Source organism: Myotis myotis, unplaced genomic scaffold, assembly GCF_014108235.1.
Source record: "Myotis myotis isolate mMyoMyo1 unplaced genomic scaffold, mMyoMyo1.p scaffold_m19_p_11, whole genome shotgun sequence".
Taxonomy (NCBI): domain Eukaryota; kingdom Metazoa; phylum Chordata; class Mammalia; order Chiroptera; family Vespertilionidae; genus Myotis; species Myotis myotis.
The window spans coordinates 29,371,119-29,493,014 of NW_023416315.1; the positions used below are offsets into that span (position 1 = coordinate 29,371,119).

At 36.2% G+C, this 121,896-nt stretch overlaps 1 protein-coding gene across 2 annotated transcripts; it reads left to right on the top strand.

Moving 5' to 3' along the window:
- The first annotated feature begins 40,864 nt into the window (after positions 1–40,864).
- On the top strand, positions 40,865–105,926 carry MEOX2 (mesenchyme homeobox 2). Of its 2 annotated transcripts, XM_036328010.1 has the most exons (4): positions 40,865–41,770; positions 90,970–91,142; positions 101,012–101,093; positions 104,519–105,926. In XM_036328010.1, the coding sequence occupies exons 1-4, from the start codon at positions 41,257–41,259 to the stop codon at positions 104,695–104,697; spliced, it is 948 nt and encodes a 315-aa protein (XP_036183903.1). In that variant the 5' UTR covers positions 40,865–41,256; the 3' UTR covers positions 104,698–105,926. The 2 variants fall into 2 exon arrangements, with proteins under 2 accessions (XP_036183903.1, XP_036183904.1); XM_036328011.1 differs by lacking the exon at positions 101,012–101,093 and having other exon boundaries at positions 40,871–41,770.
- The last annotated feature ends 15,970 nt before the right edge of the window (positions 105,927–121,896 follow it).

Consider the following 121,896-nt stretch of genomic DNA (forward strand, 5'->3'; position numbering starts at 1 on the left):
CAGCTTCATCTCCACTCAGTCCCCTAAGGACATCCAGTACTTTGGCGACATCAGACCCGGTTCCTGCATGCACCTTCCTACTGCACACTAAAGCCACCACAGAGCAGGCCCTCCTGTGCAGTTCCTGGAATCCTAACATCTCTGAGAACTCTCCCTTAGCCTAACAATGCAGAATTCGTGAATGTCATTTGAGAACACTTCTGGTTGAGTAATTATTGCTGAAAACCCTTACCACACTGAATTACAAAAATTTTTACAGTATTACAGTATTTTTCTTGCTCCTTCATGAGGAGCTGCATGAGTGTCATATGCCCACAACCCAACACAATGCCTGGCTCTGTTCTCAGCAAGTACTTATTAGATAAACTCACCATCTGTCCCACGATGGCTCCTCCTGGTGCTTTCTCCATTGCTGCTGATTGCACTAACAGGTATCTAGTCACTCAAGCAGGATTTCTTTGTTCTCCCTCTCATCTGTCTTTAATATTCATATCAATCACTTGCCATCATGCCTGATAGAGCCCACCTCCTAAACATCTTTGAAACCATCCTCTCTTCTGTACCCCCTACACCACTGCTACATGCCCTCATTGCCTCCTTCCCAGTGTTTTGACACACCCACTGTCCTATTTCTTTACCTACAAACTCACTTTCTATGTAGTCCCTTTTCTAAATGCATAATTTGCTAGACAATAATTTAAAAAGTTTTAAATAACCTTATCCTACCAATATTGTCCTCAAAATCATTGGCATGTCATAAATGATCTTCATAATTTGCCTCCGATTTACTATTTAAGCATCACATTATGTTGTCCGAACCCAAAGTCATGTGTTTTTGTTTTTCACTTCTTCACAGTACTTTTGTGACTTCTAGAATGTAAGTCTCCGTGTTGGTCCCAGATTAACTTCCTGTTCATGTTAAATATCCAACTGAAATATTCACCTTTTAAAAATATTCTCCAAGCAGAGCTAATTTCTCCCACATTTTTTCTATATTCTATACTTATGACATGTACATTATGCATTCTCTAAAGAGAAGCACCATGACTTCTATTAATGTAGCCAAAACACACAACCTAGTGATAGGTTTCAGTCAATAAATATTTATTCACTTAGATTCTAATGCTAATGCCCCCAAATAGAATATTAATATAAAACAAATAAGTTACAATATAATCAAATAATTGCAATCATAATTCAGTAAGTTAGTGGTGGAGGCCACAATTTAAAGACATGGGAAAGCAATAATGACATATTATTAAGTAAAAATATTCAAATCATAAAACAATTTGTAAAAGACCGAATCTGTGACACAAATTATTTTGTCACAAATGTTAACATATATTATACTTAAGTAGCTATATAACCAATTATTTGCATTTTTCTTTGTACTTTCACATATTTTACAAAGTAATATTCATTATAGGAATGTATTTTAATAAAATAAAGTATTTAAGAGAAAGTGTTTAAGAACAATATTGCAAAGAAGTTTTATATAAAGATTATTACGTTATTAAATATTACCATTTTCAAACTACTAAATCTAAACTTATTGTTTATCCATAGCATTAGCAAAGTATAGTTAATGTTATAAAATTTTATAAGAATAAAGCTATTAAAATTACTTGTTTCAGGTAATTAAACTAATGCCTCTATATTTCTACTTCAAAGTTCAAATCTAGGGAAAAAAAAAACATGTAGTCATGTAGCTGAACAACAAAGTATTCACCTAACATTAGATTTGTTTACCAAAGATGAGAATAGAATTGCTAGACAACTAGGTATAGTGGATAAAAATAAAGGCATTAAATTTTTAATTCAAATAATTTTAAGGGACATTTGAAATAAAGCCTAAGGGAAAATGAAGGAAAGATTTAATGAAACAAAAGTTTTAAATTTTAGAAAATATTAAAACAACAGAATTAAACATAAAAAATATACTGTTTCTTTTGGGTAGGAACACAATAAAATGGATTAAACATTAATTAATCAAAAAAACAGAGAGAAGGGATTAAGAACAGTCACAAACATAGAGGAAATGTTTAAGTGCTAATGCACACAATTCAATGTAACAGAAAAACTGTTACCTAAACATTAATAAGTATTTTGACAATACTGATAAAAATTACAGCTGTATATACTCTTTGAGTTCATAATTTCCATTCTAGATAATCTATTCTTCACAAATACACAAGTAGTGAAGATTTCTGAATAAAGTTAATATGGAGTAATTTTGTAATAGGGAAAACCTGAAAATAGCCTAACCACTGCACAGAGATAATAGCAGTAGAAAGATGAGTGAGATTGATGTGTGAATGGCAGGAACAGAAAAATGAGAGAGCTCAGAGAGAATAATAAATATTGCCTTTTAATTTTATTACAGTTCTGTATTTGTATTAGAAATATATTATATTAGCATGTACTATTTGTTTTATTCTTAAAAGGAAAAAAGAGAATTTGTGATAATACTCATGTTTGCCCTGGAGTATAACTCAGGTATCTTCTGACAATTCTGTTGGCAATGTAAGTTGTTACAGTTTTTGTTAAGCATTTGATAGCATCAGTAAATTGAATAATGTGCATACACATTGAGCCAATAGTGATAGTTTCAAAAATTACTCAATAGCTATTTAAGCCCAACTATGCAAAATTCTTTATGAGAGAATTCTCATTGAAGAATTATTTCTAACAGCTAAGTTTGGAAACAATCTAAATATCTTATCAATAAGGAATTGGTTAAACAAATGGTGATCTATTTATAAAAGGAACACAGTGCAATACTTAAAACAATGGAGCACATCTCTATGTATTGGCAGACAAAGTGGTCCAATAATTATTAATAAAAAGTAAGAAATTGCAGGACAGGACCTAAAATTCTATCCAGTATTTGTGAATTAATAATATTATTATTTACCTAATAATACAAACTATTCGTGTATATACCATTGGTGCATACATGTGAAAATCTACACTAATAAAAGAGAAAATGGTAATTGGCGTACGGCGCTACCGTTTTCATTGGCTAATCAGGGCTATATGCAAATTAACTGCCAACTAAGATTGGCAGTTAATTTGCATATGTAGGCACAATGCAGGGAGGCAAAAGGGAAAGCAGGAAGAAGCCCCCTGCCACTGACAGTGATCGGAAACCCAGGGGGGAGCTAATAGCTGGGGGGCAGGGCAAAGGCGGCCATGGAGATAGCGATGGGAGCTAGGCACGGTCGAAGCTGGCAGTCCCAGGAGCTAGGGGTCCCTTGCCTGGGCCTAAGGCGAAGCCCACGATCGCGGGGCCACTGCAGCTGCAGGTCCCCGCTGCCCGGGCCGGACGCCCAGGCCAGAGGTGTTAGGCCTGGGCAGGGGCGGAGCCTGCAACAGCGGGGAGCTGGGGGTCCCCTGCCCAGGCCTGACACCTCTGCCGGAGGCCTCAGGCCTGGTCAAGGGGCCGATCCGGTGATTGGTGATTGGAGGGTGATGAGGGTCAACTCCTCTGGCCAAGGCATCAGGCCTGGGCGGGGGTCAGAGCCAGTGATCGGGGGGAGATGGGGGTCCCCTGTCCAAGCCTGACACCTCTGGCGGAGGCGTCAGGCCTGGGCAAGGGGCCGATCAGGCGATCGGAGGGTGATGGGGCTCTACGCCTCTGGCCGAGGCATCAGGCCTGGACAAGGGGCAGAGCCAGCAATCGGAGGGGTCTGGGAGTCCCCTGCCCAGGCCTGACGCCTGGGCCAGAGGCATCAGGCCTGGGCTGGGGGCAGAACCAGTGATGGGGGGAAATGAGGGTCCCCTGCCCAGGCCTGACACCTCTGTCAGAGGCGTCAGGGCTGGGCAAAGGGCCGATCCTGCGATTGGAGGGTGATGGGGGTCAACGCCTGAGGGCTCCCAGTATGTGAGAGGGGGCAGGCTGGGCTAAGGGACACCTCCCCCCCCCCCCAGTGCACGAATTTCGTGCACCGGGCCCCTAGTCAGAAATAATATGCATGAATCTATTAGCATATAACCTTCTGTTCTTGGTTTTGGAGGAAAGTGGAATATTATAAATAGAATTTTCTTACATTCCCAATCATTGTGTTGAAGGATTGTTGAAGAAAAAGCAGCATCATGGGCTTCTCAAAGGCAGGTCTATGCTTAGGTCAGATGGTATGGTGACTTCCAGCATAACTATACTCATCTCATTACACAAGAAAAATTTCTTTTAAATAACTGTAAATGTGGTATTGCTCAAGGAAATTAATAGCAAGGCATTGGACATGGCAGTGTTGATAAAGGCTTGGAATATAGCAGTGCTAATATACATACGATTTATATATTAACTAGAGGCCTGGTGCATGAAATCTGTGCATGGAGAAGGGGGTGGTCCCTCAGCCCAGCCTGCACCCTCTCACAATCCGGGACCCCTCCAGAGATGTCCTAACGACTCGCCTGCCTGCCTGCCTGATCGCCCCTAACCACTTGCCTGCCTGCCTAATCGCTCCTAACTGCTCACCTGCCTGCCTGATCTCCCCTCACCACCTCTGCCTCAGCCCCTGCTGCCACAACTTCATTTGGAAGGACATCCAGAATGATGTCCGGAAGGTTGTTCAGCTGTCCAGTCTAATTAGCATATTACGCTTTTATTATTATAGATGCACATATATAACCTTTGTTATATTTTAAGGGTGAAATTAAGGAGATTCTCTAAATTTCTGCTGGAATATTGATAAATGCTTTTCTAATTGTGTAGTGAGAAGAGAGGCACATTGAACTCCCCAAGGACATTTATTTAAAATAGAGGCCCGGTGCACAAAAAAATTGTGCACTTGGGGGGTGGGGGTCCCTCAGCCCTGCCGGTGCCCTCTCGCAGTCTGGGACCCCTCGGGGGATGAACACCTGCTGGCTTAGGCCTGCTCCGCGGGGAATTGGGCCTAAGCTGGAATCAGAAATCCCTCTGGCAGCCCGGCAACCCTCGGGGGATGTCCACTTGCCAGCAGGGAGCAGACCTAAGCTGCAGTCAGACATCCTTAGCGCTGCTGAGGAGGCAGGAGAGGCTCCCACCACCACCACTGTACTGGCAGCCATCAGCCTGGCTTGTGGCTGAGCAGAGCTCCCCCATGTGGGAGCGCACTGACCACCAGAGGACAGCTCCTGCATTGAGCGTCTGCCCCCTGGTGGTCAGTGTGTTTCGTAGTGACCAGTCATTCCCAGTCTTTCTGCTGTTAGGGTCAGTTTGCATATTACCCTTTTACTATATAGGATAGAGGCCTGGTGCATGGGTGGGGGCTGGCTGGTTTGCCCTGAAGGGTGTCCCGGATCAGGGAGGGGGTCCCGCTTGGGTGCCTGGCCAGCCTGGGTGAGGGGCTGATGGCTGTTTGCAGCTGGTCACACCCCCTTCAGGGTGGGAGTCCCCATTGGGGTGCCTGGCCAGCCTGGATGAGGGGCTGATGGCTGTTTTCAGGCTGGCCACACCCCCTTTAGGGTGGGGGTCCTCACTGGGGTGCCTGGCCAGTCTGGGTGAGGGGTTGAGGGCTGTTTTCAGGCTGCCCGGCAACTGAATCTCCCAGCCTCCCCTTTTTTTCTTTTTTTTTTATTCTGGGATTTGTTTACCTTCTATAATTGAAACTTTATAGCCATCACTGGAGCTGAGAGCCAGCTCTTGCTCACTCCAGCTCTGAGGCCATGACCTGCTGAAAGCAGGTATCTGGGGTTTGTTTAGCTTCTATAATTGAAACTTTGTTGCCGTCACTGGAGTTGAGAGCCAGCTCCTGCTCCGTGGCCACGGCCTGCTGAAAGCAGGTATCTGGGGTTTGTTTAGCTTCTATAATTAAAACTTTGTTGCTTTCATAGCTCAGAGCCGGGCCGTGGCTGGCGGGGAACCTTGGCTTCCTCCATCACTGGAGCAAGCAAGCCTCCTGCTTGCTTCAGCTGCATGGCTGTCAGCCGCCATCTTGGTTGGATTAATTTGCATTTCATGCTGATTAGCCTATGGGAGGTGTAGCAAAGGTACGGTCAATTACCATGTTTGTCTATTAATAGATAGGAAGTTCAAATGATTTTACCCCGTTGTCATGGCTCGGTGATTGAGCGTCAGCCTATGAATCAGGAGTTCATGGTTGGATTCGTGTTCGGTGTGCATGCCTGAGTTGCAGGCTCAGCATATTGGGGCAGGTGGAAGGCAGCTGATTAATGGTTCTCTCTCTTCATTGCTGTTTCTCTCTCTCTCTCTCTCTCTCTCTCTCTCTCTCTTCCTTCCTCCCTTTCTCCCTCCCTCCTTCTCTGAAATCAATAATATATATATATATATATATATATATATATATATATATATATATATATTTATTTAAAAAAAAGCTCAAATTTCTTGCTTCTGTCAGAAGAGGAGAAGGAGAAAGAGGAATAGGAAGAAGATGATGGAAGGAAATGAGAATGGAGCCAATTGACTTTTAGTTTTGGAAATAAAAGCTTATACCACATGCCCATGAGAGACTTTAATGTCTTTTAACTAAAGTAGGGCTCCATGGTAAAATTTTGAATAATATACTTTCCATTCCACAGGCTCCAAACCTAATTACTATATATAGACATCTTATGATAATTTTTAAATTACTTAGTAATGTTTCATTTCAGTTATTTTCAAGTACCACAAGAGAAAGATTAACCTACTAGGCCTTTAAATGTCAAGCTCAGATCTGTACCAGGATAAGAGGGGATTTTTCTTGATCTCGAGTACCATAAGATGGCCAGTTATATAGGAAATCATGACATGGGCAAACTATGTCCATTGTATTGTACTGGAGAAAATGTTGGTCCTGATGAAAAGAAATTGAATTTTCAAATAGTAATTCATTTAGGAAGTTGTATTATTGTGTGACACACAAATCTATATTTAGAGATTCATGGACTATGTGACTACATACTTTTGGCTAACTGGAAACCATCCACATCAATTATCATGAGGCCATAGAAAAAGTATACAATGATAGTTCAAAATAAAATGTTTCTTATTAGATACAACTGTGTATTACATGTTTAAAGAAGTTATTTTGGTTATTTAGAGTCAAAGGCTTTTTTCATTGCAGTTTGAACTGCAATTGGTAGGTGGCACTGACAGGGTGTGATTCCTTGTCTCAAATGAAAAACGTTCTTCCACTCTTCTGAATTTCAAAGCCAATTCCATATTTGCAGAATCTGCTGGGAGGATATTCTTAGGTATTAAACATATTGGGAATTGATTTTTCTAAGTAATTCTCACAAATGGCTTGCATTTGTGACATACTTTTGGTGAGTTGTTACTCCAGATAATTATGATATCTAAATTTAGTGTACCAGACCAATTTCCATTTCTCCAACACTTAGGTTTATTTTTCAGTTTTCCTTATTTTAAGTTGGTTTTGGTTTTTGTATTGTTCTGCCACGTGCAGGTCCCAGTGATGATCTACAGGTGTGGGAAATAGAAGTTCTTTAGGGTAAACTGCCTTTCTTGTCTATAGCTGTGACTGTATCCAGTTCCAGTGCAATTTTTGCATTCCAGAACTTCTAAACTTTTAAAATCATGCCGGACTAAATAATTAATAATAAATTATGTGGTGCAGCATTTTTTCTATCACCTTTCAGCCACAGAACTCATTAAGACTATCTTGTTCACATCTTCAAGAGGTTAATGAATAGTTTTAAAATATAACAGAATCCTGAAGTTTATAGGAAAAGCAAATAATTCAGAGGGAATAAAAGAAGAGGAACAAAACAAGGAAATATATCTTTCAGGTTTAATTTCCTTATTGTTAGGAGTCAGCCATTTATATGGTTCAGTCAACACAAGTTCAAAACATCTGACCACTGGAAAAATAGGGATTTTCCACATGTACATATTATGGGCTATTCCCTAACAACAATAGCAACAATAATAAAACACTTCTTAGAAGTTTGTTTCTACATCTGATATTTGAAATTAAAATGTGACTATCTGAAGGAATTATGCTATGTTGATTTATTTTCTACATTTAGTATATAGATTTTGAAATAATGTACATAAAAATAATTGTCAAAATGTGTTTGCTTAAAGGATTACAAAATTAATAGGGCTTATCTATCAGCTAAGGATATCCATTTACTGATAATTAGATGCTGAAAAATTTGAAGACCATCTAAAATGTGTCATTTTAGATTATTGCTTCATACTAAAAGCAGATAAGGAATATTCATCAAAATAATATTTGTATCTTCTCTATTCCCTATCAAGATCACATTGTATACAATACTGGCCGTGCTGTTTACTCAAGAAGCATTCTGAATTTGAGACACTAAAATCTATAACATTTTAACCATTTTTATATTTAAAAAGAAGAATTTAACATCTTGACTTTTTAAATTTTTAAATTCAATTCTGGGAGATCTGTAAGTATTTATTCCATGTCAAAAATGTGAAAATAGAGAAGATGGCAACTAAATATGTCATTGGAATATTTTCTTTGCCTCTGTATATTACTTTATTTTCAACTCTTACCCAAATACCTAAAATGCATTTTATCATGTAGAAGTGTGATTCAGTTAAATGCCGTCATTAGCATCTGCCGTGCTGAAAGAAATGCTATGCAGTGTGAAATGGTGGTTCATATTCACTGCTGAGAATCATATGAAAGTTAAAATTCCCTTAGGGAGGCAAGAATTTGGGAACCCAAATATATATCCTTATGACATCAGGACGTAAGTGTGGGAAAGAATGAGACAGTAGTCAGACAGTCTATGCTTCTGTGTTTACAGATCTTTTTATTTGGTTTTTAAATCAAGTCAATGGCTTTCAGTCACCCATTAGGTTTTTCACTTTTTTTATTTTTCGTATTATGACTGTGTTTATTTGGAAAAAATTTATATGCACATTTATGTATTAATTGAATATAAATGTATATTTACATATGTATTTAGAATATACTTGGAATTCTAGAATACCAGAGGTCTAAATTATTTCACGATTATTTGAAAATTTGTCATCATGGCGATGGCAGTCATAAATCAGGAATGCTGAGAATGTCCTAGCTACATCAGCCCCCAGACCACAAGCCTGAGTGAGTTTTTCTCTACCAATAATAAGTACTTTATTATTGCAAGATTGGCTGTGTTTAATGTACTTTGTCTTTTTAAAAGAAACACTATTTAAAACAGGGGTCCTCAAACTTTTTAAACAGGGGGCCAGTTCACTGTCCCTCAGACCGTTGGAGGGCCGGACTATAGTTTAAAAAAAAACTATGAACACTATGCACACTGCACATATCTTATTTTGAAGTAAAAAAAAAAAAAAAACGGGAACAAATACAATATTTGTATTTGCATGTGGCCCGCGGGCCGTAGTTTGAGGACCCCTGATTTAAAATAATAGGTAGTTCACTAATGGAAAGGCAAACTAGAAATATGTCTCTGAATAAATAAATCATACAGGAAAATGCAATTGTTTATAAACTGGCTCTCAAAGTAGCTATTATTTTCAAGAAAAGAACCTTGCAATATATGAACATAATTAAGATTGGATTATAACCAGACTATTACTTTGCAAGTCATATGTTAAATACCTCTAACTTTGATGATAATTTTGTAGGTAGGAGTTGTGAAAAAGAAAAGCCTTTTGTCTTGACAGGTGCATCTCAATGGTTAGAGCATCAGGCCTCCACCAAAGGATCACAAGTTGAATTCCCACTCAAGGGTGATTATCTGGTTTGCAGGTTCAAAATCTGCCCTTGGTAGGGGCATGAGCAGGAGGCAGTCAAATGGGTGTGGGAGGCAACCAATCAATGTGTCTCTCTCATAGCCATGTTTCTCCCTCTCCTCTCTCCTCTCTCCTCTCTCCTCTCTCCTCTCTCCCCGCTCTAGAGCTAGCTATCCGGCCTCCCATATCTCCTATCTCCCTCGTCTCGCTCTCTATCCTCTCTCTCCTCCTCGCTTCCCTCCTCTCCCTCTCTCCTTCTCTCTCTCTCTCTTTCCTCTTCTCTCTCTCCTCTCTGCCTCTCTTCTCCTCTCCTCCTCTCTCTCTCTCTCTCTCTCCTCTCTCCTCCTCTCTCCTCTCTCCTCTCTCCTCTCTCCTCTCTCCTCTCTCCTCTCCCTCTCTTTCTCAATTCCCCTTTCCCTTCCTCCCTCCCTTCCACTCTCTCTAAAAATTAATGGAAAAAATATCCTTGAGTGAGGATTAACAACAACAGCAAAAGCATTTTATTTTTACCTGATTAGTTAAAAAAAATCTTTATTTGTGGTTCAGTGTATCAAACACAATATCACAAATACTATAAATGTTACATTTTTAAGGTGTTATGAGGAATGCCAAAATGTCTTTGAACAAAACTCTTTCATACCAAAATATTGTATATTCAAATATTTCAAATTTAAAATCAAAACAATTGATTTGATTTGACAAGAAGTATAAATTTAGCTTAGTGCTTCTAATTGCCCATTTGTATTTCTTCAACTCTACTAAATACTTTGATTTAGTGTATTTGTTCCTTCTGAGAGTATCAATTTTTATGACTATGCATTGAAAAAATTAAATGTTAATATTTAATAACATTGAATTCCACATATTCTTTTTAATAATACAAATATTTAAATGCCATGTGGTAGTTATAGATGTAAAAGTTTAATGTATATAGTTAACAATAAACTGTCTCTTAACATTTCTCTGCACCTGAACAGGACTCAGAAATACATCTTTTCAATGTACTATCTTCTGCAAATATAGGACAGGCTTGCTTTCTTCAAATTAGGAAGGCATCTTAGGAATTTAAAATAAATCTTATTATATTTGCATGGGGATAAGTGTATTTTAGATCATATTTTCTATTTATTATTTTTATGGCAGAAATATATAGTACTCTCCCATTTTATATTCCATTTTTATATCATTTTGATATAGTAAGTGTATACACATACATACACTTCTCACATTTATCTCACAGATCTTTATTACTAAAAATATATATCCTAATTTTTAAAAAGAATGAAAGGTTTTTTGTCTCTGTAGATAGATAGATAAGATAGACAGATATACAGATTATAGACATTTTCTATCTTTAGAGAATACAGATATAAATATATAGTCTAATATCTAATATATTTGTCTCATATCTAATATATGTCTTGGATTTATTTATCTATCTATCTGGAGATACAAAAAGACAGAGACAGTTGGAAATCTATCATTTGTCTTAATACTTAGGATATAAGTTATCAATGTTTTGAAAGTAAGAAAACTTTACCACAGCACAACAATTGGAGAAGTCATGGTAGATCAATATTGGTGAATAAATTAATTGAAATTCATTCTTTGCTGTCTTCTGGATGAGAACATTAAGCCTTTAATCTAGAAAAGGAGTAACTTCAATATACACATTTTAATCCCACCCATATTCAGATAGTTGCCAATTTAAGAAACCTGTGATTCTTTTATCCTCCTTTACTTACAAATTAGAAACATCCATATAGTGCTTAATAAATCTTTGTTGAGGAAATGAATAAAACCAGTGCTGTCAGTGGTGACTATATATATGCACCTGAGCCACAATGTTCTATTTAGGCTATGTATTTGCATGAAGAATAACTGTACTAGATTGCAAAAAGAATTACTAAACATAAAGAAAATCTAGTTAAAAGCCTATGCTTAGATGCCACAATCACACTCCAGCTCTGAGACTGGAATAAGAAGACCCTACCTGGTTGCATTATTTGGCATTTCATGGGCTCTACGCTACTGTTGGTTGTACCACATCTGGGACAAGAGGTCTGGGAGGACGAGAGACGTGGAAATGCGGGTAAAAAGGAAGGCTCTATTAGGAGCATACTTCTCTGTCCAAGAATCTTCCTGTTTTTTTGTGCTCCTCTGAGGCCATGAATCTGGCTTCATAATAACCCTATGCTGGCTCTGCCTGTTCTCACCAGACTACTTTATTTTGTCTCCTTTAATGAGCAGAGTGAACTCAATAGCTCTTTTTTTTCTGCTCTCCTGTCCTTGATAGAGAACAAAGTAGCCCACTGAAGTTTTAAAAAATCTTCATACTTCTTAGCAAACTAAAAGAAAAGTCTAGGTAAACAGGGATCTATTTTTATCTCCTTCTAATCCTTGTTCTTTTTTTGTCTTCTGCATTAAGAATATAGACATAAAAGCACACAGGAATAATAACTCTAAGAGGTACAGAAACTGAAGGCGAGGTTCCTGTGGAGGGTCCTGTGTAGTCAGTAACTCTAACCAGCAGCAAATCTCATCACTTCCTTGTATCTCCTGGAGCATCACCTCTGCAGGAAGAATGATGGGATGAGATCCATAATCTCAGGGGACATGGGATGGACATGGTGGGAGATAAGGGTGTGTTCTCCTCACTTTCATCCTGTCCTTTGTCACTGTCATTCTTGACATAGTAAATCTGCTTTTGAAGAGATTTGACAAGCTCAGAATTTCGCTGAACTAAGAAAAATGACTAGGGCTACAGGGAACACAATGTACATATTGTGTTAAGCTTGTGTGTGTTTGTGTTTAAGTATATAGATATTCCAGGACACGTCAGATTTTAGGTGATGAGATAGAATGCAATCGAGTGTAATAGGAAACAAAGGTCTGGAAATACCCTGGATTATCATCATGGAAGTGGAAAAGATTTTCCAGATCTCTGAACTGGAAGGGAGACTGTTCCTTCTTAATGACATTTAGATTTAAGGGACACATTTAAATTGTATTCATGCAAATTGAGAATGTTTCCACTTTTAATTGTGCACTGATTTCCTTAAAACAATTTACCTTTTTTTTCAGGCACATTAGATACTCTTCCAATATATCCATAAAAAGTTTCAAATGGGTTTGAGCTTCCAAAAATAATACAAAAAGTCAGCATAAAGTGATGAATCTGCATATTGGCAGAACCATGATATAACAATAGTCAAACATTCTTACTTGAAAAGTTAATGATTTTTCCCATTTGACAAATTTGAGTTTTATTTCTAAAAATTTTATTTTCATCTTCACTTTTCCATACTTTCCACCCTAACCCTGCCACCAAATTCCAAAGTAACCTAGTAAAAGAGATTTGTCAGATTAATGCTTATATAGATGATCTCAGAAATACAGAATGCCTGCAAGCATTAAAAGTGTGAGATTTTTTTCCCCTGAAATAAGTCTCGTATGTGGTTTAAGGAACACAGATCCCATATTACCAATTTTCTAATCCAAGTCAGCTTATATCTAAGAAGTAACAGCAGTCTATTCTTGTTTTAGAATTATTATAATCCAGTTCATTGTCAATGTTACAAAAATAAATAAAATAATTTTAAATAAATTATCATGATACGATGTAAATGAAATGAATATTAAGATAACATTATGTGACTTCAAGTGGAAATTTTTTTCAGCTCAATAGTTTGACATTTTCTTACCATAGTTTATACCATACACAGTAGAGTGTGTGTGTGTGTGTGTGTGTGTGTAAAATAAAGGCTAGTTCACTGCCTCGAATTTCTCTCATAGTACAATGGCTCCCCTAAGAGGGTTATAATATTCCATTGACTGGTTTGTGGATTCATTTGCTGTGAGTTATTTCTGGCCAGTGGAAAGCATGCAGTTAACTTTTGGGTATTATTCAAGCAGATACTCTACGATTTTACCAGAGGTTGTTTCTATAGGAATAAATCTGTATACTATTTGTCTAGTCAAAAACAGAGCATGCTGACATGGAATCAGTGGGGGATTGGGAAATGGATCAGGGGTTGAGAGGAAAGAGAAAGGGGAAATCTGCTTATGTTAATAATATAAATAATCTACCTAAGATAGAAAAAAACAAAATATGTTCTTTTAAGCTCCCCAAAGGATAACCTATTGAAATAATGTGTGCATGGAGCTACATCCAGGAACACTTTAATCGATTTAACTTCTCTACGCACATACTTAAGTTTCTTGTCCATATGCATACTTTTTTGTGGATGATTTCTGTTCTTCTTATTTCTGGGTGTATTTAATGATTTTTAACACCATCTTGTTGTGCTTGATTTAGGAAGACATGTAAATATGCAGTTCTCAAAGTTCTGGAAAAATTATTTACCTTCTCATTACATACATGAAAAAGCAGTATTTGTATGCATACAGGCACACATATACCTACACATACCACAAATTTTGACTTTATATCCTAACAATTCACAGTGTAAAAGGTATTATTTGCCTTTTGATGAAAAGACATTTAATGTATCACAATATCAGACAATGTTTATTTAAAACCTTTCATTTTGGTGTGAAAATGGTACACCTGCATTTTTCACATTTAAAGGATGGATAGTTAACATTCTAAAGTAAGCCACTAGACTTAGGCTATTTTTAGTAGTAATGCTTAAAAAGGGTATATAAAAATTAATATATAAATTATTAAAATTAGAGGCTAAATGAACATACTAGATATTTGTTTGTCTTGCTTTTCCTTTTTCTCTCATTTCTGTAAAGCAATAACTTGGGTTTTATTATAAGGAACTATGTCATCCTATTTACAGATAGCATCTTTTTTGTTTAGATTTAGGTGTGAATTTGTCCAATAAATAATTACTAATACTACTAAAGTTATTTGTGAAATCACTATTTCTCCATTATGAATTCATTTAAAATATAATAGGGGAATGCCTATTTCTATGAAAGTTGTGTTGTATATTCACCAAATGCTTTTATACAGGTATTTTTCATAAACATTGTGGTTATAATTCTTGATTATTTGTCCTTTATAGCTATTTCTAAGCTTAACTGTGGATGTAATAAAATTTTCAAAGTTTTTATCACAAAAAACAGGTCACAAAACAAACATTAAAACCTAATACAACTGAACGTCCACATGCAAAAAATAAATGAATCTAGACATAGACCTTAAACTTTTCACAAAAATTAACTCAAGATGAATCAGAGACCTACATATAAAATGTAAAATTATCAAACTCCTAGAAGATATCATGAGAAAATATCTAGTTGACCTTGGGCACAGCGATGACTTTTTTTTAAATTGTTTTATTGCTTAAAGTATTACAAAGAGTATTACATATGTCTCCTTTTTTCCCCGCCCTTGACAATCCCCTGGCCTCCCCTATCCCCCAGTGTCTTATGTCCATTGGTTATGCTTATATGTCCTTCGGTTGATCTCTTACCCTCCCCTCCTGCCCCCCAACCCTCCCCAGCCTTCCTGCTGTAGTTTGACAGTCTGTTCGAGGCTGCTCTGCCTCTGTATCTATTTTTGTTCGTAAGTTTAAATGGTCTTTATTATCCATAAATGAGTGAGATCATGTGGTATTTTTCCTTCATTGACTGGCTTATTTCACTTAGCATAATGCTCTCCAGTTCCATCCATGCTGTTGCAAATGGTAAGAATTCCTTCTTTTTTTACAGCAGCATATTATTCCATCGTGTAGATGTACCACAGTTTTCTAATCCAATGACTTTTTTTTAATCCTCACCTGAGGAGATTTTTCCATTGATTTTTAGAGAGGGAAAGACAGAGAGAAATATCGATGTGTGAGAAACACATCTCAATGGGTTGCCTCCTGCACCAGCCCAGACCAGGGCCCGAGCTGGGGAGGAGCCTGCAACTGGGGTATATGCCCTTGACCGACATCAAATCCTGGACCCTTCAGTTCACAGGCCAGTGCTCTATCCACTTAGCCAAACCGCCTAGGGCAAGTGATGACTTTTTAGACACAGCACGAAAGGCACAGTCCAGGAAAGAGAGACTTAATAAGTTGCACTTCATTAAAATAAAAGAAGAATTCTACTCTGTGAATGACAATGTCAAGAGAACAAGAAGACAATCCAGACAGGGAGAAATATTTGTGAAAGACACATCTGATAAAGGACTATGGTCTAAATATACAATGAACCCTTAAAACTAAACAATAATAAAATAAACAAACCAATTAAAAAATGGGCCAAAGATCTGAACAGATACCTCACCACAAAAGCTATATAGATGGCAAATAAGCATATGAAAACATGCTCAAAATCACATGTTATTAGGGAATTGAAAAATTCCCTAAATGCTGTCAAGAATGTGAAGTAACAGGAAATCTTATGGCAAATGGCACAGACACTTGATAAGAAAGTTGGGCAGTTTCTTACTAAACATAGTCTTACCATATGATCCAGCAATCACACCCCTTGATATTTTTTGAAATAACTCGAAAACTTATGGCCACATAAAAATCTGCAAACACAGGTCTGTAGTTTTATTTGTAATTGCCGAAAGTTGGAAGCAACCAAGATGTTTTTACATAGGTGAATGAATAAACTATGATACATCTGGGTAGTGGAATATTACTCAGTTCTGAAAAAGAAATGACCTGTCAAGCCATGAAATGACATAGAGGAAACTTGAATGCAGATTATTAAGTGAAATAAACCAATCTGAAAATGTTCCAACTATATGATATTCTAGAAAAGGCTAAACCAGCCGTGGGCAAACTACGGCCCGCGGGCCGGATCCGGCCCATTTGAAATGAATAAAACTAAAAAAAAAAAAAAAAAAAAAAAAAAAAAGACCGTACCCTTTTATGTAATGATGTTTACTTTGAATTTATATTAGTTCACACAAACACTCCATCCATGCTTTTGTTCCAGCCGTCTGGTCCAGTTTAAGAACCCATTGTGGCCCTTGAGTCAAAAAGTTTGCCTGCCGGAAGCCGGTCCATCCTTGCTGCTTGACACAGTCTCTGCAGGATAGAAACATTTGCACAGCATATGTTTCAAGGGACCTGGCGTATATAGCATACTGTTCTTAATATGTTTGCTCCCCTTAGCGCTGTGTGTTTTAACCAAGGTCACCTCTCCTAGAAAGGTTGTTTCCCCAGGTAGGGGTTTTTCCCTGAAGTTAGGGAGGGGATGAAACTCCTCAACTAAGTGCCAGGCAGGTAGTTAATCACTTTAACTACAAACAATCATGCTTAAGCTACATAATCTTTACTCCCTGGAATGGAGATAAGAAACGCCCTAACCTTTGTAATAGAAATTGACAGGATTAAAATCAACTGGTATAAATACGGATGTAACAAGACAATAAACAGCAGAACCTCTCTGGAGATCCAGACCAGAACTTGGCTGGAGATCCTGGCTGGAGATCCTGGCTAGGCTGCTGATCAACTGAACACTGTCTCCGTGTCCTTCCTTCTTCGCTGACTCCGTCTACGCCTTTGGGAACCCCTGGACCTGCTGGGGTTGGACCCCGGCATTTGCCCACCCCTAAACTATGGAGACACTAAAAAGTGCTTGCTGGAGATTTGGGGGAGGAGGGGATGTACAGGCAGAGCACAGAGGATTTTAGGGCAGTGAAACTATTCTATACGATACTGTAATGGTGTATACATGTCAGGATACATTTGTCAAAACCCATAGAATGTATAACACTAAGAGTGAACCCTAAAGTAAATTATAGACTTTGAGTGATGATGATATGCCCATGTAGGTTCAATTTTAAGAAATGTTCCATGCTAATAGAAGATGTTGATAGTGGGCAAGTCTGTGTGTGTGTGTGTGTGTGTGTGTGTGTGTATAGTCAAGGGTTAGATGGGAACTTAGTACTTTGTGCTCAATTATACTGTGAACCTAAAAAATATATTAAAAAACAAAAACAAAATAAAAGTTTAGTACTATGTTTTCTTTAAAGAATCAAGTAAGTTAAATTATAAGAAATAAATTTAGATATATAAAAGGCTAATATGCTAAGTGTCCCTCTAACCATCCAACCAGTCGCAATGATGCACACTGACCACCAGAAGGCAGGCGCTCAACGCAGGAGCTGCTGTGACATGCACTGGCCATTTACAAAGAAAGGGCACTGTGGACCTGGCACCAACAAACCAACACTCGGCTTCCCCCAAGTGGGACACAGGCCCCACCACCACCCGGAGCGAAATCCCACCAAATCGCAGCCAACATTGCCAAAACCCCATAGCACAAAATGTGGCCCACAGCCCAGCCCACCTGGAAACAGTCACTGTGGGCACCGGGTTATGACGTCATGTAGCAATGCTGGCTTCCTGCCCTAACAGGGGTGGGCAAACTTTTTGACTCGAGGGCCACAGTGGGTTCTTAAACTGGACCCGAGGGCCGGAACAAAAGCATGGATGGAGTGTTTGTGTGAACTAATAACTAATATAACTTCAAAGTAAACATCATTACATAAAAGGGTACGGTCTTTTTTTTTTTTTTTTTTTTTTTTAGTTTTATTCATTTCAAATGGGCCGGATCCGGCCCGCAGGCCTTGGTTTGCCCACGGCTGCCCTAGCAACTAGCCTCCGTAGAGTTTCTTCAGCTCAGGAACACGACATGCTTTATAGCCAGGTGCAAACATTTTACACTTTAACCAAATGTCTGTGAAGCATTTTCCTGTGCCTCATCTCATTTGATTCTCACAGAGGTCCTGGAGTAGGTTGATAGGAGACTCAGTAGAATCCTATTTTCTTTTCATTAGCCAGAAAACGGAGATTTAGAAAGTTCAGAAACTTGACCCAACTGAAAAGAAGTAAGAAATAGTGGACCTTGAAAATGACTTCAGGTGTTCTCACTGCGCAGAATATAATCAAACACTTATGCAATTAAAAATTTTACCCTTTGTTCTCCCTGCATGATTACAATAATAATCTGCTTCATGTTGATATTTACTGCTGTGTTGCTGACAATTACCTGAAAGAGAAGTTGGGGTGCTTCACTAGGCACGATACATATAAAGCTCTCTCTAGCACCAATCACACACATGTGTTTCGATCTGTCATTGTTGATCATGAATTTGGTTGACACTTCTATTATAGAGAAAGGGTGAATAGCGATATTAAAATATTCTAATTAATTTCTTTTCAATGTGCATGAATCCGTGCACTGGGCCACTAGTGTAGCTATAGAATACCTTCCTTTCCATCTGAAAGTACTTTATACCTATCACCTCATAACTATTATGTCCCTGAAACTTGCACAATTTGTATTAATCATCATACAGTTATTGAAGTAGATTATAATGCTTCATTTTATTCTATAGATGAGAAAGGAATGAATTTCAAACAATTATGTGGTAGAACTAAGTCCTGATTTGGGACAATAATGCAAAAAGATATAAAAGAGGTCTTAGAAAACCACATATTATCTGAAATTTTCATTTTAGCTACGAATTTTAACCTGTTACTAAAATCCTTTTTTCATAGTTCATAGCCAATGTAGGGCAAATTCTGTTTTACTGATAATGCTTCTTTCCTTATCCCTACCCTTTTTATTTTGGAATCTACTAATCAACAATGAAAAAGCCCAAATGTTAATATGAATATGGGTATAAAAGTAAATAAATGAGTTTGGATTTCTCACAACTTGGCAATTGACATTTAGCTAAAATTAGCATCAATTTGAAAGTTTGCAAGCCTCAAAACTGACTAGTGCTAAGGTATATGAAACAAATCTGATTTCTAAATTTATTTAGCTTTTTCATAACAATTTTCCATCACAGGAAGTAATTTTAATATTTCACCACTTGATTTATTTTATTTTTTTCAGAGCAGGGAGAGGGTTATTTGACATATAAACCCTTTGTAGCAATAAATTTTATTTCTGGTAATCTGTAATTTTGCAAACTATGATCACTTATATTCACCCATATACTTCCCAAATAGAATTTAAAAATCAATGACTAATATAACTGGGAGTTGGACAGATGGCTTAGGCAATCTTTTTCAATATGAGAAACAATAGCAGCAAGTATTCAATATATTTCAATTAAATTAATGTGTGAATGTTCTAGTGGCATTATGAATGGACATTCCCAAAGGATTCCCAGAAATTAATTTGAAAATCTTTTTTTTAACATATGGAGTTTTTTAAACCCATAGGATGAAAAAATAATGACATTTTTTCTTCTTCCTAATGGAGGATTTTTATGGTAAATTTATATTAATAATACTCAACATGTAACATTCTAGGACCCATTCCATTTGTAATTCTTTAAGAATGCTACTGCTGAATGAAATGGGAACTGTTTTAACCACAATTTTCCCGCAGCACTGCATTATGAATGGCCTTTTTCTAAGTGGCATTTCCATCACATGGATTGAATTTTAAACTATTTTTTTCACTGACCAATCAGACATTATAAAATAGCTATGCTACTGACTTGGTATGTGTTCAATGTCAAGCCACTTTTTTCCATTGACAGCTTGAGAATATTTTAAAACCATTAAAAAAATTTAAACTGTGGTTCAGAGGAACTTTCTGAAGTCAGACTGCTTTTAATTTTCTCATTCTTTTTAGTGAATACTTGCCCCTTCTTAGATAGAGAACCAAAGTAAAATTTATTGGAATTTTAAAAAATATTTTTATTTTTGAGCTTAGATTAAAAAAGGAAATTCCTACATATTAAATATTTGAGTAAAGAAAAGACAAAAGGGGTCTACTTATAGACTTTTAATATTCATAAATATATGTTTGCAAGACCCTATTTTCTTTTAAATTATGTATTCAATTACTTATGATAATGTAGATTATTTAAAGAAAGACTGACTCATTCTATTCATTTGGAAGTTCTGGAAAAATAAGATGCAGTGGCCTGATGCTGCTATCCAGATGCTCATTTCTGAGCAACCAATTAAATAATGACTGCCCTAAACGCTGGCACTGTATTATTGCTTCTGCACACCAACACTATAAAGTCCAGCACACAGTAAGCAATTAATAGTTGTTGAATTAAGATAACCATCTTTTGAAACTCAGCCCTTTTTTCATCAACTAATGTTGAGCACTGACTTTGTATCGGACACTCTTTCAGGTGCTTAGGCTACAAAGGCGAAAACAGCCTAGTAGAGAAGAAAGACAGATGTATAGTAACAATCAGATGTGGCAAGTGGTAAGCTGCAACAAGATTCTCAACGCTGACTTCACATTAGAATCACCTGAGATTTAAAAAAGAGTCTCATGTTCAGTCTTTCAAACCAAACCAATGGAATCAGAGTGTTTGAGATTGGTTCCAGGCCATCAGTATTCTGAAATTGTCTACCAAGTAATCCCAATGTGCAGGAGGTGGAGAAATACTGTGCTTGAAGCAAACATATGAACGTTGCTCTTAATTCAACCTGGTAGTGTCAGGAAAATATATTCAGAAAAGTTGGTACTTAAGCTAACCTTTAAGGAATGCTTAAGATTAGTCAAATAAAGATATGGTGAAGGGCATTCTTAGCAAAGGGGAAAGATGGCTAATGGGGAGGAAGAGATGACACATTTCTGAAACCAGAGGTAGTTTATCATAATGTATGTACAGGTAAATCTGGGGCTGCAGCATGCATAGATATGTCACATGAAGGAACTACACGACTGGATCTTCAATATTCATTGTACTCCAGATTATTCTTCTCCAGATATTGATAAACCTATGATAGTAATTTCACCCCTTCTTTAATCATTGGCTCAGGAGTAAGTGGATCTAAACAGGATGAAATCAATGAGAAACTTCCTGTACTTCTGAAGAAAAGAGCAATCAATTTTCTCCACTGAGTCTGGTCTCTTGTAGTAACTTAACTCAATCAGTCCATCCAGGCAAATGATTTTAATTCTGAAGAAAAAAAGATATTGTGGCAATTTAGAAAGGGTGTTGTTAAAGAAGGAAATGACATTGCTCAACCTTAAAATGGGATCTTTCTATATGTCAGACATTGTGTGTATGCTTTATTTATCCTATCTAATAAAGACAGAATATGCAAATTGACCATCACTTCCTGACAAAGATGGTGGCACCCACAGCCAATAAGGAGGGAATATGCAAATTGATGTGACAAAGATGGTGGCGGCTGGGCCAGGATGCTTGCATCATTGCCATGATGACAACACAGGCATTCTGTACCGCCCCGGCTATGCCGGGCCTCTGGACAGCACACGAAGGCGGAAGGTGGCTCCGGGCCAGGGCAAAGGCGGTGCTGGCAGCCAGGGAAAGGAAGGCCTGTTCTTGCACGAATCTTCTTGCATCGGGCCTCTAGTATATATATAAATCTTATTAACAAATTTGGGTTTTATTATTCTGACAACAGTATGTAGGTTGGATTTGACAAGACCTAAACTAGAAGCAAAAGAATGTAGAAAACATTTTACAAAATATGCAAGAGATGATTTTAAAGAGAAAGGTAAAGAACCAAAGCACACTTAAGTGATAGAATGGGTAAGGTTTGACAACTGGTAGAGTTTTATAGCTAAGAAAAATGGAAGATTCTAGAATAGCCGTGGGCAAACTACGGCCCGCGGGCCGGATCCGGCCCGTTTGAAATGAATAAAACTAAAAAAAAAAAAAAAAAAAGACTGTACCCTTTTATGTAATGATGTTTACTTTGAATTCATATTAGTTCACACAAACACTCCATCCATGCTTTTGTTCCGGCCCTCCGGTCCAGTTTAAGAACCCATTGTGGCCCTCGAGTCAAAAAGTTTGCCCACCCCTGTTCTAGAATAATCTATATCTTAGGAAATTCACTATGTCCAAGTGAGAATGGATTGAGCTGCGTGTGAAACACTGGCTAATTAACTCTGGTTTTTATTAGGAACTTAACTTAGCGCAAATGATACAGGAATAAAGTTACTAAAGTTTTCTAAGTTATTCTGTGCATAAATAAGAGTCATAAATTATAAAACATATATCAGGAGATATTATGCAACAAAGAAAATGTATTTTATCAAAATCTCATTGGAATTTCAGGAAAACTGAAACCTGAAATTTTTTTATGGAGCAGATATGGTTAATAAAGTGAAATGACTGCCCAAGCTGGTTTGGCTCAGTGGATAAAGTGCCAGCCTGCAGACTTAAGGGTCCCAGGTTCGATTCAGGACAAGGGCACATGCCTGGGTTGCGGGCTTGATCCCCAGTGGGGGTGTGCAGGAGGCAGCCGATCAATGATTCTCTCTCACCATTGATATTTCTATCTCTCTCTCCCTCTTCCTCTCTGAAATCAGTAACAATGTACTTAAAAAAATAAAATGAAATGACTTGTACCTATTTTACTTCCTTTAATGGTGTAAACTCTGATAGTCTTCTTATGTCAAATATCATAGTTAAATTTTTATTTCAAATATTATAAAATATTGTTAATATTTTTCAGTAATCTCAGTCCCCAGCTTTCATTCCTCATGCAATTTTAATTTAAATAGGAATTGTTCATAGCTTTGCTTCCTGTACCTTTATATTGTACATATCACACATGATTAAATATTGTCTTTCATTTAGCATCAACAATATTTTGTACACAGAACTCTATTGATATTACTTGACAGCGTTTTTGAAATCCAGTCTAGGATATTGTATCTATCACAATACTGTAATTTTAAAGACAGTACAATTTGAGTAGCAGAGCTAAAATAGGTGAAGCTGAATGTGCTTAAAAGCCAAATTATTTTTTAAAAATATTTCAGATTATGTATATTTCCATCTCTTCAAAAGCTATTAATCAGGGAGTCTCCAAATTCATTAAAGTAGCATTTGCCATAAACATTATGTTATATTTATATTTACCTTTTATACTGTTTCGGAAAAATTATTCATAATCATAGCTTCAATGGTCATTTGTCAATTACTCCTTGCTTTTATCTTTACTTCTAATGCAAGCTCCAGTTCATATAATAAAGGAATCTGTTTAAGAAGCAACCATTAGCTCACATCTCATGTATTTACTATACAACTCATCACCTTCCTCTCTAGATGGGATTCCTTTTTTAATGTTTCTGATTCTGTCAACTATAATATTCTAGTCTCGAAAGGATAGACACCATTGCCATCAATAACTACTTCTTTGATCCTAAAATATAATTAGTTGACAATTCCTATCTAATTTGTTGCCTCACGCAATGCATAAACATTCTTTCTAAGTGGAATTCCAAACTCCCTTCAAATTTAGGCTGCTTCATTTTCCTACAGAGCCTTTGTAGGCCATTCTGATATGTAAAGCCTTTCTTTACATTAACAAATAACAGAAGAATATGTTTTTATATATCCTTGTATTATCTAGCTGCTTCATGCATACAAATATTGTCTTACCATTCATACAGCAAGTTTCCTCAAGACAGGAATCTGTCTATACTTTTAAAATATTACCTTTATGACTGAGCACTTTTTTCAAGTTATTTGGAATTTTAAGAGGTGTGCCTTAACAGTACTTGAAGTATTAGATTCTTAACAGTTTTCTAGCAAAGCTACATAAGTGTTTAGTAATTAAAACTGAAAATATTTTAGTACAGAATATATATATATTAAAATGTTGAGGTCCAATAGGAAAAGGTGAAGCAAAAGAAAATATCAGTAACAATACATATTTTAACACATAGATGGTTGTCACTTATTTCAAATAAGAACCAATACAACCGCCCGGTGGGCTATGGCTCAATGGTTGAGTGTCCACCCAGGAATCAAGAGGTCTCGCCTGGTTCAATTCCCATTAGCTTGCAGGCTCAATCCCCATTATGGAGTGTGCAGGAGACAGCAGATAGATGATGTTCCTCTCTCTAAAAATAAATAAATAAAGTAAAAACGAATCAGTACAACCAAATTCTGGCAAATATAAAAATATATATTTTTTAAAAATCTGTGTATCCTTTAGTGCCTATTGTAGTAAGCAGTGATACCTGTTTTAAAATATATATTTAAAGGCATATTTGTTGACATTTTCACATGAATTTTTTAGTACAGAGTCAAAGTGTTAAAATTAACTTGTTGGTTTTTATACATATAAATTACTTTTATGATAATGGTTAATATTATTTGCAGGTTATATAATTGTCAAAATATGATGCTATAAAAACAAAAATTGTGGACATTTTTTAAAAACATGTTCCTAAAAACTCTAGTACTATTTTAGTGTCATCTGAATATTGTAGCTTAGTTTATAAATATTAGTATATAACATGTCTGAAATTAAGAAAATTTTTTGTAAGAAACACTTTAAATTTTTATTTATCTCAGAAAGGAAGAGGGAGAGAAAGAAACATCACTGATGAGAGAATCATCGATTGGCTGCCCCCTGCAATGCCCCCTACTGGAGATGGAGCCTACAACCCTGGCATGTGACCTGACTGCGAATCGAACCATTATCTCTTGGTTCATGGGTTAATGCTTAAACTGAGCTACAATAACAGGGTAAGAAGCTCTTTAACTATATTATGTATGCTCATAGCATATGCACTCACACTCTTTTAAGAGTAAGAGTCTTAAAATATGCAATTTTTAAATTAAGTACTTAAATTAATACACTGGTGAAAATACTGAGTTAATGCATGTGAGTATATATGTAACACATCAGGTATGAATCACCATTTTTGCCCTAGCTGGTTTGGTTCAGTGGATAGAGCATCAGCCTGCAGACTGAAGGGTCCTGGGTTTGATTCCAGTCAAAGGCGCATACCTTGGTTGCAGGCTCCAGTCCATGGTCATGAGCATGCAGGAGGCAGCCAATTGATGTGTCTCTCTCACATCAGTGTTTATCTCTGTCTCTCCCTTTCCCTTACACTCTTTCTAAAAGTCACTGGAAAAATCCTCAGCTGAGGATTAAAAAAAAAGAATAACCATTTTTTATTTTTCAATTACAGTTTACATTCAATATTATTCTGTACTAGAGGCTTGGTGCATGAATTCATGCACAGGTGGAGTACAGCCGGCCTGCCCCTATGGGGGCCTATCAGGGCCAGGCCAGCTTTGGGGAGAGAGGGGGGTGGCACTGGGAGGTTGTCCGGCCGGCCCTGCCCCTGATTGGGGGTGGGGGGGTGATCAGCGGTGGGGCCGGCTGGGGATAGGGGCCACACGTGGTTGGCCAGCCGGCCCTGCCCCCTCGTTGAACTCCTGGTTGAACTCCTGGTTGAGAGGACAATTTGCATATTAGCCTTTTATTATATAGGATTACTTTCAGGTGTACAGTATAGTTTAGACAATCATATACTTTACAGAGTGGTTCCTTCAATATTTCAAATACCCACCTGGCCTCATACATAGTTATTACAATATTATTGATGATATTCCCTAAACTGTAACTTACATCTCTGTGTCCAAATACTGTACAAGTTATTCATATGCTCAATCTCATTTAGTCCTAACTACAATTGATCTATTTATAGGAAGGAAACAGCCTCAGAAGTTAAGCTACCTTTCCAAGGTCATTTGATAGTAAATAGTGGAGCAGAATATTCAATCCTTACCTTGTCAGGTTCTACAGCCCATGTAGATTATGTACTTAAATGTCACACTTGTTCAACTTTTCCATGAAGACATTATCAAAGGGCATAACAGTAAGGTAAATTTAAAGAATAAACAAGTGGTACATATTCATAGCCTTCATACCTTTTTTTGAAAATGCTGAGCTGATGGCAAATTTTATAGTGTAAATTTATTGCACTCACCTTTGGATTCAAGCCACGTCTGACATGTTAAAAGTGAAATATATGGCCTGCTTTAGAGTCAAATATTCTTATCACAGTGTCAGGTATATATTTTTAAAAACCTCCTATTACCACAACTGCAGTGAGTTAAATATAATAAAAATTTTGAATGGTAACAAAATAAATCAAGATAAAAAAAGATTCACTATTGACATTTTTTAGATAAAAAATATAAAATGATATATTCTTTATAAGCTTACATGCATCTTTATGCATCTTTATAAACTCTTCTCCTTACAACTGCAGTTTTTACCACAAAGCTTTTGGCTTCATCATTTTATAATAAAAATATATGTCCACTAGAGATCATAGAGCAAAGTCTTCCTAGTATCTGGGATCATTATTTTATGAGAAAATGTTTATGTAGACATTGTTTTTTGAAATAAATTAAAAAGTTCTTTTAAAGTATAAAAATGTTATAGCTTTAGTAGATTATGGGACTTAAAGATAATAAAATAATTTATAGCCAATGGAAATATTTTCTACTCACTTTGTAAGTTTAAATTTTAATATATATTTTGCCTCAGTAATATATATTTTGCACGGAGACTTTTATGGACAGTTACTTTTAGTTAACCCTGGTTACACAAAATAAAAGAATAATCTTTTAAAAGTTAAAGGGGAGAATAAAATATTAGTATTTCACATGTACATTTTGATATGAAGTAGAAAAGTCCACTTTTCTCAATCTTCAGATTATTTATTTCAAGATGTATTAACTGAGACCACTTAGAAATTTGGGGTCAAATTTTATTTCTTTGTTGTTGAAAGTATTACACATGTCTCCTTTTCCCCCCATTGACCTCTCCCCAGCCGCTCCCCCCACAACCCCACCACATGTCCCTGCCCCCCTACTGTCTGGGTCCTTTGGTTATACTTATATGCATGCATACAAGTCCTTTGGTTGATCTCTTACTCCCCACCTCATCCTCCCCTGCCTTCCCTCCAAGGCTCAATGGTCAATTTGATGCTTCTATGTCTCTGTATCTATTTTTGTTCATCAGTTTATGTTGTTCACTCTATTCCACAAATGAGTGAGATCATGTGATATTTATATTTTTCCAACTGGCTTATTTTGCTTAGCATAATGCTTTCCAGATTCATTCATCCTGTTGCAAATGGTAAGAGTTCCTTCTTTTTTACAATAGCATAGCATTGCATTGTGTAGATGTATCACAGTTTTTTAATCCATTCATCTGCTGATGGGCACTTAGGCTTTTTCCAAATCTTAGCTATGGTAAATTGTGCTGCTATGAACATAGAAGCGCATATATCCTTTCTAATTAGTGTTTCTGATTTCTTGGGATATATTCCTAGAAGTAGGATCACTGGGTCAAATGGCAGTTCCATTTTAAATTTTTTTAGGAAACTCCATAGTGTGTTCCTCAGTGGCTGCACTAGTCTGCATTCCCACCAGCAGTGCAAGAGGGTTCCTTTTTCTCCACATCCTCCTCAGAACTTCTCCTTTGTTGATTTGTTGATGATAGCCATTCTGACAGGTGTGAGATGGTACTTCATTGTCATTTTGATTTGCATCTCTCAGATGATTAGTGACTTCGAGCATTTTTTCACATGTCTCTTGGCCTTCTTTATGTCCACTTTCAAAAAGTGTTCATTTAGGTCCATTGCCCATTTTTGATTGGATTGTTTATCTTCCTTTTGTTAAGTTGTATAAATTCCCTATAGATATTGAAGATTAAACCCTTATTGGACGTAACATTGGCAAATATGTTCTCCCATACAGTGGGGCTCTCGTATTGTGGGTCAAATTATTAACAGCCAAATTAACTTTGTAAATGAACCAAATGTGAAATAAATTTTGCTTAAATTTGTTTGTATCCAACTGGAAATCATGCATAATAAAAGTTAGCATTTTATATTAGAGAGACCACTTTGTAAAGTATGTTACTGTCTAACAACTATGTTATACACTTGAAACTAATACAAAATAATATTGAAAGTAAACTATAGTTGAAAAGCAAAACTTCAAAAAATAGTACTTTTAAAATAAAATGTGTATGCAGTAATAACAATGGGCAGAAGACAATTTGGGATATTTATATTACAAGTGCTTTAATAACTACACTTTCATTTACTCAGATGAAATTTCATATATACACACAGTATAGCTATCTATTTGTGGTTGTATACATGTGCCCTTTGTATATGAGCTTGGCTCTTGTGGTAAAATAAAGTGATTTATAATTTTTTAGGGGCCATATTACATTAAAGTCTACAGCAAAGGCAAGCACAAGGGGAGGAATTATCTTGCTCTGACTGCCCATTGTAGCCTGGCGGGGTACTGCACTGGTGAGATTTGGGGGGGAAAGTCATAATAAATAATAATCCAACTGACAAATTTCTTTTTTTTTATTTATCTGCACATCTGAGCTACAGAACTGCATTAGGTCTATTATCTTAAAGAAATTTTAGACTAATTTTCTCATCAAAATAGGAACGTGCCCACTTTTCTTTTTATATGTTACACTTCAATAAAGATTTGAAAACTATGGAATTGTGCTGTTACTTTCAAGGGCTATTTACCTAGATTTTGTGAATGTCTGTGTTTCTGAATATCATTTATATTTATAGGTTCTTCCTACCTAGCTAACTAAAAATGAGAGAACCGTTCAGATCCTTAATATGAGCTTAAAATTGATAATCCTATATAATAAAAGCCTAATACACTAAGTGTCTGGTCATCTGGTAGACCGTTCAACCAATCAAAGCGTAATATGCTAATGATATGCTAAGGCTGCTCAATTGCTCACTATGATGTGCACTGACCACCAGGGGGCAGACAGTCGGTGGTCAACCAGTCGCTATGACATGCAATGACCACAAGGGGGCAGATGCTCCAACTGGTAGGTTAGCTTGCTGCTGGGGTCTGGCAGATTGGGACTGAGCAAGATGGGCCGGACATGCCCTGGAGCCCTCCTACAATCCCTCCCCGGCTGGCCAACCCCCCGCATCCCTCCCCGGCCCTGATCGTGCACTAGTAGGGTCCCTCGACCTGGCCTGCACCCTCTCACAATCCGGGACCCCTCGAGGGATGTAGGAGAGCTGGTTTCGGCCTGATCCCACAGGCCAGGCCGAAGGGCCCCACTGTGCACAAATTCATGCACTGGGCCTCTAGTAATGAAATAATAGCAAATGTCAATGCTGCTTTAAAATGTAGTATCAGGTTTGTTGGCTCTGAGATTGAAATTTTATCACATCCCATTAACAAATTGCCACTGATTTAACTTATAACTTTAAGGGTTATCCATAAGTTATCAGTAGTTTTGTATCCTTTTTTATATGAAGGAAATTGAACTAGGTGAGCTTTAAACTCTTAGCTCTAAGATTTGTTTTTAATTTTACATTTCAATGAATTTCCATCATGATTTAAACTTTGATGATGTCAAGGATATTTGTAAGTTAAAGATACCAATAACAGTATCTATGTCATATGCTAGAGAGAGGAGGGTGGAAGAGAGGGGAAAAAGAGGAGAGGGACAAGGATATGTATTTAGAGAGAGATGATGTTTAGCGGAATGGATGTTAAAATGTGTTTTCTTATGCAATATATTCAGTATCAAGTAAGTAAAAAAAATGTTTTGGTTATGTGTTAGACATTTGAATGTGCTATTTTTGCTTTATTGGTTAAATGTAACATATTTCCCAAAATGGCATCCATTGGGATGAAAGGGAACAGCTTGAACTCTATAGTATGTGTGAGAACCTGCAGATACTGAAACTGAATTTCTGCTTTAATACTGTGGCAACTCATGCTTCTTAGACAATAGAAGGTGTCATGTGAAACTCTGAACTTTTACTTGTCACACCTTAATAGGAGAACACCTTCTACTGTTCTAAATCCACTAAGGATTATACCTTGCCATTGAAAAACAAGAAGTTCCTCACCCAATCTCTACTTTCACACATGGGAGAAAAATTGGTTTCAAATTTACTATAACTCAAGCCATTAAGGACTGAATTTGTCCAAGATAACACCTTAGTTTATACTCCAGACATTGCCAGTGTAAACTTTCAGTCTTAGGTGTAATGTACTCCATATGCTTCACCGCACTGCAGAGGCAGACACTTGAATCTTTCATGTTTGAGTTAGCTCCTGTTAGTCCCAAATTAGAGATAGCACAATGATACAGTTTTGAGTAATAGTTGTTATTTAAAAAGAGGAACGGTACGTAGTTTCTAAGATAAAGATATAGCAAAGATAATCCATGTATTTGACACAAGCTACTAGCCAATTGAGAATATGTATTGGTTATGATTATAATAATGGAACGAAGTAGCATGTAGATAATTTATTCAAACCACAAAGACTTTTCTATTTCATAGAGCATCTTTTAAATGTATAGAAATAAAATATTATTTAATGAAGAGTTTTTGTCATCCACCCCAATTTCTAAGTTTTATATGCTGTGAGTTTTTTTAAATCATATTTTAAGGCAAAGAGAAAACTCAAGGGAAATTTGTGCAACCTAAATGTATGATCATCAGACACAAAATATTGATAGAAGTAAGTTTTATTTATCATCAGCATATTATTTTGCTCATTCAACAAAACATTTATGGATTTTTGTCCTAGGACAATATGTCTCAAGATATTAGAGTATTGATTGGGGGGAAAGTGGAATGAATGGCTAGATATAAATAAATACTCCCAAATTTTGTTACAGGGGCAGTTTTGTTGATAATGCAAGATCCTCAGACTAAGGATAATGAACATTATAATAATGATTATAATATCTGTCATTTATAGACACACTTACTAGACGTAGATGACTTGCTAGTTTATATCATTTGTCAACTGAAGCTATATAGACATCTTCATAGCTGGTTTGACTCGGAGGATAGAATGTCAGCCCAAGGACTGAAGGAATGGGTTACATTCCAGTAAAGAGCTCTACCTCGATTGCAGGCTTGATTCCCGGCCCTGGTCGGGGCCTGTGTGGGAGGCAATTAGTCAGTGTGTCTCTCTCACACTGGTGTTTTCATCTCTCTGTCTCTCCTCCTCCCTTCTCTCTCTCTCTCTCTCTCTCTCTCTCTCTCTCTCTCTCTCTCTCTCTCTCTCTCTCTCTCTCTCTCTCTCTTCAGAGAGAGATGAGGATAAGGAAACCTAAACTCAAAAAGGTTAGCCTTGCCACAATTAAAAATCCTGTAAGCTACAAAACCAAGACACAACCCAAGGTGTCATTTCCAGAGTCTATACTATGGACTGTTACAGAGTGGACAGACTGATTGAAAATATAATACAAGAATACAAAACCACTGTCATTACATGTAGACACAATGGTTGTTCTAATTCCAAATAAAATTGGGAATGAACCTTTGCTCTAAAGCAAAAATCAAAGCTAAATATACAATAAACAAAACTGAAGCTAGGCTGAACATTTTTTCAGTTTAATTTTCTTTGCAGCTAAGTTGTTATACTTTCCTAATGTGATATGGCAGCTACGTGAGAACTAAAGTCTAATGATAAAGTGAAGCTTGCAGATCTCAGTGCTCTGTTGAGTACATTTATTGAGTGCTCACTCTGTGCCAGACACTATGCTAAAAAAACACACCAAGATTAAGACACCCGGAAGACTCAAGGAATACAGGATTCAGGGGTGTGAGTGAAGCCTATTGGTAACAAATTTGAAGTTTGGCATGGCAGAAACATTTACTGCTCACCAAATGGCCTTGTGCTCCAGAATATTTTCCAGTCCCTTTGTGGGTATATGGCTTTGTTCTGGTCTGCAAGCTATGAGTTGAAATGACATGTATCAACTCTGCATCAAAGTATGAAGATTGGGTATGTGACCCTCCACCTCTTTTACCCCTGCTGTGGTATTTGGGAGAAACATGTTGAGATGACTAATTCACAAGATCAGTTACTGCCTGGTGAGCCAACCATCTTGCATCAGATTCTGCAGGAATAAGGACTAAACTTTTGCTAAGGCAATAAGATATAGAGGTTATTAATTCATTGTGGCAGCATTGTGTAGTCCATCATGAATAATACACATGGCTCTTCGTTCTTTGCAAAGGCTGTTGCTAAATGAACTCTTTCAAGCATATCAGCAGTTAATGAATGACGATGCTCCTGATACACAGAGGAATAACTGAATTTCTTCAAATAGGATGTTTTGCCACTCCAGGAATTTCCTGTGTTTCCTTGAGGTCTTGTTCTGGAGGTTTCCAGGTGTGATACCACATTGTGAAGCTCCTAACCATGAGGTCAAGAGGATCAATTTACAGAGATATTTCAGGCCCTACATCATTTTGACAGATATATATGTAATTTGGTACATATTTGTGAGGGGGGGGATAAAAGAGAAAAAGTTAAATGACATCCTCAGATCAGTACTGTACAAGACAAATATAATGCAAGCCACATATGTAATTTTAAATGTTCTTGTAGCCATATTAAAATGTAAAAAGAAAATTAATTTTAATATACTTTAAGTCCAATGTATCCAACAATTATCATTTGACATGTAATCTATATAAAAGCCTATTAATTCCACATGAAATCATTGAAATCTGATGTGTGTTTTCATCTGAAAGTGCATCTTGGGCTAGCCACGTTTCAAATGCTCAGTAGTCACATGAGGTTGGATTTGGCAGTGCAGCTCTAGCTGTGCCAGATTTGTTTTACGTGAGCTTGTGTTAGGCATTATGTTAGACACACTCACAATATTGTTGAATTTATTCATTATAATTATTTTTAGAGTTAACAAATGACTGCACTCAGAATTGAAAATGACAGAGCTAAGATTAAGTTCCCCTTTCTGCCTCTGAGATGGAACAACGCTTTGGGAAAATGGTGGGTCCTCTGCAATCCAAGTGAGAAGGGTGAAGCCTCCAAATAAAGTAATGGCATTGCGGATGGGGCGCAGCATGGAGTTAATGAATATTAAAGAGGTGTGATTGGGACTACTCTACTTGATTAACTGACTGCATATGGGAAGGATAAGGAAGAAGGGGCTTGTTGAGGTTGTGTTCCTGCTTCTGACTTGAGCAACTCAGTGGGCAATGACGTTGTTTGGAGAGAGACTGACATGGGACTTGTTAACATGAGATTGGGTTTTAGTAATTTTTGATGACTACAATTGCTAGTAGAGGGCAAGGAACCTAACCTGCTTTTTTGTTTTAGCCATGACTATGTTATATTTGGTCACACATTTCAGATGATAATGATTTAACACCTGCTAACCATTTACAAAAAATGATGAACCACACATAAATTGGCAAATATTTAATATTATTACAGAAAGAACACTGACAGCTAAGTCAACAAACTCACATTTACAGTATATACCTTTTACATGCCTTGATGTGCTTCTTTACATTGTTTTTCTTCTTTTAATCATTGTTGTTGAAAATATTACATACGTCCCCTTTTTTCTCATTGATCTCTTCTAGCCTGCCCCGCCAAACCAACCCCAGGCCTTCACCACCCTATTGTTTGTGTCCATAGGTTATGCATATATGCATACAAGTTCACTGGTTGATCTCTTCCCATCCACCCACCCTCCCCTGCCTTCCTTCTGAGGTTCAACAGTCTGTTCCAAGCTTCTATGTCTTTTTTAAAAGTACTCATTCAACTTTTTCACCACACATGCAACACTGGACATGTTTGCAGAGTTGTATTATTATGTTCTTATCTTTGTTCCTATAAGAACAATTCCAGGCCCAGATTATGCCACCTAGGTCTGAGCCATCTGCCTTGGTGGGATCTATCAGATGATGGTATGTCACGCACTTAGGAAAATCTGGTCTTATAAATCCCAAGGGACTCAGTGTTTTCTTCTGATCATATCACATTAACTATACATTGTAGGATACAAGATTTTTCTGAAAACAAAATGGAGTAATCTCAGTATCTCATAAACTCTTGACATCTACTACTAGTCCACAGACAATAACTGTGATGGGAAAAATATTGTAATTATCCTGGAAAGGCATAATTGTGCTATTTTTATTTCTGTATCTTACAATATGAGTGAAATATTCTTAAAAGTTCTCTGCAATAAGTAGCGGTGTTATAGTATTTGTTTATGAGTCAAATTTATTTAAATTGGCTTTGAATATGTCTTCATAGAAACATTAACCTCAGTTAATAATTGGCTTTGAATTGGCTTTGAATATGTCTTCATAGAAACATTAACCTCAGCAGCACACATAATCAACTGGAGTATGTTACCTGCAGAAATGCTGTGGCCGATCACTACAGGTGCTCTAGGTTGGAAGGAAAAACTGTCAGATTTCTCATTACTCATGCAGCTCATTTTCAAGATCAGTAGTAAGTTTTACTGAATTTTATAACATATTCTAAAGTTATTTAGACTTTTTCAGTCATGCTTCTATTTTCCTATTAATTAATTACTTATGCGCTCAAGTTTTAGTCCTTAGAAACATTGAATGGACCAACATTGTTCCTGCAACTCAAATTATAGGGCAAGGGTCTTGCAAAATGAATATGCCAAGTAAGGGAAAGAATCTTCTTTAGCCTCTCTAAGTTTGAAGAGGCTTCATCATAATATTCACACCCTCTTACATAGTATGAAAAAGTTTCGCTTTGATCACGGGTCACCTTGATGGTGGAAAGAACTGTTAGCCAATGCTAAGAGGAATCGCCTTATCCTGGACTCTTTAACTCAGAGCTGATATTTCTTCTGAGTTCTGGTTAGTGCTTGACTCTACCAGAAATTCCCTTGTGCTTTGAAGTGCTCTAAGATGCAATTGGCCCAATACTGTTTTTTCTCTCAGTGACTGAAAACTGTTGAAAATAGTTTTTTTCCCTTCCCATATAATATTCCCCTAACTTAGCAGAAAGCATCCTCTAAAAATAAATAAAATGTAGGAAACAATTGACTACAATGAGTTTCAGGTTACAGATTTGTAAGACAAGAAAGTAATAATTATTCAGAACTTCAGACATTCAGTAGCTTGCACATGTCCAAGGCATTGATCACATCTTTACTTTAGTTGCACATTAGGCATGAGTGATTAGTTGAAACTGTCTCAGAAGAGCAGTATTTTGTTATTATTACTTTTATCAAAAATATATATATCTTTAAAAATAAACCTTCCTCATGACTTTTTTTTAAAAATTCCAATTAAATTAAGACATGCACCTAGGGTCTTTTTACCATTATCATAAGTGTATGTAAGTTATGAATTGCCTATTTATATTATTAAATATAGAATTATTTACCATATAGTTAAGTTTATCTTATTTCTCTGTCTTTACCCTGTCAAACCTCTCTGGTTTTCTCTGGCCTACTCTGTCCTATCATCCTTCTGATTTTGTAGGTCAACTGAGACAGAAGTAGACAGTTGTCATTTTTTCATCCTGTTTTAGTCCATTTCCATATGGTCATTGCCTTGTTTAATAATACTCTGCATCACTTCTCAAAATCTTTTACAAATCCGAAATGAATCAAGGTACTAATATTAAACTCTTAAAAATATTTTGTTTTAAGAGTGAATGTATTTGGCTTTAACTTTGCACTTTGTTTAGTACTCAAATATTCAAAAAGTTCCCTTTTCCTATGAACAAAGATGTTGACATCAAAGACAGCTGGTGTTTCTTTGCTGAGTCTGAATCATATAAAATTAGTGTGTGTAATTAAACATTACGAAGGAGTTATATTAAAACACAGAGGTTCTCAGGGATTAAAATCATAAACCCAGCTCAAAATCAGAGCCACTTTAAGAATAAAACATGGTACAAATTGATGAAGCATGAAAAATAAAAACATGTAAGAATAACCTTTCATAGTGCCAAGATTATAGTATTTATATTAAACACTTCAAGTTGGAAATCTTAAAACAGAAGACTACTAAGATTTTACCTATAATTCCTATCTTTAGTTTCAATTGAGTTTTTGTTCTTTGAGACTTTTGAACTTGTCCTAAATTCAGTCCATTTAGAAGTACAGTATTGCTTTCTATGATATGGGAGAAATAAATGGTTTATTTCCCTTATATTATGGATAAAAATTTAGTGCTTATGAGTTTCATGGTATAGAATCTATAACGTATTTTATATAAAACTGTCTTCAATCAGTATGCCTGTACATCTTATAATCTTATAGTTAAGGCATGCAAAGGAGTCAATTGTCAACTGTAAATCATTGAAATGCAGTTACCAATAAAAATAACAAGGTAAATGCAAATGAAAATATAGAAATTGAATGTAATTAATCCCCACATACATCATTATAAGGAAACTTTGTTGAATATTCTAAAATTAAAACACGTGAACCAAAGGGAGTTCAGTTAGAAGTTTTTGAAATTTGAGAGGTAGTCAATGTCTTCCTAATTTTAACACTCCCCACCCCCCCACACACATACAAATAAGTAGAATTTTATAAAATGTATATAGAAAGCAACTGGGATTATGGAAGATTGCTTAAATTTTGACATTTTAATTAAATCAGTCATAATCTATACTTCATGCTAGTTTTCTGAAAGTTATTTACTATATTGTTCTTGAATTGAAACTACTAAGATAAATCATAAATCTAAATGTAGGAAGACAGAAATTAGAAAAACAAAGCATGTTGGATATTATTTTATATTTTTCAAAAGTAATATTTAAGTATTCATTTCTTCTAGTATATGTAGAAACATAACAGTTTTAAGTACCAATTAGTGTTATGTAAAAATAATAATTTATTTTAAAAATCAGTAAAAGTATATAGCATCAGTAAATAACATGTGTTAACCACAGCAAAATTATTCCTCAAACTTTATAATGCTCAATACCTGGAGAAAGGCAATTCCTTAGTTTTAAAAAATGAAGTGCATTATAAATAACAAATTATAATTGAGTATTTAGCATATTTTAATAATGTCAAAATTCTTTAGTTCATAAAAAACAACTGAAGGACATAATTTATTTCTTAGAGAAATATAGCTGAAATAATATTTCTATCCTCAATAAAACCTTCAGAGACAATTCAAGTTTCAATTTATTTTTTCATATTTAAATTCACATATTATGACTACTATATGTTAAGGTAAATTTATCTACCTGGTAAAACACAAAGTAAAGTTTATAATATCTGTGGCTAATGATCATATTTAATTTTAAATATTTTTTTTCCATCAAACCTCATGTCATAAATGTACAGAAGAATGGCAACTCAAAAGAATCATCATGATTCTTAAAATAAAATTTAAATATAAATTATTCAGATTGCTTAATTTAAGTTCTATTCCCCTTAAAATAAAATAGTTTTAATTTTAAAAATCTCTGCTCTTACTATTGAATATCACTTCGTTTAAACAGGAATAATAATACATATACACACTTATCAAATTTAAAGAGCATATGTTTAAAATAATTTTGATTATATTTCATACAAAAGATAGGAAGTTTACATTTTGCCTATATTCAACCTCTTGTTATAACGTGCTGCTTAATATCAAACCTTGCATAACATGCTGCATTAATAGAACATTTTTCAGGAAAATTCAAGCATACTGTACATATAAATGCTATGCTACATATAGTTTAAATGCTATATAGATTCTACAGTAACTTTTGTGGGATTTTTTGCCCCATTCTTCTTGATACAATTAGCCTATGTAGGTAAAAGTCAACTTTCAACATCAAATTTGTTGATATGAACATAAAGTAGTTATGCTGGGGATTTATCCTGTTCTTACATTTTTCAAAACATTTTCTATGGCCTACAAAATAAAAATCAATATTTTATCTTATTCCAAATATTCTAAGACATGAAAATTTTGAAAATACCTTATGGAATAATTAATATATATATTTGGCAATTCAGAGAAAAAAGTCATATTTAGTTTTGGAATATATCAGGCCCCCTTTTTTATTCCTTTCCTCTGGAATCACACTTTTTTCTCTTCCAAATAATATTTTCATTATATTACATTTTCTATTAGAAATCTGGACATCATAATTCTTACTGGTATTACATATTTTGGGTCTTCAATTAAAAAAGAATATTTCTGCTAGCTTTGTTTTTAGTTGTGTGCCTTCCAAAGATACTCCTTCCCTTTCTAAACTTTTCTAATTTTTTTTCCCCCAGATGTCAACCCCCACAGTTCCAGAATCTGGTTGACTAGGGCAGGTTGTACAGAAACTTCAAGACATGTTGTTAACATCTGATGCAGTGAGTGAGAAAAAAGCAAGCAGTCACCAGACAGGTTCAAGGAAAAGTGGCAACTTCTGGAGATGGAAAGTTTGTGTTTTTGCTAGTTGCTAGTTACTTGCAACCCACTGTCTAAATTCATATCCATTCACTTCTGAATCCCCTGCTTCCTCTAAACCACTATAATGCAAACCAAACGGACTTTATGGATGTTTTTTTTATTGATGTCTGCAGATCAAGTGTATCTTTAGTCTTGTCTGACGTTTTTCCACAATGCTTTTAGTAGAGGGCATTACAGTATGTAAATATTTCTGGTTACTGTTTATGGAGGTGGTTGCCTAAATTTCTCTATGGATAAAGCCTTTAATGCTTTCACCCAGAATCTATGGGGGAGCCACCCGAGTTTGGGAAGTTTAGTGTTGCCCTTTGTACTTCAAGTTTCAATATTAGGGCACATATTGAAACCATAAACACAATGAGAATTCAAAATATATTCCGACAATATTAGAAGACTATACCTCCTCCTTTTTCATCCTTAAAGAGCCAAGGGCATGGGGAGTGGCAGGAAGAAACATTCTTAAGATCTAAGCCCTGGACGCCATCCTGTGAGTGCTTAAAACCCTTAGAAACGTGCAACCTGCAGAACACCCCCCTTTGGAAGTCTAAAACAATATTAGATTCCCAAAATATCGGCAAAGAAAGTCTTACCGTCAAATGCTTGCAGCAGGTTCCAGCTCAGACCCAGACTGAAAAGCTGAGCAGCTGGTGAACAAAAGTTTTAGCTTTTTTTTTTTTTTTTAACGAAGTCTGCAAAACTAATTTCCCTCAAAATAGGGCTCAATTTCCGTTAAAGAAAGCAGCGCTTACAAATCTCAGAATTCCTGATCACCCCCACCCCATCCCACCTCTGAGCAATGGAAAACAATTCGAACTTTCACACGGATGTAAGGGTTTATTGCGAAGCCACTACTCCGCAGTACAATTTAAAAGAAAGGGAGATAGGTTGAAGCCCGAGGGGCTGGGCCAGGGAAAAGGTTCTGTCTGCCTTGGGGACACTTCTTAAAGATTAATCAATACTTTTTTCCTAATTCAAACCAGATGGCTGGCCTAGTTTGCTGTCCCCATTAATCCCATTAACAACTTCAAAGAACTGGTCCCCATCCTCTGGACACGTGAGACAATGAAAATAACGGGGCGCTGCTGGTGGCACATTCGGGGTCCCAGGCTTGATAAGTGAGCGCCTAGATTCTCCTGATGCGACATGTCCCAGGCATGAGTTGACTGTTCCTGCAGCTCATTACGCGGGGTGGAGGGGTGGGGGAGGGCTTTGCTCGCCTTGTGTAAACGACTCTGCCCCCAGCAGACAAAAGTCTCAAGCAAGTGGCAGCATCAAAGCCCAGCTGATGCTCGCACTAATTCACTGGTCAGGTTTTCTCGTTTTCTATGATGCAGGCTTAACCAGGGAGATCTGAAGCCCCCAGGGTTAGTGAACTTTGGAGGAAATCGAAGTGTAACATTTCCTAGTAAATGGACCACGGCCGAGGTGGGGGAGGGGGTGCTATTAGCAGATTCGTTTTTGAGCGGCAGACAGCTGATTTCTGGATGGAAATGAGGAGAGATGGGCTGGCTCCTAAGGGGAAAGATGACATGTGCGTGCCATCTACACATCTCCTGTGATCAGGCCAAAAAAGCTTTGGGATATTCCTGACCCAGGAAAAGTTACTGGTGGAAACTCACCGGGCCCTGGAAAGCAGGAGGAAAGAGAGCCCACCAGGCACCGCCAGTGAGGATGCCAGGGCTGGACACCTGCAGCTGCTACTGCCTCGTGTTGTCCTCCCACACATCCCGCACTCATCACGGCCCTTCCGCCCGCGGGGCGCATTCCTGCAACCTGGGTCCTGACGTCCGAGATCATTAACAAGGCACCCACAGACACCAGCTGCCAAAAGCTAGGTGCGCCACTGCGCCCAGGGCGGGAGATGAGAAGTTGGAACGTTTTCTGGAAGCGCGCACCCATCTAACTCTGATCTTTCCCCTGAACCCTAGTGGTCCTTTCGTGTTCCTCAATAGCTAGGCGCAGCCCTAGCTTGCCTGCAGGTGACAGTGCCCCAGTGGCGAACAAGACACCTTTCCCGAGCGAAGTGAGCGGCGGGCCCGGGAGTGCGGGGTTGGGCCTGGCATGAGCGCCGCGCCCGAGCTGCGGGCGCCGGGAGGGAAGAGCAGCTGCCGCCGGGCTCGGGTGGACCCGCTGGGCGCGCCGCTCGCAGTCCCGGCGGCCGGCAGGGGCGGGCGGGCGTGGACGCTGTGTGCGTCCAGCAGCTTTAGGAAGTGGAACTGGAAGCGCGTGGCGCAGACTGAGCGGGAATTTTGGAGGCAGTTTGCATGTGGTCAGCGCCGGGCTCCTAAGCCAGCCCCCAGCTCACGTTACACTCTATTTATAACCTCTCAGAGCCGTTTCCCCCTGAAAGCAGTTCCCTGGGACCACCTTCTTTTGGCTTCAACCTCTCCTACTCTTGACATTTGAGTCGCTCGGAGGGAAGCTCCTTCAGGTCCGAGTGTTTATATGTAAAGGAGACCGGCCGCTAGGGCTCGGGACCGGGACTATCCCAGCTCTGCTGAAGCGCCAGTGGCGATTGCTCGGGGAGGGGGAAAGTCGCAGGGTCTACTGTGAAAAGTGACAGAGGGTGGTGGCGTTTGCAACCTTCGCGAAGTCTTCTGCCTGGAACCCAAGACTTGCATGCTATGGAACACCCGCTCTTTGGCTGCCTGCGCAGCCCTCACGCCACCGCGCAAGGCTTGCACCCGTTCTCCCAGTCCTCTCTCGCCCTCCATGGAAGATCTGACCATATGTCCTACCCCGAGCTCTCCACTTCTTCCTCGTCTTGCATAATCGCTGGATACCCCAACGAGGAGGGCATGTTTGCCAGCCAGCATCACAGGGGACACCACCACCACCACCACCATCACCACCACCACCATCAGCAGCAGCAGCACCAAGCTCTGCAAACCAACTGGCACCTCCCGCAGATGTCCTCCCCGCCGAGCGCGGCTCGGCACAGCCTCTGCCTCCAGCCGGACTCGGGAGGGCCCCCGGAGATGGGCAGCAGCCCGCCGGTCCTGTGTTCCAACTCTTCCAGCCTGGGCTCCAGCACCCCGACCGGGGCCGCGTGCGCGCCCGGGGACTACGGACGCCAGGCGCTGTCACCCGCGGAGGCGGAGAAGAGAAGTGGCAGCAAGAGAAAAAGCGATAGCTCAGGTAAGGCGCGCCAGGCACCCTGGGCAAAAGGGGCGGGGAGACGTCAGGGAAGATGCTCTCACCAGAGTGAGGAGGCAGGGAACATGGTACCTGTCTTGCCCTCTCTGGCTCCCCGCCGCATTCCGCGGGGCTGCCTTGGTCCTGTGATTTGGGGACACGTGTTGCTGAGAGGGTAGAACTGCGGCCAGCAGCACTAAGCTCTCCAAGGTTCAAACTAGTTTACCAGAGGGTTGAGAATAGAAAGGACAAGTGACAGTATGTGAAATCGATTGCAAAGCGTGACCTTCCATCTGAGAGATGGGGAGGGGAGTGGACCCTGGGATGCAGCGTCCGCTGGGCATGCGTGCGGGCGCCGTTCCTTGACTTTTTCCCCTGCAAGTTCCCGGCTCTGAGTGGCTCGATTTTTCCCATCGTTAACTGGATTTCCAAATTATTGCACAATATTTGGAACTTGCAATGGAACTTGGCAGAGCGTATGAGAAGAAAAAAAAAGTTTTAGATTTTTTTTTAAAAAAAATTCTGATTTCAGAGTTCTTTAAATAGCACCCTTTTCTAAATGGTAAACATTTCCCTTTCTTGGGGAAAAAGATATAATCTAGGAATTCAGAAGATTTTAAGGAATGTGTCAGAAAATTGTTAATAAATACATGCTCAGACTCTTGAAGAAATACGAGTCGTAATAATAGTTGTATTGTGGCACTGACTAATCTAAAGAGAGAATCCGAGTTTTAAAGTGGAAAGTAGCATCCTCCTCCAATGGAGAATTATCGGAGAAAGTACTGGGAACTAGCAGTAGCCCCAACTGTGCTGGTTTGCTGCATCCCTGAGGCCAGGGTACGCGAGGGTGCGCGGTAGAGGCTGATCTTCCCAGGGATACGTTGAGTAGCCACGCAAAAAGGGATGCTGGAAGGCACAGCCTGCCAAGGAAATTGTCACAATCCAGAGAAACAAGTTTTCCAGGCAACCCTCAAAGCCCTTAATGGATGTTTTACAATGAAGCGAGTTGTGAGGTTTCTTCAGTAGCTATAGCGCAGCAACCTGCGATCCATCTTTTCAGAAAGTGTCATTTGTTTAATATAATATTTACGTATTTTCTCCCTTTGAGGAATTGGTTTAACAGTTCTAAAAGGCAATTCAAGACATTGGTTTGAAAGACTGGGAAAAAGTTTGTATTTTATAATGCTTTAGGTAAGATCCCCCATAAATGACAATGAGTGCCCACATTATTTCATTTTTCCTTTGCAGCAATGCTATCAATTGTTCTTCAGGATGAGTTATGGGAAATCTAACCTTTACTTTCCAAGGTCAGAGGTAAACTTTTAATACTGGATCACAAATTAGTTTATACCTAAGGAAGTTACCAGTAGTATCACTAATTATTAATAGTTGTTACTAGCCGTAAGTGAAACTCTCAAGACAGAGTTAAGAGGTTAATCATAATAAGAAGGCTTCCATCTTCATTATAAAAAAAAAGCAATTTTAGAATGCCGTGATCTGATCAGACACAGCACTTGATATCAATATAACTTTTTTTGGGAAACAGATTCCAGTTCAGATTTGTCAGCTCACATTTGCAGTTGCCGGAAGCTCTTACTGTTCGCTTTACTTTCTGCAATGAGAAATCTACGCAAGAGATTGTTGTTCCTTATGCTTCCTGAACTGAACCACTGCACCTAAGTTGCTTAGGGCAAACAGGACTTTCATATAGACACATGTTATTTGGGTTGGGAGGAAACAGGGAAAGTGGGATCTAAGCATCTACTTCCCTTAATTATTTTAATAACAACTTTAAGAAAATTGGTTATATTAATAGTTCTACTCTCCTTTGGTGGAAAATAACCATATAACAAAATAAGGTTATTTTCACATGTTGAAGCTAATAGAGTGCAGGAAAAATCAACAGACACAAAAGTTAACATCAGCTACATAAAGTATTGACAGATTACATCTTAGGTGGGAACTACAATTAGTCATCACCAAGGATAGAATCGCTGGGGAGTTAGAATGAGCATTTTCTTTGATGGGATCTTTTGAAAGAAATGTTGACTAGTTAAAAGGAAGTATCCCAATAGTTTCCAGTTAAATATATGTATACTCATTGAAAATAACATTTAGTTTGCCAGTTTCACTATTTGAGTTCATTTATATTTGTTATATCTTTAGATAGATTTCAGTTCAAGATATCTTTCTCCTGTGATGATATTGCATTTGGTCTTCCATAATTCATGTTCACAATTCTTTTATTTTATAGTATTGTAAGGGTATCTTGTCCTAGCAAAAATTAAAGTGATGTAGAAAATCACAATAATTCTGATATATTATTAACACGTCTCATTGCTTATAGCGCAGTTTTATTATTTCATTATTTCCAAAGATTAAATTAATTTTTGAACTTTTGCAATTTTTAAATTATATTAAAGTCATATGTCTAATAGAGACCATTTATATTTTGTTAGGCAGTTTATAATAACTATGTATTTATAGTTCAGAGTAAATGCAGTACATAAATCCAGTGCAAAGTCGGAACCAAATTCTGTATCCTTGCATCTGATACCCAGATATCTTGTATGTGTGCATGACCGTGTGGAATTTTAATAGGATTTTAAGCACCAGAAAATATTGAAAAACAACCCAAATTTTATCCATGGTAATGATGCTAAAACTACCATATGTAACACTTACCAGCATGCATTAACACACATTTCCCATCCCAAACACACACATATACAAACTCAAGAAGCTTAAGGATCTAGAAACAAATATTTATGGACTTTATTCTTCCATTATAATTTATTGACAGTTGAAAATAACCAAACTTAATAGAAAAGCACACTGTTATTTTTTATATGTGTTGAACATTTTTTTGCAACTTTGAACCTGCTCTGCTTTCCAGTGTTATTACCAAAGCCAACATCTGCCACCTCTTCAAAGGGACTCTTAAAAATCGAAACTTTACAACTGTACTTAAAACAATCTATACAAAGCAGGTGATTCTGAAAAAAAGTCTATAAATAGGGTGAATTACTTGGCTTCAATTACATTTGATTGTTTGCCAAGCAATGTAGTAATAGGTATAAAATGCCCACTAGCAGTTAAAATAACCCAAGTAGATTAATCAACCTAACTTTAGCTTATATGAAGATAATACACAATATAAACATGTAAATATTTTCTATTTAAATTAATTGAATGGATATAAGTATGTTTTTATACAGAATTAAAAATTTTATATAAAAAGAGAATGATTTGGGGATGTGGATTTTATAAGGTTTTGAATCATATTAGATTCTTGTAAAATGATAAATATTTTATTTATAGCTACACGATATAAAACATTTATTGTCAAATTATGTCTGTCATATGCCTGACTATGCAGAATGACAAGAATGACATTAACAAGCTGGAAGTTAAATAAAGAGTAATATCTTACCTACCCTAACTTTGGTATTCTATTCTAACTTTTTCTAGATAGTCAAACATTATGTTTTCTAAAAGGAAAAAAAGTCACTTTATCATTCATTTCTGTGTTACTGATTATGTTTATTTTTTAACATTTGCTTTAGAAGTTTAAAAATAGTCCATTAGCTCTTGGTTACCATAAGAAAACATTGAACAAATTAAATGTTTCAAATGTATGCAATAAAAGATATTTTTAGTCTTTTTCTTGCAATGGTAGATTAATTTTAGGTATAAACATTTTTAAATGGTGACCTGACATTAAAAAACCTAAGTACCACTGACCTATATGCGTCTTCTCAAATGATTATACTAAGAAGCTATGAGTAACATTAAGATGTTTTATTGTTGAAAGTCAGCAATAAATTAATTATAGAAATAGGAATAGTTTCAAGTTCTGTGTAAATATCTTTATAGTTTATTTGAAAGGGCAAAACATTAAATGTAAGGCATGACACTTCTAAAACTTTCATTTGGGTTCAAAACTCAGTACTAAATATTGAAAAAATTTAATCTTTGTTTATAGTAATTATCAATGGAAACCACTATGTTGGCATCCTGTAAGCTTACTTACTAAAAATAATAATAATATATTTTAAGCATTAATGTGTTTTCCCTCTGTGTTTAAAAACATAGACCTTTCATCACAGCATTGGAATTTATAATAACTTACAATATTTGTTGTGTGACCTAAAGAGTCTCAGAAATTAATTTTAAGCAAAAATGAAATAGTAAAAGAGATCAACTTCTTCCCTTAGATTCAGGAAAATTTGAGAGACTAATGCCATATTTATTCAAATTAACTTTTTTTTTTTCCATTTGAGCTAAATTGTGTAAGAAATACGCATATATAAATACATACTTGGCCTGGTAATGGTGCCAATTTTATTCATTTACTATATTTAAAATGGCAGCTGGAAATACAAAACAATGATGTGAGGGCTTTGTAGATTTCCATTTCAAATGAGAAAAACCAATATAATACAATAATGTATTTTAGTTTTTGACTCTGTTCACTTCAGTCATTTATTTCTAAAGTTTCAGAATGGGTCTCCTTTCCAAGCATTGCTATAATGATTACAAACATCTATAAATGATAAATTCTAAAGATGAAAAAATATTAGGAAATAAAATACACATAGGAATTATTTAGTATTTGTTGAGTATTAACTTTGGATGATTTATCTCTCTCAAATTTTCTGTATTTTTGTCATATTGTTTTTTGTTATAAAATATTTTGTGGGTAAAATATATTAGCATATGAAATGAAACTACCAAGAGTAGCATATTTACCTCTGATTGTAATCATAAAATAAGAAGGATTAATTCTTAAGTGGCCAGTTAAATTACATTTCCTGGATTATGGTGTTGGTGTGATTCCAAAGGTTCATTAAAAAAAGATGAAACACAAACAAAGGCCAAAGTCCACAATTTAGAAATTGAGGTAAGTCTGATGTATTTAATCAACAGAGCGCATTCTATTATCACAACTTATTTCTCTCTATTTGTGTTGTAGTCATTAATATGGTTTAGTCATCACTAATAACCTTTTTGCTATAGTTGTAAAAAAAATGAAGCACTAATGTGTGTTTTTTCTATTTTTGTTATGATGCTCTTATGACTACTTCTTGGAAAATTTTTTGTCAAACTGAACGTCCCAAGTTAACCTGGAGTAACACAATAAAGAAAGTTAGTGGCAACATTCTCTACACTACTCCTAAATGGTAGTCATGGGTGAGGTTCAAAATCCAACTGGATAAAACTTTGCAGAATATTTTATTTCTCTCATGGAGTGAAACTTACAATGGTAACGGTTATTCAGGTCTCAATCTTCAATTTGCATGACCTATGTTGAAGCAAAATTAATTCAAATCTGATAACCTTTCCTCTATGGTTTTCTACTTACATTATAAAAAGGGATTTATTTTCACTTTAAAAAAGTTATGCTAGATGATATTTTATGATACAAAATAATCAATAATATATTTATTGAATCATTTGTGTAAATTTCAAACACATTGATTTTTTTATTTCAGAGTATTTCCAATTAATGCCTTTAATGCATTTTAACTAAATTAACAGAAAGTTACTTGGTAAGAGTAAACGTTCAGATATAATTGAATGGGTCAATTATTTTTCCTCTATATTTGGAATTTTAAATATATAATAAAAAGTAGCCTATTATTCATTAAACCTTCATTAATAATGTTACATTTTCCACAGCATTTTAATATTTCTGAATTTATACATGTTACCATCTATAAATTTGGTACTATGTATTGGAATATTTATTTTTATAAGATTCTGAAAATACTTTATGATATGTTCTTTGGTCTCTTACATGTGCATGTGAACAAGAATAATCAAGTAAAATCTGTATTATATGTATGCATTTTTGGAAAGGGTTTGCATGAGTGAGAGGAAAATTCCTTAATAATAATTTTGCTCTCTCTCTACTATATAGATTTAAAATTTAAAAATTGGATCTTTAGCTTATATGATATTGCTATGCTACTTTTAAAAGCTAGCATTTTCTTAAAAGTTTGATAATTCTAAATATTTATGTATTTTGATGACTTAATTCTTATATCCTTGGAGTTTTTACTTTTATTACAAATATAACGTGTTTACTAGGTAGTACTTGTAGTAGTAAAACCATTGGGGTTTTGAATAAAGATTTAGATTCAAAATTTGTTTCTCTTCAAAATTTCATAGAAAAGCTTAATTCCAATGTTTTAAATGTATTTAAAAATCCTATTTTTCATAAGTTTTCTTTCTAAAATGTTGTAGGTTTGTTTCTTGAACCTAGAGAGTTACACAGATTGAAATTATGAGTATAAGGTGTCTTTCCTAATAGTTTTTCGTTTATCCTGTGTTTTATTAGAAAGGGTAATGGTAAAAAGGGAGAGTGTTGTATTAATGAGAGCATATATTTAAAAGCACACTTTAAAATAATATATTTACGTAGAAATACACATACTAATAGATAGAATTCCAAATTTAATTGTTTGATAACAGATCCTCTGAACGAGAGCATCCACCTTAAACACTGCAATAGGATGTTAGATATTCTAGCTGCAAAATAAAATATTAGGCTTGAAGCACACACAGCTGTGTGGAGAGTCCAACTGGATGAAGCTGTAATCAATGATAGTCATTAAAGTCAAACATGCCAACTCTCCTGCAGTTTTTGTTTTCTTTTTTCCCCTCTAGCTCATTATTCTCCACATGCTTCAAGAGCTTCCCATAATACCATAAGCAAAGAGCTCCAGTTATCTTTACATGACTGTGGGCAAGAAAATGATTAAGATGAAGTCATTGCTCAGGCTCTGTGGAAACCTAGAGGCGGGCCCAGCTTAGGTTGGTGGATGCCAGTAGAATTTTAAAGGCCTGGAATTTTACTCTTTGAAAATATAGCCTTCAAGCTTTGCCAGAAATGACACCCAAATAAAAATTTATTTTTGCAAAGTGATAGTTATTTGCAAATGTAGTGGTGAAATGTCCTCAGTGTCTGTAGAGATGGCTTCTTACACTGGCTGGACTGCACAGGAAACTTGTGGATGATTTTTCTTAGCCTCTTGAAAAACTAGCAAACCACACTGAGGTACACTCTTATTTGTCGAACAAAATAAAATGCTCCTGACTCTTATGAAACGAACAATGAATACGAAGTAAACTTTACAGCTGGTTGATTTTATTTTGATAGCAAAATCATATGGTTCAGTAAAATAGAATGATACCATTAAAAATTTAGTGGGAACTAAATAGATAAAATGTATCTTTGATTTTGTCAGAAACCAGTAATTTGACAAATGGCTTTTACATTTTAAGAATCCTGTAAAGAGAGCTTTATTACTAACTGTATAGTTTGACATTGTGACATCTCTCCTTATTTAATATTTTTCAAAAGTAAAATAAGCTCTCAGTGTGTTTACTGTTTTTCACGATTAAAATCTTTGCAACTACAGGTGTAAACTGCATTTGCTTTGGTATACTTTTTTCTTATTTGAAATATAAATGGGTCTGATTGCATTAAACTAGGCAGCATGTAGATGTAAATTATAGAGATAGAGTGAAATGTCAGCAAAGCCAGAGGTTAGGCATCCAAATCTAAGGGCCTGCTGCCATTCACATTTCCAGGATTACCATCTTTGCATGTCTACCTTCAAAATTCAGGGAATTGTAGATACCTTTTCTTCCAGAACTATTTTTTGTTTCTGGAAATAGAGCTTTATTAAACTTCTTTTTGGATGTCCAGATGCTTTAGAAAATTAAAAGAAGCAGCACACTATTTTTTTTTTGCATATTTAGCCATTAGTTGATAAATCATGAAGGATTTATCTTATTTCTTAGTCATTCTATCACACAAGGAAATAGGTGGCACATGCAAAGGTATAATTTAATGATTATTTGATGGTGGGTAGCACCTAGCAGAGCAACAGGAAATGGTAAATCACCCAGGGCCTGCCCACAGTTGGAAAACATTAATGTATCTAAACCCGAGGGGGTAAGGAAGGGGAGCTTTTTTAAAAATCCAGAATCCAGTGAGAGGCACAGGAGAGGGGCCTCCTAGGAACGTTGGGACCTCAGGTGGAGGATTGGAGCTGATATCAAATGTCAATCCAGTCATCTGTCTTCATGCCTTCCAGTCTCCTCCTATTGCCTCCTATTGGCCAGATGCCATAAGACAAAGAGGATGAAATCCTAAAGGGATACAGGCCTCTGAGGAGTGGCCAGGGTAGATCTAGGAGAACACAGCGTCTCACTCTGTCTCTTACGAGCTGTGATTTAACTTCTCTCTACCTTAGTTTCCAAAAAATTATAGTGAGTTAATTAACATAAGTTACTGAGAATAATGTTTGTCTCAGTAGGTGTTGTAATTTTTGTCATGTATCAATGTAGGAGCCATTATGTTGTGGGTGTGCACCATCTGAAAGCAATTTCTGTCTATGTTGCCTCTTTATTTGTTTTTTACTACTAATAGTGCTATACAAAATGTTGCCTGCTTAAAAGACCGACAAAGATTTAATATAATCTGTAACTGTCCCTCGAATTACTAGTATCATGCTATTTTCCTGAAATGTAGAGTGAACTCTAGACCAAGTTGTGTAAAAGACTCAAGTTGCCTTCACTTAATCACCCTGAAGATTCCCATTCCATAGCCTCTTTTGCTTGGGCATCTCCTAACCTTCTTTCCTGAGTGTACCCTGCCACTTCTCTATCAAACACCTGTTTTCAAAAGAAATGGACAGAGCAGCATTTAGTCAAGAGGGAACAGAACTTCAACAGAAAGGATTTAAATGTGACAGTGAAATTTTAGGTCTCTGTTTCAGCTGTTACTTGGAGGTTGGGTGTTACATTTTTCTGCTGCGCTATAGAGTTTATTGCAGAAGGAATTTACGTATCATAGCTCTTTGTTATTTCTAGTGGTTCCATTTGGAGAGCCTCATGAATGGCAAATATGCAAATACCACTTAAAATGTATTTATATTCCCCACAAAATGCATAAAAACCATTTTAGTTTGATAACAATTTCCTTTTTCAAAGAAAATAACTTGTTTGTGTATTTATTTATATTTAACAACCTGTTGAGAATTATTGCTTAAGTTGAGGCCAGAGAGAAGAGCAAAACTCACAAATTCTGAGTGATTAGTTAGTTACACTCTATTTTTTTTATTGCTTAAAGTATTACAAAGAGTATTACATATGTCTCCTTTTTTTTTCCCGCCCTTGACAATCCCCTGGCCTCCCCTACCCCCCAGTGTCTTATGTCCATTGGTTATGCTTATATGCATGCATACAAGTCCTTCGGTTACCTCTCCTACAGCCACAGTTCAAAGTGGGCAATTCAGAAATGTATTTCAGAGACATTTTAAATTATTACAGTGATGGTCTGTGGCAGTTGCTTTTGCATAAACAGTAGAATCAAATGCTGTATTAAAATTGTAAATGCCGAGTTAACTCTCCCAAAGCTCCTGTATTCACAGTAATTTAACCCCTAAAGTAAGAGAAGTTCAAAGGACTCCTGATTGCTTGACTGCTAGATCATGGGAGGGAGTAGGGAAAGGGGTGCAGGAATAACAAAGCACTGAATGTTCAGTAATAAACAGCAGCGACAAGAAGGATCGAACACCAACTAGGCATTACTCTTGAATTTCAGGGTAGGCTAATTGTGTTAAGTTGTTTTTTGTAATAAGTTGTAATCAGTAATGTTGGAACAGATCATTTGAATCAGAATCATTAAGACACTAGAAGAGACCCAAGGCATCACCCAGTTCAATGACTGTATTTCCTAGAGGAGAGAAAGCGCCCAGAGAAGTTAAGTAATGTCTGTCCATTCAGCCAAGTAGTGGCAGCTGAGCTTCCATATCCTGACTTCAGCCTAGTGCCCTTACAAGGAAAATCTCATAAAATATTTTTAAACCTTAAGGTTTTAGTCTTCCCAATAAAAATAAATTTCAGCATCATTTAAAATGTTGGCTACTGCGTTTGAGGGAATAAAGTGCAATTTCACGAAGTGCTTTACTTGGGTGTAAACTACCTCTTTCTGAATCTGACTTTATGTCCTATTACCTCAGTAGTTTTTCATTCTTGTTTTATGAATATGAACACTGTGATACTTTCTTAGCTTCCATTTTCCAAGGACACAGTTCTTATTTTCGATTACCAATGTGCCTGCATATTTTTGACACCTCATACAATAACTATAGAATTTTAGTTTAAACCAGAGTTTAATATATGGCAATGTGCACATGGACTTTGCTGTATTATACCAATAAATTATATATACTTTTGTAAACAGAATCATATTTTGGGTAGCCATTTGTGAAGTGAAGAATATATTACCTGTTTTAATTTTTTAAATTTAATACACATAAATTTGGCCAAATTGAGATTTACCTATAATGCATTTGCTTTTTTGTGTTCAAAGTAATAAATAGCAACAAATAAACAGCTATCAATTCTTTCTTGTCTCAGGTCATTAACTTTATCTCCATTGTTAGATAAGTATTGATCTTTTATTTTATTTTTTTTATATATTTTATTGATTTTCCACAGAGAGGAAGGGAGAGAGATAGAGAGTTAGAAACATCGATGAGAGAGAAACATCGACCAGCTGCCTCCTGCACATCCCCTACTGGGGACGTGCCCGCAACCCAGGTACATGCCCTTGACCGGAATCGAACCTGGGACCTTTCAGTCCGCAGGCCGACACTCCATCCACTGAGCCAAACCGGTTTCGGCAAGTATTGATCTTTTAAATTTAATATAAAGGATGGGGCAAAAGTACATCTACAGTTTTTCAAATGGAAAATAATACAATAATTAATAAATACTAATACAAATATAAGTTGTGCCAGCCACTCACAACTGTAAACCTATGTTTGTTCACCCTGTAATCTCCTTACACAGAAGATACTAAAAAATATTAATGGTTGGCATTTTGCCTTTGCTAACCAGATGTGTTTTTCTTGTTTCTCCTGCTTTCCTACCCACACCCATCTTTCCCACAAACTGTAAACATCAGACCCATCTGCTCCTCCCCAAAACAACGAACCATATAACATCTGGAACACTCTTCACACTGACCTATCATGCTAATTCCAGATCATTACTTCTCACTAAAACCTCAAAGCACAAAATTAAACATGAGAAATACAGTTGGTTTTTCCAAGAATTTTTCTTTTTTGACAAAATATCATTTTATTTTCAAAATAATTCCTCATGTACATAGTTAATTTTAATTTACATTCAAAAGGCCTTCATATTAATGGTTTCAAATGATGATTTCTTCTTTTATATTCAGGACTTAGCTATGCTGTTTCTTCCAACACAGCTCAGCCCAAATCCATACTATTGCACATCCTTCTATATATTTCTTCATATTCCCACTTTAATGTCTCTTACACTTAATTTTGTTTCTTCCCAGGTCCCCTGTGCACTGTCTTCTGAGTATCTTTATCTCTTTTCATTCTTCCCTAACACAATTCTATATTGACTGTAAAGTAAAATTTTGACTAATGTCCATCAATAATATATTACTAGATTTTACTTGTATTGATTCTTGTATGCAAATTGTGTTTAATATCAAACATACATATAAAAATGTAAGTATTATATAATCTGATATATAATTAAACATATAATATAATCTCATATATATTAAATTTATAATCAGGTAAATAGATAGATTTATGGTAGCACTTTCCTGGCAAAGCATTCTTTTATCCATTCTTTTATCATGTATGTGTTCTTATACTTTTTAATGTGGGTACTTAAATGTATACAGTCGTAGCTGCATATAAGAAGTTTCCCACAAGATTTTCCACATTTCCCCCCATCGACTAAAGAACATTACTTACTATCTAATTTCTTGGATAAGAATTTAGGGCTGTAAATTCATTGGCTTTCATCTATAATCTCCCACCTCAATCTTTAAAGGTTTTATTGACTAGCAGGGCCAGTTTTGTTGACATTGGTTTTAACTAATATTTCTTCAATAAAGTTGTTTATGTCTAACACTAGAAAACATTTTTATTTTGAGAAAATTATAAATTCACATGCAGTTGTAAGACATAATAAAGACGAATCCCATATACATTTTACCCAGTTTCCCGCACCCCAATGGTTATATCTGGCATAATTATAATTCAATAACCAAAACAGGAAATTGATACTGGTATAATCTAGGAAACTGATATTGATACAATCCACTAACCTTAATCAGATTTCATTAGTTTTACATGCATGCGTGTGTGTGTGTGTGTGTGTGTGTGTGCCTTTAGTTCTATGCTATCTGCCAATTTATTTTGTATTTTTATCCCATAGCCTGGAATATATTTTTCTTTTCTTTTTTTTAAATATATTCTATTGATTTTTTACAGAGAGGAAGGGAGAGAGATAGAGAGTTAGAAACATCGATGAGAGAGAAACATCGATCAGCTGCCTCCTGCACACCTCCCACTGGGGATGTGCCTGCAACCAAGGTACATGCCCTTGACCAGAATCGAACCTGGGACCCTTCAGTCCGCAGGCCGACACTCCATCCACTGAGCCAAACCGGTTAGGGCATTTTTCTAAAAATATTCATTATTTTCATTAAGATCTTGCTTGAGACACCTTCTCAGGTCTGTGCCTCCCTTCTCTTTCCAAATTAATGTCTATAGACTGCATAATAATACACTTAAATTTTGCCTGATGGTTCTCTTTGCTGTTCCTATTTCAGGTCTCTAGTTTTGATTTGAATTACATGCAATCCTAAAGGAAAAGTCAGTGTCTTCTTTTTCTTTTAGTGTGATATCCAACATTGGGATCCTATTTGCTACCTAGAAAAAGCTTCCCTAATGATGAATAAGTGACCTGTGTTAGGGGTTTCCTGAGACTTTTAGTTCCAGGCGTCCAGTAGTAGGGCAAATTCAGGAGATTCTTGAGCAACCCATAAGAGAGTTTAATGGATATCTAGCTTAAGTAATTATCTGTGTTTGTTTCTGATTGATTTTTATGGATGCTTCCTAAAGTGAAATACTTGTGATTACATGGTATATATTTATCACTTCTGAAAAAAATGGACAATAATTAATATGCATTTACTTAAATAACTTGGGTACTAGAAATATCATGGAGTAACACTGTGAAGTATATAATTGGCTAATCACTATGCTGTATAACTGAAACTAATACAAAATAATATTGAATATAAGCGGTAATTTAATTTTTTCAATATTTTTTTTGAAAAAATTTTAACTGTAACAGTTGGAGCATATCTGAAAGTAAAATGCAAAGAGCATTATATTGTAAAACTTTTTGGATAAATGCTGCGTTTACTCAAACAAGTGTTTACTTAAAATACATCCATAGTTCTGCAGAGGTCAAAGTGCATCCTAAAATAATTATTAATGAGACATAATCTACAAGCCTGAGATTTGGCTAGTTATCAAAATAACAGCAAAAGATAGACATTAAATTATTGATTTACATATACAATATTAAAATGAAGTAAGACACAATATAACAATGGATGTAAATGTAAAAAGATGGAACTTTGGAAGTGGGAAAGCAAACAATGAAAGCATATTAAAAAATGTAGGGTCAACTAGGGAGATTCTTCCAGGCCTCTTGAGGAATAGGGAGGAGAACATTTTTCTGGGAATGGGTGGGGAACATGCCAGGAATTAGGCTAGATTTTCCGGGGGAAAGTATGAAAACATAATAGAATCAGACAGGGGCAATTAATGATAAAACATTATTAACTTTCAAAGCCTCTCAAATATGGTCTCTGGTATGAATTCCAGAATTGCAAAAGTCAGGTAGTTGACCAACAGAAGAGCCTATTAGGAGAAATTTTTAACTTTCTGAGAAGAAAGTGAGGATAAGTGTTCCTTTGGCATTAGAAAAAGAGCAAATGCAAGGAAGAGTGAAATATATGGAGTCTTATGTCTACAGTGAAACATCTGGGTCTATTTGACTGTGGCCATATATTACACAAAGAAGTGCCACAACCACAGAGTTTTGAATATGTGGGAAGGACGAGGACTATTCATTAGTGGATTCATTTTTAATAGAGATTAATTGGTAATTAATTGATGATTGAACTGCTAGTGATTTGTGGGAGGAAAGGCAATATTAGGTTAAGCAACGATATCACTAGATACATTCATGTTAGAATTTATGAGTTGAGGATGTGCCTTCCAGTATGAAAATGTAGAAAATTGTTAATGATTGCATTTAGGCTATCTTAGGACCACACACACACACACACACACACACACTACACACAACCAAAGGTAACTCAATGTTTTACAGAGATTTTGGAACAGAAGAAGGCCAGACCAAATGTAATTTGTAATAAAGTTCTATTGGCAGTGTAGAAGAGTGGGTAAAACATTTTAGTAGTTTACAGTAGGTGAAATTGATGATTTACTTTTATATTGATAATTTGCTCATATTATATTGGTAGTCATTGGCATATAAATGTGTGGATGTGGTAACCTATTAATAGCAATCTTTTTTTTTTTTTGCTTTAATTAAATGCATCTTAGTTTTTCCCAACTGAAAAAATAGTGTACCTTTTTCATGGATACAAGTAGAGATAAGAGGTTATTTATTTGTTTATTTATTCATTTTTACAGAAACCACTTAGAAGGAATAGTCTGCATATGCAAAGCATCTCTTTTTAAAAAGCATTACTAAGTATGTTAGTTAAATGCAATCACATAGTTAAATGCATATTGGTGCATAGTAGAAATAGGTGACTTCCAAATTGAATGTTTTTACCTTGAAAGCTCAGGATGTGAGAAAACCAAACCAAACCAAATAAAACCAATAGAAAATGTAAATGTTATTCAAAGTGGCTGGAATAAAGTGGATCCTTAATTTAACTGTGTCCTAATGAGGTGCTAACCTAGGGAGTAGCTGCTTCAAAGGGGATTCACAAGCAGAAGTCTGATTAAGGGATTTTCTTCATGAGGTGTTTGTGTTGTTCTCAGATCAGATATACATTCTGTCTCACATTTTCTCTATATTTCTAATATTTTTTAAAAACTCTCATTTTACACTTTCTAATGGAAATACACTTCATTTTGAATCACCTATTAACCATAGGAAGCAGCATTAGTATTTTAGATCAAGTTGAATTCATTAGAAACAAGTGGCTCAGAGAAGAACTATTTAGATAAATGGAAATTAGTGGCAAATTATAGACTATTTGTTCCCTGGCCCAGGAGACACACACACACACACACACACACACACACACACACACACTCCAATGCCATAGGTGTTTCAGTGGTATTATAATTCACAGACTCTGACATAATTTACTAAATGCCAACTATGTGCCAGGGACATGGTTCTGTAAGTACTTTATACTGTTGAGTCCAATGCAATGAATAGGACAAACAGGTTTCTAGAATCCAATGCAATGAATAGAACAAACAGGTTTCTAGAAAGATCCACAGCATAGTAGCAAAGACTAAGATGGAAACAACTGGATGTAACAATAAGATAGAGGATATAATAACTTAGCATACGTGATGAAAATATCCAGAGAAATCCAGGGAAGTTTCAGGAAATGATGAAACATGCCTCAATTTATCTCACTTCTTAAAATCAACTTCTGAAGTCATGAGTGCATGAAAATCTATTACACTGTGAACAGGATCAAATCACCTTTGGAAAAAAATGTAAGAATCTTTGTTTTTTGTAGTTTTTAAAAATATATATTCTTATTGAATTCAGAGAAGAAGAGAGAGGGAGAGAGAAATAGAAACATCAATAATGAGAGAGAATCACTGATTGGCTGCCTCCTGTACGCCCCCTACTGGGGATCAAGCCCACAACCAGGGCATGTGCCTTGACCAGGAATCCAACCGTGACCTCCTGGTTTATAGGTGGACTCTCAACCTCTGAGCCATGCCGGCCAGGCTCCTCCTTGATTAATATAGACATGAAATTCAGGGTAGGTTTTGGTTTCCTGGAATGGTCACATAATTTATTCCAAGGTCATTTTTGTTCAGATCCTCAGTTGTTATGATTTGAGCATTCCTTTGTGTTATGCATCAAGGTTTGTGGGCAGTAATTGATTGTAGATAACCAAACTCTGTAATTTATAATATTATTGCTAGGATGTCATTTGATAAAATCAGAGTGAAAGGTAAGCTATTTTGCTAGCTGGTGAAATATGCTGTATTATTTTGGACATGAAATTGACGTCATCTTGATAAGGCTCAGGAGGATTATGCCCCCAGAAGACACTGTGGAAGATATTTACATATCATGACTCATGCATAGGCTCTCTCATATTTCAGGCACTGACTTTAGATGAGAATTGTGAAACAACTGAAAAGACTTTTCATCTTTATCTTGAAAGCTATTGAGACTTCCCTGCAGGCTATACTTAAACATATTCACAGAATGTTAGAATTGGAAGGGAATCCAGAATTCATCAAAACCACCCCTCAATCTTAAAGATGAGAACATTGAGGCTTAGAGAGTAGAACCCCTAAAATAATGTCTGCAAAGCTGGGACTAATAACTTCCAATTCATTTTCTTTCTCTTATTTCTATAATCTGCTGTTTGAAAATGTCACCCTGATTCTTTATTAAGATGTCAAGTACCTGAAATTTTCCTTTTGAAGATTGCTACGTGGGTTATTTTCTACAATAAGGGTAAGGATAGTATGTAAATCTACTTTCCTAGGCTAGTAATATGATAATTTAATTACAAACGTACATATAATTTGAATGAGTATTGAAGGTTAGTTCACTGATTTAAAAAAAATTAATGTGGAAGAGAGGAATTTCCATTGATGAGATAATGACCGGTGTCTTTCTTGCTAAAGAAAGTAAAATGACATTAACTTCCTGCTAAAATCACTATTTCATTAAGAAGCAAGAATTTTGGTCGTTCTGGATTTGAGGCCTATTCTTCCAATTTATTTTGAAAATTTAAACATTAAGTAATTCTCTATCAGTGATTAATATGACAATTAAATCTATAGTGTTATACTCAAAATTACCTCATGGTTTGGAATTTCATGGTTTTCCTCTGTTGCAAGTGCTCTTTCTAAATTCCAAACATCTTACTTGAATCCTTCCAATTTGTCACCTTTGATTTATTATTCCTTTAATTATTTTCCTAAAGATATTTAGTGTTACCATTTTATTAGAATGCTGTTTCCCCCCCCCCCCGCCCCCCCCCTCTTATTTTAGATTAATATTAGTTTTCTTTGCTCATTTTCTTTCCTCTAAGTTATTCTGGAAATGTATGTGGAGGAAGTCATATCAATTCACAAATATGACTATATTAATTCACATGGGTTTGATTTGCCAAAATATATAACATTGTCTTGAACATTTAGAGTGTGGTTAGAAGGAAGCCTGAACTGCAAGAAAAGGATTTTTTGTGTGTGATGTCCACTTAACTAATAAATCTGTCATCACTGACTGGTTTCCATTTCCTGGGAAATAAACAAATCACCATTAAGTCTTTTGAAGCAAGAGACTGCCAGGAAACACGAAAGTCACATTTGCTTCATCCTCCAAGATAAAGTATTGAATAAGTGGAAATGAGATGCAACAGAAGGAGCCATGAGGTCCTTACACCTGCTAGAAAGTCCAGAAGCTCTCCACAGAGCAGGAATTCAAACAAACCTCAAACCTTGACATTCAGCAAAAGTGCAGAAACGAAGCCAAGAATAAACTCTGTCTGGCCCCTGGAAATTTCTTAAGTAGAAAGCATGAATTATAGGAACATAGGAAATCTGAAGAGGAAAGTCTAGGAATCTGGAGGCCATGAACCCCCCCTCAAACTGAATTAGCACTAGAGATGTTTTATATTTTTCTTTATATTCTACTTCAAATTAAATGGTCATTGATCCTCATATAAAAACTTTTATTAAAAGGCAAGGTCATGGTTAAGGAGTAAACATCAAGCACCGATTGGGAGGGCTTTTTTTGTTCGTTTGTTAGCTGACTTATTTAATTTCATAGAATTCTGGACTTATGCTGTGTTTTTATTTATTTTAACTAAAATAAATGGGTACCTTTCAAGTAAATGCACATGCTTTCTAACCAGCAATTCACTAGGGAAAATACAATTTCATGTAAAAGCAAGGCAAATGCCAAACTCCTAGAAAGAGCAAAAACAAATAAGATGCAAAGGAAATAAACAAACATTAAAGAGAAAACTGAAAATGTATCTCAAAAATAAAATTTCAAAGGGTGGTACATTGCTGTTTTCCCTGCATTTTATGTTTACCCTTTATTTTCCATTAAGGAATGTATTTGCCTCAGTAACAGAGCAAATTTTTCTTAACCTGTGTCCTTTATCTGTAGTTATTTGCTTCTGTAACACTAATAACTATAGTTGAATTTTTTTAACAATCATAATGCTACAAAATAAACACTTGATCTGAATTAAAATTTTTATTTGAACTAAAAATTTTCTTCATCTCAAGGTTTGGTAAGCTTGTTAACTCAGGGGATATATTTTTTCAAATAGATGATGTTGAAAGGATCAGGAGTGTAACTGGGGAGATGAAGACAGCAAGTTGTTTTGTGTCTGCCAGTGACTGGAATGATGCCATTACCCATTACCATACCCATGCTTCCCACTGCCTGCATTGTTCAGTGATTTATAATCATTCTGCTTTCATAAAACTGGCACATCCATTTTGTTTCTTTTAAAAATTAATTTAGTGCTATACCATTCAGATATGTTAAAGATTATTGTAGAAATTTCTCTAGCTTGATAGAAACAGATTTCGGACAAGATGAGATTTCTTATTTCATTCCTTCTTTTTTGAAAATTGGATCTTTCTACTCATCAACTTCTCACCCATAAATGTATAACTATATTGGTTTTAGACTTTCCTGAAACTTTTAAGCAAAATACAGTTTGTGGCTGTGGAAGAGAAATGTTTCACCAGTATGTTCTCTGTGGCTTCCTATTTGGGAACTACAATGGGAAAGCTGACATTTTATCCGCAGGGATAGCTTTGCTTATTTACAGATATGGAAATGACTGCTACACTAATACATTGGAGGCTAGAGTAATTTACATCTCTGAATTATTTTATGAAAAGGTATATAGACCTTTTAATCATAGAGCTTCTGTTTCCAAAGTATTGATGATACTTTAGACTTTGACCTCCAGGACATGACGAATTCATTTTGTTAGACTACTACTTTCTAACTATGGGAAACATTGACTGGTTTAACGGAGTTGGGTTTTTAAATTTTCATATGCACTACATTTAGTCATACATCTTTTGGAGTTGTTCCATTCTTTATAAATCTCAGGATGAAATACAAATATATTACCAAACTACTTCAGTCTCTCAGTCACAGCACTGTGTGGGTATTAAAGAGGATGTGGAAAAAGTCTGAAGGAATGGGGGCTTGCTCCATTGTTCTAAGCCAAAAATATCAGAATTTGGCTTATAAGACTATGGAAACTAAAAGTCTGCTTATTCCTATAGGGGATTAATGCATTACTCAACATTGAAATATTATATTGCCTGGCAACTACAAAATATGTTTAATTTTTCCAGTCCTATCTTTAGGTTTTTTTTTTGAATCCAGTATCATTCAAAAGTTCGGATCTGCTGACAGTTAAAATCTCACAAAAAGATTGTACAGCTGATACTCTCCTGGTGCTATGAGAGCTTTTTTTATTGATTATAAGTAGAATTGATTCAACATTTATTTCCATATATACTTACTTGCTTTTAGTTTAGGGAAATTTATGCACTGGGGGGTGGGTCCTTCAGGCCGGCCTACACCCTCTCGCAGTCCCGGAGCCCTGTGATCGATCGCCCTGCAGAGGGAGGCCTCGCTCATCTGCCACAGCCCACTGGTCGGTGGCCTGGACCTCCCTCTGTGGGGCAATTATGGTGCAATGGTGGGGCCCCCCTGACCAATCACATCACACTCACCTTGGCTGGCCTGGTGCCAGTGGGTGTCATAGCGTGGTCGTCCAGATGGTCGTTCCACTGTTTGGCCATTTGGTCTATTTGCATATTATGCTTTTATTATTATATATGGTACCCTTCTTTGAAGACCTCTAAATAACAGTGTTTGGCTGATTTTATTTTTCCCTTTCCATAATAATGCAGAGGCAAATATCAGTAGTGGTGCTGATTTTCTGTTCTGTATTTTTTTAGTCAACACCAAACAAGACAATAAATTGTGTTGGGGAACAGTGATTTCTCCCTTTTTTAACTCCATGGTGTAAGGATGGCCTTGCCTGAACTGAAAGGAAAATAGTTAACTTTTCAAAGTTATCTAAAACTCTAAAATTCTTAATGTACCCTGTTGAACTTGACTTGTTCCATTGCTTATTGCTGTCTCATATTATGTGATTAAATATAACTATAGTGGTAGTAGCACCTCTGTCTGCTACCCCAACCAGTCATTATCTGATACTGGAAAATTTGTCAATTAGCTCACTGGAGTAGTGTGGTACTAATAATGCCCAAACCACAGTCTTCAGTTTTGTGATGCTAGCTTCTTTCAGAGAACAACTTTCGTGGATACAGCACCTGCTCTAATCCTTGCCAGCCATCTAATAAATGCATTCTGTGCTATGTAGGGAACTGCTTGTGTTTGCCCAGCCATAAATGGAAAACCCATTTAAGAATGTCACTTTGAAATGGTTGATCATACTTTTAGGATGACTGATTCATTCTGGCCACCCCTTCAGTCATTTAAAATGTGCATATTGACTGCCTCCCGTTGGCAAAATAAAATGAGTGGTTGATTTAAAAAGCAAAAAGTGTCTAAAGCTTAAGCCCAGTATATCATGTAGGTGCCTATGTGGCCAAGTCAATTGAATAAGAATGGTAATGTATTCATCAAGTAAGAAGAAAATTGAAATAACTTGGATATATCTCTCTCCATCCATGCTTATTAGCTTAGCTTCAAGATCTCAGTCACAGATTATGACAAGTTTAATGTGGAAAGAAGATAGCCACTTACCAACAGAAATGCTATTCATGTATTTAGTCATCCAATCTATCAATTTTAGCCCTAACTGGTTTGGCTCAGTGGATAGAGCGTCAACCTGCAGACTGAAGGGTCCCAGGTTCGATTCTGGTCAAGGGCATGTACCTTGGTTGCGGGCACATCCCCAGTGGGTGGTCTGCAGGAGGCAGATGATTGATGTTTCTCTCTCATCGATGTTTCTAACTCTCTATCCTCCTCCCTTCCTCTCTGTAAAAATTCAATAAAATATATTTTTAAAAATCTATCAATTTTACATTCTGAACAACTGTTTAATATTTCCCTTACTCTAATTTCTTAGTTTAGAAATGCAGTTTTGTTTACCTGATCATTATGAGTCCCTCTCCAGTTTATGCCAATGTTTTATTCGTCAGGTTTTTTATCTTGCAAGTGTGATCATTGATTTAAATATCCTTCAGTGACCACTGACTGGGTCAGGCAGAGCACTAGAACTTTGGAGGGGATCAGTTGTTCTAGAACTGGGATGAATTTCCCAGGACACATTTATAGTATCTAGAGACAAATAATTGTCCCAACTTGAAGGTGGGTGGAATGCTATTGCATCTAGTGGTTAGGGCCTAAGGATGCTGCTAAACATCTTCCAATTCAGTACACAGGTCAGCCCCTAAAACAACGAGTAATCTGGTCCAAAGTGTCAGCAGGGCCTGAATTGAGAAACCCTTGGGGAGAGATGGGGTTGAGCCAACCTAAAGAATAAGGCCAGGTTCCTGCTCTTCAGTCACAACCATCTAATTCTGCCCTGATTGAAACCCTCAAACTAATATACTCCCTGTTGCTTCCAGCCCATATTCTTTTGCCAATTTTTTTTCCTCCAGTTCCCCAGCATTCTCTTTGTCCTGGATTCAACCCCAGGAGAGCATTGCTTTCCAAAGGGAAGGACACGCTGTGCTCTTTTGTGTTTGTAAGATTTTGTTCTTGCTGTTTCCTTTGTCTGGAATACCCTCTTTTCCCCAGCTACAGAAATTCCACTCATTCTTTAAGACCCACCCTAGAAGTCACTTCCTCCTGGAAGCAATCCCTTAACTCACTCTAGAAAAGGTAGTCTCTCCCTTCCTCTCCATAGTCTCGTAGCCTAGCCTTTTACTTTTGAATGAGTCATTTTACATCAGCATTATTATTTAACAGGCATCACCTGAACTTGATTGCAAAGATTGAGACTTTAGCTCCAAGTACATAAGACAATGTCTGGCACAGAGTTTCTGTTCAAATATTTGATAAAAGAATAAAAGAAGTACCTGAATAATTGTAGAAAGAAAATGATCTAAATGGCATGAAACTTTTAAAAATAAATAAATGTGATCTGCTTTACTCTCCAGTGTTTAAAATTCTGGGTTTTGACATTAGGCATCTCTTGACATATAACAGACATAGATATGAAACTTGCATTCCATATACACACAGAAGAGTGCAAGATCATTTTGTCCTACTGCTGATACTTTTATGGTACTTGCAAATAAACACAGCTTGCAAGAAAGATGCAACCTTAAGGTTCCTACACCAATCATATTTTAAAATAACATTGCATAGTTTATAAGTAAGTTTAAATATTAAAAGTAGATTTGCTAAGGTTCTGATTCCAGACAGAATAAATATACATTTCTCATATCCTTTCACAATGTATGACTAAAAACACTGGATATTACTTATAAAACAAACTTAAGAAGATTCAGAAAGAGAGAGAAAGGAAGGGAGAATGGCCGGAGATTTTGAGACTTTGAGACAATGACATGATGGGAAGTTCCCTGGGTTTGCTGTTGCCTTTTATGCCCTAGACTTGGAGCTAAATAATCCAGCAACCTCAAAACACCAACAAACACAAACACAAAAGGCGCCAAAAAAAGTCTGCTATCTTTAGGCGATGGTCCAAGAAGGGAGTAGCCAGCTTCACCAACTGAAACACTTTAAGACAACTGCTCTCTCTGTGAAAGATCCTATTTACGAGGATCAGCCATTAAAGAGGAGGGAAATATTGATGAACCTCAACAACTTGGATGCATCTCCAGAGAAGTATAGTGAGTGAAAAAAGCCAATTCTAAAGGTTACGTCCTGTATTATTTTATTTATGTAGCATTCTTGAAAGGACAACAGTGATAGAAACAAAGAATAGATTAGTTGTTGCTAGGAGTTAAGGGAAGAGTGGAGACCAGAGGGAATTGAGTGTGGCTATAAAAGAGCCACATGAGGGATCTTTATGGGGATGAAGTTTCTGTCTCTTGACTGTTTCAATGTGAATATTCTGATTGTGATATTGTGCTATAGTTTTGCAAGATTACTGTCTGGTATTCGCTGGCACCCTGCCCCGGGGCGAAAGGACCCCCTCCCTCTCTTGGGCTGGTGAGAAGCTGACCTGTCCACACTGACATCTGGAAACCACCCCACCCCGGTGAAAAATCTCTGCCGGACAAACGGCTCCGGAAAATGACCAAACCGCAGGACAGACCGCAGGTTTCACCTGACCCTGGAAAGCCCCGACTGCCACCAGTTTCGGCCAGCAACAATTGCCTCAGAAAAGTATAAAACCTTGCCCCTGCCCAGGTTGGGCGCGGCTTCTCCTGCTCCCCTCTCTGAGCTGGTGAACCCGCCCGTGTGCTCCCAAAAAAGCCTGTTTAATCTGCTCTCTGTTTGGACTCACGGTTTTTCCTTGCGGCGGTGTAAAACCTAAGAATTACCATTGGATAAAACTGGGTAAAGGGTTCATTTCCAGGTGTTATTTTATTGTTTTAGTATTTCCTTGTACTAGCTACTTTTCATTAGATTTGAGTCAACAATGATCTCAAAATAAAAAGGTTAATTTAATTTTTAAAAGTCTGCTGCCTTAGTAGTTATTTAGATAATATAATAATGTAGTTTATTTAACTTTTTATATGGGCCAGGATACAGTTTATACTCGTAGTAGATATTTTCTCTTCTAATGAGATGTAATGCTCCTTTCCAAAGAGGAACTCCTTTTTTTTGGCCGAGAAGAGATCTGCTGACATGACTGGTGCTTACAGAAGATGTCACAACATATGTTCTATGCTTTTATGGCACATACATTTTGTTGAAATTATTGTAAACTATTTAGTGAGAGTATTTAGGAAATATGAATAATTACTTTGTGACATGGTTCTAAAAAGGCATCCTAAGAAATATCCTACTCTCAGTTCACCTATCATACAGTTGACCCTGGAACAAGTAGGGATGGTTCCTTTTGAGCAGTAGAAAAGCATAACTGCAGTTGAAAACAAATTGTCATAAAAACCCAAGAAAATTAATTCATTGCTGAGAAGCCTATAGGTTAAAAGCAGTTGAAACCTGATACCCTATCATCAGACCCAACATTAATATCACACTATTAAAGGTGGTATTGTGCAAGCTGTTTAGCTTCCGTGTTGGTAGATTCTAAGGCTAAGAAAATGGGTTAATATTGAATGGGTTCTAGTTCATTCCTTCCTTCCAGGATATGGTCTTGTGATGGAGAAGTGAAATTACCAAGTAATCATATTGTTCTATTAATGATGGGGTCACCCATGTAATTAAAGACCTTGGCAATTGTGAAATTGTATACAGCTCTGAAGTCTTTAGATTGAGAAGGTACAAGCCATTAAATGTTGCCATGGTATTTTTTTCTCCTTATTTTGCATTTCTCTCTATAGGATCACTTTTGATATGGGTTCAGAATGGAGCACAGACTCTGGTGGAAGATTGCTTAGGATTTAACCCTAGCACTGTGCTTTACTGGCCATGTAATCTTGCATGTGTTACTGAATCTCTCTGTACCTCAGTTTCCTAATTTCTAAAATTAAGAATGATTTGAGTCAATAAATGTATACCTTATAATACAGCCTGTCACATTAGAGGTACTACTTATAGGTTAGCTACTATTATTATCTCAGCATAAAGAATGCTGTAGAAATTATATTTTTAAAGAATTATATATTTTTAGTGATTACAAATGGTATTGTTTTGGAATTTTACCAGAGACAATAGCTTATCATCTTTGACCATTTCAGGATTATGCTAGAATTGATTGATTGGTTTTCTTTGTCCAATGCCTACCATGCACTACTAGTAGGGATGCAATATTAAATGATTCTTGCCTTTAGTCACTCTAGGTAGGAGCATGCAGATTTTCATAAGAGTAGGGAGCACATATTAAATTTATTTTTAGATACCAAAATTAGACATTCAAAATCAATATGTGTTACCCTTGTTTAAAAACCATCAATCGCTTTCTATTTTCAAGATAAAATCCTTGGCATGGACATCAAAGGCTCTCCCAGGGTGGCCCTGTCCTCATCGCTCCTCTTTCCCCACATCCTTGTTTCTAACACTTTGAGACAGTGTTCCCAGTGCATTTCAAGTGCTCTATCCATCCTCTGTTCACTGCGACCCTAATTCAATCCCCGGTTCCTCCTTTAGACAAACTCTTCTCCTCCTCCCAGTTCTGGCTTACACTTATCTTCTGTGAGATTCCTGCTTAACTGAAATCAAGCAGATGAGTGCTTTCCCTCTTTTTCCTTCTCTTCTCTTCCCTTCTTTTCTCTTCTCCTCTATGGAAACCACTATGGAAATCCCTCAGCTCTACTAGCATCTTCATTGTATTGACTTACTTTTCAGTCTAATTGATTTTTTATTTCAAAATTTATAAGTACAGAATAATACAAGCAAGAGGATAATTAAAATCCATGTATCTTTTTCTTCCCTCCCCCCCCCCTATTTCTTCTCTCCCATGCTGAGAGCTCCTCAAGGGCAGGAATAATTTCTTACTCATCTTTGGGTCCACATTATTGGCTCTCAGTAAAGTGAGAAGAACTCAGTAAACATTTTATGAATAATTGTATTCATAGGAGATGGAATTGGTTTGACATGTTCTTGGGATACAGTAATGCCACCAGCATCATTGGAATATATAATACCTTGATAAAATAGGAACATCTTTTAAAAGACAGAGTGAAAGCAAATTCAGAAGTATCTAGAAAGCAGGTAAAAAAGTGTGGTGGGCTAAGTGATTATTGAAGTAATCTTAGCACAAGATGCTGAACCTGACTCAGACATTTGCCATTTTGAAGGAAAAGTATGCAGAACATTGTGACTTATAGGTTGTGGGGAATGGAGAAAAGTAGAAAGAATAAAAATCCATTAAGGAATTTGATCCTGAAAACGGGAAAACTGATAGAGAGGTTGGAAAAAGAAAAGAGTTTAGTTTGGAGGAAGAATTTAACTTGAAATCTGTGGGGCAATCAAGTTGGAATGCCAGTAGGCAATTAGTAGAGTGTGACTGGTGAGAACTCTCCTGACATCCACCCTCTTTTAGTGATAATCCTCAGAGCCACTGATCTGTAAGCTTAGGCCTCTCTGGACACCACCTTTGAGAGTTTAGAAAGAAATGTTTTGCAAATTATATGGATCCGCCCGGCTGGTGTGGCTCAGTGGTTGAGCACCAACCTATGAACTAGGAGGTCATGATTCTATTCCCGGTCAGGACAAAGGCCTGAGTTGCAGGCTTGATCCCCAGTGTGGGGCATTCAGGATGTAGCCAATCGATGATTCTCTCTCATCATTGATGTTTCTATCTCTCTCTCCCTCTCCCTTCGACTCTCTGAAATCAATAAAAATATCTTTTAAAAAATTATATGGATACATCTCACCCTTGGATCTCTGAAGTATTCTAATTTACCCTTACTTGTCCCATGATTCCATAGTCCCAGCACCTACCTATACTTTTGCCATATCCCTTCCTTACTTACAACTGTGACAGATATTTTTTTTTCTGCTATAAAACATATTACTTTCTTTAGCTTGTCATTCAAGAAACCACATGGCCTCAGCCTATTTTTTCTGGGATGATTACATCATTTCTTCATATTCCAGGCACTCATGGCTTACTGCACCCACTAGTCAGCTTAACTTAAGTTTTTGCTATTATTTTCCCGTCACCTAAGAAGTCCTCGTCTGCTGTCTCCTATTGTAGAAGCTCTCTCTTTCTTCTTTAAGAAACTGTATAAATGTAATCTGTTTATGAAACTTTTCATGATTTCTAAATTTCATGTGATTTTTTCCTACTTTAATTATCCAAAGGTGTTTTATCTTTCTTCTGGCACTCAGCCTATTATTTTATGTTCTGAGTGGTTTATTTAATTTAAAAGAAATCCTTTTCCAGACATCTTTACCTGACACACACAGGCGCACACACACACACACACACACACACACACACACACACACACTCACTATTTTTATAGTTTCCTTAATGAAGTTAGATGATATATTACTTACCGAATTGTTAATTTGTTTGTACCTCTTCAATAAGTATTTATTGAGTGGATTCATATGGCAATTGACACCTTGAAAATGGTGAAGGGTTAAGTTGTGGGAATTTGTTATAGAAGATAAGCAGACTAAGCACAGCCCTTGGAGAATTCCCCATTTTGAGAGGGAACAGAGATGAGGAAGCCCAAAGAGATGGTGACTTGCTTAGGTCACTCAGGAGGATGTGGGAGGGCCTCCCAAGAACCCAGAACCACTATGATTTAGCTAGTGCACAACTTAGTTTCATGTAAATCAGCTATTGTTAATCATTTATATTACAGAGTGAGCCATTTCTGCTCCTGTTTTATGGCTGCACTGGCAAGTGGGTGCCAGAGAAAAAGGGAATTCCCTGGGTAGCTAGACTCCACCCTCAAACCTCTTTACTTCTTCCTGATGATTAATTGTGTTGCAAAGTTCCTAACAAAGGACCCCTGATTCATATCCGGAAGCACTAGCATATTAATGCTGTGGCACATGCGTTGCATTCTAGTTCAGTGAAATTTTTCTCAAAGCTGGTTCCTATTTCTGGCAGCAACCCTTCAGTCCTGGAACTTCAGTTCCAGCCAAAATAAAATATTATGTTAGGTCTCTATTTTTCCTGAAGCACCATGGCATTTTTATGGATTGTGGAGACAGTTTTATGTAAGACTTTAATGGTAACAATAAAGGACCCAGATCCCCTTCACTGGCCTGTTATCCTTTCCTCTATGTCCCAGCAGTATCATACAGCTTCCAAAAGGAGCACCATCGTAACCTTCCCAATGAAATCTGTCATTCACTTATTGTGTGATGTGATCTTCACTTTCCTTTTTTTTTTTTAACTCATCCACAATAGATAAAATTATTTTTTATCTGTAGTTGGTTGCATATTTAAAGGGAAAAAAAGCAATTCCCCATATCATGATTATATGATTCAAAATTGTCCTGTTATTCAATTAAACAATGCTAATAAAGTTTTAAAAGAGCTGCTTAATATGTAAATATTTTATTTATACAGCTAATGATGATAATTCAGAGAAGGAAATATTATATTACATTTTAAAGACTTTTAAATATAGAAGAGACAAAAACTTTGCCTAATTTAATTTTTTTCAATATGTATCAATTTAATTAACAAACACATGTCATGGGATGAATTTGTGTGCTATGGGACTATCTTTAGCATGGTAGGGTCACCATGTAATGGTATTATGAAGGCCAGATTTTTCAACTTCAGTGAATGGATAAGAAAATTTTTCTGAGATTATTATGTTTCCATTATTTGAGTTTAAAAATAAAGGAGCATTCTGAAGTCATGTCTTTGTAAGAAGAGGAGCCAGTGCACACATGGTAATCTTAGACTAAGTGAGTGCTTTTCTAACTTAATTAAATTTTAAAAGTCCTGTTGTTTCACTAAATGGTTATCCTTTTAAATGAGAAGTTAATTACAATAAATTTTAGGAAAATTTCAGTAATACACTTTTTGTGGTTTGTTGTTGTTGGCTATTACAAACAATTGTAAAATGTTAGTCCTGTAGATTTGCCACTAGTATACAATTACTGTTCACAACATCTTTAGTTTCATGTTCCATAAAATCAAGCTTCCTGTCTTTACATTTTAGAACCTAGAGTATGATCTTTGAGATTTCACTATGTTAATGCACACAAATTACTAAGAAAAAGAAATAGCATAGTATGAGAAGACAAAGAAATTGAACAATAAAAGTACACTTTTTGTATAATAAGCAGCATCTTAATACTTGATGAACTTAGCTACAGAATTTACTAAAGCATATATTGACTAAAGCAAGCATTTGTCCGGAAATGTCTTACCATTTTAATGTAGAAAGCACAGAGAACACACTGAGATACTATTTTGGTGGGTTATTATTAATGATGATATTCTTACAACAAGCATTTTATATATATATTTTTAAGTAACATAAGTTTTGTGGGAACTGCATGATAAATTTCTTTCTCAACAGAAACTTCAGTTAATATTTTAGAACATAATCACTTTCAGGAAAGACCTTACTTAAGCTAATAAAATTTTCTTTCTAAGGAATTATTAAAATACCGAACTTAAGGAAATTTTCTAATATTTGAGTCTTATTTATGAACATTAGGTAAGGTATAAGCTTTAACTATAGTTTGTTTTACATAATAAATATATTGTTAATTAGTTTCTTTGTGTGTATGCCCATCTATATAAACACATAGAATTAGTGAATAATATTGCATATAAATTGCATTTAATATGGCAAATGTATTTTGACGTATGCACAAAACATTTAATATAGTATCTTGAGTATAATGAGCTGTCAATAAAAACACTTATTAAAAGCAATTATTATACTGTAGAGAAGGGTTAACACAGACTCACTAAATCATCACTCTTTCATACTCTGAGTATTAATTTTATGTCAGTGTCATTTGGTTAAGTGAAAAAATGCTAGAGCTCTTCTCAAGTTTTTAATTAAACATAATTATGAATTATAGAGCCTTCTCTTTCATTATGAAAACTTTCTTTTAATAAGGCATTACCTTATAGCTAAGAGCATTATTGAACTCTGTTTGTAATATAATAAATATAATCACAAATACAGTATTTCCAGTAGCCAGATCTTTAATATCATGGATTTTGCCAAGTTTGACATACTTTATAAAACTCAAGTTCAGATGTTTCTATGCCATAAAGCTAGCCTTTTCTGCAGTTAGGAAATGTATATTTCCAGACTGGAAAGAGGTGAATGTATAGGTGGTATGGTGGAGAGATGATCCCATGTCACCTTATTGAGTTTTAGGGAGAAAAAAGTACAATAATGTTGTGAAAATATATTTTCAAAATGCTATAGGAACTTTGTCTCAGATAAAGCCCTGTATTTATTTATGGGGAAGTTTATAAAGGATTTTCACGTATATTATCTTGTCTATTTAAGAAATCTATGACACTGGCAGTATACTGACTATAGAGGGTTGACAATCCTATATGATAAAAGAGTAATATGCAAATCGACTGAACAGGCAAACAGGAGAACGACCATCCAAGACCATGCTATGACACTCACTGGTGCCAGGTCAGCCAAGGCGGGTGCGATGCGACTGGTCGGGGGCCAGCCATCACCCCACGATCTCACCACAGAGGGAGGCAAGGCTGCTGGCTGGCAGGGCAATCAATGGGGGGGACTCCAGAATCGCCCCAAAGAGGGAGGCCCAGGCCACCAACCAGCGGGCTGTGGTGGGTGGGCAGGACCTCCCTCTGCGAGGAAAGTCCGGTCCCAGGTGCCAGCGGGAATCCGGTGCCAGGAGCCAGAGGAAGGGAGGCCTACTCCTGCATGAATTTCATGCATCGGGCCTCTAGTTATTAGATAAATGAACAGGGATGAGCACTGAGGTTTTTATGCCCCATCTGTTGCCATTTTCATTTCTATAGCTATGGCCAGAAAACTTAGTGTTTTAGTGTAAATAAATGAATGTTTATTGCATGGCTACATTTGTGTGTGGAGCTTAATCATAAACACATCCTTTATAATTTCCAGTATTTCATAGTAAATGCCCATTCTGGAAGTGTTCCTTTGATGTTGTAATTAAACATAACCTTAAAAACAGGAAAATGTCTCCTTTGTATTGCCACAAGTACATGAACACAGCATGCACTTAAATGCATGGGACACAAAATTCATGTGACACATACACACACACAAAAATACTCATACACTCCTCAGAATACAAGGTTTATGTTTCTGTGCTAATTTTTCTTCTGTTTAGAATTTGTAAACTAACTCTTTTGAGAAACCAGGTACTTTGTGTATTGTACTTACATTATCAAGTACTTAAAATAGCATGATAGTCAAGAGACTGTGTGTCCAGCTGGCTTGGCTCAGAGATTGAGCATCAACCTATGAACCAGAAGGTCACGGTTCGATTCCCAGTCAGGGCATATTGCTCGGGTTGTGAGCTCAATCTCCGGTGTGGGGCATGCAGGAGGCAATCGATCAATGATTCTCTCTCATCATAGATGTTTCTGCCGGGAGCCGGTCCATGCTTGCTGTTTCAAGGGACCTGGCATATATGGCATACTGTTCTTAATATGTTTGCTCACCTTCTTGGCACTATGTGTTTTAACCAAAGTCTCTGAGAAAGGTTGTTTCCCCAGGTAGGGATTTTCCCCTGAAGTTAGGGAGGGAATAAAACCTCTTAACTAAGTGCCAGGCGGGTAATTAATCACTTTAACTACGAACAATCATGCTTAAGCTACATAATCTTTACTCCCCGGAATGGAGATAAGAAACTCCCTAACCTTTGGAATATAGATTGATAGGATTGGAATCAACTGGTATAAATACAGATGTAACAACACAGAACTCAGAAGACAGAACCAGGAGGCACAGAACCTACACAGAACGTTCTCTAGAGACAGAAGAACTTCGCTGGGGAGAACATGGCAAAAGATCCTGGACTGAACCTGACTATAGAAATTGGCAAGAGAACCTGACTAGAACCTGGTGACCGAACCTGGACAGAACCTGGCTGGAGAACCTAGCAAGAGAACATGGACACAGAACCTGGCTGGAGATACTAACCAGAACTTCGCTGGAGATCCAGAGCAGAACTTGGCTGGAGAACCTGGCTGGAGAACCTAGCAAGAGAACATGGACACAGAACCTGGCTGGAGATCCTGGCTAGAGATCCTGGCTAGGCTGCTGATCAACTGAACACTGTCTCCGTGTCATTCCTTCTTCGCCGGCTCCGTCCACACCTTTGGGGACCCCTGGACCTGCTGGGGTTGGACCCCAGCATGTTTCTATCTCTCTCTACCTCTCCCTTTCTCTCTGAAATCAATAAAAATATATATTTTAAAACAAACAAACAAACAAAAAAGACTGTGAGAAATTTCTTTTTTTTTTATTGACAGTGCTAATAATTTAGGTACTCTATTGTCCTTTTTCTTTAACTTCTTTAAGTAATTTGCATGTGAAAATTCAGGAGAAAATAATTCCAATATCCATCTTAAAAGAAAAATATTACTGCAGTTGTGGAAAATTTGGACTTTCTTTTCACTGGCATGAGACCATTTCTATCTATACGTTTAATTTTCTTTTTTCTCTTTTTTTTTTTTTTCTTTTTAATCCTCACCCGAGGATATTTTTCCATTGATTTTTAGGGAGAGTGGAAGAGAGAGTGAAAGACAGAGAGAAACATCCATGTGGGAGGACACAACCATTGTTTGCCTCCTGCATAAGCCCTGACCAGGGCCAGGGCTGGGGAGGAGCCTGCAACCAAGGTACATGCCCTTGACCAGAATGGAACCCAGGACTCTTTGGTCCACAGACTGACGCTCTAACCACTGAGCAAATCGCTGGGGCTGTTTAGTTTTTGATATTTGGATATTGAAAGGTGGCCCTTTTCTTCTTGACATCTTTATTCTGTGTTTTAGGCTTGATACAGCTATTATTTCATTTAAATAACAAAACACTGAGATGAGGCAAATCATTGCTGGATGCTCTGATAATCTATGATTAGCAATGGCAGTTTACTATGTATTGCATATGCTTTAAAAAGCCTTTTCACTTATTTCTAGCAACTCCTAGACTTTTCTTTGCACACATTGACATGAAAATAGATAGTCTCTATACCCATCGTGGTGAATTGATCATTAAATCAAGCAAGCAAGAAGGGTTATTCATGAATCATAGGAAAATGGTGTCATTCTAGAGTTGAACTTTAGAATACTGCTTTAAATACTGTTGTCTAGTCATTAAAGTTATTTTTAAATTGACTAATCATACTCTCTTAACCTAATCTTTCTTTTTCAGGAGGAAGTCAGTATAGCATTGTTATCCATGATGTTATGATAGCTTCTGAATAACGGAATTTACATTGTGAAAAAGTAGGGTGTTGCAGTGGTGTGCTGGGACCAGTTTGTAGACCTAGGGAGCCAATTGTAAGTTTGAGAGTAGTTGACATTATCTTAACTTAGTGACTTGAAATTCACTGTGGTGAGAATATTTCCATCATAGAAAGTGGCAAATTATACAAACCAGATCATTTCTACCCTCCTACCAGTTCATAACTGGGTATAATTCATTCTAAAACATTCATAAAGAGAATAAAAATATTGCATACATGATTGAAAATTTTGAAGTCTAGAAGTGCTGACTAAATACCTATGTGAAAAATGACTAAATAAAATATTTTAAATGTTTAGAGTATAAAGAATTAGGTACTCTCACACATACAAACATACATACACTTCTTATTTTGGCATTGCACTTAATTACAACCAGAAAAAAAAGTATGCTTTAATTTTACTCCACTTTTTAGTAGCAAAGCTATAAAAGAAAATATGAAAGAAATAAAATCATACAGACTTGTAAAGCCCATATATTTTTTAAAAGGAAACATAATTAAACCTTGTTGATTGGCCAAAAAAAATTATGAGCACAGCTGGATCTTTTTAAATATGTATTGGTAGAAAGAGCTAGAAAATATAATCACCTCCTTTCTAAAATCAATTTTATTTTTTTAAAAGTCAAGATGTATTTCACTAAATACTAAGTGTGAAGTGACAGTTAATGATTCAAATAAAATTAAAATGCTAGTAAATTTAGTAAAAATTTCAGTTAATTAAATCCTATTCATGATATATTTTAAGTTTAATAATATTATTAGTAATAGGTGTTATTATTGAATTGGTACTACGTTTCAGATATATGCATTTTAAATTCCCAAACTTTCCTCTTTACAACAATCATGTGTGGATTCTATAAATGGGGAATCTGAATTTCAAAAGACCACACAGTTAGTAAGTAGCAACAATGCATTTCCAACAAAGGTTGTCTAGCTTCAAAGCTCCTGCTACTTTCCCTAAATCATTCTTCCTGTCAAATTATGTAAAAGATATAAACAATATGTAAAGCTATAAAACATATACAACTTTAATTATAACCACAATTTGGTTAATCAATTCAAATTTTTAAAAAATATATCCTATTGTTAGGATTTTCCACATTGATTGAAAACAATTGCAAGATAAGCAGATGAAACACTTCGTGTGTGTTGGAAACTTACATTTTGGGAGTAAATTGTGTACTTCTTTTGTACAACACAGGTGTTAACCCATAGGTGTTATGTACAACAAAAATTGTTGATACTTAAGCCCCTTTCCCTCCACAGTATAGTGGAACACTGAATGCTATTTAATATCTGTGCCTCATGAGCGTTTGAAGCTGTGCTGTATGATGTGAAAAAATATTAAATTGTGAGTTTTGATGGAATGCCTCAATTTGATATAAAATTAAAACCCATGAATTATCTGCAAGACCTAGATGAAAGCTTAACTTTCTCATCAACTCAACTCTATACGTTCATATGCTATCTTGGTAGAGATTAGAAATAGATGTAGAAGACATTTCATATATATATATTTCTAATATAATAATGTAAACTAATGTAAAAGTAATTATTGTATTTGTATTTTCAATTATATTTTTATTCAATGAAAATTATTTTCTTCATGTAATTCCTTTAATGTTACATTCAAATTCTCCTTAAAATATTACAAATGCATAGATAATCATTGTATTTAAGTTCTTATGATTCTATATCAAATGTGTAATTGCACTTAAGACCTTCAAAAGAGTGTTTTAGAAACTCCTTATATAGTAAGTAATTCTTAAGGCTTTATACAGAGTGTTTTATACCATATATGGGATTAAAGGAAGGATTCATGGGTAGATAGGGTCTGTTTCATGCAAATATGCATATCTATCTATAATTGCCCTCCTCCCCCGGTGAAATGGAGTAATAGTAATATTATTCAGGCATTTCCCATAAAGTGCTCAAACAAAAACACTGGTTATGCATCCTCCAAAATCAAAATGTTTTAACTTTATTTTTATTGTTGACACTATTACAGATATCCCCTATTTTCCACCCCTTTGCCTACCCCCACCTAGCCCCCTGTTCTCCCTTCCCTCTGGCCCTCACCACATTGTTGTCTGTGTCTATGGGTTATGCATGTATGATCTTTGGCTAATCCCTTCACCTTCTTTTATCCAGTCTCCTCCTGCTCCTCCCTCTGACAGCTATCAGTCTGTTCCTCTGTTTCTATTTTGTTCATCAGTTTATTTTGTTCATTAGATTCTACATATAAGTGAGATCATATGCTATATCTCTTTCTCTGACTGGCTTATTTCCCTTAGCATAATAATCTCCAGGTCCATCCATGTTGTTGCAAAAGGTAAAGATTTCTTTCTTTTTTATGGTCATGTAGTATTCCATTGTGTAAATGTACCACAGCTTTTTTATCTACTCATTTACAGATGGGCACTTGGGCTGTTTCCAGCTCTTGGATATAATTCTGCAATGGACATTGGGCTGGATATTTTATTTCAAATTGGTATTTTGGGATTCTTAGGATATATTTCCAGAAGTGATATTGATGGGTCAAAATGCGGTTCCATTTTTAATTTTTGGAGGAAACATCACAATATTTTCCAGTGGGTGTACCAGTCTGCATTCTCACCAACAGTGTACTAGGATTTGCTTTTCTCCACATCTTTGTCAGTACTTGTTTGTTGATTTATTGACAGTAGCCATTCTGACAGGTATGAGGTGATAGCTCACTGTGGTTTAATTTGCATCTCCCTGATGATTAGTGATCTTGAACACTTTTTCATGTTTCTTGGCCATCTGTACATACTCTTTGGAGAAGTGGCTTTTCAGGTCCTTTGCCCTTTTAATTGAATTGTTTGCCTTCTTGGCGTTAAGTTGTATATGTTCTGTATATATTTTGGAAATTAACCCCTTTTCAGATATTTTATTTACAAATATGTTCTCCTATACAGTGGGTTCCCTTTTCATTTTGTTAATGGTTTCTTTTACTGTGCAGAAGCTATGTAGTTTGATGTAGTGTTATTTATTTTTTCTTGTTTTATTTACTCAAGGAGATATATCAACAAGTATAAAAGTGTTTTTCTTAAGATCAAGAACAAGACAGAGATGTCCACTTTCATCACTCTTAGTCAACCTAAGTGCTAGAAGTCCTAGCCGCAATAATCAGACAAGAATAATAATAAGAAAAAAAGGCATAAATTGAAAAGGAGGAAGTAAAACTATTACTATTCACAAATGACATGATATTGTACAAAGAAAACCCCGAAGTCTCCACCAAAAAGCTACTAGACCTAATAACTGAATTCCACAAAGCAGCAGGATACAAAATTAATAACCAAAACAATAACTATATAACCCACTATGCTCTCAATATAAAGTATAGGGTATAGATATTTGGCTCAAAGATGGGTTATAGCATACATTGGTATGTATCATCCTCACAGTTCTACAACATTGTCAGTTCCCAATACTTCTTTCTTCACAGACAGGCAAATCTGGACCCAAGTGTTATTCTTACTTTCCGATGTCCAAGTGGAGCTTCAGAACCTATCTCTTTGGCCCAACCACTTCCTTCATCGCTCAGGATGGCGTTTACAAACTAAGTGGAGGCCTCATCATTCCTCTCTTATTCTTGGTTCTTTGGACCATGGCAAGCATTTTGGCTTTACTGGCCTTTGTCACCAACCGCCTGTGCTTGGATATTCTTCACTGCATAGACCAGCAGTTTTTTAACATTTTGCTATCAAAAATTATTTTTAATTATTCTTTTATCCCCCTACTAAGATCTCATATTTCAGATTTTCTCCAAATAAATTGCAGTTTTTCCCAACTCAAAATTGGTAACAATAGTGATAAGGAGGAGGAGGAGGATGATATGCTATTTGGAGATCCAGCAGAAACTTCTTTTTCATATTTTTATGGTCAACATATTTTCATCAGACTTATTCTTTATTATTTTGAGAAATCATTAAATCGCACAAGTTGGTTTAATCACAGAGCACTGATTTTATTTTATTTATTTTTAATTTTTAGAAAGCAAATATAGTCAATGTGAATACAAATCTATTTGTGGGGAGTATCAAATAGTATTCCATAAATATAAGTTCTAATTTTCTTAAGCTTCTAATCAGGAAAATGTCTTTACAAAAACAATCACAAATTGGCTTTACTGCAGATAAGTCACCCTTTGTCTGTTTCCCTTCTTGCCAGTATCGCTGCAATAGAGAGAAGTAGATCACAGAGCGTTTAATGCTACCAGCAGCAGCCAAAGGCAATTAATTTCTGCTTGATGCATGGGCCAGAACCCCAAGTTGGTTGGGGTTTTTCAGTTCTTTTTATTGTATTACTGTTATGTATTATTTATTATTTTAATAGTTTGTCTTTTATACTGTAAAATTAAAACAAAATCAACTTATAAATTATTTGCCATTAATCTTCCAAAATGATTATTTCTAAGGTTAAAGAATACCTAAATTACTTACTTTTTAAACCCTCTACGTGAAGCAAGTTCTAAGCAGACAGTATTTCCAAGCAAACACATAAGAACAAAGTATTTAAAACAGTGTGTTGATAATTGTTGTTCAGTAAATACTTCTGATTTTTTAACTCAGTTAAAAGTGTTAGTAAAAACATTTTGTATACTCTAACATCGAAGCAGAATGTGACACCTGCTTACCTAAAGTTATAGATCTGGCCACCAGAATTCTTTAGAGAAAAAGAAACACACAGGGACGCACACTATCTGACTCTGGTTTATTGGTATGCCAGGTTGGGTTAAGTTTCATCGAATTTCCCAATAAAACTTTCAGGGGAAACAAAAATTCATACATTGATCCCACCAGGCCTTGTAAAGTGTCACCTCCACAGTTTCATTGGAAAATCATAATTAAAGCTTCAGCTTCATTTGTGGACTAGCCAGAAACAACACAGAGATCCTTTTAGAGATGCATGAATTTTGAATGTAAAATAGCCAGCTAGTGACTGTGTACATTTTAAACTCCTTGGTTTTAGGTTGAGCTCTGTTTTCAGAACAAAATTTTCCTCCACTTACAGAAAAAATACTCTCTAACTCCTAATTTTGTCAAATCCATCATTTTCTTTTATTGTTGCAGTTTCAGCATATTTTATTATATTTCTGTATGTGTTACTTTTAAAGCATACCACAAGAAATTATCAAACCACTTAAAACCTTCAAATAAAAATATCTGAAACAGTTTGTGCCCCCAGTTATACATATTTATAGTTTAAGATTCTTTTTTATTAAATTTATTGGGGTGACATTGGTTAATAAAATAATATAGGTTTCAAGTGTATAATTGTGTAATACACCATCTGTGCATTGTGTTGTGTGCCTACTACCCCAAATCAAATCTTCATTCATCACCATATGTTTGCCCCCTTTTCCCCTTTAAGATTCCCCCACTCTCCTTCCTTCTGGTAACCACGATACTTTTGTTTATGTATCTGAGTTTTTGTTTATCATATCTATCATTTTCAATTACTGAGGTCCTTAGACCACCATCCTCCCCAAATAATGGCTAGAGCTTACAGTTGATAATTGACTGCTCACAATATATAAGTACTGTACTAAATTGTTTACTCAGTTTCACGCCCTTCACATTAACTATGTGTTAAAATGAGGAAAAGGTAGGTTAATGGTTAAATGAATAGGGAGGTGTCACAGATTATGTTCTTAACATCTGTGCATTTGACATCTTGTGTAAAAATGATTCTGTTACAGTAGTTCAGCATTCATAGCAATATTTAGAATCACAATTAAGTGGGGATGTTTCTCCAATCCTTGTTTTTGTGAAAAGGACATGCAATGGGTAAAGATATTTGGGGAGTTTAGAAAATGTGTGTATCTGTTTCTATCACTGAATGACACTTGAGGCCTAGAAGCATTGCATGACAGTCTGTGACCTGTGATGAGCACTTTAGTCAATCTGAGGCTTATTTTTTCTTATCCATAAACTAGAGGCCTGATGTATGAAATTTGTGCAAGGGGCTTGGCCCTCGAAGCTTCAGCGGCTTGCCTCAGCCCTCACAGCCCTGGCTCTGTCCAGAAAGTTGTCTGGAAGGCTGTTTGGAACGTCGTTTGGCTGTCCAGTCTAATTAGCATATTACGCTTTTATTATTATAGGTAGAGCTAGTAGAAATAAATGATCTGTAAGAACCTGTTCCGTAAGAACCTGCTCAAGTTATAAAACCCATACCTATGAAATAAATCACTATTTAATAAAATAATTTTTTATAGCTCTTATGTGCATTGCTATATTGTAGAAACACAATTAGCACTGACAGAAACACTTCTTGAGCAATTTTAATCTGCAGACAATCTAGTTATTGGCTTGGAGGAGGTAAGGCTTCTCTGTAGTAGAAAGGTGGTTTATTTACACATGAGAAGTTCACACTAACTTCTGAATCAAGTTGGTCATTCCTCTAGAGTTGTGTAACTTGGAGTTATTGATGTCTTGTTTCAAATTATTATCTGTATTCAGTTGTTCTCTACTGGGGGTAACTTTGCACCTGAAGGATATTGGTATTGTCTAGAGACATTTTTGAGTGTCACAGCTGGGATGGGGTTGCCAGATAAACCAATATAAATATAGATGCCAGTTAAATTAGAATTTCTGATGAAATTCAATATTTTAATATAAGTATGTCCCATGCAATAAATATTTGGTATAAACTTATACTAAAATATTATTCATTGTTTACCTGGATTTTGAATTGAACTGGGAATCTTGTATAGTATCTGGCAACACTAAAGTGGGTTAGGTGGTGGCTGGAGGCATTTAGAGAGTAGATGGCAGGAATGCTGTTAAACATCCTATAGTGTCCAATACAGCCTTCACCACCCATTTATCTTGAACTAGAAGCCCAGTGTGTGAAATCACGTGGCCCCGCCCACCCACGCATCCTCGCCATGCTCGCAGCCTCACCCACTCGCACCGGTTTTGGTCGTTACAGTGTTAGGGCCACAGGCGTTTTATAATATATACTAGAGGCCTGGTGCACGAAGATTCTTGCAGGGGGGGTGTGTCCCTCAGCCCAACCTGCACCCTCTCCAATCTGGGAGCCCTCAGGGGAGCCCTTTCCAATCTGGGAATTTCTGTCTGTCTTTGCAATCATATGAGCGAATTGTCTGAGACCCCAACACAGTTTGGTTTTGTGCTCACAGAATAGAGGTCTTTTTTTTTCTTTGCTCCATTGGTGGACATTTCCTAGAAGATACAGGGTATCTTCCTTTTAATTTTTCCTAGACACTCTGACTTTGACTTTACTTTTGTCTCTCACCTTTGCTTTCCCTCCATCCCGCACCTGCAACAGTAACTTGCTCCAGGCTCACTTTGCTCTAGTGCAGCGATGGCGAACCTTTTGAGCTCGGCGTGTCAGCATTTTGAAAAACCCTAACTTAACTCTGGTGCCGTGTCACATATAGAAATTTTTTGATATTTGCAACCATAGTAAAACAAAGACTTATATTTTTGATATTTATTTTATATATTTAAATGCCATTTAACGAAGAAAAATCAACCAAAAAAATGAGTTCGCGTGTCACCTCTGACACGCATGTCATAGGTTTGCCATCACTGCTCTAGTGTCTAGGAGATCCCACAACATGTCTGCCACCAGAACTACGATTCCCAGCATTCCTGGTGCTCCCTGTGCTCTGGGCTTCCACTTCTGGTCCAGGGGCTGCTACCAGAACTACAATTCCCAGAATTTCTGGTGCTCCCCGTGCTCTTGGTTTGCGCTTCTGGTCCAGGGGCTGCAGAAATGAAAAGGACTGGGAACTTCAGCTGCCCCCAGGCCGGGCTGACAGGACCGGACACTCTAGTGGCGTCCCTGGGACTCAGGCCACTCGGTGCCTGTGCGTGTAGGCCTGGAGTGACCAGGAGGGTGTTCCTGCCCTGCCCCCGGCCACTTGGTGCCTGTGCACATGCACGCTGCCCACAGGCCCGCCATCTTTGTTGGGTTAATTTGCATACTCACTCCTGATTGACTATGGGGCATCATGAAGGGATGGTCAATTTACATATTTGTCTGTTATTACTGTAGATAGTTCATATTTCACTGAACATAAATGTACAATAATTATCCAGTCCAAACTGACAATTTTGCTGAGAGTGAGAATTATAGCCCTTGTGCAATCTGTTCCTTCACTTGGTATAACATTGAATCTCTTGGGTTTTAAATTTTATAATAGTCACCCTGATTGGTACTTTCCTACCTGAATTTTTAGAGTTATCATTACATATATAAAATGAAGGTAATATTACCAGTTCCCACTTTCCATTACTTATATATGAAAGATGTGTAAAACGTGCTTTGAAAAATTAATATCTATATTAATAAAAGCATAATATGCTAATTAGACCAGATAGCCGAACGACCTTCTGTACGTCATTCTGGACATTCTTCTGGATGAAGCTGTGGCAATGGGGTCCAAGGCTGAGGTGGTTAGGAGGCGATCAAGCAGGCAGGCAGAGCGGTTAGGGGCGATCAGGCAGGCAGGCAGAGTGATTAGGAGTGATCAGGCAGGCAGATGAGTAGTTAGGGGTGATGAGGCAGGCAGGCAAGTGGTTAGGGACGATCAGGCAGGCATGTGAGTGGTTAGGGGCGATCAGGCAGGCATGCGAGTGGTTAGGGGCGATCAGGCAGGCAGGCAGGCGAGTGTTTAGGAGCCAGCAGTCCCAGATTGTGAGAGGGTGCAGGCCGGGCTGAGGGAATAACCCCCCACCCCCAGCGTGCACGAATTTCGTGCACCAGGCCTCTAGTAAAGTAATATTTTCTTATGCTTTCTCTTTTTTTTCAAGCTGAATATTGCTTAAATTCTTAGAACAAGGCCCCTTAGGGAATAACTGCAATCGTATTCCAAGACTAGAGAATGAAAATCAAGCATCCAGCATTAATTCAGAACTAGGTGCTTAGCACTGGGGATATGAAAATGAATAAGGTAAATTTCTTAATATTAAATTACATAGAGTCTAGAATCCAGAGAAGCAAAGCAGAGATGAAGATAAATGAGAAGTTCAATAATTTATGAGTTGCTGCTATAAAAAAAACATGTTAGTCATTGTGGCAACTTGCCAGAAAAGGCTCAGACCATGGCATAAATGCAGGCTCTCCTGGTACATGTTCAAGGGATTTACCAAGCTGCTGGCAGAATTGGTAATGCATATTTGGGCACTTCACTGCAAACGCTGTATGCTGTTGTCTGATGTAGCAAGAAGTCTCAGTCCTTTTTGCCCTGTTGACAGCTGTACATTAGAAACATCACAATTCTTCTGGCCACTGCCAACTTACATATTGTCCCTAATTTCTGAAGGAAAAAAATATTTTTTTACTCCTCATCCTCTCAAGGATGCACTATCATCATATAACTTCAAACCATTGGCTGACTTAAGAACCAAATAGGACAGTGATGGCGAACCTTTTGAACTCGGTGTGTCAGCATTTTGAAAAACCCTAACTTAACTCTGGTGCCGTGTCACATATAGAAATTTTTTGATATTTGCAACCATAGTAAAACAAAGATTTATATTTTTGATATTTATTTTATATATTTAAATGCCATTTAACAAAGAAAAATCAACCAAAAAGATGAGTTCGCGTGTCACCTCTGACACGCGTGTCATAGGTTCACCATATCTGAAATAGGAGAAGAATGGAGGGTGCATGTAGAGGTTTGCATTCTTTTCATGCCCTTGTCTAGTTAATACTGCATGTGTATTAAAATGTAAATGTGAATGCCAGTCCAGTGTTAGTTATCTTTATTCGCTTACTTTATTCTTTATTCCAATTACTGACTAAATGAGGACCGTAGTTGGTATCAAACACATATTCTAGCAAAGAAAGTAAAGGATCCGTGTATGGCAGAATGTGGTAAGCATTGTAAGAAAGGAACAAAGACCATTTGATGGGATCTCTGATGAGGGTGTGCTCCGTAAGCTAATAGGATCAGGAAGAATGTCAAAAACACTTCTCCAGAGTCTCCTAGTCCCCTTGGAGGTGCAAATGGCGATCCTTGTGAATCCATTGCTTTCATGCACAATCCAAGCATTTATGTGTACCTTGCTTTGTTGGATGGGCGGCCATGACATTTCTGTAGTTTATGTTTTCTCTCTGGGATAGAATAAGAGGCAAAAAGTCAGTTCTGGGTATCTGTAACCAGTTTCTAAGTCTAGAGTGTGTAACAAGATTACACAGAAAGCATGTACTAGGTGTTTTGTTTCGTTTTTGTGGTAGATACTTTCAACTTGGAATTGAGAACAAACTCTATGCTACTGGTAAACGTGACTCAAGTAAGTGGCATTGTATTCTCATTTTGTATGTATTTGGATCGTTTAAATTTTTAACAAGCATAGTTTATTTTTTGTTTTTTTTTGTTGTTTTTGTTGTTTTTTGTTTTTGTTTTTGTTTTTGTTTTATCCAGTATATTTGGAGTTTATCCCAGGAGTGCATTGCAGTGCCAGGCAAGATCATTAATTCTGAGGAAATGTCTGCATATAAGTGTGGATGATTTTATAAAGTATCTCAAGCCTCCATATGCTTTCCCTGTATATCATTACTTTGTATGGCATAATTGTGTAGTAAGTTACCAATTGTAATATTTGCTTACATAACTAGCTCTTACTAAATACTGTCACAATCAAGTACACTAAATTTTGATTAATCTCACTTTAAGAATTAATTGTAAAAAAATAATTCAAATGTTTTGGGAAACAGTTAAATTAAAATTTACTATTACCTAATAGTAACTACTCTATTACATATCCTTTGTTTAGCTATATACAGTTAATCTTTCAATATAACCCACCATGTAGGCACTTCAGGGTCAGTAACAGAAATAAACAGGATATCGTCTATAAATTATTTGTTCAAAACATGCAATTGGCTACACAAATATAACAAAAATGAATATATGTTTTATCTCACTACATTGGGATGTATCTGACTTGTTTCAACCCTGAGAGCATATTGGACAACCCATGAATAATCAAGGAGGCAGTGAACAGGGAGGCTGGCTAGAGAAAGAGTACATCCACCAATTGACAGCCACTGCCCCAGTCTGTAGAATGATTTTTGCATGTTGACTACAACTATGATTATTACTCTTATTATTACTAAACTATTACTAAAAAATGAGAATTTCTTTTTTGTCTTTAAAATTGGAATTTGCTTTATAAGAGAAACTATAATCATAGCTGTACTTTTTTCATATCAAAGGTATAAGAAATAGTGGATGCTTTTGGTGCTATTTTCTAGTCTAGTTGAGCATAGTGGTTTTCAATCCTATGCTCCCCATACATATCTTAGTGTATATTAGATGCATTCACTAATAGTAGTAGCTCACTGTGGCTATGGTTCTCAAATCTGGAGACTGGATCAGTCTAAGAGGGTTTAAGAACCTCTTTGGAAAGTTGTTTACTCTAAAAAAGAAAAATCTGGGGAGGAAGAAATGGCTACTCATTAAGAAGCTGGGGTAGCAAGTTGGATAAATTTCCCCAAAGGAAGGCAATTTCCCCTTTTAAATGTGAAAATTACTAACATCAGTAAGATTATTCTATAAATTTCCTTTTCTCCATCCACAGTCCCTATACCTATGTAAAAATAATCATTAGCTTCCTAGACCTACTATTTGTTCAGCTTTGTTCATAAGAACAGAATATCTATCATTTTGAATAGCTTACAAAACGTTGATACAAGAAGTTGTAAAGGACTAAAGAGACTGGCTTAGTATTCAATCTTTCTTAGGGAATATGAGAAAGTATTCATTTTTAGTCTAAGCTAGAGACATTCCTTTACATTTTGATATTTTACAGACATAGGTAAGTTACGACCTTCATTTAAACAAGTTAATAAGTTTACGCAGGGTAGCCAAAAATATACTCAATCATACCTTAATATGTCTCTTTTGCTCAAAAGCATTCTGTGCCATGAGTGAACAGAACAAGCCCTCACATTAGTTGTCTTCAATAAAACATTATCTTTTGGCTTCCTTTTGCACTAGGGGAAATAAAAAGTCACATGTGGAGAAGTTCTAAATGGTAGACAGAACTAATCCTTGGGGGGCAATTTTTATCCTCCACGGAAGTATTGCAGACTTCTTCCATTAGCATAGTCCCAGGGAGCAAAAGGTTAGGGAAGTACAGGGACTGCCAACTCTACCTGAATACATAAGTCAACATTTCCTCCAGGCACTGAGTGCGCCCACGTGTGCATTAAAGTATCTGAGACGGGAAACAACAATTGTAATATTTTACACTGGAATATATGCTGTGCACATGACGACATTTTGTTTATGGTTGTAGGGAAAAAGGGAAGGCAGTTTCCAGATTTCCCCCTCAGCACCTACCATTTGGCATAGGATATGGGAGGTTGAAGAAAACGGAGGGAGTTTTGCCTCAGTTGAAACAGCTGGGAAACAGATGGAAGCTCATGTGCGATTTGCCAAAAGCTTCTTGCAAAGATTCCACCCATTTTCCACCCTAGAAAAGCTAGTTGGGAGATAGAAATAGAGGCCTCGGAATCAGCAAATGATGGGTTTTGAAAAATTTAAGAAAAAAGCCAAAGGATTTTTTTGAACTTAATATTATAGGAAATATAAATACAGAAATGCAATTCCGAGGAAGATGTTTTCAATAGGAAAGAAAAAAGTGGGAGTATCATGGGTGAAAAACCACAGCAGAATCACAATTACAGAGCTATAAGTGTACATAGAATTAACATTGGTGCAGCCTCAGCTACCTTGACCATCTTTCTCTTAAGTAATGAAGTTAAGTACACCCCCACCCTTTCTCACGTTAATTACTATATAATTATTCCATTTGTCATTATCGTAAATGTAAGTGTGCACAGTTTACTTCATTTTAGCCAGTGGATTTCACTTCATGAGCTACTTTGGTTTGGATTTCAGGCGTTCAGTAAGTTGCTTTTGGATTTAAATGTTGAATTATAGCCAGACTTTTGTTTAAATTCAGTCACTGGATGTATAAACCTCCTGTGTATATTTCAAGTTACAGTGGGCATGAGTATAAATCCCCTACATGTGACTGTTCTTCTAAGCATTGGCCCAAGTGTTGTGTGTTTTTGTGTTTGTTTGTGTGTGTGTATGAGTATGTGTGTATGTATATATGTGTGTGTGTGTTTGTAGTATTTTGAAGTACTTTTGAATGCCACAAAAGTTCAAGAAAATCAGCTTCAAAAATAAATACAAGTTAATAGGCTTTTCTCAATGTGAATTTGTTCATTCATGCTTATATAAGGGAATGTGTTAACCATGAATCATTCACACTGAACTGCTCATGAGAAAAAATGCTCTGGCTCTGGTGTTCGTTTTCAGAGTTGCTTTACTGAAGGGAAAAGAGCATTGTCCCCATGTAATGAATAATCAGCCACAGATTTCAGACTGAACATGGCTCCAAATTGGCAAAAATCATTTTGATTCACGTGAGAACATGGATCCTTGTGAGAGGGACTTATCTGAGTATTCTGGGCTGTGACTGAGTTTGCAGTCTGCCAGAAGAGCCAGTGGAAAAGTTAAATTAAAAGAAAAAAAAAATCATTGGGAAGTTTTGCTCACACAATACCAGAATAGCTAAATGCTCCAGAAGACGTGGAGGTTGGCAAATCTGTAGCTAAAAGAAATGGGTGTTGGACTGTAGGTTTCACTTAGGGCCTGGTAAGTTGGCGTTGGGAAATCGGTAAGTAAACATGGCCTACGTGAGAGCTCACACATCATTTATTACGTAACTCACCTGGTCCCAGGGACTTACTATAAAGTGCAGTCGGCCTGTGTGTGACACACCACAAACCACTTTTCGCTCTGCCTACAGCCTTGCCTGCCCAGCCAAGGTGGGGAGCCCGTGACAAGCCCAGAAATGTGGTCAGTGAATTCTGAAGCATTTCTGACGGTGCCAGGACACCAGTCAGTGAAACATACTCTCTGATCCCTCAGAGGAAAAGTAATGGCCAGTGTGCCAGAATTTTGATGCAAACCTATTGCTGCTGCTGCTACTAGACCTAGAAAACTTCACATCTGGCAAGCTTAGGTTCTGGTAAGAGTCAAAACAAAATTATTTACATTAGAGGGCCTTGTCTAGTAGACATTCATTATGCAGGGCTCTCCCGACTTCACTTATACTTCCCCCAGCCAGACAGAAAGAAAAGAAAAACATGGAAAAAAATCTTTTTCGCCCCCTTAGTGTATTTAAGCATCATTAGATGAAGAAACAAATGTTGCCTGACGAGATTCTTCATAAAGCCTCACTATTTATTACATGTGTCAATTAAAAATAAGTGAAAATGTCACTCTCTGTAACCTTTGATTGACCATCATTTGGGCTCACAGAAGAGTTCATTGTACTCCCACCTGATAAAGTCATCACTCTTTGCATATACATGCTCAAAAGTAACTCAAAACTGAAATAATTTTCAAGAAAGCAAAAACATGCTTTTATTTTGATTATATTGATATCTTACCGAGGATAAATTTCACATGAATTCCTAGAGCTGGTATGATTACCTATTAACTGGCTTATGTGGAATTGGTTTCCATTACATACACACATTCTCTTCTTCAGTATATTAAGAATGTCTTCTAATTTACATCTCAGGGATATTATGTGGATAAATGAAACACTATATGTAGATTATGTCTTAAATACTTAGGAATAAAGATGGAATGATAGGCTCTAAATTATTAACTCTACATGGCATTTCACGATTTGGGGTTTGGATAGCTGATGTTAGGTGTTGTGCATCTTATGTCTATCGCATACATCATGAAAAAAATTTAAGCTCTGCTTATATTTTGAGTTACATGGACACAATTTAATCATAGATTCCATGTTGGACTAAGTCAGTGATGGCGAACCTATGACACGCGTGTCAGAGGTGACACACGAACTCATTTTTGGGGTTGATTTTTCTTTGTTAAATGTCATTTAAATATATAAAATAAATATCAAAAATATGTCTTTTTACTATGATTGCAAATATCAAAAAATTTCTATATGTGACATGGCACCAGAGTTAAGTTAGGGTTTTTCAAAATGCTGACACGCTGAGCTCAAAAGTTTCACCATCACTGGACTAAGTGTTATCCTATATAATAAAAGCCTAATATGCTAAGTGTCCGGTTGTCCATTCAACCAAAGTGCAATATGCTAATGATATACTAAGGCCGCTCAACCTCTAGCTATGACATGCACTGACCACCAGGGGGAAGATGTTCTGACCAGTAGGTTAGCTTGCTGCTGGGGTCTGGCCGATCGGGACTGAGCGAGATGGGCCGGACATGCCCTGGAGCCTTCCCGTAGTTCCTCCCCTACTGGCCAACCTTCTGTGTCCCTCCCTGGCCCTGATTGTGCACTGGTGGGATCCTTTGGCCTGGCCTGCACCTTCTCACAATCCAGGCTGAGGTACCCCCACCCCGAGTGCACGAATTTGTGCACCAGACCTCTAGTACAAAAATAAAAGAAGAGCATTGCTGTTGCCCTCAAGGAGACTGAAAAATTGAAATTAAAAGGCTAATGAATACACACACACATATGCTTAGCCTGATTTTGCACCAACTTTTATGATTCAGTTGCTAAACATTTGAATTGCTCCAATATACATATACCAAGTCACCACTATTTTTTAGTATTACTCTGTTTATCCATACTTAGAACTCAAGTATATATGTTAAATTATTAGGCAACATTTTATATCTAAAATTGTTTTCAAGATAAGTTTTGGTTTATTTGATCATTGTAAAATTAAAAGCAATTAAATATTTTGTTCATATTTCATAAGAAAATAAACTAGACATTTCCTAATTAGGCTGTGAGTCACTTGAAGGTATATTGAAAAAATAAGAAATATGTAAACTCACCATGATTAGGGGAGATCAGTCTTATTGTTTTTGGTCTGTTTTCCCCATGTCTAACACAATACCTGAAAAAGTAGTTAATAAATGCGTCTGGTATGAATGACATAATTGAAGAGTTTGAATGAATGAGCTAAATCTAATTCTCTCTTGCTTTTGTCTTTCTCCCTAGACTCCCAGGAAGGCAATTACAAGTCAGAAGTCAATAGCAAACCCAGGAAGGAAAGGACAGCATTTACCAAAGAGCAAATCAGAGAACTTGAAGCAGAATTTGCCCATCATAATTATCTGACCAGACTGAGGAGATATGAGATAGCTGTGAACCTGGATCTCACTGAAAGACAGGTAAAGTCAGACTTTGTCATTATATGATATTTTTAATTGCTTTGGGTCAACATTCTTCTCCAGGGACTTTTGCAATATCAAGACCAATGGTTCTTAAATATCATTTGGAAGACAGGTGTTTTATTTCATGATGAAAGTTTTGCCCTGTAAAATAGCAAAATTAAGGATAATATAACAATGTTTTAAAGAAAATGATACTGATTCAGTTTAAGGAATCATCCTTTAATCTGTGATTGTGCCCTTTCTGCCTTTAAAATACTTTTTATTTTATATAATGTGGGTAATTTTGTTCGCTTATAGTTCAAAAATCTCCTTATATGGTGTAATAGAAAGTAGGCAACACCATGTGCGCTTCCTCAGTTGCTCCGGATAAGGTTATATTGCAGTAACACAGACCCCCAAACTTCAAAGATATAACAAAAAAGTTCATTATTTGCTTACTGTCTATACTAACTCTACAAGTCCAACATTCCAAATAATCACTCACCAGACCCTGCCTGACTCTCTGGCTTCTCAATATGTGGTGTCCTTGGTAACTACCGGAGGTAAGACAGAGTTGGAGGTTCATGCATTGACCTTTAAATGTTTTCACCTGGAAATGACCCATGTCACTTCCATTTACACTCTAATGTCTGGAAATAGTCAATTGTGCCACTTTAGTTCAAGGGGGCTGGGAAATGACGGGAGCAAGAGCACAGAGGTCATTGGTAAATATTTCTGACTTATCACCCCAAAATATTTTTGAAACTGTATTGGTCTCAGAAATTCAAACTTCTTCTCCATTCATTTAGAGAACACTTTGGCATTATTAGTACTCTGTGGACTCCAGTAATAAGACTTTTAGGTTCTGTCTTGGATTTTATTTGAATGGCAAGTAATTCTCCCCAGTAGCTCCCAGTGTACTCTGCTATGAGTTCTGATTTGTCCTAGGAGAATCTAGCCTACTGATGGTTAACAGTTGCTAATCTTTAGAAAAAACATTCCTGAAAGCAAATGCAAACATCTTTATGGACAGTGCAGTTATGATTGGCACTCTCAGGGCTAGAGTTTCATTTCCTCCTTCACTGTATGCCCCTCCTCCAGAGATCCCATTGGAACCAAGGAAATAGAAACAGGGTGTGTACAAATGAATGCTGTTGTAGAAGTCCAAGCTCTTTTATCCAATTTCTTAAATCATCTGTTTTACTTCTGTTAATCTCTATATTGTACCTTTAGATAGGATAGTTCTGGGTAGTGGAAAATATATGGAGGAAGACTTTTATGTGGTTTTATTTATTGGCAGTTTATTTTTTGTTGAATATTATGACTAGTACCTACATTATGAAGCACCGCATTTTCCTTCCTGTGAACGTCACATACAAAACCCCTTCCGTAATTGTACGACATTTGGTGTGCTGGACAGTAGGGTCTAAAATCTGCATCATCACACATCTGTGATTTTTTATTCAGTTTTTTAATTGTTATTTTTTAACGGGGAACAGGAAAAAAGGAGGTAGGAATTATACATTAATGTTCTTTTACAGAGACATTGAATTCTAGAAAATACAACCAAGTTTTATTTTATTTTCATTGATTTCAGAGAAGAAGGTAGAGGGAGAGAGAGATAGAAACACCAGTGATGGGAGAGAATCATTGATTGGCTGCACAACCTGGGCATGTGCCCTGACAGGGAATCAAACTGTGACCTACTGGTTCATAAGTCTATGCTTAATTACTGATCCACACCGGCTGAGCAACAACCATGTTTTATATGATACATAAAGGAAATAAGAAAGTAGGGTTTGCTCCCATTCTACAAAAATGATAGGATGCAGTACTGCACTCTTATTCAAGAGAAAAGTCAAGATTCTATGCTTGCTATTCTGGGGATGGCCTATGATTACCTGTCATTATCTGATCACAGAGCAGAGGTTTTGCTTTTGGCTGTTAATAATTTCTTTTTTCAATTTTGTAAATTTTGTTTTGGAATTTGGAAGGTATTTTGGATATTCTTTCTTTTTAACTGACTTGCTACTCTTGGGGGAAAGCATTGTATCCAAGACAAAGTATATAATAAAAGTGTAATCTTTTTTTTTTTTTTTTAAAAAGGTCCCTTTTAATTGTTTTATCAGTTAAACTTTACTATGTAACAAACCAATTAAGAATCTTAATGGCTTCAAACAATAATTGACATTTAATTTGTTCATAATTTTGTGAGAAAAGAATTTTGATTTGGCTCAATTGGACAGTTGTTCTGCTGGCCTTCAACTGGGGGGGTCGGTCTGGGCAGCCTCAGCTGGGCCAATGTGTCTCTGTTGTGTGTCATTTCATTTCTAATAGACTTTCTGAGATTCTTCAAATGGTGGTAAAAGCATTCCCAGGAGTAATTAGGAGAAAAATCCAATGGACATTGGCATTTTAAAGCCTCTGCTTGCGTCATATTTACTAATGTCATATTGTCTAAAGCAAGTCACATGACCAACCTCAGTGTCCATGTAGGAAGGGGCCACCTAAGAGATTGGAAGGAAGGCAAATTTTGTTGGAGGCCATTACTAAACCATCTGACTTTAGCCTCCTGTGGGGGAGGGGAGAATAACTATAACAACAAAATGAGAGATAATAAAGTTTTCAAAGAATTGAAAATTTGGTATTATGCAGATTTTTTTTTATCCTATACATTTGAATTTGGAGTTTTATAAGTTCATATAAGAAGGAGCTGTATGCATGTGGAATTTAAATACACAAACTAAGTCTTTAGAGGGCTGCTATTTGTTACACAGAAAATTGAATTGTTATGTGAAAAATCTGAACAAAAATACTAGATTTACCAATTGGAATTGTATATTCTTATACAAGGAAAAAAAATCTCTCTAAAGCACAAAATGGAAATTAAAACTATTTTCTCTTTCTTCTACTCAGGTTTGTATGTCATAATGGATATGAAATAATTTTTAGCATAAACTATGTAACACAACTATCATCAGAAGGGAAACATCTTTGCTATGCAAGACATAGTGAATTAATTATTTTGTAACACGAGCATTTGTTGAGCCAGATTCTTATTGTTAAAATAAGCTGGACAAGTTTCTGCTAGAACTCACAAAAGAGGAAAAATTGAACAAGTATTAACAAGTGTGATGAGTGTTGGATGTCACAAGAATGGCTTATATGGGAGAAGATTCCTGGTGATGCTAAGTCTTCAGTATAATTCTACACTTTTGTGCACCTGCAGTATCTTAAAATAAAGCTTTGTTTATGTTTTCTGGGCTGAATTTTACTATGCTAAATTTATTATAAAAATGTTGCATGCTGTCAGTCACCAATTTTGCTAAATTTTGGACCCCTTTAAGGGTCTGAAAGCATATTCCTCCCAGATGCCAGGGCTCTCTTTCCAGCGAGATATTTCGTTGTTTTTTTTCCTCTAGGTTGGGCTTTTAAAGTTATAAACATGGAGTTATAAAGTAAAATTATCTTCTTTTAATTGTGATATATCTATCTCATCACTTTGATTTTGCAATAATGCCATACAAAGTTACCTATGTAATCTTTCTTTACCCGATAAATTCTTAAGTAACATCCTTTTTATGGGATGTCCACATGTAAAGTATTCTAATTATAGATATGTACATTTTTTTAATTTCTACTCTGCAAGCCTTATCTTTTCCTTACATTAAAATAGCATGAGATTTAGTGAAATAATTTACATGTATATTCCAAAGATTTTATCTAACGCCATATTGTAAAATATTTTCCTTAACTTTAACAGAATTTTCAGTGTCCAAAAATATTTTTCTTGATTTTTAAAGCCTTTCAAAATGTAAATACAGAGATAGAATTCATATGTATATAATATAAATGAAAAATACCAAATATTAAATAATTTCAATCCTTAGCAAAATCAGGTTATAGAAATAACTTTCTCCTAAATGAAAACTTACTTTATATTCAGAAGTACCCTTTATACATATTTTGATCTAAAATCTTACCTATTTGCCTATATAACACGTCTATGTATAGCTGAAATGTTATGTGTAGATTCCTTTATCTTCCTTATATTACCAGGCAATGTACCTGCCTCACATTTTATGATGTACCACATACATGTTGTTATAAAGATTTACAATAATAATTATATTTTCATTTAGGAAAAAAGATATGTTGAATTGTTAAATATAATTCCCCACTTGAACTTTTTGAACTTTCAAATCCCTACCTGAAGAATAAAACCTCGCAGCTAAGTAAGATTCTTATGTCTGTGTCTTCCATAATGCAATGCCTTTACATTTCAGGGGAGCCTATAATTCCTTGAAACTCCATCTAACCAAAAAGAAAGAAAAGAAGGCTCATCCTGCAAAGTAATTCCATGTTAGCTGTGCTAGCACATAGGTACCAACTAAAATTACTGTATTTTATGTTAAAGAAAAATGGAGACACTAAAACAAGGCTGAACTTCAATTTTTTTTCCTCACCCAAGTCCATGTTTATTGATTTTAGAGATAGAGGAAGAGAGCGAGAGCGAGAGCAAGAGCGAGAGAGAGAGAGAGAGAGAGAGAGAACGAGATTGGTTGCCAGGGCAGAACATCAAATATGTTTAATTATATAATGTTGCTTCGCAGAATAGTTACCACTCCAGTAATCTTCCAGCTTCTAATTTACAGCTTTCAGTTTACAACATATTCTCATCCACTTCTCAATCAACAGCTAATAATCTCCAGTTGGCAGAGCCACTTGGAATATTTTGAAGAGCCAGTCAGTGTAGAGACCTCCTGTCCCAACGTATTTTTAAGTTTGACAAGCTTATTCTGGCTTTTTCATCCATCCAGATACACTTGGATGAAGCTCCCGCCAAATTTTTAATATCTCACAGCGGGAGAAGAGAGACGGCAGTTGTATGAAACTGTAAAAGGAGTGACAAAACTGACATTTTTATAGAGTCAAGGCTGCCAAATATAGAAAGAATGGGAGATCCTTCCACTTCACAAAGTCATTTCACAGAGCTAAGCAAAGGTGCAATGTTGCCGATTCGTAAACTGAGGTTACAGAATAGACAGGCTGGATTCATGATACCTCTGCCAAAATAAATGGAAAATCCCACCTCATTGGATCATATTCCATTAGTGGAAATGAGAGGGATTATGTTTTGTTTGTTACTCATAAATCATTAAATGGCTCAATGCCAAGTATTTTCAAAATAGGCATCCATTTTTTGGATGACTATGAAGGAGGATTTTTCATGTGCCAAATAAACAGTGGTTTTGCTCAGCTTTTTACACAGTCCCTCTCCTTTGCAGGTTTACTTCTGTAAATTTATGTGAATACTTTTAGTTATTTAGCTAATCAATTATGTCTCCATGACCTGACATATTGTCCATTCAAGGCAACTTAAGACTACCTGTATAGCCAGTGATTTTAGAATATTTTCTTTTTTTTTTTTTTTGGATTAGTATCTAACAGTCACCTAGAGTAATAGTAAGATACTTATTTTACTTAAATCATGGTGTCCAGGCTATTTTGAAAGACTAAACATGATTTGATTCCAACTGGAAAACGTGGGTAGCCCAGTGTGAAACAATTGATAGTGGGATAAGGGATGAAGTCTTAGTTTGAAGTGAAAGAGAGATTTCCCAGGTAGCATGGGTTTTTAAAGGGAAATGTATGTTGATAGTGTGTGTTGAGCCCTAAAAGCCAGATTCAGTACTGCCTTGAGTTTTACAAAACAAAGGCTGTGTAGTAAGAAAAAGAATTTAAGAAATCAATAATAAAGCAAGATCGATAAAGAGCAGATCAATGAATCAATCACATAATTAGTTAATTTTAAGACATATTATCTGTATAAAGTAGAAGACTGAGAAATAAGTAATTCATCTCTAACCATTTGAAAATGTAAATATCCAGGTATGAAATAAAATCTCAGGAAAATAAGGTCCTACCCTTATTGAACCAGCCTTGAGATTATATAATCTGTGTGTGTTTTAATATTGTTAGCTAGATGGATAGATATACAGATATATTTCTATCTATACATATATATTTGTGTATATATATACAAATAGAAAATACTCCTTATTTTAGACACTTGATTGAAATGTGCTTTAAAGGCTCCCAGGAGCTTTTGGAAACAGCTGAGGATGCCTTGTCTTAATCAGGTACAAATCTATCTATTCAGGCAGGAAGAGTAAAGAAGCTTTCTTTCCCCCCATTTTTATAATTACCTTATAGAGAAGCAATTTTCTACCTTTTTCATTTCATGGCACACATAAATTAATTAATAAAACTCTACAGCACACCAAAAAATATATTTTTGCCAATCTGACAAAAAAAATAGGTATAATTTATATTCATTCACACCAGATGACTATTGTCATGTTGGCTGTTATTTTTACTAGAGGCCCGGTGCACAGAATTCATACATGGGTAGGTTCCCTAGGCCTGGCCAGCGATCAGGGCCAATCAGGGCCTTCTGGCTGCCAGCCAGGGCCTTCCTTCATTCCGCGCCACCCCCTGGTGGCCAGTGCATGTTATAGTGAGTGTTCGAACTCCTGGTCTCCTGGTTGAACTCCCGAGGGGACACTTTGCATATTAACCTTTTATGTATATAGATTATATATAGAGATTTGACAATAGTCAGGTACTACATGTTTAAAAAATTCTTGTGGCACACCAGTGTTCCATGGTACACCAGTTGAAAATCACTGTTATAGAACATTCCTGGTTCCATTTCTTCAGTTCATCTACTGACTTTGCCACTGTATTACTTGGGTAAGTCTTTCTAGGGACTATTTACATTGGGTTCCCCGATCAACTGCCATGAGTAAATTTAGTCACAGATGTGATTAAATCTAAAAATGGTATTAATACAATTACTCTTTGCATGTTTTCACATGTTAAAGATCTGAATAAATATTTGTTAGAGATTGTCTACAGTATTTCAAGTTCACAGATAAAAATGAAAACAATTAGAATATTAAATCTACACATTCCATATGTTTAGAGACATCTAGATATGTTACTGAAGTTTATTTTTCATTCATATATTGGTGTTATGATTATTTCTTCAAAAGATAGGCATTTATGATATCATATAAATATGGGTTATAGAGTTATATAGATTCAACTCACTATTGACAAATTTGCCTCTGGTCATCTTATAAAATTGTGTGACAATGGATACATATTTCATTTGTGTTCTCCGGTAATGTATTGTGAGCCCTTATACCAAAATGTTGTAATGTGAATGAGTAAATAAATTGCATAGAGATAAAATAAATGTTTAGCCAATGGCAACAAGGATTCTGATATACAGCACTTTTATTAAAGGCAAAAGTATGCTTTCTAGATTCTGAAATACATCATTCAAACAAATTAATCACTTGGCTGCTTTCTTTGGCAAGTAGAGTCAAGATGTGAATTAATATTTTTCTATTTATTTAGAGTAGTTTGATCACCCAGAAAATATAAATATTAAATACTTTGTCAATGAAAGGATAAAAAGTGAGACTTCTTTATAATAAGCCTATGTTCTGAAACATGAAGTCTATAACAACACTATAAATATTCACCACTAATAGAGCAGGCTATTATATACTTTTGTTACTTTTTAATAAGAGTTTATTGAAAAATATTATCTGCATGCAGAGATATTAAAGGCCTATGAGATTTGGTTCATATTGCACTGATTTCAAAAATAATATTATGTTTCATTACTCAGATTCTGGAGATAAAGAATTTATTTTTATGTGGATTGTTATTTTGCTATGTTACAAACATACTTAATATGGAATCTTGCCATAGATCAAAGCTTGAAAAAAAGAAAATATTTTTTTAAAAACCCCCATTTCTTCAGCATTTTCCAGAGAAATCGCAGACTGGAAGATAAAATTAGCTTTAAGCTAAAATAAAATAATAAAAGTTCACAAAATTTATATATCATGTTTTAAGAGGGACAGATTTGTTTTAATTGTATGCAATTTAATATTTGATGACTAAATTTCTAAAACCTGGGGTTTTACCCTAGGTTACTAGAGCAAATATTCAGAAGGCACACAGGATGCCAGTAACAACAGCATGAGATTCCCAGAGGAAAGAAATAATGTGATGTATTAGCTGTGTGGCAGCATAGCAGTGTGGGATGTTGAGCCTCAGGGTAGTGCTCTATGCCATCTCATGGACCATTAGGGGAATCTATTAGTAAGGGATTAGCAATGACACCAACTAAACCAGCAAACATTTCAAGTATATTTCATAAAATATGAAGCTAATCCTTATGTCAAATCCTTCATATTTAGCCAATAAACTGTTATTTACTTCTCTCTCTCTCTCTCTCTGACTGTGAATGCCTTCAAGGAGGGAACTCTGTCTTATTTATTTGTATATTCCTCACTCCAATCCCTCCCATCTTTCATTGATCACAGCACCTGTTACTAGACATTCAGTAATATTAAGTGTATGTATGAATGATATATAGGGACTTCAAGTCACCAAGGACAGGTGAGATTAATTTTACTCAGTATATTATATGAAATATACTTATAAATTTTAATAAAAGTAAATAACATTTTTAAAAATGAGGTATTAGGCATTTTAATGACTACACTTTCTCTATCTTAACGACAAAACAAAAACTATTTTCACAATCCAACCAATTACACTGGATTATAAAATGATCCTAAATTAAACTATAAAACTGTGCTGTTATTATTATAGCAATATTGACTTGCAATTTCTGTAATTGCTTTTGTAGATTTATTTATAATACTGATGCTAAGTAGAAAAACATATGCTTTTCCCAGAATCTTCCTCTCTTTTTTTCATTTTATCCCAATATTTTATAATATACCTATATATAAAAGCCTAAGCGACCATCCGACTGTTCTACCATCCGACCGGTAGCTATGACATACAATGACCATCGGGGGCAGACACTCTGACCAGTAGCTATAACATGCACTGACCACTAGGGGGCAGACGCTCAACACAGGAGCTGCCAAGCTTCTGTGACTTGGCAGCTGTGGTTCTCAGGTGACGCAATCGGAACCAGAGGAGGGGGAGCCCAATTATGGGGTGCATTACCCCAAAACAGCCCTCTTGCAATCCAGGGACCCTCAGGAGATGTCGGAGAGCCAGTTTCAGCCCGATCCCCACAGGCCAGGCCAAAGGACCCCACCAGTGCAGAAATCTGTGTAACGGGCCTCTAGTTTGAAAATAAATTTGGATACACTAACTTTTGAAGTTCTGCACCCCTCCATTCCATTTTCATAAGTTGTACTCATTATGTATTTGTTGCTTTCTTTTTGTTCCATTGCTAATTTAATGGAATTCTAGTATCAAATATGTAACCTAATTCCTAAAGAACATAGTACATAAACATGTTAGGATTACTATATAATTATCAAATGCTTTCACATATATATTTATACATCTGTAGTATTCATTTATCCATATAGGTGTATGAATATATAACTAATATTGAAAACCATGAAGTCTTGTATCAGTCTGTTTTAAAAGTTGAAGTGACAAAATTTCACATGGTAACAAAAAACAACACAAAATAGCCTATACTATTTCTAAAATCAATACCATATTCTTACAGTTTTTCATATAAAATTTCACAGGACAGGTTTTATACTGGTATTATAGAATTACTGAACCCTTTTTCCCAGAAAAGGGAAATAAGAGTAGATTTTAAGAAATCTATTCCTCTCATTTTCTGCCAAGATGATTTTGACTGGATGTTTCAGCTCTTGGTGACAATGATGATAATGTGTTTCTTCCATCTGGAATTGTCCTTGGAGAAAATATCCCTATGGAGAATCTTGAAAGACTCATTATTCCAATATTACAAATATGAAAATTGAGGCAGAGAGAAGTGTAATTTTCTCAAATTCATGCAGAAACTCAGAAGTGAAGCCAGGAGTGGAACCCAACTCATGTGGAAAAGATCTAATGCAACATGCAATATCAAAGCTTGCAAAGGTAATTAAAGTGAGTAGTATAATTACCTAAATTGTAGTACAGGAAAATAGTGTCATATTTATAAACCTAATTATATTGAGAAGGAGAGTTACCTGAATGATAGTAATCATATGGATGGAGTTCACATATTTTATATGCTTTACTTTTCTGTCTTGAATCTTAAAAAAATGGGAGTTTGAAGTATAACAGGCACAAAAATAATTAAAAATAAAAGTACAATCTAGCGCCAAACAAATGCCAGGTTTAAATGTTGGCACCAAGTGTACCTAGTTCTGTAATCATAAGCAAATCACTTAACCTTTGAGTCTCAACTTCCTCATCTATAAAATAGGAATAGTGTTTAAAATATCTGGAAAGTATATATTACAAATAATACATAAATAGCACCTATTAATATGGTTGCATAGTCATAAGTAAGTATGTGTGGTTATTAGGTAATAATAGTACATGCACACATATCAGCTAGTTTTTAATATATCTTCTTTTACTGTATTTAGACTTATTCATCAGGTTTTTTCCAAATTTCCTTATTATTTTATTTTCAAATTGATTAATATATGTATGGGTAATACATTACATGATACAAGATTTCAATTATGACCCAATAGGCCACTGACCAGAGTTAAATCTTAGTTTAAATATTTTATGGTACAGGCATCTGAGAAAACTACCAGTTTCGATGGAGTGTTGTGATATGAGAAATATTAAAATAAAAACATGTTTGGAAATTGATATTTCTCTTTGCTTTCTCTTAGCACCATGCTAAGAGAAATTCAGATTGTTTCTGAAATGAAAATGGAGAATATCTGAAATATTCCTGGAGTAGAATAAAACAGAATTATCCAGACCAGATATAAAGACTTATTATAAATTAGAATATTAAGACTGGTTTTGTCACATCAAAAAAGCTGTGCATATATGGAAACTTGATTTAGAACAGAGTCAAACAGTGATCAGTGGGAAATGATGGGCTATTTAATAAATTGTCCTGGACAACTTGTTATCTGTATGGGCTAAAGTAAATTTAGATCTTTTCCTTGAAATAGGTATGAAAACAAACACTTTAGGGATTACACACTTTAATTGGAAATACAAACTTTAAAATTCTTAGAAGAAGACATAGAAGACTTCCTTACTGTCCTTGGCAGAAAGATGGGTCTTCATGAAGACATCAAAGTAATATGCATAACAGAAAATTGATAAATTTGAATATATGAAATCTTAGATTTTCTGATCATCAAAGGGCACTCGAAGGACTCAAAAAAAGATGTAATAAATTGAGAGACTATAATATCAGCCATATAACCACAAAGCATTAAATTAGCGTTTAGAACATACTTTAAAAATCTATAAAGAATAAATTTAAATTAAAAAGAATTCAATGCAAACCAAATATACAGAAGCACTTTAGAAAAGAGGAAATGCAAATGGGTCATAAGCATTGTAAAGATGCTTTACTTCATTAGTAACTAGGAAATGCAAAATAATATGCTTAGATAACATTTATAATCATTGTATTGGAAAAATGATAACTCCTAATGTTGGCAAATACATCTCTATATATAAAAGCCTAAGTGACCTTCCAACTGTCCAACCGATAGCTATAATGCACAATGACCACCAGGAGGCAGACTCTCAATGTAGGAGCTGCCAACATGTGGTGACTTGGCAGCTGCAGCTCTTGGGTGATGCACCCAGAACCAGAGAGGAGGGAGCCCGATTCCGGGGTGTGTCATCTGAGAACTGCCCTCTTGCAATCTGGGACCCCTCAGGGGATGTCTGAGAGCCGGTTTCAGCCCAATCCCCACAGGCCCAGGCCCAGGGACCCCACCAGTGCATGAATTCATGCACCAGGCCTCTAGTGGGTAAATAAAAACTTTTACACACTGGACTGTGGAAGGTTAAATTGATGCAACTTAGGAAAATAATTTTTCTGTATTATGTTAAGTTGAACATTCACACAACTTGTGACCCATCAATGCAACTCCTGGATATATACTTAGAGAGGTTTGATCATGTTTATCAGAACACAAATACAAGAATATTTATAGCAGCACCATTTATAAAAGAAAAAAAAGTAGTTCAAGTGTGCATGGACAGGAGAATAGATAAACTGTGGTATATTTGCACAATGGAATAGTGTAGTCATTTTTAAAAAATGAGTGAATACAGTCCCTTAAATCAATATGGATAGGGCAAGAAGCCTAAAAGACAATCGAACTTAAACAGTACTTTTTAAAGTAACACGTTCTAAAAACTGTTTGCTTTAAATAAAGACTTGGGGATGATAAACACAAAATGCAATGTGAGAGGACACTTAGCTTAACAAGAATATACAAAGATGAGAAATGCAGTATGAAAGGGAAAATGTTCCTCCTAAAGAAGACAGTGAAATGATGCCAATATTTTTCTAGTTCTGATCATGGATAGGCACCTAATGGATATTTAAAATTATACATGTATAATTTTAAATAACATTCATAATAATTAAATATCTATATTTAAATGTACTAGGTAAATTCAATTAATATGTTAGAAGGAAAACATCTCTACAAAGCTGATGTGAATTATATAATGACTCATCTCAGTATTAGTATTTAACAAATATCAGTGAAAATTTTTTTTATTTTGACCTTAGTTTTAGGAAATTATAGGAATTATATATTTACAAAGTAAAATAAAAGTACAAAAGGCAGAAAAAAAATAGTTCAAAAGAAGGGACTCACTCCGAGGTGCAGTGCTCAAAGAAAGCTCTGGGAAGCAGCACCGGCCCAGTGCACCCAGTGCCCTTTCAGACCCAGCTTCCTCCATTGTCCCTGAGCATGTGTTAAATTGGTTCAGGAACTGACAGCTAGATGTCAAGTCGAAGAACTTGGGAGAGAGGGAAGATTTTCACCAAGATAATTATTAAAATGTTATAACTGTGGATGGTGCCAGATAGTACTAGCACTATTGTGATCACTTCATGAGGTATATATAGTCACTGCGTTGTACATATTATTTATTATGTACAATAATACATACATACAATAATACACCTGAAACTAATATAAAATTGTGTGTCAACTGTAATTGAAAAATACATTTTAAACGATGTTAGCTCTAACTCATAGAAACCCTTGGTAAAGCCAGATACCTGTGAACAACCTAAAACCACAGTTCTTTCTCATCTATTTTTTATATGGTATCTCATAAAATTGACATGTAGCACTTCATATGGACCTTCTGAAAGTTTAAAAAGTATTATCATGAACATGAGATCTGATTAAATTCAGTGTTGGTGTATTTTCATATTCATTCCTTCATCCTGTCTTTGGGTAAGACATTGAGGAACTGTTTTTTCATTGGCAACAAAAAAAGAAGGGGAAGTGCCCATTTAATTTTCTTTCATTCTTTTGCTTGTTTGTTCCTTGTCTTTGTTAAAGGTGAAAGTCTGGTTCCAGAACAGGCGAATGAAGTGGAAGAGAGTAAAAGGGGGACAGCAAGGAGCTGCGGCTCGAGAAAAGGAACTGGTGAATGTGAAAAAAGGAACCCTCCTCCCTTCCGAGCTCTCGGGCATCGGCGCGGCCACCCTCCAGCAGACAGGGGACTCTCTAGCCAATGATGACAGCCACGACAGTGACCACAGCTCGGAGCACGCACACTTATGATACACGCAGTGAGGACCAGCTCCATTCTCAGGAAAGAAGTGTTGTGACGGCAAGCCTTACTCAAACATCGTTTACACAGAGAGATGACTATGACAGTGATTTTTTAATATTATTCCATGCAGCCATCTCGAGTCAGTTTCTCGTGATTTCTAGAGGGTTTAACACTAAGTGCCACTTATTAAAGATGCTTCCCGGTGAAGATGGAGAAAGGTGAACTCGCTTTGAATATTCCAGATGTGTGGGTGGTGTGTATGGCAGCGAGCAGGTATGTTTGCTTTTGCTTGCACTGAAAGTGGAATTGCTATCAAGAGCAAACTATGAGACATTTTCATTCCACATGCCTCCAGAATGAAGATGCAGAAGATGAACTTGCTTTGAACATTCCAGATGCATGAGGTGATGTGTATGACAGTGGGCAGTTATTGGCTTTTGCTTGCACTGACAATTAAATTGCTTTCAAGAATAAAACATGAAACATTTTTATCCTGAACAACCACAGTGCCTGAAATCACTCTTAAGTGGATAAAAAAAAAAATGTATTTTAACTCTGTATATATTACCCTTAAGTCATTTTCCTGTCTTCACTACGTTTAGCAACGCATTCATATTAGCTGATGAAAATAGGCACTGACGATGACAACCAGACCAGCTTCCTGTCTTTATATACACTTTGTCATCCCAGAGACAATCAGCACATGCTTACTTGTGTTCAAGTAGAGAAAAATACATTAGAGTCTGATAGGACATATTCTTGTACCACAGACAAAACAAATCTTATGTTGCATTTTCTATCAACTGCTGCTAATACATTATTATAAAAGTTACCTAGCTCCTCAATTCTTCCTATCTTCTAGCTTGAAAAAAAAATAGGATCATAGGCAAATCAGTTACCTTGCAGAAAGAGCTTTGTATGACATTGTCTGATTTTATTTCTATAAAATGTTAGCTGTTATGAATATCATTTAATTTACAAGAAAAAGGTTTCCCCCTGATTGGTGATGGTGTTAGACAAGTTGCAAAACCAAATTGATTCCTCAAGTTGGTGGACAATAAAATTCTGAATATCTTCAAATAAAATTCAGTAAAAACATTATTTTTTTCATATATGATGTATTCATGCAAAACAACAATCTTTGTATTTTGTAAAAAACAAAGTGTTTAATAAATGATCCTTTGTAAATAATTTTGGTCTCCCTACTGTGTTTTCCTAAATTTGTATAGGTTTTAATGTAAATAATATATCCCAAGTTCATCTGCACTTGTGGGAATGCAGATGATCATAAATTAATGAATCATCTATGTGTATATTTCTGAAAGTTTTATAATAAAAAAGCAGTCCTCTAATATCATAGACCATATACTAATGGGCATACACTAAGCCATTTCCCTGATTTGAGGAATAAGCCAAATAGATTTCTTTGTGCATTTTATTAAATCAAAGATAAAAGTAAGAAAAAATGTAATATTATTCACCACAATGAGATAAGTAAAATAGTCATACATTTTAAAACGTAAGTATAATATTTGTGAATTAGTCAAATAAGTCAGAATATCCAAGGTTGTTGATGTGAAAATAAGCTAAATAAATGAATAAGCATTCTCAGTACTGATGGACGTTGCCAATAAAAAACTCAGATTAGCCCTAGCTGGTTTGGTTCAGTGGATAGAGCATTGGCCTGCGGACTGAGGGTCCCAGGTTCGATTCCGGCCAAAGGCACATGCCTGGGTTGCGGGTTCGATCCCCTGTGGGGGGCATGCTGGAGGCAGCCAATCACTGATTCTCATCATTGATGTTTCTCTCTCTCTCTCTCTCCCTCCCCCTTCCCCTCTGAAATCAATCAAGAAATATATTAAAAAAAAAACAATGACTCAGATTATATTAACTTGACATATTTTGTGTCATGCATGATTGCACATGCATTGGATACTTATGTCCTGCTTACAACTTTATAACATTGTTTTTCATTTGTTCCATATTTTAAGCAGAAATGTATGGAAAGATACAGCAGCTCACCCAATCAATTAGAAATAGAGAATAATAGTGAATAAAATTTTCCCCAAACCTTATTATTTCATTGATTTCATTTGTTTTAGAATGATGATACTGATGAAAAATGACTTTAATTTACTTAGTCTAGCATGATATGTAGACAATATTCAAGACATGAAATAACCAGTTGTATCACATTTTCCCTTTGTGTAATAAATTTTATCACACCAGTTAGCAATATTTCTGTTAGCCTTGGAGGGAGGACTATTCAGATTAACATCTTCCAGGCATAAAACAGACACTCTCCTATCAATCACTTGAATTAGTTAGAAGTGTATTTGTACTGATGACATCTATGTGGGTGGACTGACTTTCTTGTTGTAGGATTTAAATTCAAAACATCTTGACAAATTGGAGAAGTGGGAAAATATAAATTGAATTGAGTTCAATAGGGACCAAGTGGAAGATAATTCATTTCGGCAGGAAAATAATTTCCAGAAATAAGAGGAAAGGGCCTCTTAGAAGCAGCTAAAGAGGGAGCCTAAGGATTGTGGTCAAATAGAATGATATAGAAGAATTACAATTTAGTGTGATAAATGAAATAGGAAAAAGTGATTCTGAATATATTGGCCATTAAGGAAATGTGAATCATTTGTTAGAGAATTGTGAGCTATTTGAAAGTGATGTAATGAAATTTAACTCTAGAGAACATGAAGAACCACCAGGTAGGACAGGCCACTTCTGACCAAAAGGGGGCATCATTTTATTCATAATGGATTAAAATTACCCACCACATAAGATGCTAGAACACCTTAGCACAATTATGACAAAATTACAAATAAACAATCAAGCTAGATTAATTTTAATTAGAATTGGCAGTCTTTTTGGAGTGTTTTAATATTTCCCATCTTAAAAGTGGTGCATAGATTTGCTAGATAATACCTCAACATCCTTCTGGAATTACACTCCTACCAAGAAATTTAAGATTTTCTCATGCACTATCAAGTTTAATTCGCTCCAGAAATGACAAAATCTAAAAGAACTCTGTTTTTATTCCATACTGGGATCCTGGCTCCTTATGATATCGTTTTATATAATGCCCTTTTCATATAATTCTGTCACAGACTTAGTAGCTCTGTGGAAATTTATATAGCATGAAAGTACCTTCCTCTGAAAATAGTATGAAATCTTGGTTAGAGTCATTTTTTCCAGCAGGATTTAAAGGGATGAACACTACAAAGTTTTTCCAAAAGTTGATCCACATATTTTTAACTCATTGTTAACATGACCCCAATTACCTCTTACTTCCCATATTTACCTAGGGTTGTCAGCCTGTTTTCCCCTTCACAGACTTAAGACCCAAGCTTGCCATTTTTTTTTTTTTTTGTGTGTGTGTGTGTACAAACTAAATGCACTTAAAATAATTCCAACCATAGTTTTAATAACTTTTGAATGACATTACATAAAATAAATGTGGAATGACTTGTGAAATTCAGTAAGGTTTTCCTTAGGAGAATAGAATTAGATTAAAGGGCAGAGACAACAAAGTAAATGATAAAAATATATATTTTATGTTTTTAATGATACTGGTTTTCAAGAACATTTTAAAAAATTGCTGGCATATCTATAGCGGCAAATTCTAATTTCCTTTTCAGAGGAGTTTGGAGGTAATTACAAAGCTAGAATAAAATCAGTAACAAGATGGCAGAGTATTCTAAGTTAGTGATGAGAAAGATTTAGTGTAAAATATTCTCACCTTTATTTGTAAACATACCTAGACTGGTGAGTCTAAATAGTATATAGATTTTTAAAAATACCTCAGTTATGCTGTGACCTGTTTCCTAATAAATTGGTGTTAAAGTAATTAAGTTAATCTTTGAGGTGAGTGGTAGTTAGATTAGAATGAGATGTTTATCAAACACAAATACTCAATTGGTATAGTTTTTTTAACTATTTGAGGAATAATTGCATTTTAATCAGTTGCTTTTATTGTATTCTTTTATTTTATTGATGGAATGTTAAGCACACAGTATATATTTAAAGCTGAACTAGTAATTGTGGGTAAATTATTTGCTTGAGTTTGACTTTCTTTAGGTGAGAGCTCAATTTTATTTAAATTTGTAAACATTGGAATGAAATAATTTTATCTCATTTCTATATTATCTAAGATAATATTTTAGTATTTTAAAAAAATTAAAAGTGAATAGAGTGCATGTTAACTAAAATGGTAAGATTAAAAGGATACTTCTTAACCCAAGTGCCTATCAATAGTCAACTGGTAAGGGGGAGAGATCAACCAAAGTACTTATATGCATGCATATAGGCCTAACCAATGGACATAGACAACAGGGGGGTGAGGGCATGAGAGGGGGAGATGGGGGGTACTGTGGGGATAAGGACACATATGTAATAACTTAATCAATAAAGAAATTAAAAAAAAATAGTCAACTGGGTAAAGAAGATGTAGTACACATATACAACGGAATATTACTCAGCCATAAAAAAGAATGAAATTTTATGATTATTAACACCATGGATGGACTTAGAGGGTATTATGCTAAGTAAAATAAATCAGACAGAGAAGCCAAATATCTGATCATTTCACTATATGTGAGATCCAAAGAACAAAATAAATGAACAAACAAAATAGACTAATAGATACAGAGAACAGACTGATGGTTGCCAGATGGGAAGGGAGCTGGGTGAAAAATATGAAGGGATTAAGAAGTACGAATTGGTAGTTATAAAAAAGTCACAGAAATGTAAAGTACAGCATAGAGAATATAATCAATAATATTATAATAACTATGTGTGATGCCAAGTAGGTACCAGAATTATCAGGGGGATCACTTCATAAATTATATAATTATTTGACCACTATGCTGTACCCCTGAAACTAAGCCTATATAATAAAAGCGTAATATGCTAAGTTTCTGACCAATTGGTTGATTTTTCAGTCCACCACTCGACCAGTTGTTATGACATGCACTGACCACCAGGGGGCAGATGCTCTGACCAGTAGGTTAGCTTGCTGCTGGGTCTGGCCTGATCAGGACTGAGCAAGAGGACCGGACATGCCCTGGGTCCCTCTCATGGCCCCTCCCCAGCTGGTCAGCCCCCATCAGGCCCAATCAGGACTGGGCAATCACTGGCCACACCGAGGGACCTCACCTGTGCATGAATTCATGCACTGGGCCTCTAGTATAAAATAATATTGAATGTCAACTGTCAATATAAAAAATAAAACTTACATGTTCAATAGAAAAAGACAAATTGGCTGATGACATTACACATTTTATAAAAGTCACATCAACTTAATTTCTTTTAGACAATGGTTCTCAACCTTCTGGCCCTTCAAATACAGTTCCTCATGTTGTGACCCAACCATAAAATTATTTTCGTTGCTACTTCATAACTGTAATGTTGCAACTGTTATGAATCCCAGTGTAAATATCGATATGCAGGATGGTCTTAGGCAACCCCTGTGAAAGGGTCGTTCGACCGCCAAAGGGGTCACGACCCACAGGTTGAGAACCGCTGTTTTAGAAGAATTCATCATATCCGAGTTCACTCCCCTCTCATTCAGGTCTACATTCCCGAATCCCCTTGCCTGGAATGCTCTTTCACCATATAGATCTCCTTCTTACTACCTCATTTCCAAGGTGTCCACTTCCTCATTCAGGCCATCCCGGATCTTCTAAAATAAAATGGCACCACCTGTCACATTCTACCCCTTTAAGTAGTACTGTTTTTCTTCTTAGCTGTTAGGTAAGTATCTGCCAATTTCTTCTACCATTGATTGCAGGCTTCATAAGTGCAGGAACTCTGTTCACTGTGTTCATTGCAATGAGTCTAGCACCTTGAACAGTCTCTGGAGGCTCCACCACCAGCTGATATGCTGAGTTTGTGTGAATTATAAAAGAGTTACTTCTGCCTCAAGATATTAGACTGCCCACACGTGGTGACCACGGTGATCATTGTCACACTATATGCTAATTGTGAAGTGAATGACACCCCCTGGAGGTATTCAATGCATAATTTTCACAATTACAAACACTGATTCTGAGCTTGGCATGTTGTAACAATAACAAATATTTGTTGAATTAATGCCTGAATAAAATGATACAAGGTCCATTCAAAGACGAGGCTGTAAATCCAAATTAGTTGTAAAGTATAGCTCTGGGACATTTTTAAATGAACAATATATGGGTTAACAGCCAAACCAAAAATTTGGTTATAGTCTTTGAAATTGTGCTCATATGTACCACGTCGGATGAGAATAAGTAGAAAGAAAAGTTAAGGGGACTAGGCTTTAACAGATGTTCATTTATGGTTTGAAAGAAAAGGGAAATTTTTCCTTCTGCTCAGATGCCTGTCTTGAAATTCTCACAATTTTTGCAGACAGTCTGGCTGGTTTCCAAATATACATCGTTGCTTGTCTGGTATGAGGAATGCCATCTGTGAAGTATGGAAGTCCTTTTTTTATAAAAATGGGCTACTAATTACGCTCTGGGCAGGTGTTGTTAAAGTGAAATCAGGTATCAAGCTTACAATTGTCTGAAATCACTGTGTTATGTTGAAAAAGAATGGCATACCATATTGTAAGATGGAATTTAAACGTGGCATGTAAGCATTCCATTTTTGGGGTGTTGCACAGGTCAGATTGCATAGCAAAGCTGTAAAACCTTCAGAGTACTTCCACATCAGCATGGAATAAGCTTTACTTTAAATCACCGGTATAGGTTACATCACAGTTATATATGTACTCATTAAATATCTTCCCAATTATAATTTTTCTGAAAAGCTTATGAAGGAGAAACAGTGAGTTAAAAAAGCATGACTACCAATTCCAAAATACAGAAATTAAGTTTGCAAAATTAGTCAAAAATCAGCTTTTCATAGTTATTAAATAGGACCCATGTTATTATCAGAGTAAATAGTCCTCAAAGGAGATTATCAGCTCTCTGCAGGGCAAAATTAACCACTTTATTTTCTTTAAATATATTAATTACCTAACAGTATTATGTTTTCGCTACAGATTGATGTGACACAATTCTTTGATACTGCGCTAACTCATATAAAGCAAGATAGATAACCTCTCAGATACATTTTAAAGAATGAGGATAGATAGCTTACTACAACAGAAGTCTTCATTGCCATTGTAAAAATCCAATTTTGTCCTTGCTGATTGTGCAGGACCCGTTTGCTATTTGTAGCGCGGTTAATCCACGACGTCCTTGAGTCCTTGCAGCAGCTCCATTAAAGTGCGTATTGGCCGAGGCTACAAAGGAGACCACTGAAGCTTGGCAAGTGGAGCATTTTGCCTAAACGCAAGTGCCCCTCAATGGCAGAGCTGGGCCGCACAGTGAAGTCTATTGACCCCGCCCCCACCACCAAATCCTGTGTTTTGTTCAAAGAGGTTTTGAACAGAAGGAACATGAAGATACTCAAGACATAATACTTGTACTTTATAACTTTGTATCCGTGTCTGTCGAAGACCAATAAAAAGAAAAAGCATTTTATAAAACAATAATTTTGTTTGACACATTGTTCATTTATATTTTTATTTACTTTTTTTCTTCTTTTTTTTTTTTTGAGGAAAGTTGCTTTAAGGCAGTGGTTCTCAACCTTGGCTGCACATTAGAATCACCTGGGAATCTTTTTTAAATCCTGATTTCTGGGCCTCATCCTCCGGAAATTCTGTTTCTTTGTTACTAATGTTGTGGCCCCACCCATAACAAAGAAACAGAATTTCCGGAGGATGAGGCCCAGGAATCAGGATTTTAAAGATTCCCAGGTGATTCTAATGTGCAGCCAAGGTTGAGAACCACTGCTTTAAGGGGAAGGGGTGGGCGACCATGAGCAGATCAGGGCGGTACTAGTGCTTGCAGATCATGTGCCAGATCACGTGCCGGATCACGTGATGGCTCACGTACCTGCCCACGTGCTGCACACACGCTGCTCAGGGGGCCGGGTTCTGGTGGGGGGCGGTCTGCACGCACAGGGGGCAGGCTTCCCTGGCCGGACCTCCGCTTTGTGGTGGCCGCCACAGCTTTCTGCGGGCGCCGGCTCCACGCCCGCCGTCTGGCGGTGACCCGGCCGATTGTAGCGGTGACCCCACCGGTTGTAGCGGAAGGAGCGGGGCTCTGAAGGTGGAGCAGTTCTGCACCGTCGTCCGCACCTCACTATGCCGCAGCCGGAGACCGAAACCGTAAATAGAATTCCTTACTTTTCAGGAACCTTCTGCTGATTCCCCACTGGCAGTCCATGGTGTGAACCAGTTTCCACGCCAGGTTTCCCCGTTTTGAGGGAGAATGATTGCTTCTCCTCCTTGCTTTCACCTGAGGTCGATATCTCAATGACTGCCACCTCCTTCCCTAGCCAGTGAGTTGCCTTTTGCTGCGGGTCATAGCTCTTTCCCCAAAATGTCTACAGATCCAATTGCTGAAAATAGGGCGTGACGTTAAACATGTCCCACTTTATGGGGCAATCACATTTGCAGACATTGGCAGCTGACATGGTGTCTCTTTGACATTCTAGTGCAAAGTCAGCAGTAGGCTACTGAATGCTATGGCCTTCTAGTAAGGATTTATTGACAATCAAAATATAATCAGATGCGCATTTCCCATTAATTGATTTATATGGAGCATCTAAAGGAGAATGTTTAGGCCCAGCCGGTGTGGTTCGAGGCTGAGCGTGGACCTCGTGTTAGACTCCGGGTCAGGACAGGACACCTGCCCGGGTGGCGGGCGTGGTCCCGGCGGGGGTGCAGGAGGCGGCCGATCAGATCAGTGACTCTCTCTCATCACTGACGTTTCTCCGTCTCCCTTCCTCTCTGAAAGCAATGAAAATCTATTTCAAGGAGCAGTTTTACTAATCTGGGACACACCAGTATGGATGATGAGGCCTCACGGTCTTCCATGTCGTAGCGAGCTTTTGTAGGAAAGGGCTTTTCCCTCCTTCCTCGCTAAACCGCCACAGAGAAGAGGTTGCCGTACCGCGGCGGTTTGCCTTCCACCACTTCCAGCTGCACCCGAGTCACCTGCTGTCCCCACATGGTGCAGCCCTGGCTTCAGACCTTCAGGTGTCGTTTTAGTTCGTGTCTCAAGGTTGGCTTTATGGTTTTGTATGTTTCAGAAACATTTCCTGGCAGAATTCATTTCTCCTTTTGCTTGAACCCCACCCCGGACCCCCCCTCCATCCTGCCCGTGTTTCCCAAGCTGCACCTGCTCCTCGAGGGTTCTCCCCCCCCCCCCCCCCAGCCCTGCTGAGCTCCGTGCGGTTTTCTCTGCACCGGGGAGCTCCGGGAGGAAGGCGTGATCGTGGGCCCCAACCCCAGTAGCTGATCTGAGATTCTGGAGCAGTTGGTATTGATTGGCTATTACGCTCTTTCACCACTTTTCGGAAAATGGGCATAGTTCAATTAAAAAAAAAAAAAAAAAAGATTGCCCAAATCAAACATTGGACTTTTTCTACCAAAACCAAAGTATACATGTTTCCCCTCAAGAAATGCTATGTAACTCCCTTCCCCCTTCTTATTCATTCTTCATGCCTATTCAGTATAGTCAGAATTTTTAGATCCCTGTCCCTCTTTATTATAATGAATATGAAATATATTTATAAGACCTGTATTTGTGTTGAATGTAATAATTACATATTTTACCTTTAGATAATCTGTTTCTAAACTGATTATTTTGTATCAATTGTTTGCTTGCTTGTATGGCCCAGCCTGCTTTATAAATCACTTTTTCTCAAAAGTCTTTGAAAATGGATTCTTATATAAATGTGCTGAGAGAGAGAAAGAAAATGACAATTTAGTGTGTTCAGATAAATGTAATTAAGATAAAGGCTAGCAAACAATTGAAAATATAAATCTTTTAGTTATACACAGTTTTCAAATGTTATTAAAACTCCATATATAACCTGGGATCCAGGCAGGAATGTCTTCTGTAAAGTAGCAAAAATGAGGAGACTGTATTTCCAGCACATACTGTGATTTGAGTATCATTGAGTTTCCAGTGGAATGGGAAAACTATACTGAGATACCAATTTCTAAAAAATTAACTATGAGGTTTATGAATTCTCCTTCAAATATGTAAAGTAATACTTCCATTTCACTTTTATAAATTCACTCATCCTTTACGTGCTTAGAAGAGTGCATTACCAACATGACTGTACATTTTAGACTTTCACCACAGAGCCATTTCAGATGACTTTCACCAGGTGGCATTCACATCATGCATAGTCAGGCTGCCCCGTGATGGCAATTGCAAAGAGTCAGGTCCAGACATATAAAAAATATTGTTTTCCTAGACACTTTTCCTGTAATAGGACACATCTCTGCAGATGCTTCAAGGTGTAATAAATCCCCATCAAAACTTATTAGCTCTTTCATTTCCTAAATCTACTCTTCCTGTGTTATGTCCTACTCAAGTTATACCACGTCTAGCCTCCTAGATGCCCACGTTATAATACTGGGTCAAAACTGCCTCTTCTTTCTGAGTCCTTCTGTGCCCTCATACAAATTGATGGTAGGTGGTTGGTTCCGTTATCTCCACTTTAAATCCAGCCCTTCCACTCCACCTTTGCTCTTATTACCTTGACAAGCACATTCATTATTTTATTAGAGAACTGGATGACTTTATCTTCCTCCAGAAAGGATTCAAGTTTGCTTCTGGGATTCTTTTAGCATAAAAGCACATAGCCTTAATCCAATTATGAGTGAGGTAATTTGTGGTTGAGCTTGTCTTTTGAGAGAGATCTATTTCTATCCTTATTTCAGATTGTAATTCTTTGAGCCTTTCTTCATTATTGAAAATAGAGCTCTAATTTTTTTCTCATACCCCACTCATAGTCCTACCCATCAGATTGTAGAAAAATTTGTAAAGCTTCTGATCGGTCAGTAACTTCATTCATCTCATTTTAGTTTCTGAGGTGATACTTATAATCCAGCAAATGATTTAATATAGAAGAACCACTAAATGTCAGAATTACTTATGTTCATATTCCTCCTTCTCAAGACTAGGGCTTATCAGTCCTGAGGGGAAGGAAGATAAGTTTAAAATTAACCCTTTTTTAAAGTGAGCAACTCAATGAAATTTAGTGCATTCACAATGTTGTACAACACTACTTCTATCTAGTTCCAAAAATGTATCACCCCTAAAGAAAACCCCATAACCATTGAACACCTACTTCCCAAAACCCCCTCACTCTCCAGCCCCTAGAACAGTGGTTCTCAACCTTCCTAATGCCACGACCCTTTAATACAGATCCTCATGTTGTGGTGACCCCCAACCATAAAATTATTTTCGTTGCTACTTCATAACTGTAATGTTGCTACTGGTATGAATCATAATGTAAATATCTGATATGCAGGATGTATTTTCATTGTTACAAATTGAACATAATTAAAGCATAGTGATTAATCACAAAAACAATATGTAATTATATATGTGTTTTCTGATGGCCTTAGGCAACGCCTATGAAAGGGTGTTCGACCCCCAAAGGGGTCGCGACCCACAGGTTGGCGACCCACAGGTTGAGAACCGCTGCCCTAGAAACCATTAATTTTCTCTCAGTGAATTTACCTATCTGAATATATCATAGAAATGAAATCATATAACTGGACATTTTGTGTCTGTTGTACTATGTTAAAAGTACTTTATTCATTTTTATGACTAAATAATATTCCATTGTATGTATAGAACACATTTTGTTTACTCATTCATTTATTGATGGGCATGGGTTATTTCTACTTTTTGAGTATGGCAGATAGTACTGCTATAAACATACATGTGTAAGTATTCAAGTACTTAATTTCAATTCTTTGATGTATATATCAGGAAGTAGAATTGCTGGGTCATATGCTTATTTGATGTTTAACTTTTTGAGGAATCACCAAACTGTTTCTGCAGTAGCTGAACCGTTTTACATCCTTACTAGCAATGTCTGAGAGTTCCAATTTTTCCACATTTTTGCCAACAGTTGTTATTTTCTGTTTTTGTTTTAAATACTAGTCATTCTAATGGGTGGGAAGTGATATCTCACTGTGGTTTTGTTTTACATTTCTCTAATGAACAATGTTGAGCATCTTTTCATGTTTATTGGCTGCCTGTATTTCTTATTTACTAAAAATGGTTATTCAAGTCTTTGACCCATTTTTTAATTGGGAAGTTTGACCTTTGTTTTTGAGTTGTAAGAGTTCTCCATGTATCTTGGATATTCTACTGGTAACAGATATTATAATTTGGAAGTATTTTCTCACATTTTGTGTGTCATCAATTCATTTCTTGGCAGTGTACTTTGATGCATGAAAGTTTTCGTTTTGATTGTCCAGTTTATCTGTTTCTGTTGTTGCTATTGTAGTTCATGGTTTTGGTGTTGTATCTAAGAATCCACTGCCAAATTCAAGGTCATGAAAATTCAACCCTATGTTTTCCTGTAAGACTTTTGTGATTTTAGTTTTATGTTTAGGTTGTTAATCATTTTGAGTTAATTTTTAATATGGTATAAGGAAAATAATTCAGCTTAATTCTTTTATATATAGATATCAGTTATCTTGCCACATTTGTTGAAAAGACTATTCTGTTCATTTTGAATCATCTTAGCACTCTTCTAAAAAAACCAACTGGATATAGATGTATGGATTTATTTATGGACTCTGAATTCTATTCTATTGGTCTATATTTTCAACCTCAGCGATTACAATATATTTTGTTTACTGTAGCTTTGTAATAAGTGTTACTAATTATAATGTGAGCAATGGATTTTTAAATAGAACACCAAGAGTGCACTCCACAAGAGAAAACTGTGATAGATTGGTCTTTTTAAAATCAAATTCTGCTGATTTGATTTTCTACTAATACCATTTTCATAAATAAACTTTTCTTCAGAAACATGGGTTTAATTGTTATAGATTGATATTTATAGTCTTCCATATTTGACTTTTATATACCTCTTCAGATTTCACCCTCACTATAGGAATGCACCAGCCCTAGAAAAATGAAAGAATTGATTTGTTCACAGAACTTGCCTCCAGAGCTTATAGACACACACTCCCAGTTACATATTTATTCTTAATCTCATCCAAATGTCAACATCCTATTCATATCCTATCTTGTCTTTGCTCACTCTTCTTAATTTCTTCAGCTCTTATTGATTCTGCTATTACATTTTACTGTGACTCATCTTGTATGTCCTGTTTATACAACCCTATTGCAGTTCTTTTTGGAGGTAAGGAGAGTTTTCTTTTACCAGCCCGGATAATGGCCATAATTATATGCTTAGGTTCAGTGTTTCCTACATTAAATGATAACCTTGCAGTCAGAAAAAGTCCATAGAGAAAATACCACAAAAAAGTGTTCTCTTCTGAAGGAAAGGAGCATGTTTTGACATTTATTTATTCACTCAAAAATATTTACTGAGGTTTTGCTCTTTATAAGAACTTGGACCAGACTCCAGGAACCAACCATAATGAAAATACATTAGAGCATTTACTAATTATTGTTCTAGGCATATAGTATTATGCCTTCTTAACTCTCTGGGGCCTGTGCCTTTTAAAAATATTATCAGGTACACGCTGTACAAATATTTGCAAGGTTATTGGAGCGGTGGTGGGGGTGGGAAATCTTAGCTCAAAGCAGCAAGAACATTCATTGAGGCAGAGCCATATGCATCCTTCTCTATGTGGCCATATCATGCCAAGGAGACATGCTTTTAACTCTGCTTTATACATCAGCACAGTGGAGTTTTTCCAGGCAGGCCAGATCTATGCCAAATTTGCCTCCGTGAAATCTAGAGAACAGGCCTTCCCTATTTTAAGATCTTGTAGCCATGAATATTGAAGTCATCCAAATATCTCCATTTTCAGAGTTCATGTCAGTATTTCTTCCAACTTCCTGTAACTTGCTTTGAAATAGGTTTGCACTTTATGGTGATTCTAAAAAATTAATGAGTTCTGTAAAAGTCATATCCTATTGTGTCTCATTTCATCCAAAGTTTCTTGGGATTTTTATAATTTGAATCAATAAGAAATCTCTTATGTAAGATTGTTTGCAACAGGAGTTATGACAAGCATTTGCTTTAAATTTTTCCTGGAAATTAGAAACAGGTCCATTACCATTTATTTTCATATCAATATCTGCACACTGGTAATTTAATAAGAATTTAAAAAACTTTAGAATGAATTAATTGGCACCATTAATAATTACAGGGATGATTAAATGTCTTCACAAAGATGGTAATATCAACCTCTGCTAATAATCACTAGAACCACAATTATGTAAAAAAAAACCCAAAAAACAAAAAAAACACCTTTTCTTTAAGGCTCTGTTTATAGCAAAAACTCTCTAGCAATAAAGATCTAGGGAGAAAAAGAAGAAAAAATCACCACAAAGTATTGACAGAACATACAGAAAACATATAGAAAGCTTCAATAAATTTGAAATACATGTCTTACAAAAATATCTTTTATACAATATACTAGTAATGTAGAAATCAATAATAAAAATCTCTAGAAAACAAATATTTGGAAAATAAATAAGAGCAATAACTATGTATCAAAAAATAAATCATAAAGAAAATTGGAAAATACTGTACACTCAATAAAAACAAAAACATAACATAATAATCTGTCTTTATCCTCAGATGACATATATCTATATGTCTATATAAATATATATATATATATATACACACACATATATATAATATCTGAATGTACAAACTACTTACTAAACCTCACTAGTGAGGCTAGCAAGGTAGTGGGATGTAAAATATAAGATTAATTTTATTTTTATATATTAGCAAGTAAGAACAAGAAATTGAAAGTGAAAAATAAATACCATTTACAATAGCACCAAAAATTATGAAACTGTATTTCTATATATTAGCAAATAACAAAAAAATTAAAAGCAAAAAATATCATTTAATAGCATAAAAATTATGAAATAGTGACAAAGATAAAAAAACTTATGCAATGTCTATACACAGATGGCTCAAGATTGTTAAAATGTTAATCCTATCCAGAATGATCTATAGATTACATGTAATATCAATTAAAACTCTATCAGTTTATTATTTTGGTAAGAATGGCATACAAATTCTAAAATTTATATTAAATTTAATATGATCTAGAATATGCAAAATAAGTTTGAATAGAATAACAAAGTTTGAGAACTAATACTACCTGATTTTAATACTTACTATAAAGCTACAATAATCAACAAAATGTATTGGTATAAAGATGGGAAATACATTAATGGAACAGAATACATAGAAATATGTGTACATATATAAAAGTACAACTGGTTGCCCTAGCCGGTTTGGCTCAGTGGATAGAGCATCAGCCTTCGGACCAAAGGGTCACAGGTTTGATTCTGGTCAAGGGCATGTACCTTGGTTGCAGGCTCCACCCTGGTCAGGGCTCCTACAGGAGGTAACCAATCTATGTGTTTCTCTCACATGAATGTTTCTCTCTGTCTTTCCCTCTCTCTTCCACTCTCTTTAAAAAAAAAATCAATGGAAAGGTATCCTTGGGTGAGGATTAAAAAAAAAAAAAGGTACAACTGGTTTTTAACAAAGCAAAAGCATTTCAATGGAGAAAATATAGTCTTTTCAGTATATAGTGCTGGAACAATTGAGTATCCAAATGCAAAATAAATTATGACCTTTAATCCACACCTTACACTATATGCAAATATTAAGTTTAAACATTTCATAGGCCTAATGTAAAACCTAAACCTATAAAACATGTAGAATATAGAAGGAAATATTTCTTTCCATGGGTTAGACAAAGTTATTTTAAGTATAACACCAAAACCACAAAACACAAAATAAAATGTAGGTAAGTTAGACTTCATCAAAATAAAACATTTTTTAAAGACCCTGTTAAGAGAATGTAAAGAGAAGACAGAGGCTGGGACAAAATAAATTCAAATCATGTATATATATATATATACACACACACACACACACGTATATACATGTATATATATATGTAAAGTAAAGATTCAAATAAAAGTATGTAAAGAACTCTTAAAACTCAATAAAACAAAGCAACAACTAAAATAATAGAAAAATGGGCAAAAGATTTGAACAGACAGTTCACCAAAAGATGCCATATAGGAAGCACATAAGCACATGAAGAGATATTCAGTATTCATTAGGATAATGTGGAATAAGACCACAGTGTTAGATCTCTTCATTCCTATTTTAAAGGCTAAAGTTAAAAAGACTGACTATACCCATTATTTCAAAGAATAGGCACTGGAACTCTCATATGCTGCTAGTAGAACTGTGAAATAGCATAACTGCTTTGGAAAACAGTTTAGCAGTTTTTAAAAAGTTAAACATACACTTACCACATAATCCAGCCATTTCACTCCTAGGTATTTCCCCAAGAGACATTAAAGCATATGTCATACAAAGACATACACATGAATGTTCACAGCAGCTTTATTAGTTATAGTAAAACACTGGAAACAACTCACAGTTCATCAACAGATGAATAAATAAACAAATGGTGGTATACGCATATGACGGATATCATTCGACAATAAAAATGAATGAACTTGATACGCACAGTGGGTTGGATGACTCACAAATGCTGAGTGAAAGAAGCCAGGAGAAAAAGAGCTTAGTTCATGCTATATTATTCCATTAAAGAACATGTAGAAAATGTAAACTAATTTGTAGTGACAGAAGGTAGCTGTGGTTGGCTGGGGATGGGGATGGATTTGGGGGATGGTGTGTGAGGGGCAAAAGTAGAAGGACATAGTATAAAGGCCATGATGAAATTTGGGGCATGACTAATATGTTTATCATCTTGGTTGTGATGGTTTCCTGGGTGTACAGATAGATATATGAATAGTGTACTTTAAATATGTACAGCTTAGTGTATGTTGGTTATACCACAACAAAGCTGTTTGAAAATACTTTGGTCTGTGTTGCACTTTGAATAAATCTTTTATCCATGGACAATTTTTGTAACAACATCCATTGGTCATTTGGAAAAATATCTGTCACTGAATTATACCATCAACATGATGATGGCCTAAAACATTTTTCCAAGTTATTTGTCGTCTTGTTGAATTGGAGGGCTTATTTAGTTCAATGTCTGGAATATATCTCTAAATACTAAAGTCTGCATAACCATAGTTTGTCA

Coding starts and splice junctions, on each gene's coding strand:
- MEOX2 (XM_036328010.1), top strand. CDS start 41,257: ATGGAACACCCGCTCTTTGGCTGCCTGCGCAGCCCTCACGCCACCGCG. Junction 91,143..101,011: donor TGGATCTCACTGAAAGACAG/GTAAAGTCAGAC, acceptor AAATTCATGCAG/AAACTCAGAAGTGAAGCCAG. Junction 101,094..104,518: donor CAATATCAAAGCTTGCAAAG/GTAATTAAAGTG, acceptor TCTTTGTTAAAG/GTGAAAGTCTGGTTCCAGAA.